A 141,907-nucleotide genomic window follows, 5' to 3' on the forward strand; every position below is an offset into this window, starting at 1 on the left:
TTATGAGACAGAGTCTATGTAGCTCTAGTTGGCTTCATACCTTTAATTCCAGTACTCAGGGAGGCAGAGGCAAGGCCAATCACTGATTTCCTGGTCAGCCTGGTCTACACAGAGTTCCAGGCCGGTCAGGGTTACATACTGAGACTGTCTCAAAATCCAAAACCAGTATTCTTGTTTGTTCCTGTTCTTTTTAAGACAGGGTCTCATGTGTTGGCCTCAGACTTGCTATGTAGCTGAGGAGTACCTTGAATTTCTGATCCTCTGGCCTCCACTTCTGAGTGCTGGGATTATAGAGATGTGCTCCTATGCCCAGTTTGTATGGTGCTGGGGATTGAATGAAGGGCTTTGTGCATACCACATGTATGCCTGGTGCCCATGGAGGCCAGAAGAGGGTGTGGGATCCCCTGGGACTGAGTTACAGGTGGTTGTGAGGGGCCATGAGGGTAGTGGGAATTGAAACCAGGTCCTCTGGAAAAGCTTGCAGTGCTCTTAACCACTGAGCCATCTCTCCAGCCTCTAAAAATAAATCTTAAAAAAGTTGCAGCTACAGAGCCCAAATCAAGTTGTCCCTGCCCCCTTTTAAAAGGGAGCCCAGGACCTTCAGTCAGTGTGACTCTGACAGTGTGATGACATGTCTGGCACTGGGACTCACACTGGGTAAAAGTTTAGTGAAAGCCGGATGTGGTGGCTCACATGTTTGATCTCCGTACTTGCAAGACAGAGGCAGGAGAATGATTGCCAGTTCCAGGCCAGCCAAAGAGACAGAGCCAGACCATTCTTCAACCTCCCAAATTTTGTAGAATATTACATAGCTTTAAAAAAAAAAAGGATGAATATGTTCCAAGTTGCAAATGACTGGAGCTGCCAATGAGTGCATGGGCATTTTTGCATGGATACTGAAACTTCCACAGGTTACACAGAAGAAAATAGAAGGTTACTTGTACCAACCATTTGTAGCATTTGCCTTTAGTCCCAGCGCTTGGGGTGGAGACTTCTATTCTAGAACAGCCTGGGCTACATAGTGAGACCCTGTCTCAAAAATAACACAAACCAAAAATATGCTCGAAAAATTAGGATGTACAATCAAAGCATATTTTATATATGTGTATTTGTCTATGTGAAAGATCTTTCTAGAAGCATATGGAGAATCTGGAGCAGGGGTTCTTGAATGGCTAGGGTAGGAAGCAGCTGTACTCCTGGGAGGCAGGGGTGGGCAGCCACTGATGGCACTGACTGACAGGTGGGTGGAGGGCGGGAGGCTTTGGTGGGAGAATGCCGACAGCCTTAGGAGAGTTGGGTGGCTCCATACCCAAATGACGGGAGTGCAGAAGTCCTGTAGTGAGCAGAGCAAGGTGGGAGGACACTGGGCAAAGCTGTCCCACATGAGTCAGAAGTCATTGGCACCCAGTCCCATGGTTCGGGATGGCTTTCAGGATCCATAATGCGGCCACCAGAGGTAGTCAAGCCTGCTCAGAAAACCATCCAGTATGGGATTCCCTCCCACCTCCAGCCATAGCAACACAGAACCTGAAAGTAGCACCTCTTTGCCCTGGAGGATGGCTGCCTGATGGAGGGGTCCCCATTCAATCTTGACCAATGGTATGTAGGGGTTGTACCATAAACCCATTTCTCTGAAAAGGTTGTCAGAGGGATTTCAGGAGCAGTGGGCAATGTCACGAAGTCTACAGTGACCCAGGTCACATAATCTCCTAAATCCCAAGCTGTAATCAATGGCTTCTTACTGGGCTCTGGGGTTTCTCCAAGCTCCCTTCTAGAATGTTCTCATAGCAGCTAGAGATATTTTCAGAGCTCTAAGGATCATATGCTTCCTGACCAGGGCCAAATCCATGTCCTTCATCTCCATTCAATCTGGTTTCTAAGCACGAGGCTGCTCAGTGCCAGACACACTAGCTTTCCATCAGCCCAAAGAGGTACCCGAGTTCCCGTCTGTTAACTCTTCCTCACTCTTCAAGCCTTGGCTCCTGGGAGCCCATGTGTCCCATCAGCCTCTTGAGTTGTGGGGACTCTAATCAGTGCGTGTCTTCTGAGACAGGTCTGACTATACAGTCCAAAATGGCCTGGAACTCTATGCAGACCAGATTGGCCTTAAACTCAGAGATTCACCTGCCTCTACCTCCCAGAGTGTTGGGATCCAAGCTATGTGCCATCATGAAGAGCCCAGTGCTTGCTGTTTACGATGTTTCACTAACCCCAAACCCGTCATTTCCTTTTTTTGAGACAAGGTCTCTCTATGTTATGTAGCTCTGGCTATCTTGGAACTTGCTATGTAGACCAGGCTGGCCTTAAATTTAGAGACCAACCTGCCTCTGCCTCCTAAATGCTTGAGTTAAGGAAGTGTGTCACTATGCCTGGCTTATGTCATCTTTAAAAAAAAAAAAAAATCTAGGTGGGAGGGCAGTGATGGCGCACGCCTTTAATCCCATCACTCAGGAGGCAGAGGCAGGTGGATCTCTGAGTTCGAGGCCAGCCTGGTTTACAGAGCGAGTTCTAGGTCAGCCAGGACTACATAGAAAAACCCCGTCTTGAATAACAACAACAAAAAATGTTTGTGTCTAGTATATGCGCACACGTGTGAGGGTACACATGCTCGTACATGGGCAGAAGCCAGAGAGGGTATCATATCCTTTGGAGCTGGAATTCCAGGTATTTGGGGAACACTCTAAGTGGTGCTGGATCTCAAGTCCTCAGGATCGTGCAGCAAGCACTCAACCTCCCAGCCACCTCTCCAGCCCCATATGTGACCTTCTCTCTAGAGCCATCTCTAATTCATGTGAAACTCTAAGACCTGCCTTAATAATGTCACCTCCAATCTGGTCACTTTATCGACTCCCAAGTCTTTCACGTCTTGCCAGAAGACCAGTGGCTTTCTCATGGGAGCCCCAAGCCACCAGCACGGCACTTCCACATCCATCTTCTCTAATAGTGTGCAAGCCTCAAGAAGATAGCCTTTGTACTGTAGCAGGGCTCAGTAAACACCTATGCCGTCACTATGTGACTGTCGGGCTCCTGATGGGGAGGACTTTGTCATGTTCACACACAGGACCAGCAGGTGCTCAGTTAACACCCCTACTCTTGTTAATGCACAGAAATGTGAAGAACAGAAATCTGGGACAGAAGGAACTTGGTGAGCCACCCCATCCCCAGGGCAGCAGAGCCAGAACCCAACCGCTTTTCCCTTACCCATGAGGCACAGAGCCAAGACTGGTTCACAGAGTCGACACCGTTTATCACTGAACTGCACTTTCACCTTCACACAAACTATTTCAAAGAGCTGGAACAAGTGTAGGGAGGGGTGGGGAGGAACAGGTGCCCCTCAGAAGCCAGGACCCCCAGTGGGCTTCCCCAGGCGAGGGCAAGGAGGGAGCATCAGGCTGTCAGTCTCTGGGCACCAGCTCTCCACGTGCACGCGCACAGCAAGCCAGCAGCTCCTCACACATAAATACAGACACGCTTAACAAAAATAGTATATCATCTTCACAAGGAATAAAAACTAGTCTTGAATATGTACAGCAGAGAGCCCGGGGTAGCCAAAGCTGAGCTGGGACCCCCAGGGATGAGACAGGCCAAGGGTGGAGCAGAGGAGAGGCCTGAAGGGCTCCTGGCCAAGCCACTCTGACCTGGGCAGCCCTGCTGCCCAGGCTGGGTGGGGCCAGGGCACAAAGACTGGGTAGGACAGGCCCTTGCAGTCCTCCTCACCTGTGCACCAGGCTCTCCTTCTTGACCTTCCTGCCTGAGGTAGGGAAGCCCCCGGGGCTCCCACAGCTGCTCTGTATAGCTCCCCTTCACTTCTGGGCTGAGGCCAGTGTCCCTGGACCCTGTGGTCAGCACCCAAGGCAAAGATGCCGCAAGCTGATCCTGCAGGAAGTGAGGCAGCTGAAGTCATTAACAGCTTTGGGGCACCGATCTTGGGCCCAGTTGGTCCCTCAGTCATGGTCCCGAGAGCCAAGGGAGGGTGAAGGGTCTAGGGTGCTGCTAAGCTTTGAGAGCCACTCTAGCCCTAGGATGGAGGACTTTCTGCTACTAAGCCCCTCCTCCCGGGTGGGGCTGGCCTTTAGCCAGAGGCCTCAGGAGAACATTCAGACCAGGAGGAGGTCTGGTACTTGCCCCTTTATCCCAAGCAGCCTGAATTTCTAACTAATCAAAAGGGGCCTCTCGCTGGGTGGTGGTGGCACACGCCTTTAATCCCAGCACTCGGGAGGCAGAGGCAGGCGGATCTCCATGAGTTCAAGGCCAGCATGGGCTACAGAGCGAGATCCAGGACAGGCTCCAAATCTACACAGAGAAACCCTGTCTCAAGAAAACCAAAAAACAAAAAATAAAAGGGCTTCTCAATGGCTCTTGGGGGTGGACAAGGGAAGACAGGGGGTCAGGGACACAATGGGTGGGAAACGATCAATTCTGAGGCCACACACATCAAAACCAAGGCAATCTAGTCTCTTTCTGGGGAAAAGGGTTAGGAAGCTTTCCGGTTCCCTGCCAGGAAAGCATTCCCAGGAGGCTCAGGGGTAATAAAGGTTCCCACCAGCCAGGCAGGCCCCTCTCCTCTCTCTAGCACGTCCCTTCCCACTCCCGCCAGCCTCCAACGGGCTGATCTGGGGGAGAATCTTGTGAATTTTGAGGCCAAGTGAGTTGAGATGTGGGGGGAAGGTGGCTCTCACAGAAGCGTGGTAGGTTCTAGAAAGCTAACTGCAAAGGGACTTTGTCTAGGCCCAACCCTGTGATGGGGGAGGGCGTGAGTTGCATGTAGTGGTTCTCCTGGTAGCAATGGTGGCTGAAGAGAGAGTTGTGGTGGAGACAGGGTGGGAGGCGAGAGGTGAGTGGGTGGTCAGTGTCTGGTCACTTCCGACTGAAGAGCGAGCCCAGCAGAACCACACCAGCCACGGTCATGCCCGTCAGGAACCAGCGGTTGAAGCGCTCCTGGCCTTTCCGGCTCTCAGCTGCTGCGTTGTTCCCGTAGAGTTCCACAAAAGTGTCCTGTAGGGACAGAGAAGGACAGGTAGACACTGTGTGAATCCGTGCACAGAATGGGGTAGGAGAAAGGGCCACCTGCAACAATGGCCTTGGTGAGTTGAAAGGCCACAGCGTTAGTGCCCACCATGCCAGAGAATGGTCAATGGCCGCCCTTCTGAGCCCCAGCTGGGGAAGGCCAGCCTAATTCACTGCTGACAACACAGGTACAGAGAGCATGCCTTTTGCTTCAAGAAGCAACAGACAAAACCAACCAACCAACCAACCAAGCAACCAAGCAACCAACCAACCAATAACAGTTAAGGACGGACAGTGGTGGGGCACTTGGGAGGCAGAGGCAAATGGATCTCTGTGAGTTCCAGGGACAGCCTGGTCTACAGAGTGAGTTCCAAGATAGCCAGGGATACACAGAGAAACCCTGTCTCGAAAAATCAAACAAACAAACAAACAAATAAGCAACAGACAGCTTGGAAGGAACACCAGACAGACTACTAAGAAAAAGGGGAGTGCAGGAGGTGGGATGAGGTAGATGGGCGTTATCATACAACCCTAGAGACTGTGGAGGCGAAGAGGAATCTCAGGCTCTGGCTTGTCAGGGAAGGGATTGTTCTCAGAGCAATTCTACTGGGGCACTCAGCTAGTGGCCTTGGAACTTTCAGACCAAGGATCCTTCTCCCTGTAGAGGGGCCTCAGCCATAGCTGGCTGGTGGCTGGGAACAGCTGAGCAGAACACTTAACATGGTTATGGAGAGGCCATTCCTGTCCCTACCCCAGGGCTGTCAGTCCGGGCCCAGGAGGAGGTAAGCAACAGCTTTCTGCCATGGGGCTTAGTCATCAGGAGGCACATGAGTCAGTGGGACAGCCAGCACATGGAGGTCATAGCCTTGCATCCAGCAGACTACCACAGGCTGTCTCTTCCTCACGTTTAGACCAGGCAGCTGGGACTCTGGAAGGCAAGGGACTCAACTAAGGTCACCCCTACTTGGACACTGATAGAACCAGAATCCAAACTTGGTGCTTGGCCCCCAGAAGTAGTGTTTGATGTGTTCTGCAGAGTGATAATGTCTCCATCTGGTTCCAGGTGGCTCTGGGCCCCACCTCCCAGTGCGCTCACTCTTTGGGATGCAGCCTGGTCTATTTCTTATCCTACTGCCAGCCCTCACCACTACCACACACCCTCAAGGCCATGCTTTGCGAGAAGACTGCTTAAAACCACTGACCAGATTACTGCCGCTGCATGCAGTCCTCCGCTCTAGTAGCTTTCCCTGTGCTAGGCAGAGCATCTATGCATGCCTGCTACCTAGCAGCAGAATGGCACAAGCTCTGAGCAGACTGACCTGAAAAGATCAATATTTATGATGCTGTTGGACAGGCAGCAGTGAGCCATGAGCCCTATGACAGAGCTCCCTATCCACTTAGGGAAAAGAATCGGAAGCAACAGGCAGATGGGAAAGTCCTTTCCAACCACAGTGCCTCAACTCTCATTTTCCCAAGGCTTCCTCACACCAGAGCAGTCTGCTTTCCTCCCCACAGCTGTAGTCCACCAAGTCTCTCTTAACCCTACTCTGGCCATATGGTCTCTTTGCGGATCCTTCTGACCACACTGTCTAGAGCAGTGTCCACCCCAACCTTGCTGTACGTCTTTTTCTCAGCATACTATCTTCTTTCTCCTCTCCTCTCCTTCTCCACCTCTTTTTCCAGAGACAGGAGCTAGCCTTGAATTCTCAATCCTCCTGCCTCAGCCTCTTGTGTATCGGCAACACTGAGGTTATGGGTAGCCACCCCATCTCAGCTTCTCATGACCACACCGTACACTATGTTTTGCTGTGATTTGCCTTCTGTACTAGATCTGTTTAGTCAAGGGCTGAGATCCTGTCTTGTGCTCAGAATAGGGTCTGGCACAGAGCTGATGCTCTATAAACTGTCATGTGTTGCATAACAATGTTTCACACACACACACACACACACACACACACACACACACACCCCACATTCGTGCATGTGCACACAGACCTGTAACATTAAAACAGAGTCTGTAAGGTTTTAGCTCTTTTAATGAGATGTTTTCCTCGTGTTTGTGACATTGGTGAAAACAAGCCTAACTGGGCTGCCAGTCCCCTAGCAGTGAAGCACAGCAATGAGGCACAGCTGGGTGCACACCTTTAATCCAGTGTTTAGAGGTAAAGGCAGGAGGATTGAGTTTGAGACCAGCCTGATCCACTTAGCGACACCCTGTCTCAAAAAATAAAAAAAACAAAAACAGACAAACCAACAAACAAACGGAACACACAGTTCTGTGCCATGTGCAGTACTTGGTAGTGGTAATAACTTTTGTCATTGTTATTTTTGAGTGCTCTGCTCAAGGATGGGCAAGTCCGGCATTGCATCGTATTCTCTTCCCGCTTTGTTAAGTACACACTGATACTCACACAACCAATGGCTTAATGACACATTTCTGAATTCTTCCCTGGGAAGGTAAGCAACACAAGACTTCATACAGAGAGAACAGATATACTGCACACAGTAAACTAAGTTCCAGGTATTGTTCTTTCTTCTCTTCAGGCCCTCGGAGGCAGGTGAGGCTTAAGGCACGGAACACGTTAATTAACAGGTAGCAGAGTCATCAGACAGAGCGCAGGACAGTGGCTGTTGGATCTATAGAGCATGTGGCATGTATGAGGTCCATCTTTAGCAAATCAGAGGGACCGCTGTTCAGTTTCCATCTGTTGGTAAAGGGAAACCTGTTGTATTGCAGTACCATGGGGTTTGGGGGCAAAGGAACTGTGACAGTGGAGCTGAGGGGAGCCCAGGACCTGGGCAGAAAGAAAGCAGTGCTTGGCTGGGTCTTCCTGTCTCATCCATCCTGGCCAGCCTCTGTGCATCTTGGCAGAAAAGAAAAACTCTTAGGAAGACTGAGGCCAGCAAAGTTGGAAGAGTGTCAGGCTAGCACGTATGAAGCCTTGGGCCCTCGGTACCCAGAAAACTGGTATGGTGATGCATGCTACAACCCCAGCATGAGACAGATGGAGGCAAGAAGATCAGAAGTTCAAGGTCATCCTCAGATATATAGGGAGTTTGAGGCCAGCCAGTTAAGCAGGCCCAGGTAAAGCAAAATAAAGATGAGAATCCTGTGCTGTGGGAAGAACAGGAGAAAAAAAGCCACAGCTAGAGAAGTCTCAGTTATCTCAAGGTGCCAAATATCCCACAAGGAACCAGGGATACTGGGGTGGTCACCAAAATAGAGATCCTTCCACACTGGAACTTTCCTGAAGTAGAGGGCTGATAGCCACAGGAAATTTTGGCTCTGGGGCTGGGCTGGAGTAAACAGGCCCTGTCCCCACAAGGGCACAAAGTGTTCACTGTCCAGGAACAGTCATTCCAGGGTGGAGGGGACACAGAGAACAAGGCACTGACCACTCCTGTCTCTGTTCCTAGGCTGCATTCTTGGCCAGGGTGATCTTGCTCAGAGCTCCTTCTCCTGGGGTGGGGGAGCAGGGCTTTCAAGGGCGTGGATTCTGGCAATGGCTTTTGCAGGGAGCTGAGCAGAATGGGGCGTGCTGTTCCCAGGCGGGGGCTGGAGAGGCTGTGGTGTGGGTATATTTAGCCCATGGTTCACACGACACACTTGGAAACAAACAGCCATTTTCTCAGCGGGCGGCTGCTCTGGGTAAATAAACAGGACTGCTGAGCTCCCAGGTCTGGAAAAGCAGAGATAAGCCCTCACTGCTCCTCAGGGCTCCCACTGGTTTTACTACATAGTGGGTAGGGGACTGAAGTCATGGCTGCTCCCAGGAAACCCAGGCCTGAGGGTCGAGTTAATTGACAGAAGTCTCCTTTTGGAATTCACTGCTCCTTGGAGATGCATGTGGAGGTTTTAGGGTAGCTGGGGACACAAGGGCTAGTGCCCTCCACAACAGTCATGAACTCCTACCCAAGCAGGTAAGTAAGGTTGGAAGGTCACCCACAGCTGCTTTGAAGCAGAGCCTAGACCAAGACTCCAGTTCTCCCAATTCTCACCCCAGGAGAAGTCCAGTCTCGGACCCCTTTAAAGGCGTTTCCCTCCACCACTACCGGGCTTCCAGCTGTCATGGCCATGCACATCGAGGGCTTCACATGCTACAGTCTTCACTCCTCCTCACACCTTTCTTCCTCAACCCGCCCATGAGACTATTGTGGAGTCCCCTCTCCCCTGTTCACCTCCCCAACTCTGCAATGAACATCTCTTTTGTGCTCCAGGGTCTCTGCACTCTCAATCACTCACCAACACTCACAAACCACGTACCATTCTTCACTGGAGATAGGCAGTGAACAGGGCTTCCAGGAAATGTTTTATGTTCTAGTACATTCTTAGCAGTAGTGAGATTACTACCTCCAAAGAGGTACTGTGAAAAATTCTTAAGATACTCCAATTGTTTGTGGTTATCTATAGTGCATAAAAACAGTGTTTCGGGGTTGGGGATTTAGCTCAGTGGTAGAGCGCTTGCCTAGCAAGCGCAAGGCCCTGGGTTCGGTCCTCAGCTCCAGAAAAAACAAAAACAAAAAAACCCCAAAAAACTAGTGTTTCACTATGGTGTTCCAATTTCATAGGTAGCACAAAAATGTCTAGAGAGACTCTTTTTTTCTTTCTTTCTTTCTTTTTCTTTTTTTTTTTTTCTCTAGACAGGGTTTCTCTGTGTAGTTTTGGTGCTTTGTTGCCTGTCCTGGAACTCACTCTGTAGACCAGGCTAGCCTCGAACTCACAGAGATCCATCTGGCTCTGCCCCCCATCCTACCCCCGCCCCCGAGTGCTGGGATTAAAGGCGTGCATCACCACCACCCAGCTTCTAGAGAGATTCTTGAGGGAAAGTTTGAAAGAAAAGGGAGGTGGAGAGGTGAGGGTGGGAGGGGCTGGAGAGATGGCTTAGGGGTTAAGAGCACTGGCTGTCCTTCCAAAGGACATGGGTTTGATTCCTAGCAGCCACATGGTAGTTCACAACCATATATGTAAGGTAACTCTAGTTCCAGAGGATCTAATGCTCTCTTCTGGCCTCTGTTGGTACTACATGCATGTGGTGCAGAAACATACATTCAAGCAAAACACCCATACACACAAAATAATATAAAAAAGAAAAACACCCAAGGAGAGAAAGTCTCACAAAACAGTAAGATAATTCCACAGATGACAGGGCTTTGAAGACAAGAAGTGAGAGTACCTGGTGTCGGTATACTTGTTAGGAAAGTCTCTGAGGAAGTTAGGTTTAGGCTGAAGAGGTCTCAATGATGAGCCAGTGGCAGCCATGGAAGGATTAAAATACCTTAGGTGCAAAAGACCATGCTCCCAGGGCCTTGGGTGTTGCTCAGTGACAGAGCACTCTTGCCTAGCATACTTGATGTCTTGGATCTTAGCCTAGCACCAATTAAAAAAAAAAAAAATCACATCTCACAAGAGGTTCTAAAGGTACAAAGATCGTGGCAGGATGGAGAAAAAGGGAAGCTTCTGTCTATGAGCTGGTCTCCCCTATCAGTCTTGGGGCTCAGTGCAAGCAGGACCAAGCCTAAGCCAGACCTGAAACCTAGCTCACCTAAACAGGCGTAGACCGACTTCAGACAGATCTCTGCCCAGAGGCAGCTAACTGAATGAGTCAACTCCTCCACAACCAACTACAACACCCAAGAAGTCAAGGTGACCTGTGCCACCAGTTCTGGCCCCTTTCTGGATATGTGCCAGGCTGAGCTAAAGCACTTTCTTCCAGTAGAGCATATTTCCTAATCCATTTATGCTCCCATTCACTTGAAAGATGATTCTCTGACCTGTCTTCCCCACCTGTTTCTCCCCTGTTATCTCGAGAGCCTGGCACTGCATCTGGAATAGAATAGGTGTTCTAAAGGACCCTACTGGAGATGAATGAATGAATACTTCTTACTAACCCTGTTTTATGAATGTTAATGTAGAGGCTCTGGGCCACTCAAGATCCCTAGCTAAGCAGTAATGGGTTTGGGATTTGTTTGTTTGTTTGTTTTTCTAGACAGGGTTTCTCTGTGATGTTTTGGTGCCTATCCTGGATCTCGCTCTGTAGCCCACGCTGGCCTCGAACTCACAGAGATCCGCCTGGCTCTGCCTCCCAAGTGCTGGGATTAAAGGCATCACCACCGCCTCCGCCGCCCGGCTGGGTTTGGGATTCTTATTCTTTCTGGTGTCCATCTTGCCGTCTCAGTGTCTGCTGTATCTACCTCAAAAATCCTGACCTCACCAGCACATGGGCGGTGGCAGTAGCCGGTACTTTTTTCCACGGCCACCTTGTGGAGTGCTCTGATTGGCCCTTTCTACAGGTCAGCTCATCAGCTGTCTCCTCATACTGTCTGTCACCGGGTACCACTGTTGCCTGCTCGAGGCCTACGGATCTGTAGCAACAGTTAGGCTGGGCTCTTCTGCTCCATTTCCAAAGAACAGACCTTCTCCTGCTCAGATAATGGATCATGCTCGTGTACCTCTGTGAAGGAAGGAGGTCTGCATTCTAAGCTCAAATAAAATGTGGCTCAGAGCCATTAAGAGACTTTGCCAAAGTGGGTAAGGCAGTTTAAGCCCAATGTGTCAGGCAGCAAACCCCACATTCCAGGCCAGGGCCAGGCTCTGGGTCCTTCAAAGAGAGTAAGGTGGTCTAAAGGCATCAACCAAATGAATGAGTCCCACCCAGCCAGTCGAGAGGTGCCCCAGGGAAAGGATGTGACGAAAACCAGGGAAAGTGAAACCCTTCCATCCCATCAGCTTCAGGGAGGAACGAGCAAGCTCCTGTGCCAGACTGTGCTTCCTTCCTCCTGGGGGACTTTGGAAAGGCACCAGGCCTGTGCCCACTGCTTCCTTCCTGTTCAGTTATTTCAGGAAAGATGTGGGTGGAGAAGAGGAAGGGGCTCCTAGAAGTGACACTGTGCCAGAATCGGTGGCAGTCTGCCTTCCCCTGGCCTTGGCACGGCCCTGTATGGACAGGTTGTGAGTCACATGCAGCTCCTAGCCTCAGTTTCTCCCAGAGAGAAGCTGATAAATGCCAGCTGAGTAGACAAATAAGGCCTTGTTAGGAGATCCCTGGGAGGCATCAGGCGGGGTGGGGGTGGGGGTGGGGGCATGCAGAGGCCTTATCTCTTTCTTGGCAGGAGTGCAGGCAGCAGCTCGGAAGGAGTGAGGCTTGTGGCTGGAACCCACTTCCCTTGGTTTTCCTGGGGGAGCTGTTGACCTGTGTGATGTGAGAGGAATGAGCTCTCCTCTATCTGGAGAAGAGTGGGCACCCTAGACAGGCAGATGAGTGGGGGTGGGGTGGGAGCAGAAGCAGTTAGCTCTGGTGTGCTGGGCAGTGTTGAGATTAGGGGGTGCAAATGCTCAGTAAAGCAAGGTGATCTTTTGAGGGTTTCCTGGCTGAGGGTCTAGGCCACGTGAGCTTCAGGGAATCTTTGGGGACATTTTCACATCTTCCTCTAACTGGCTGGTCATCTGTCAGCCTCTCCTCTCCTTCCCCTTCCCCCACCATTAGTTCTAAGAAGCAAAGCCTGACAGATGTGCTCATTTCTCAGAACAGGAAGCGACTATGCAGGGAGGAGATAACACCTCGCTGGGGAATCGAGAAGTATCCGGCCTAGCAAGTGAGGCCTTCCATCTGCCCAGCTCTGAAACAGGCCACTCAGCTGGGCACCAGGAGACCATCACAGGCACTCTCTGGGGCAGGCCTGCTCAGTGGAGTTTGCAACCACCTGCTCCCAGAGGGCGGGTGACATGCCAACCAGTATTCATTAGGCCTTTAGGAAATCGCCCAGTTCTCACAATAGCCAACAGGAGTGCAAGGCGTGTTGTAACCCCAGCAGTCAAAGGAGGCTGAGTCAGGAGTTTGAGGACAGCCTGGTCTACACAGTGAGCTCCAGCCAGCCAGGCCTACATATGACACTCTCAAAAACACTAACAATAAAACCAAACAAAATCCTGAAGAGCAAGTGCTATTCTTACTCTTCATGTCACAGACAAGGACACGGATGTCACAGATGACAACACAAGAGTGAAAAAGCACCGTCTCCCCAAGGTCATCTCACACATCTGAGATATAGCTGAACCCTAGCAGCCTGGTTCCAGAGCCCAGCAATTCACTGCTCCGGGCAGTGCAGCACACCCCATGAGGCCTCTTCTCACCTCAGTCCTCTCATTTCAAGCATGGTGACTTCCTATCCCCTGTCAAATAGGAGATAACAGCTTTCTATTCTCCCAGTGTCCCAGGCCAGGACACTCAAGAGTCAAGAAAGAGTGTGTACATGCACGAGTGTATGTGTGCACATGCCCACATGTATGTATGCACACTTGCAGGTGCCTGGTAAGGCCAGAAAAAGGCGTTGAATCCCCTAGAGCTGGAGTTGCAGGTAGCTGTGAGCTGCCCAATGTGGGTGCTGAGAACAGAACACTGGTCCTCTGCAAGAGCAGTAAGCAACTGCTGAGGCACCACCGCTCCAGCCTAAGAGTGACATTCTAACATTTCTATTCTCCTTTCCATGAGACCCCGTAACACTACCTACTCTCTGGTGGACTTAGGATGGACTGTCTTGGTCACACAGTTTGTCCTATGTCGATGGTCTATATCAAGAGGAGGTTACAGTCACTCCATGGCAGACTCCGTATAGAGAGCACTTTCTTTTTGGGCAGCCCCACTGGAAAACAATTCTTTCAGGGAGCAAGTGCTTCTACTGTCCAAGGCTAGTCTTAGACCTGTTCTCTTCTTTGCTGTTCCAGATACCAAGGAAGGCAACTGTGGGTAGAAGTAGTTCTGCCAGCCTCCCTTGGCCTGGGCCAGTTTCCTCTCTGAGTGTTTCTTCCCATGGGAGCTGGAGATGCTACCCGGTAACGACAAGGCTGACTTAGTGCCCACCACACTGGGCTGTCAGAGCACAGAGTATGCAGGCAGCCAGCAAGTCTGGCAAGCAGAAGTAGACTAAGATGTTTAGTTTTAGGCCTTATCCATGAAATGGGATTAAAAAGTGACCTCAATTCAGATTACTACAAGGATTCATCAGAACACATGCAAATCACAAAACACACTCTGAGGAAATGTCAGATACAACTACTGTGCTCACCAGTAGCCAAGGCACAGTTTGAGTCTGGGTCGTCCCATGGCCTGCAAGGGCCAGTGGGGTTTCCTTGGCCTCAACCAGGGCCAGGCTGCTTCTCTCCTCATATCTACATTCTGTTCTGCCTCAGGTTATTTGGCTCGCTGGTCTTTTGGCCCAGCTTTCTCCTCCCCTTCTTAGGCTTACAGGCACATCTTCAAGGAAGCCATCTGCTTACTTTCTCCATTAGCCCATGAGTTCTGGTTTCTGGGCCTAGGCTTGTACTTGGCCCAGAGAAGGTGCTGGAAAGAATAAAAGTCAGTTGTCTCCCTCTTTATTCCTATCTTTCTTGACACTACTAAAAGAAGGCCTTGCAATATCAAGCAACTAGGCAGGAACCTGGCACTCTCCAGACACCAAGTCCTCAGAGGTTCATGCAGAAAAATGGGAAGCTTATGGGAAAGTACTAGAAAAGGCATCTGTGAGCACATACCTTTAGCTGAAGCACTCGAGAAACAGAAGCAGGTGATCCCTGAGTTGGAGAGCAGCCTGGGCTACATAGTGAGTTCCAGGCTAGCCAAGACTACATAGTAAGACCTTGTCTCAAAACAATCAAGCAAACTATGGAACAACCATTTTTTTCTGTGGGGCAGTGAGAGGGTGGCTCAGCAGGTAGAGGTGCTTGTTGCCTGGATCTGACAACCCTCAGGTGTGTTGTTCTTGATACCCAGAACCACATGTGGAAGGAGAGAACCAACTTCCATACATGTGCTGTGGCATATGTACCCCACCAAATAAATGTAGCCAGGCAGTGATGGCACACACCTTTAATCCCGGCACTCAGGAGGCAGAGACAGGCAGATCTCTGTGATTTCAAGGCCAGCCTGGTCTACAGAGCGAGTTTTAGGACAGCCAGGGATACATAGAGAAACCCTTCCTCAAAAAAATCAAAAACCAAAATAAAACAAAAAAACAAAACAACCACCACCACCAAAGCAAAACAAACTAAACACATGTGATAATAAAAAAGGTGTCTTCTGCACTGTGCTGGGACAATTGGGGTCCAAAGCAGTCTCTCCTGCCTCCTTCTCCACAATCATGCCCAGCCTGTGTCCTGAGGGTGCTTAGACTTGGCTGCTGTGGAAGAACAACACAGGGCAGCGTGGGCTTTTCTTCCCAGCTTCATTGATAAGTTTGCTTGTAAGTCCATTCTCCTGTCTGGTGTTTCCCTACCTGAAAGTGAAGGAGGGGCTGGAGAGATGGCTTAGCAGTTAAGAGCACTTGCAGGAGGCACGGGCTCAGTTCCTAGCACCTATATGGTGGCTCCCAGCAATCCATAACTCCAGTTTCAGGGAATCTAACTCCAACACCTTCCTCTGACCTCCAAGGTGCACAGACATACATGCAGGCAAAACACTCAAACACATAAAAATGAATAAACCTAAAACAAACAAAGTGAAGGCAATCACATCACAGGGATTCTGCAAGGGCTACTGAAAAAAGGAAGAAAGTAACGCACTAGGGCAACTGAGCACTACTTGGATTCTTTCAGGGGCATCGTGAGAAGCAACATTTTGGGATGATGTGTTGCTACAAAAGGGTCTGTCCCTCCTCTACCTCAGAGCCCGCTCCATAGGCATGGCAACAGGCTCTGCTCCCGTCCTGAGGAATTCAGGGAAAGAGGACAGTGACACAACTATGACCCAGGGCAAGCTCCCAAGTAGTCAGACCTTGCTCAAGCACTGGAGCGTCAACCTCTTCACCCCAGAACTGCCTCCAGCTAGTCCAGACAAGTCCAGGTATTTTCAGCCACCTTTTATCTGATCAGAAATGTTTGGAATTCTACCAGCTGAATGCAACTGATCTAGAGGATTCTGTAATGGGTACAAATCTCTAGAACGCCCTTCCCTCCTGTGTTCTCTTCCCTCTGCTACATATGAATGCACTCCACCTTCCAAGTAACTGGAACCTTAGAGGTCCTTGTGGGCCACATTTACCATAGTCCAGGCTCATCAGCCCTCATCATGCAGAGCTACAGAGTGCCTAGGACAGGGAACTTGGGCTACAGACACTCAAGGAAGGGACATCCAGAGCTACGCTGTTCAAGCAACTGAGAAACAATACGCCACCACCATGAAGTTCAGGAGCAGCTAACTATCTGGTACGGCATATGAACTGCTCAAAAATCTTAGTTGCTGGGCAGTGGTGGCATACCACCTTTAATTCTAGCACTTGGGAGGCAGAGGCAGGAGGATCTTTGTGATTTTGAGGTCAGCCTAGTCTACAGAGCTAGTTCCAGGACAGCTAGGGCTACACAGAGAAACTGTCTTGAAAACTAAACTTAAAAAAAAAACAACAACAAAAAAACCTTAGTGTTATGATGTGTGGCTCCTATCTAGGTAAATTTCTGTCTCAACAGATAGACATTGAGATCCAGGGACATCCCCAAAGACCACCAGACATAAGTCAAAGCCTGGTCTCAGGCTTCCTGACTTCTGGGGCAAAGATCTTTACTTTGCTGAGCCTGGTGCTCTATACAGGAACAGCTGTACCCATTCCACAGGCAAGACAACAGAATTAAATGGTCCATGGTATATATGCCCAATAAATGATTTGACTCCAGCTAAGATGAGTGGCACATCTCATAGAGTCTGTTAGTTTTAGCTTTATTTATAACAGCTAAAAAAAGTTCCCCTCTGCCCTGCAAAGTCTTGCTATATTACCTAGGCTAGTGTTGAATTCATTTTGTAAGCTAGCCTTGAACTCCAGTGATCCTATTCCCTCAGCTTCAAATGCTTAAAGTACAAGCAGGTACCACCACAAGCTGTAAGTCCTACTACCCTTGCCACACCTGATACTCTTAGGCTCTGGAAATCGGAGATGACTTCCAGGCAGGGATGCCATATGCCCTCTGGTTCCCTGGGCATCTCAAGAGACAGCAAAGGAAGGGTATAATGATTGTACTCTGTTCCAACTCACCTACCCACCACCCAAGGTGAACATTACAGAGGCTCTTTGTAAGCCAGGCTGCCTGGAGTTAGTTGAAGGAAGGTCCAAGCTGCCCTGTTATCTCTAGGCCTTCATTTATTCAATCTGTGTTGTATCAGGTGTTGAACACTGATGATCTGGGGACAACGCAGCACCCAAATCAGCTGAAAATTCCTACCTGTATGGACTTACATCCTAGTGGGAAATGTAGTGGATATCAAACCTTCCTGTCACCCTGAGTTCTCTCCAGCGCTCACAATTCAGCATGTTCCAAAAGATTCACATTTAGATATACCCAGAAGTCTTTCAGCCTGCATGTTATATGTATGCATTATGTGTGTGCCTGGTGTCTACAAAAGCCAGAAAAGGGAGTTGGATCCCCTGGTACTGGAGTTGCAGACTGTTGTGAGCTACCATGTGGGTGCTGGAAATTGACCCCAGGTCCTCTGGAAGAACAGTGTGTGCTCTTAACTGCTGAGCCATCTCTCCAGGCCCCTGGTCCAGGTCTTGCTGCAATGGCTTCCTGGGCTCCCCTATAGTCCCTTTCCCAAGCAGCAGCCAGAAAAATCCAGACAGTAGGTCCCTGTCTACTTAAAACTCACTAACCTGCCCATTATCCATAGAAATAAGATAGCGCAGGGCGGCCCAGCATGGCTCACCCGTTTGCTGGCTCCCATTTTCTCCCTGCTCTAGCCTTGACATCTCTTGTGCCCTTCCTCAAATGTGCCACACCTTCTAGCCAGAAGATTTCTGCACTTGTTCCTTCTGTCTGGAATGTTCTTTTCAGATTGTTTAATAGTTTACTCCCTCCAGTTACCGAGACCTCTACTTACTGTCCCTACCTCAGAGCCTTTCCTAATTAACCTTTAAGACAATGCTAATGGCTGCCCAGCCCCCAACCATTACTCTTTGTCCTTTTGGCCTGTAAAGCTCTGGCAAAGGCTTTCACAGTAGGTGGAATGGTACTTGGTAGATATTCAGTATTCAGGAAATTAATAAATGAAATGAAAAGGCAACTTATCAATACTCTGAAATAAAGATCACTATCACTTACCACAGATGGAAATATAAAGTAAATACATTGATTACTGGAACAAAAACTACCCATTTGATGTCACCTCTAAGTTCTCCAAAGGACTGCATATGGATTTTGACTCAACATCTTTTCAGAGGAAACAAGTGAGGCCGGGGCCAATCAAAGTCCACTGTGCCTGAGCCCTGAGTTTCCTCTGCTGAGGTCTAATATACAGCCACTGAAAAGATGCTGGACCAAGACTATGCATGGGCTTTAAGACCATTAGAGGTGCTGGGTGTGGTAAGTTCCAGGCCAGCCAGGACAACATAGAGAGACCCTGTCTCAAACAAACAAACAAACAAACAAACAAACAAACACAAACAAACAAACAAGATAACTAGAGGTGACACATAAAGGGCAGCCTGGGGCCAAGCTTTGCCCCCAGAGTGTAGCTAAAGAAAGAAGCGAAGTCTCAGGGAAGGTGTGGCTAGGCAGGGCAGCAAAGCCTGCTTCAGGCTAGAAAAGCCCTCCCTGTGCCAGGCACGGAGCTGGCAGTTCTGTAGAGGACAAAGACCAGAGTGTGCCAGGCTTGAGGGGCCTAGTGGGGCACCATCGTGGGGGACGGGCATGCACAAACGTGTAGGTGAGGTCCATGGAGATCAGACAGCTGAGGGCAGAAACGAAAACAGGCTGGGTCCCAAAGGGCGGCAGCTTCAGCTCTGTAAACACCAGACAAGTGGAGGGTTCAGGTGCAGGTCTGGGGACTCAGCTGAGCTCAGCAGGAGGATGGGACCTCCCCAGCCTCCTCCATCAGTGACAATGACACTAAACTGAACAGAAGCCACAGACATGCCTGGACAGAACCATCTTCTCAGTCCCCACATTCCAGATGGTCTTTTCCGACCCTGGGCTTGATCCAGCCAGCTCCACCCACAAGCCCTTGAAGATCCTATCCCTGTTTAAAGGGGGCATCCCTTCCCTGCCCCATAGGTCTCTGTGAACATGGCTGCAGGTGCAGGGGCAAAGTCGGAGTTGCTGTAACTGCCAGGCCAGCAGTGCCTGACCTACATCTCCATGCTTGGTTGCATGAAAGAAAATACCAGGCCTTTCCGTTAGCGCTCACGAGATGCAGCTGGTTCAGGGAAGCCTGAGCTTTTGGAGAGCCTGTCAAGAGTAAGGCAAGATGACTGGCCTCCAAAGTAGGCTGTAGCTTTGGGGACTTCTACAGGTTTCAGAGATGAGAATCTTCCTTCTACCAAGGTCCTCCACTAAAGCTTACTTCTTTTTCTAGTATATTATCCTTACTGAGAAAACTAACACTCTCCCCCGGCTCCCCCCAGGTAGTTCAATGATTCATTTGGGAAAAAAGTTCCCAAATGGAACAGTTGCTTTTCTTACAAACCACTGGCACTTGGAGGAGGCTTTAGTTTTTCACAGGAAAAAATAAGCAAACAAACAAACAAAAAAAACCCAACCCAGAAAAAAAAAAAAATACAGTTTAAGAGTTCTGGCCAGGGCCGGGCGGTGGTGGCGCACGCCTTTAATCCCAGTACTTGGGAGGCAGAGCCAGGTGGATCTCTGTGAGTTCGAGGCCAGCCTGGGCTACCAAGTGAGTTCCAGGAAAGGCGCAAAGCTACACAGAGAAACCCTGTCTCAAAAAAACCAAAAAAAAAAAAAAAAAAAAAGAGTTCTGGCCAGGAATGGCAAGGTCCACCTGTGACCTGAGCACTTGGGAGGTGGAGGTAGGAGACCAGAAGCCAAAGGTCATTTTCAGCTACATGGCAAACTAGAGGGCCAACCTGGGCTGTCTAAGATTCTGCCTAGAAAAAAAGCTGCCCAAGTTTGGTTTGTGGAAAGGTCCTGGTCAGGAGACATGGGTTTCCTTCCTCCTGTTCTAGCATGGCGCTCGCTCCCTGGACACCGTTGTCTCAAGTGAGTGGGCTTTCCTCACTTCAGCAGGTGACTTATCACTCCAGGTTCCAAAGCCCTATGACTCTTCTCTGAAAATTCTGCTTCCCTCAAGGAAGCAGTGGAATGGAAGGAAAGGGACTGAGGTTTGCCTTTCTTTTTACTTATTTATTTTTAAATTCTATCTGGAGCCACTGAACTCATGAACATTAGAGAAGACCCTACTACCACCACTTCACTACACCAGGATAATTCCTAACTGCACTTTAAACACTTATCCTCATACTTATAGCTAAGTGCAGCTCTCGCTTCTCATTGCAGAACTTCTCATTGCAGAAGATGGGAGATCAGTACAGAAAGCCATAGCTGGTCCAAATGTGGGGGACAACTGACCTGGGTGCCAGCTTCAACTGATACATCTACAACACAACCCTTACACCTAAGGCTTAGAGAATGCTGTAAAAAGAGGGTGTGGAAAGATTTTAAGGGTCAGAGGACCAAGAACTCTGCCTCATGAGTGTGTCACCTAGAAATGACAGGGCAGCTGCACTCATGATACCTCAACAGTATGGCTGCCTAAATAAGACCCAGATAATGACAACACCAATGGACACGCTAACATGGAAGGGGAAATCCAGCCCTAGATAAAGAACCATGGGAAACCACTGCTGAGAAAAGGAGAATTAGTCTTCTCCAGGGAGTTGTTCCCTACTTGGTTATCCAGTACCACGTGGTCAGCCCTGAAATCATACACATACAAGCGACACTAAATGGATTTCAAGATTGTACTTATATTTTAAGAGTATATATTACATACTATGTAACAATAATTAAAGAAAAAAGAGACCATTAATTTGCAAGAGAGGAGGAAATATAGGTTGGAGAGGGAAGAGAGAAATGATGTAATTATAAAATTTAATTTAAAATTTGGGGTGGGGCTGGAAAAATGGCCCTGTGGTTAAGAGCATTTGCTGCTCTTATGGAAGACTTAGGTTTGGTTTCCAGCACACACATGGTGGCTTCTATCTGCATGTAACTCCAGTTCTATGGAACCCATGCCTCTTCTGACTCGACAGGCTCCTGCATGCATATGGTGCACATACACATACCCAAGTGTACACACACATAAATAAAACAATTTCTTTAAAAGTTACAAAAGAAATTCAACATTGAAAAAATTATTACTATTTTTGTATGTGTGTGTGCACGTACGAGTGCGTTCAGAAGTCAGAGGACAGCCGTCGCCTTGTGGAGTCAATTCTCTCTCTTTCCACCTTTATGGGGCTCCAAGGGTGGAACTCAGGTTGCAAACACCTGCATGGCAAGTGCCTTCCCCTAATGAGCCATCTTGCTGGTGAGAAAGTTTGAATCCCAGCAGTGTCTTCTTTTTTGTGGTGCTGAATACTGAATGCCAGGCCTCACTCAGGCTAGATAAATTCTCTACTACTGAGCTATATCTCAGCTCCTAGTACTGGCATTTATTTAGTTACTGTGTGACCCTGGAAGTCTCTTCACCTCTAGTGGCACCTACGGGGAATGAAGTCCTCAGTGAATGTATTGTTGACATTGAACACAGCCCTGTCAAGGACCCCAAGCCTTCTCTTAGTCCATGTGCAGAAAGTATTGACCACAGCTTTGTCCTCCTACGTTTACAGTCTGAGACTGCTCCCCTAGAGAGACCTCCCATGGAGATTAGCTATATACAACAGATGCAGCTCAGACAGTTAAAACAAACACTGAATTTCTGGGCCGCTGCTTGTGCAGCTTCATCAGAGGCCCAGCACAGTGCACAGCCCATCCTATCCCAGCTTTCCTTAGGTGTTTCTGTCCTTTATTCATTCCTTCATCACCCCAGTAAGGGTCTACTTCAAAGCTGTGCAGGTTGTGGCAGGCACCTGGCTTTCTTCATTTATAAACCAAAGTGCTGAAAGAACATTGAAAAAGCCCTTTAAGAAGCCCTTGGTGTCTGCCTTACATGGTCCACCTATGAGCATATCACTGGCTCCCCAATGTTTTTGCCTATGTTGCCTCTACTTAACAGCTCATTCATCCTTGAGAACAGGCTGTAATACAGAAATTGGATGGAATCACATCTGGTCCTAAACTTCCTTCTGATGCCAATGAAAAGGTGGCTGCTATTTATTGGAGGTGCTGGGCACTTATGTGTGTTTAAAATGAACATTTACAGATGAGGAAGTGGAAGTTTACTAAGGTGAATTCACTTGTTCAAGATTCCACAGACACAAAACGAGGAGGTAGAGTTGAAACCCAGATAATTTGACTGCAGAGCCTGTCAAGATCTCAGCTGTCCAGACAGAGCCAGGCCTGGGGAGGAGTCTTTGCAATGGTGGTTTTCAGTGCAGACCTCCCAGCGCTGATGAGCCACAAGCATCACTGGGCAGCCCACTCTTTTTTTTCAAGACAGGGTTTCTCTGTGTAGCTTTGGAGCCTGTCCTGGATCTCACGCTGTAGCCCAGGCTGGCCTCGAACTCACAGAGATCCGCCTGCCTCTGCCTCCCGAGTGCTGGGATTAAAGGCGTGCGCCACCACCGCCCAGCGGCAGTCCACTCTTTTGCTCCCTGTCCTAAGCATCAGGGATAGGGTCTGGGGCCAAGAGTAGGTGGGAAGTATAAGTCTTCTTTAAAATGTCCAGCGTGAGGCAGGGCAGCCAGACAAAAGCCAGATGCCCATACTGGAAAGAGCATCAAACAGTAAGGAAAAGTACATGGGGTAGAAGGAGAAGCTCTGAGCCACTGTGATGGAGAAAGAGTGAATGCTGATAGGCTCAATGGTTGAGCATTGGCTGCTCTTCCAGAGGATCTAGGTTCAATTCCCAGCACTCATATGGCAGCTTACAACCATCTTTAAGTCCAGTTTCAAGAGGTCTATATCCTCTTCTGGCCTCCACGGGCACTTTAGACATACATGGTGCAGACAAGAAAGCTCATTCACATAAAGCAAATAAATAAATAAATAAGTAAGTAAGTAAGTAAATAAATAAATAAATTTCATTGAAAAAAACAAAACAAAAAACAAGGAGTGAATGATGAGGTTTTCTTAGTCTAACAGACTGGATTTGAATGAACCTTTACTAGTATTAGACCTTTATAACTGAAAGGAAAAATGTGGTCTCAAGACTCCCAAGGCCAAGTTCTCAGACCAAGTTCTCAGCACAAAGGAGATTTATTTGCCCCAGAGGGATGGAGGGGAGGGGTAAGGGACAAAGACAGGAGATAGAGAGGGAAAAGGAGAAGGGAACTAGGGAAAGGGGGCAGAGTTACTATCCCTGGAGGGACAAAGAACTCCCTCTGGACAGAGAGGAGATAGACACAGCACATGAGAAAATGGCAGTTTATAAAGGTACAAGGGGAAATCCTGTGTTGTCATAAGGTGTTTAATTTTAATTGAGCATGTTAATTAGGTGAGCCAAAGCGAGCTTTTGATTGCTGGATTTCAATGCTTTGATAGCTGGACCTCAGTAGTTCGCCTCAGGAGGAGAAGGAAGTGGCCAAATAAAGGAACAGACCTTGGGGGCTAGCTTCAGGAACGTAATCTAATGGTTTTTAGCATAGCAGAGGGATTTGGGGAGAAGGGCAAGGCCTACCAGAGCCACATGCTCCAGTGGGCTAGTGTCCCTTCAACCATGTACAAGGCCCTGGACTCCATTCCCAGCATAAACAACAACAAAATACATACTCTTCAAAAGAACTTCACATTTCCCACGCAGTACTATTGTGGGGATTAAAACTGACAGTGCACCTACATTATCCTGCATATTGTAGGACTCAATATCAAAGCAGTATTTACAATGTCATTAGTATAGTAATTACAGATGGGTCATTCCTAGAGACCCTCTGATGGTCAAGAGATGACTTGAAGCTTCCCATTGCAACAGAGCTTTGGATGCAGAAACTGACAGAATCTAACTAGATTTGGAAACTTCCCATGGGGGAAGAATGGCAGCTTAGCATGACCATAATGGGCTATAGAGGACATATGTGGGCTTCTCCTGGAAATTCCAAAGATCCTAGCTGTATGTTCATGTGGACAGCTACCCTCTCAAAGCCCAATTCCTCATCAGTATGAGACTCCATGGCCAAGTGTTATTCCTCCTGATAGTACAGAGAACATTTTAAAGAGTGTTGGGGGTATTGGCTAGACATGGTGGTACACAAGCTTAATCCCAGCAATCAAGAGGCAGAGGCAAGGCAGTGGTGGTGCATGCCTTTAAACCTAGTACTTGGGAGGCAGAGGCAGGCAGGTCTCAGTGAGCCCAAGGCTAGCCTGGTCTACAGAGAGAATTCCAGGACAGAGAGGGCTACACAGAAAAACCCTGTCTCAAAAAACCAAAAAAGAGGCAGAGGTAGGCAGATCTCTGTGAGTCTGAAGCCAGCCTTGTTTACATAGTGAGTCAGAGGCCAGTCAAGGTTATATAGTAAGACCATCTCAGAATGGATGGATGGACGGACGGACAGACAGACAGAGAGATAGATAGATGAATAAATGGACTGCAGGTGCCAGCCTGGTGGCCCATGTCTTTAATCCCAGCACTTAAGAGGCAGAGGCAGAGGCAGAAGGATGTCTATTGAGTTTGAGGCCAACCTGGTCTACATAATGAATTCAGGCCAGCCAAGGCTACATAGTGAGACCTTGTCAACCAACCCCCCACTCTACAAGAAAAAAAATAAAAAAGTGGGGGTGTTATACTAGAATGAGCCTGGGTTTAATCTTAACTCTCCACCACTTAACTAGCTAGGCCAGTAACCCTGGCACACTATTTATTTCTTCTGCCTTCTAGTTTTCACATTTCTGTTAGGTGGTTGAGGTTCAACTGATAGTGTTATAGTGGGCATGCAGCAAGTTTCCCTCAACACATGAAAATATTTTGTATTCCTGGTACTACAAGACAGTAATAAATGTGCAGTACCAACACCTCTGGGGAGGATGAGTGTGCAGAGGAAAAGATGCTGTGAACTGGAGTCACTGCTGTAGACAAGGCTGGAAACACCTCCTTAAAAAAAAATCACCTCTGGGGGCTGGAGGTGACTAGTAGTTAAGAGTGCTTAAGCTTTGTGTCCAGCACCTTCATCCAGTAGCTTACAATGGTTTTATGGGACAGGGTTTCTCTGTGCAGCTTTGGCTGTCCTGGAACTCACTCTGTAGACCAGGCTGGACTCAAGCTCAGAGATCTACCTGCCTCTGCCTCCCGAGTGCTGAGATTAAAGGCATGCACCAACCCTGCCTGACTGCTTACAATCATCTAAAACTCTAGTTCCAGGGAATCTGATGCCATCTTCTGGCCTCTGTGGGCACCTGAACATACACAGGTGGCATACATTCAGACATATACTTACACATATACAAAAATAACTAAAAAAATCGCCTTTTCAAGATATTGTATTACTAGTGGCTTTTCAAGACAGAACTTCTCTGTACAGCCCTGGCTCTCCTGGAACTAGCTCTGTAGACCAGGCTGCAGAGATGTACCTTGCTTGGACTCCCAAGTGCTGGATTTAAAGGTATGTGCCAACAATTCCACTTGTAGTAATTTATTCACTATAGCCATACTATATTCACAGATGGTCCAATTGAGTGTCATAATCATAGAGGGTGATGGGGAATGCCAAGCATGAAGCTACATACCTGTAATCCTAGCACTGGGCAGGTGGAGACAGAGGCATCACCTGAGTTCAGGAGTTTGAGGTCAGCCTGGATAACACAGCAAAACTCTCATCTCAAAAAACTAAACAATACAGGGAGTGGGGAGAACAAGGGAATCCGTGGCTGATATGTAGAACTGAATTGTATTGTAAAATAAAATAAAATAAAATAACTAAACAATACAGAAATTAATAGCACTATTGACCTATGGTGGTATTTTATTTGTACTGAAATGTGATTTTAATTGTACGTTAATAAATAAAGTTGCCTGGGGGTCAGAGCTATTAGAGCCATAGCAAGAGGGTGGCGGTGGTGGCGCACACCTTTAATCCCAGCACTTGGTAGACAGAGCTAGGTAGATCTCTGTGTGTTCAAGGATACAGCCAGCATTGGAGACACACGCCTTTAATCTCAATCCCAACCATAGAAGACCTGGAAGTCTCTACAGACAGGCAGTGACGAGGCAGTCATGTGTTTGGGTTTACAACCAATGAGAAGGCAGAACAGAAAGACTATATAAAGACAAACAGGAAGTAGCTCTCTTTCGGAGAGGTCTCTTGGCTTAAGAGGCTAGCTGCAGGGTAAGACTCTTAGAGCTCTGATCTCTTGGCTTTCTTCTTTGCATTGGTTCTGTGTTTCTTATTTAATAAGACGGTTGGTTACATCTACATTGACCTATAAATGCTAACCATTTTTTCCATCTGTGCAGGGGTAACACACAGTATTAAATAAGACCATATCTAGATGGGTTTGGTTACAGAAGTGAAAAGTATTTTCTAAGTAACAAAAACAAAACAGTGACAAAAATGAACCCATCACTGAGGTTCTACAACTATTAATTCAGTGCCAACCTGATGCCATCTGTTCTTCAACCACTCTCTACTTCTGTAGTATTGTGAAGCAAATCCCAGATGCAGTATGTTTCTAATAAGCAAGGAACATTCAAGATAAATTTTATGTTTAAAAATTGAACTTTCCCCCCAACCAAAATATTGGAAAGGCTTTAAATGTGATCAAAACTCTTTCCCAGAGAGGATAGCTTGGTTCAGTATGAGAGGAACGCAGTATATGTAATAAGCTCTAAGTATGACTCAAGTCATAAATGATTTATGTTTGTAGCCAGTTAAAAGCCACTGAAATAAATGTATTCCACCAACAAAAGCACTAAAGTGAGAGAGTGAGTGTGTTAGTTCCAGATTTACTGAGGACTTAATGTGGAACACAAAGCTTTGAAACCTTTAGATGAGGGCTGTCAAGGAGGCTAGTGGGGTAAAGGCACTTTAGGCTGAGGCATAGGACCCTTATGGTGAAAGGAAAGAACAGACTCCTGAAAACTGTCCTCTGACCTCAACATGTGTGCATGTGCACACAGACAGACAGACAGACAGACACACACCCATTAAAAATCAATTTAATTAAAAAAGTTAAGAAATATTCTAGGGCTGGAAAGATGGCTCAGAGGTTAAGAGCACTGCTTGCTCTTCCAAAGGTCCTGAGTTCAATTCCCAGCAACCACATGGTGGCTCACAACCATCTGTAATGAGATCTGGTGCCCTCTTCTGGCCTGCAGTCATACATGCTGTATACATAATAAATAAATCTTTAAAAAAAAAAAAAGAAAGAAAGAAAGAAATATTCTAGGGGACTAGAGAAATGGCGCAGCAGTTAAAAGGACTGTCTGCTCTTGCAGAAAACCCGGGTTCAATTCCCAGCACACACACGGCAGCTCACAACTGTCTGTAAGTCTAGTTCCAGGGGATCAGATGCCCTCACACAGACACTGGCAAAACACCAATGCATATAAAATAAAAATAAATCACTAAAAAAAAAAATAAATAAATATTTTAGAAGAAAATATAGACAATGCCTTAGGGATCACAAGTTAAGAAAGGGAGAGAAAGCCTACTAAGATATAAATGTTATAAATTACAAAGTATTTAATTCCATTAAAAGACTGTGTGGTTGGCTGGGCAGTAGTGTCCCAAGCCTTTAAACCCAGCACTTGAGAGGCAGTGGCCAGCCTGGTCTACAGAGTGAGTTCTAGGACAGGCAGAGAAACCCTGTCTGGAAAAACCAAAAGAAAAAAAGAAGAAGAAGAGGAAGAGGAGGAGGAGGAGAAGGAGAAGGAGGAGGAGGAAGCGAAGGAGAAGGAGAAGAAGAAGGAGGAGGAGGAAGCGAAGGAGAAGGAGGAGGAGAAGGAGAAGAAGAAGGAGGAGGAGGAGGAGATTATACAGAGAAAAAAAGAGAAATCAGAAACAAAATTATAACATGAGTAGATAAATGTTTTTAAAACATTTATTTATTATGTATACAGTGTTCTGCCTACATGTATGCCTGCATGCCAGAAGAGGGAACTAGATCTCATTGTAGATGGTTGTGAGCCACCATGTAGTTGCTGGGAATTGAACTCAGGACCACTGGAAGAGCAGTCAGTGCTCTCTTAACTCTGAGCCATCTCTCCAGCCTGAGTAGATAAAATATTAACATTCAGGATACTATAAGGAACCCTACAAATCCTTAGGAAGGAGCCAGCTCAGTGGAAGTAGACAAAGATTTCACAGGTACTTTACAAAGAGGAAACATGAATGGCTGGACACAGAAGAAACCTCTTAGCCCCACTTGTAATCTGAAAAATGCAAATTAAAACCACAGAATACCCAACAGATCCATAAAAATGTAAAAGTCTGACCAGACCAAGATTAGTGAAGATTCACAGGATAGCATCTGTGTAAACTCATATAAACCCATGAAAACAATCCAGCATTACCTTCCCATCAAGGATTCCACATCATTCCTGAGTATGCACTGAAAATGAGGTCTAAGGACCTGCAGTAGCAGCAGCAGCAGTAGCAGTAGCAGTAGAAAGCTTGTCAGCAACTCAGGGCTCCAATTCAGACATGCACAATCAAACTCTGAGGAGGAGCCCAGCACCTGTGACTTGTGCAAACCCTTCAGGTGACTCTGATAGGCTAAAGTTTGGGAACCTGCTACCCTGGAGAAACTTTTGAATGTGTATGCATACAAGTGCAGGACACATACATGTGCATGCTCATGACAGTATTGTTTGAAATAGTGAAAACAAGGAACCCAGCAGCCCAAATAACCACTAATAGAACACTGGACATATACCTTGAGACATAATCACACAAAATGAGATGAAAAAGAGGATGCCGAGCTGGGAAAGTTGTTTATGCATGTGCAATTCCAGCACTGAAGGGGCTGAGGAAGGAGGACTGTCGTGAGTTCGGGGCCAGATTGGACTAAAGAGTAAGACCTTGTCTCTTAAAAATGGATAAAATACAGCTCTACATGTAACATGGATGGATCTCAATGCTGAATGCAAACAGCTAACCACATGGGAACACACACACCTAAATAAAGCTTAAAGGAGCGTCTATATTGTTTGGGGATATATACCTAAGTTCAGGAACTACCACTTCAAAATATGTTGTCTGAGCATGCTGATTACCTCAAACTTAGGAGGGCATTTGGGGAAACAGAAATAAAAGAGTGCAGGAGGACTCTCTACCTTTACTCATGACCTAAAGGCAGACCCTGCAAAAGGAAAAGGACTGTCAAAAACCTGCTCCCTACTCCCTAGCAGTCTCGCAACCAGGAAAAACTGAACTAAGAAGAGCTGGCCACCACACAGCCCAGACACATCTTATCACAGGCTCCTTCCTTTTCCTTCATGGAGCCTCAGGTGCCTACACCTTCTCCTATGTCTCTAGATCTCACTGGGTATTGGGTATTCCCTTTCTTTCATGCCATGCATGCTCCTGTATATGCAATGAACTTGTAGAAGCCACATACCATCTCACCTGTTAGTCTGCCCACTGTGGCTTAGCTCACAGACTCAATTATAGGACCCCCAGAGGATAAAGGGAGCTTTTTCCTTTCCCTATATATCCATGCAAAACAAAGCCCAACTGTGACTGGGAAAGAGTACAGAGGACTCTATGGTACTCTTGAATATTAGAATTTGCTTTTCACATTTATTTACTGTGTGTGTGTGTGTGTGTGTGTGTGTGTGTGTGTGTGTGTACACACATGTGCAAGTTAGAGAGCTCGTGCACTCGAACTCTGTTGCAACCACAGAGGTCAGAGAACAAGCTGCAGGAGTTAGTCCTCTTCCACCATGTGGTTTACAGAGATGGGACCTGGTTGTCAGGCTTGGTCGTTAAGTGCCATCTGAGACATCTCTTCAGCCTGTATTCATTCTCTCTTTCCTTTCTTTCTTTCTTTCTTTCTTTCTTTCTTTCTTTCTTTCTTTCTTTCTTTCTTTCTTTCTTTCTTTCTTTCTTTCTTTTTTCTTTCCAGTTTTTCCCCCCCTCTGAGAGAGTGTCTCAGTGTGTAGCTCCTGTAGGTCCTGGAACTCATACCATATTCTGATTTGGTTTTGGTTTTTTGAGACAGTTTCTCTGTGTAGCCCTGGCTGTCCTGGAATTCTCTCTATAGACCTCGAACTCAGAGATCCACCTGCCTTTGCCTCCTGAGTGCTATTAAAGGTGTGCACCACCACCTGGCCATATTCTGATTTTTTTGTTGTTGTTGTTTTGTTTTTCGAGACAGGGTTTCTCTGTGTAGCTTTGCACCTTTCCTGAAACTCACTCTGTAGCCCAGGCTGGCCTCGAACAGAGATCCACCTGCCTCTGCCTCCTGAGTGCTGGGATTAAAGGCGTGCACCACCATCACCCGGCAATATTCTTATTTTTTTAAAGCTGGGTAAAGAGTTTACACATATTTCCTATTCTTAAAACTATGCATGCCGGGGCGGTGGTGGCACACGCCTTTAATCCCAGCACTCAGGAGGCAGAGGCAGGTGGATCTCTGTGAGTTCGAGGCCAGCCTGGGCTACAGAGTGAGTTTCAGGAAAGGCGCAAAGCTACACAGAGAAACCCTGTCTCAAAAAGCCAAAAAACAAACAAACAAACAAACAACAAAAAACCCAAAACACTATACATTATGCTACATACTATATAATACTACGCATTAAACTATACAATATTATGCATTAGTTATTTTTGGTTGCCAGGAAAGTGGCTCATACCATACAAATTCCAGCACTTGGAAGTTTGAAGCAGGAGGACTGCCCCAAGTTCAAGACCAGCGGGAGCTACATAGTAAATTCCAAGCCAACCTGGGCTACAGAACGACACTCTGTCTCAGAAGACTAAAAACAAGCAATTCTCTGCTGTATATATAATACATTTATTTTACAAAACAACTCCCAGTGTACGGGACCACTGCAACAAATACTCCAGGGCAGAACTGCAACCTAACTGACTATATGTGTGGTACCTGAAGGGTTAAGTGAGCTTCTCTGCTGGAGGATGGGAGGGCTAGCAGCTGGGCCACAGTGGGAGTTCCTGGCTCCAGCTGGCTTCAGCCTGGATCAAGCTCCACGCCCAGGAACTGGCACCTGGGGGAGGGGTCTGGACAGGTGGTACCTACAGTCCCTGGTGCCCTGGTCCATGTGAAGGGCTGGATCCAATCACATGTGGGCCTCCAGGTTGTTAGAGCTCTCCCAGCTGCTAAGAAGTTTGCGGGTGGCAGCCCGGAGGTGGTGAGAAGGGGAAGAGAGCATCCGTGGCAGGGTGGGGGTGGAGAGGGAAGTGGGTGGGCTGGACTCAGATACCAGGGGAGGCTGCTGGGATTATCACCTGCTGAGAGTGAGATTAGGTTTCTTGGGAAGGGCTCCTCCAGCTAATGCTCCCTTGAAAGCTGTCTCCCGGTGGCTTTTCTCTGCTGGACAGATGGTGTCTGAGCTGCCCCTTGGAGGGTGGGCTTCTTGAGGGAACTGCTGAAGGTGGGGTGGAGCCCGTTGCCTGCTCTTCAGAAGCCTGTTAAGCCTTGGGACTCCCTGCCTTCCAACACTCCAGTCTGTGCTGCTCTGATTCAGAGTCTGTCACAGGATTTACTCCCATTTAGTTGTCACAGCCCCCAACTGTTTACAGCTCAAAGGCAAGTCTTACATTGGAGGACACCGAAGCTTGGTAAAGTTAAACACTTGCCCAAAGTCAACAGTAAGTGACCAGCACTTGAGCGCAAGCAGTCCAAGGCCCCATCCATCCCCAGCAGAAAACCATTATTTGCTGTGGTGTATTCTCCTGCTCCCTATACAGGAGCAAGTTCCTCCCAATTGTTCAGCCCAGATACCTGGACCCTCTCTATCCTCCCACCCAGTCACCATCAAAACCGGTAAATCAGCTCTCCTCACCACTTCTGCCATACCTCTACCACGGTAGAAGCCACTACCATCACCTGCCTACTTCTCTCTGGTCTCTTGATCCTGCTCTTGCCTGAACATTTCATTCTCCAGAGCAGTGCTTCTCAACCTTCCTAAAACTGCGAATACAGTTCCTCATGTTGTGGTGAACCCCAACCAGAAAATTATTTTTGTTGCTACTTCATAACTATAATTTTGCTACTGTTATGAATGAATTGTAAATATTTAATATTGGGACCCCAAAGGGGTTGTGACCCACAGGTTGAGACCCCTGCTCCAGTGTGACCAGAGAGGTTCTCCTAAAACCTAAGTTTTTTGGATCTGGTCATTTCTTGGCTCAAAAACTCTCTATGCCTTCCAGTCTGTTTCAGAATAAAAGCAACGTTCTATGTGGCTCTACAGGAGGACCTGGCTGCTGGCTACTTCCCAGGTTACACTCCTTGCCTCTCTGATATTAACATATTGGAAGCCTTTTTTGGACTTGCTGTTTCTTCTATTTCTTTTTTTGTTTTGTTTTGTTTTGTTTTGTTTTGTTTTCTTTTGGTTTTTCGAGACAGGGTTTCTCTGTGTAGCTTTGTGCCTCTCCTGGAACTCACTTGGTAGCCCAGGCTGGCCTCGAACTCACAGAGATCCGCCTGGCTCTGCCTCCCGAATGCTGGGATTAAAGGCGTGCACCACCACCGCCCAGCTTGTTTCTTCTATTTCTATATTCTTTCTCCTAATATTTTCATGGATCACATCTCATTCAATCAGGCCCAAAGTAACCTTATCAGAGGCCTTCCTGATTACCTTAGCTACAATAGAAATCATTCCCTTTTCCCTTGATTTATTCCCGCCCCCCCCCCCCCCGCCCCCCGTGGTCCTAAATACTACCTGACATGTTAATGTACTTAGAATCCTTCTCTTTTTCTAGAATATGTCAGTTGAATGACAAGAGAATGTTCACACTATTTGCTCAACCTCTAGCTCAATGCCTGACATACAGCAGGAACTCTGTATTTGTTAATGAACAAATGAATGAATGACCAACCACTCAGGAAATGACTCACTTTAGAGAGGAAGGCTGCCTAAATACCCTTGGCTTTTTCTTAACCCTGTGACCTTCGGTAGCACAAAAGCAGTGGTTAATGTCCTTCCCTGTTACAAAATGTCCTGAGTACATACCATCATCACTGTGTCATCAACTCGTGCTTGCAGGCATGGAATGTGTACACACAGGCACATGGGGGTTGGAACACAGGACTGCTTCTAAGAGAGGGGATGAGCGTAGGCACTTAGAGACCAGGATCAGTGAACTCTAGGGCACTTATCTTGTCATTGCTGCCCTGCCAAGGTCCTTTATACTACACACACTTTGGCTTTTATCTTCATGAATAGAGTCATTGGATAGCTGAGTGGGCTGATACACACTTGTAATCACAGCATTCAGGAAGCTGAGGCAGGATGACTGAGTTCAAGGCCAGCCTGGACTATACCAGGGTGGGGGTGGGGGTGGAAAGAAAGCGGAAGATTTTGAGCCAAGGACTACCAGCTTGACCTAAAGGTTCCAAAGGCTCACATTTGCTGTGTGAAGGGACTAGGGAAGAGCAGGTAGACCATGGAGGATGTGGTTTCCTTGACTAGGTGAAGGAGGGAATGAGCAGATCTACTGGATTCCTAACCTTTGGCTTGGCTATTTCCACTGCAGAAAGCACAGCCGGGGCTTCTATTCAGTTGTTCCCTGAATTATGGCACCTTGTCTGTTCTGCTAACACCCTGGTGAAGTGGGTGTCAACAGAATCCACATATTACAGAGAAGAAATCTGAGGCTCTAAGACACAAAGTCACTTGTTAAAGATTATACAGCAAATCATCAAGAACCCTGACAACAAATGCTGGCAAGGATGCACTGAGAGAGGAACCCTTATTTACTGGTGGTGGGCATGCGAACTAATACAGCCATTATGGAAGTCACAGGAGCTACCATATGACCTAGCCATTCTACTTGTGGGCATCTGTCCAAAGGACTCCACATCCTACCACGGAGATCCCTGTGTATCCAGTCACTGCCACTCTACTCACAGTAACAAGAAAATGTGCCGGGCAGTGGTGGCACACACCTTTAATCCCAGCATTCGGAGGCAGAGGCAGGTGGATCTCTGTGAGTTCAAGGCTAGCCTGGTCTCCAGCGAGAGATCCAGGACAGGCACCAAAATTACACAGAAACCCTGTCTCAAAAAACCAAAAAAAAAAAAAAAGAAATGGAACCAGCTTATAAGTCCATCAACAGAAGAATGGATAATGAAAATGTGGGGTATGTGTGTACACATTCACACACACACACACACACACACACACACACACACACACACACGTAAATATATGTCAGGTCCCAAGGAAACCCAGGACAAGGCTCACTCAGTATCTGTGGCTCCTCCATGCACTTCTCACCCTGCCCCCCTACCCTAAACATCTCCAGCCCTCTCTTCCCTTCCCTTCCCCCAGCTTCTCATTCCTATATAGACCATGTACTGTAGGTCCTTAGCTCTTGGCTCCTCGTCCCCTCTTCTGCCCCTCTCTTCTCTTCCTCTCTCAACAACCCCCCCACTCACAGTCCAATTTACTCTGGACTCTTCTAGATACCTCTGGCTGTACTCCCCCTCCCACACAGAGTATATATACACACAATGGAATTTTATTCAGCCATAAAGAAAAATGAAGTTATGAACTTTGCAAGGAAATGGATGAATCTGGAAGTTACAATATTAAAGTGACACAAACTCAGAAAGACAAAAAACCCCACTCTCATAAATGGATGCTAGCCTATACAATTGTGTATGTGTGTATAAATGGGTGTAAATGTGGGTAAAGCCTAAAAACCTAGAAAGACCAGGAGAAAATAAATAGTAGATGACCAGGAAGAAGAGTGGTAGGCAAAAGAACACATGGGACATGGGAAAATAAAAGACTAGGGAGAAAAGTTAAAGATGAGGGAAGGAGAATCCACTAAAAACACACTGTTCAAGATGCCATAATGTGTGCTAATACTGTGTGCTCATTTTAAAAATAAGAAACACAAAGAAAAAGTTACACATCAGATCACCAGCCTCTAGCCTCCAAAGGTGCTCTATTTCTACCTGAATAGACTACACTAATCACCAGTCCAACCAGGCTCCAAAGTCCAGTTCCAAGCCAACCTATCCCCAAAGCCTCACCCAAGCTTATCCAAGTAGCCTGCCCCCCTGTGGAGAACATAGCAAAGGGACTACCACCCCCTGAATCCAGTTGCCCAAGCCTCCTGCCTGGGCCTCTCCAGTAGCAGGGACTCTAGTCTGTGTTACTGTACCCAGTTCTAAATGCCTTTTTTTTTTTTTTTTTTTTTTTGGTTTTTCGAGACAAGATTTCTCTTCATAGTTTTGGTGCCAGTCCTGGATCTCTCTCTGTAGATCAGGCTGGCCTCGAACTCACAGAGATCCGCCTGCCTCTGCCTCCCGAGTGCTGGGATTAAAGGCGGGCACCACCACTGCCCGGCCATCTCTTTCACATATAGCATCAGTGTAGCTGATGGAGGCAAAGTCACCTGCAGTAAGTGTGCATGCTGTTTTCCTGTCACAGAACTAACTCATCCTTTATCACTGTTACTGTGTGCCATCCCCACCTGCTTTGCTTTTGATAGTCTAAATACACAGCTAAGGCTATCCTAGAATTCACTACGTAGCCCAGGCTAGTCTTAAACTTGTGGCAATCTTCCTGCCCCAGCTCTCTAGATGCTAACATTATAGGTATGAGCCACCAAAGTGATAATAATAGTAATAATTTAAAATGTTTTACATTATGTGTATGTCTGTGTGAGTATGTTCATTGAGTGAAGATGTCTACAGAGGATCCTCTGAAGCTGGAGTTACAGGTGGTGCTGGGGCGTGAACTGGGGTCCTCTGCAAAGGCAGGAAGCATTCTTAACTGCTCAGATCTCTCTCTAGCTTTGTCCTTCTTTCTTTTTGAATACTATTTTTCTTTTTGGTCACTGGACAAGAGGGAGCCCTAACAGATGACATGGTAGTGATTCTCCACTCTGAAGTATTCAACTTTGTTTGCTTGTTTGAATTCTCCTAATCAGACTCTAAAAGCCTTAAATTCGAAATCCAAATCCATGAATAGATTTTGTTTGCTCATCTATCACAGGGCTAAATAAAGGCAGAAAAGAAAACCTTCTTGAGACTCCTCCTGTCCTCAAAAACAGCTTTCTCACTGAAATGAACCTTTTAAGCCAGGCATGGTGGCACACACCTGGAATTCCAGCCCAGGATGCTGCGAGTTTGAAGCCAGTCAGGGCTACAAAGTGAGACTGGAGGAGGAGAAGGAAGGAAATGCACCTTTTAGCAATTTTGTTATATTTATTTATTTTTGGTTGTTAGAGACAGGGTTTCTCTGTGTAGCCCTGTGGTCCTAAAACTCTATCTGTAGACCAGGCTAGCCTCAAACTCACAGAGATCTGCTTGCCTCTGCCTCCCAAGTGCTGAGATTAAAGGCGTGCACCACCACTGCCCAGACTGTTTTATTTTATAAACAGGGTCTTATTAGGTAGGCACTTGGGAGGCAGAGGTAGGTGGATCACTTTGAATTTGAGGCCAGCCTGGTCTACACAGTGAGTTCCAGGAAGTAAGGGCTACATAGAGAGACCCTGTTTAAAAAAAAAAAAAAAAAAAAAAAAAAAAATTAGTAACACAAAATACCTAATAGGGCCAGGCAAGGTGGCCCAAACCTTGAATCCTAGCACTTGAGAGGCAAAGACAGGTGGACATCTGAGAGTTCAAGGCCAGCCTGGTCTACACAGTGAGTTCCAGGAAAGCCAGGGCTATATAGGGAGACCTTGTCTGAAACAAAAACAAAAACAAAAAATGTGGTCTTACTATTCAGCTCTGGCTGTTCTGAAACTTGTTATGTAGTCCAGAATAGCCTGGAACTCAAGAGATCCACCTCCCTCTGCCTGTCAAGCATTGCCACCACACCTGGCCTACCTTTTAGCTCTTTTTGTTTTTGAGACATGGTTTCTCTGTCTAGCCCTGGCTGTCCTGGAACTCAGACTAGTCTTGAACTCGGAAATTTGCCTGCCTCTGCCTCCTAAGTGCAAGGGTTAAAGGCATGCGCCACAAACCACCTGGCCCTTTTTTAGCTCTTAAAACAGTGAGCACTGTGATTTCTAGCCATGACCCCGTAGACAGGTGGAACTCCCATGCCCTAACTTAATTCTTGCAGAGGGGAATGACTTTCAGTTCCTGTAAAGTCTACAGCAACAGCTGATTCAGCTAGATGATGTCACCTTCACAGACCTCCTGACAAGCAGCTGAGAGGGTAAAAGCAGGAAATCAGAGGATACTGAATGGCTAAGTTCAAACATGCCTCTGGCAAAGGCCTGCTGCAATAAGTCTAAACTCTGGAGCATCCCCCTGCAGACATACTTTCTCAGCTGGCAGAGCAGTATGCATCCTACAAGACTTGAATTCCAAGATGCTTCCCCAACCCTCCTTCTGCATATTCTGAAACACACACAGAATGAAGGCTGGCTTTGGAGCAGACCTATCTGGGTCCAAATCTAGGTTTTGTCTTATACAAGCTGAGGACCTTAAGCATGTAATTTCATCTCTCTGGGCCTCTATTTCCTCACTGCAAGGAAAGTAGGGCCACTTACTACTCAAGTATATGCTTATAACCCCAGTGCTGTGGAAGCAGAGACAGGTGGATGCTTACTTGGAAGCCTGCTGGCTGGACAGCCTAGCCTACTTGGGAGAGCTGCGGACAAATGACAGAACCTGTCTCAAAGGAGACATTTGTTTTGTCTTTTGGCCTTCATAGGCATGCATGGGCATACACACAATAATGCATATACACACTAAAAAAAAAGATATACATGGCAAAAAGAATACATGCAAATTACTGAGTATAGCACTTGATATTTAATAGGCATTCAAAATGTAGGCTGACTGGGCTGTAGTGGCTCACACCTTTAGTCCCAGCACAGGCAGAGGTAGGTAGATCTGAGTTCGAAGACAGCCTGGTCTACAGAGCCAAGTTCCAGGAGATTCTAGACTACACAGAGAAACCCAGTCCTCAAAAACAAAACAAGCAAACCAACGAAAAGGTTGAAAGAACACTACTAGTTCTTAGTAGCTTCAGCTCTGTTGCTGTTTTGAGACAGGGTCTTGTGTCGTCCAGGCTGGCTTCTAACTCATTATGTAGCTGAGGATGATGCTGCCTCCAACTCCCAAGAACTGAGATTATAAAGCATGTGGTCACTACACCCCAGTTGGAACTTAGGTTCTAAAAAGCCACTCTGGCTGCAGTGTTGAGGCAGGTGTGGTTTTTCTATGGTCTTGATCTCGATCTCTCTCTCTCTCTCTCTCTCTCTCTCTCTCTCTCTCTCTCAAGACATGGTTTCTCTGTGTAACAACCCTGGCTGTTCTGGAACTCGCTCTGTAGAACAGGTTGGCCTCAAACTCAGAGATCCACCTGCCTCTGCCTCTCAAGTGCTGGGATTAAAGGTGTGCGCCACCACCGTTCTGGGATGTCGATCTTAATCAGAGCTCTGATGTGAGTAGAAGTTTTTGGATTCTGGTGTACAGTTATCTGAGTATCTGCTGGGATTAACGGCGTGTGCCATGAGTGCTTCATCTCCTCCTGTTATCCTATCCTTCTAAGACTCTAAGAAACTGGACAAGAAAGATAAAAAACTCCAGAAGGACTGAGGAGATAGGAGTGATTTCTGCCCTGGTCAAAGGGTAGGGAATCTTGGGTACCTTGCTCTGTAGGTAGAGGGAGTGGCCTACTCAGAGAAGGGTGAGAATCCTAGCTCAGGAAACATCCCTAAGTCACCTGTATTGTTTCTGCCTCCCGTGTGGTAGTTTCTGCTAATGACACAAAGCTCTGGAATGCAACCCCCCTCAACACATGGACAGGCAGACACAGACACACACACACACACACACACACACACACACACACACACACACACACACACACACGGGCACACTCCCACTTGAGCACCCTGCCCTTCACAGAGGCAGAGCTGTATTTTACAGCCCTCCCAGGATCTGGTTCAGAGCTAGTCTACAGGAAATGGTCGATAAAGAGCTCCTGATTGATTAATGAAGAGGGAATATTCTCCGCCATTAAGCAAATATTAATGAGTACTATGAGTACTATGTTGGTCTCTGGGGATCTGAGGTGATTAGGATGGGTTTCCAGTTTTTTTTCCTGAGTTCAGAATCAGCAGACAGAACAAAATCAAAGAGCTCAGTGCTGGATACAATAGCTCCAGCAGCAACATTTGCTAGCACCACCCACTCCCCCCAACCCAGGACAAAAGGGCTTCCGAGGCAGACTGCTTGGGTTCAAAGCATGACTGTACATCTTACTAGCTACATTTCTGTCATCAGGTGCTTTCTTTCTCCTCTATAAAATAAAATCAAAAGAGTAATTCATGGTTTGAGATTTGTTTGTTTGTTTTGGTTGTGTTTTCTGTTTGTTTGGTTTTTGAGATAGTGTCTCATGACCTGAGTTCAATCCCTAGCACTCATGTGAAAAACCAGGTGCGGTGGCATGCACCTGTAAAAATATTACTTGAATAATGGAGACAGGTCCCTGGGGTTCAATGGCCAGCTGTTTAGACTAAGCATCAAGAGACCATGCTTCAAAAGAAATAAACAAATAAATAAGTAAAGTGGCTGGGTGGTGGTGGCAAACACCTTTAATCTGGAGGCAGGAGCAGGAGGCAGAGGCAGGCGGTGGATCTCTGTAAGTTTGAGGCCAACCTAGTCTATATAAAGTGAGTTCCAGGACAGCCAGAGATAGATCGTGAGACCCTCTCTCCAAAAGCCAAAAAGTACTCGCACACAAGTCTGACAACCCATGTTCGATCCCCCAAATACACACAAAGATAGGAGAACTGACTTCATAAAGCTGTCCTCTGGTCTCCACACACTTGCTGTGGCACACATGTCTAAACACACACGGCACACACACAATAATGATGCTGATAATTATGATGATGAAATGAAATAGAAATAAAATAAAAACCTAGTAAAGTACCACAATGACAGAGGCCACACAAAGGAAGATCTGGTCATCAAGGTATTATCCCTGGACTCTCCAAGGCAGGTACTGAGAAGCCCAAAGCGGCTTCCCTGAAGGCCTCTGAAAGGTTCCAAGGGTTAGATGTCAACTGCAGACTCTGCTCTGGCCTTCTACATCGCTTATTGGGGCTTAGAGTACTAATATTGAACCCTATCTTCTACCACCAAATCAGACCCAGAAAGTGCTCCAGGTGCAGTCCACCTGCATGGACAAGCAGGCAGGGTGGACTCTGTCTGATCCTATACGCCTTTCAGTTTCACCCCCCAGCCACCATCCTGTGGTCTTATATCTGCACCTGCTGCTTGGCCCAGTCCCAGGAGACCCAGAACCCTAGACCTGGGCTTCCTCCCTGGACCCTGTCCCAAAGGGTACTGAGTGACTCTTAAGACTACCCTAGCATGGTACCTCTGATTCAGGGTTCCATCTGAATGGGGGACCGTGAATAAAGGGAAGAAATGGGTAGAACAAGGGTGGCTATTCTTGTTCTGAATCAGAGGTGAGTGTGGGATGAGGTGTTCTGTGCCCTGGGTTTTTTATGTAAGTGGCACTGACCTGGACTGGGTCAAAGCTCCTACTAGTACCCTAGCTGGGCAAGCAAGGACATCCTGGGGTTAGGAGCCAATACTCATTTCTACTTCCCATTTGAGTCACACTCAACAGGCTGAGCTGACCTGGTAATTTCAAGGTGAAGCTTAACCAGTGACTGACCAGCCATACAGTGAAAGAAATTGTAAAGACCTAGAATTTGGTAAGCTTATTCTCTGTACTAGGCAGTATATAGGGCACTCTACATACACCAGCCATCCTTAGGAATGTCTGCTAACCTGGCCATTAGATACTTAACCAATGAGTGGTAGGCCCAATGGTAACTGGTAAGAGTGAATAGATGATCCGGTGCTCAATAAACTCAGAGCTTCTTCTTAGTTGCCCCCCCATACACACCCTGGTGAAACAAACCTGTCTAGAGAGAACTATTTCCTTTTTATAGATGTCTAGGCTTAGAGAAGTAAGCTTGTCCAAACTCATGAAAATAGGAAAATGTTAAGTTAAGGTTTCTTCCTTTCTATCTTTCTTTCTTTCTTTCTTTTTTTTTTTTTAAATGTTTGCTGTTTCAATGAATGAATAAATGATACCGCTATGGCTTGTGGCCTTAGTCAAGGAGGAGCAACAAGACCAAACATTTATAGTTTTCAAAGTGCTTTTTCACTTATCACCTCCTTGGGCCTCCCTGCTAGCCCAGGAGGGAGGCAAAGTGACCGTTATCTTCTTTCAACATGAGGGACAGGCAGAGCTCAGACAAGAGGCTTATAGTCATTGAATAAACAAGGAAAGTTCCACAGTACCCACAGCACATCATATAGTTTAGTTACACAGATATGGACGCACGCACTGTGTGCTAGGCATGCTCCTATACACTTTAAGGGGTCAACTCCTACGTCTTCTAGTCATCAAATATGGAGGGGTCTTCCATCTTGGAAAACCATGGCAAAGATTAAAGAAAATACACCGCACGGCCAAATGCCTAGTCAACAACATGGCTGACATCAAGCTGTGTACAAGTTGACTTGAGGCCCTGGTGGGGGAAGTGGGGACAAGCTTGTGAGCCAAAGTCCTCGATTTCCTAACTCTTGGGCCAAAGGCCAGCCACATCTTCTGTAGCCCAAAAAGAGGCTCTCAGAAAGCTTCTTTAACCTCGGTACTCAGGAGGCTGAGACAGGAAGATCTCTAGGAGTTTGAGGCCAGTCTGATCTATATGCTGAGTTCTGGGCCAGTCAGGGCTACATAGGGCAACCTCCCCACCCCCACCCCCCAAAAAAGTAGCTCCAACAACAATCCCAGCAACTTGATTATCTGTAATAGCAATGGGATAATAGTAACAGCAGCAGCTGTAATACCGAATGAGTAATTACTGTATGCCAGGCTGCATGCATCTTAACAGAGCTTTCAAGCTCAGCACAGTGTTTCCAGAAAAGCACTGTAAGTTATTATCTCCTTGCTGTTTTTTGAATCATTTATTTAGTATTTATTTTGTATATGGGGCAATGGGATGGGGCAGCATGCCTGTGGAGACAGACAACAACTTGGGGAAGAAGCTTCTTCTCTCTTTCTACCACATGGGTTCTGGGGACTGAATTCATGTCATTGGGATTTGTGGTACATGCCTCCATCCATTGAGCCACCTCCCCTGCCCTTGGTTTGTTTTTCAGACTACAGGTCTTCTGCAGGCTAGCCTTGATAGCATTCTTCCTGCCTTAGCCTCCCAAGTGCTGGGATTACAGGTAGGAGTTCCTATGCCCAGCTACTATATCCAACTCATTATTACTTACTTGTTGTTAGTTTGAGACAGGGCTAGGCTAATTTAGAACTCCTTATACCGTCACAGATAACCCTGAACTTCTAATCCTCCTGAGGGCTGAGTTTCAGGTCAGTGTCACAAAGCCTTGTTAAATGCAGTGCTAGGGATCACACCCAAGGCTTCCTGCAGACTAGGCAAACACTCTACCAAGTGAGTTACACTTCCAACCCTACTGTGCCTAACTCTTCAACAATGATCATCAATTTTCTCCCAGGGAGATACTGGCAAGGCAAGTACCATAAATACCAGAGCCAGCTGCTACCAGAAGGGTGGAGGCCTCCAGAGACCCCAGAACCTTTTTCACCCATCCAGCTGTGGTCTCAACCATTTTCCACAGGTTTTGAAACAGGGTCTCCTTGGGGACCAGCTGCTCCTGAACTCACAGTCCTGACACACCCTCCCAGTAGCTAGTTTTATCATCCTGAGAGAAGAGGAGACAATTTATGCTCAAGCCAACAGAGTTTCTTCCTTTTTGTCCCTCAAGGAGTTCGTAGCTGCTACTGGGCATCCATCCACCACCATCGCCTGGAGAGAAGTGGAAGGGGTGGACTGGAGAGACTCTTCCCTGGGCTTGGCAGTAGGCACAGCAAGGAAGAAGCCTTATTGACTGGCTCCTCCCTTGGGCTACAAGCCTCTGCATGTGACAAGGTGCATGTCCTTCACATGGAACTGCTTTGGGGAATGCCAGTGTACCTTTTGACCCAAGAAGTCTCAAGGATGAGAGACTGGCACAGTCCCAAACTACAAACTAAGCTAACTATTTCTAAGCATTGTAACTAGGTCATCAGGTTCTTGTAGAAGCCAGCTGTGGCTAGGGGAGGAGGAGGGAAGTTCTGAAGCCTACCAAGATCCCTACTTCCCCTCAGGCCCCACCTCCTCGAAATCTGCACCTGCTCTCAAGCTGACCCCTTCCCCTGGTTGGCCCAGCTGTCCTGGCTCCCAGGGTCCCGCTCCGCCTTCTGCGGTGGGAAGGGCCTCTTTAGTAGAAGACACCTTATTGTCACCTGAGACCTTCAGAGGAGCAAAAGGAGTAGCCGCCTCTCTGGAGGGTAGTTTTGCTCTACCAGGGCAGCAAGAAAGCTGGGTCTCTTTGGGGCTGCCAGGGTACCTCGCTGGCACAGTCACAGCAGGTGGCAGGAGACAGGTGATGTTTACCCTACAAAGGCTAGCGTTGCCAAAAGGCTTCAATCAATCCTTTGAATCTGCACCTGGCTTTGAGCCCTAAATAACAAGCAGGGCAGCCTACCTGCTCTGCCCGTCCCAGGTGCCTGCGACTCTTCCCTCCTGCAGCTCCGCCTGCTGAGTCCCAGCTGGCAAGGGATTCTTTCTCCCAGGGGTTACTGGAGACCTGCCTACACCCCATGGGTGCTCTGGGTCTCTCTTCTCTGAGTCCGTCACTACCATCAGCTCCCCCCATCCCCGTGCCCCCAGGCCTGCATCAGTCCTCGCTTCCTTCTGCCTGACCAGCTTTACTGCCAACCCAGATCCTCTTCAGCAGAAGCCATAAAGATAGCTCACCATCTCCAGTGATTCACAGGCACCCTTCAGACCCAGCTGCCTGGGTCTCATCCATCTAGCCTGTCCCAGCCACATTCCTCTCACCTACTGAAAACTTTCACCGAGCTGGGTGTGGTAGTGCAAGCCTATAACCCCAGCTACTGGGGAGTGTGTCACAGGAGGACTGAGTTCAGGATCAGCTGTGCTCTACAGAGACTCTGTTTCAAAACAGGCAGAAATGGTTGGACTATAGACTGAAGGAAGAACACTTACACAGCATGCCTAAGGCCCTGGGTTCAACCCCCAGCATCCACGAGTAGGAAGGAGCAAAGAAGCCTTCAAGTTCCACATCTTCTTAACAGTTGATAGCATCTAAAACTGACTGAGTCTACTGTATGTCAGACAGAGAGCTATATGGTCTACACTACACAGTCTCTCAAAAAATATTGGCCAAATGTCACCTAATTCCAAATATTTGGCTAGATGCTGGTAATAAAGGAACACTTTCCAGTCAGAGGCTGTATACTCTGGGAGCTTAAGTTTCTCTGAATTAGACAGTAAACTTGTAAACATGGGTGGCCTCTAGGGAGGCCTGAAACATGGAAACCTCAATGATAAACCCCGAGTCCTAATCAGACCTGAGGCAGGCAGAGTGACTCCCAACAGAGGAAAAACATGGAGCCTTGGAAGAAGAGACTCATTACCGTTATCTTCACTTTACAGATGAGGAAATGGAGAGCTCAACATGCAAAGCTACACCGCTGAGAAAGCTATGGTTACTTAAGCCCCCAGTGACTGTCCCCATTCTGACCCTTTGCACTGGGGGTGCTGAAGAGTCTAGACTGGCAAGCCAGCTGGCCTGGGGCCGGGTGGAAGGTGACGATGCAGACTGAGGGTGGAGGCCTCTGGGCCAAGTAATCTAATGGGTAGTGATGGTGGAAGTGGGACCATCTGGCGGAGGCCCAGGCCACCTGTAGGCTGTAATCAGTGGTATGGGCTCTTCCACTTTGGGTCCACAGCACAGATTTGGCACAAGCCACTCACCAAGTGTCTGGGGCCCACTTCTGACTCAGATGTATGTGCTTCCTCAGGGACTGACACTGTAGTACGGCATCTAGTAGTAACAGCCCTCATGTTCACGGAACAAACCCTAGCCAATCCCCTGCCGAAGCCTGGGCACTGTGCCAGGTACTCGGGAGAAAATAAGCCAGTCCAGGTCTGCAGAAAAAGCAACAGCACAGTTGCATAAGGAGAGATTCTGGCACAAGGCATACTGTGAGACTGCGCTCTGCCTCTTAGAAGATGTGTGACTGCGGAGGTCTCGGAGTCCTGGATGGACTCTTCACCCCGGAGGGAGCAGTGGTGGAGACCAAATAAGACCATTCGGTCAAGGGCATAAACACACACCTGGCACACAGCAAGCTGGCACTCCACACACACACAACACCTGTTATTATTCCTCACAACAGTCAGGCATTCACTCTCATTTGTGCTTTGCCGGCTCAGGTAAGGTTGGCATTATCCTCTCAGGTTTATGGATTTGAGAACTGGAAGTTGCTTCACATGTGAGTTGAGAGCTTCGTCTACGGGTTTGTTAAAAGAGATTAATAAATACTGTTTTAGCTTGGCTCTGACATATCCCTGAAAGCTGACGTGTTAGCTAGGCACAGTGATATCTGAATGTAATCCCAGTACTTTCCGGCAGAAGGAGGACTGCAGGAAGTTCCAGGTTAGCTTGGGCTACATAGTGAAACTGTCTCAAAGCAAAAAGAACCCCCCAAAATCTCATGTGTTAAAGACTTGGTCCCTAACATGACAGTGTTCAGAAGCAGAATCCTCTGGAAGGTGATTGGATCACAGGGCAGGACGATAATGGGTTCACTGACTGACTGGGATCAAACCATTTTATTCAGAGACTTGAAGCGAGGGAGGGGCTAAAGAGCTCTGTTCAACCTGACGTCCTCTGGCAGGGCAGATCTCAGACCCCTTCTCATCACTGAAGAGCAGATTCAGAATTTTTGTTTGTTTGCTCTTGTTTTGTTTTTCAAGACAGTTTCTCTCTGTAGCCCTGGCTGTCCTGGAACTCACAGAGATCCTCCTGCTTCTGCCTCCCGAGTGCTGGGATTAAAGGCGTGTGCCACCACCGCCCTGCCTGGCTCAGACTCCTAATTTAATGGGCTATTGGGCAATGGGAAAACGTTGGAGGGAAGTAAATCACTGGGGCAGCCAGTGATGGGTGCACTCTTTTCCTAGGGCCCTTTCTCATGCCTCTTGCTTCCTTGCTGCCATGAGGTGAGCAACTCTGCTTCACCATTTGTGGGGCCAGGAGTAGGAAGCTCTGAAACAGTAAGCTAAAATAACCTTTCCATCCTTTAACTGTGTCCAGACTCGAGTACTCTGTCCCAGCAACAGAAAACTACCACACTAACTACAATAAGCCCTGCCTGGCTTCTCTGGGAGCTGAGGGGACAGACAGATGATCACATAGACTGATACACTAGGCAGTTCCATGGTGTCAATCATTGAGACAGACCCACAGGAACCATGTAGTCTCACTCACCACCACAGCCATGGTGTCCCCATCTAAGGCATTCGTTAGCATTTATTGATTGAAACTAAACAAATCCAGTTTAGATGAGGCAGGTAGCAGTAGTAACTAACACTAGGGGAAAAGCCAGACACAAGAGCAGGGCATGGTGAGGCATGCCTGTAATCCCAGGAAGTGGAGGAAGGAGGATCAGGAGTTCAAGGTCCTCAACAACAGAGTGAATTTGAGGCCAGCCTGGGATACATGAGACTCTCTCAAAAAGCCACCTGTCCCCCAAACAAACTCCAGACCCAATGGGACTCTAAGCCTGACAGGGACTTCACTCTTTAATTTCCTCCCTAGAAATGAGACTGAAAGCATGCATCTTACCTGGAAATGCGAATAAAAAGGTTTGGCACATTAGAAAACACTATCATGTACATAAAAGGAATTGTTACTAAACTGCAGACTGCTTTGGTGGTGCAGTTTTAGAAGCCAAACACTCTGAACTGGAATCCCAGCTCCTTCCAGTCCTGGCCTGTGAGGTCATAGCAATACCATTTTTCTCTCAGCCTTGGTTTTCTTGACTATAAAATGAAGATGCCACCTACTTTGTAGGCTGTTTGAAGAATGAGAAACAACCAATCTAAGCTTCAGTAAGGCAGACCTAGTGTCAAGTCCTGACTGTTCTGTACACCCCTTCAAAACTCAGCTAGAAGCCTCCCTCCCAGGCTTTGCCCAGCACCAACTGTGCTACTTCAAACAAGCTGCTTTACTCCTGTGCCTCAGTTGTGAAAAGGGGCTAATAATAGTACCTACTTCATCGAGTGTTGCTGTGAGAATGGAATCAATTAGTACTTGTAGCGCACACTGAACAATGCCTGGCAGAGAGTAAGCATTCAATAAATGTTAGGTGCTATTAATAGCAATGTTAACAATAATATTAATCACCAAGCGGAATAAGAAGGAGGGGCTTAGTTCTGGGACATGGGTATCCCATGGAATAATTCCACAGAAGGGCCTGGACATCTGCCTGTAAGCAAGCTGTCAGCCTGTAGGAGATGCTTCTGTGATAAGGGCATGAGGCTGGGCTCCTAAGTCCCAGTCCCACTGACCAGGGGCCAGCCTCTGGGGAGGCGAGTCAGGTTCCTCAGAAGGGACACTGTGTTCCCAGTGGTTGTGTTCCAGGCGCTGCCTGCCTCTGACTTGGGGAACAAAGGCACATGTGTGTGGCCAGGGTGGAGGGAGGGGAATGTTTCCCTTTCAAGAGTTGGAACAAAGGATCTGAGGCATAGTTGAGTGCATTCCAATCTCCTCCCAGGCCAGCTCCCATTCCTCAGATGACTGTTCAAAAAGGTTCGTAACCTTCCAGCTTCCTCCTGAAAGGTGACTTGGGAAGGGGCAGCAAGCTCTGTCACTCCACCCTGTCATCAATCTCCAAAAGACAGGATTTTAAATGCAGAACCGTGGATACCTGTCTTAGGACTCTGTCCTATTCCCAAGTGGGTAGGAACCCCTGGGAGAAGTCAGTTCAAGGTAACCCAGGGCACTCCAAGTGACAGCTTTAATGCCCCTCTGGGGGAGTATTGTAACTGACGGAGCCAAGGAGCCAAGGCAGGAGTTCTTTCGGACTGACCCCCACAGCCTAGCATCAGTGACAGAACTACCAGAAAGGCATCCCCAGTCCTAAGTGGATGATGGCAGGTTGGAGGGAGAGACTTGGAGAAGGGGGAGGGAATGAGAGCAGAGAGAGAGTGACTGAAAGAGGAAAGGGAGAGGCATACGAAATGGGGGGGGAGGGCGGGGGGCGGGGCATGCCTCTTGGGACATTACTTTTCAGTTTCCACACTCTACGGCAGGAATCTGGCTGCTGGGCCGGGACAGGAAGTAGTCTATGGAAGTCATTGCAATGGCATTTCCTGAAGAGCAGGAGAAAAAGTTCTAGTTCCGAGGGGAACTCTGCTCCCTACCCAGAGAACTCCGGAGCTTAGAGCCATTGTAGGCCTGGCCTGGGACTCACTGGGGATAAAACCAAGCAGCACAAGGTCCCAAAGGTGGCTTCTCTCTATGAAAACATTGACTCAAGGGGCCCAAGCACCATGGCAGCACTGCCTGGACGACTGTCACCATTCTGAGCACTTTAGGCCAAGAACTGCCTTTCTGAACTTTCCAACAAGCCCAGGTCACATAGCAGGTGACCACTGAAGCTGCTACATCTCTGAGCCTGCCTGCTCCTGTGACATGGAGATGGCACTGTCTCCATCACCAATCTGCATGGCTAAAGGTATCACAAAGACAAGAAAGTGCTTTTTTGAAAGCTGGAATATGCTTGTCAGCATGCATGGAGACTTGTGGGGCCAATGACAAATTACCCTGTGATGATATTGTGTCCTGGACAGGAAAGAGCCAGCCTAAATGAATTTTGTTGTGGAATAGCATTCTTGGTGAAATTTGCCATAGAGCTGAAGGCCTATGAGAATCAGGACTCCTAGGATGTCAATTTCAATATCCCACCATAAGGGAGAAACTGAATTCTGGGGCTAAAGTGATTTGGTGACAGACTGAATATGGAGAGCTAAGAGAGTATGTCTGGATCCTTACCCTAAGACCATGGAGATCTTGGATCACCAGAGCACAGACACACTAGAGCTCATACTGTGACAGAAGGCTGCTGTGCGAATGTGCTCATGGGTGAATATAAAGAAAAGGGAGAATGGGTGCTTTTTTTTTTTTTTTTTTTTTTTTTTGAGACAGGGTTTCTCTGTGTAGCTTTGGAGCCTTTTCCTGGAACTCACTCTGTATAGCTCAGGCGGGCCTTGAACTCACAGAGATCTGCCTGCCTCTGCCTCCCTGAGTGCTGGGATTAAAGGCGTGCACCACCACCGCAGGCTGAGAATGGATGCTCTGAGAATGAGCCAAGCATTCCATGGTACAGATAAAAAATATTACATCAACATGGCATCAGGCCCACCACATCCCAAGCATACTTTAATGTTTTATCACTGTACTCAAGATTCAGGAAGATCAAAAGAGATTGGGTGAGTTAGGATTTTAATTCCGACAAGCTGCAGTTTTTCAGGCAGAAACAGAAGAATAGAAGAGGGCCATTTGTAAAGTGTATTTGGAGAGAAGTATTTCTGAAAAAGAGAGTTAGGACATTTATTTAGACATGGGCTCACTTTATAGCCCAGGCTGGCCTCAAACCCAAAACAATCTTTCTGTCTCAACCTCCCAAACGCTAGGATTATAGCCATGCACCACCACACCCAGCCTAACAGTTTATTCAGGCCCTCATTCTATCTAGACTCTCCAAAGTTTAAAAAAAAAGGCTTCCAATATGGGTAGACAGACCAGTGAATACACCATGTGCAAAGATGGTCTCCTCTTGAGTCTCCAGAGTCTCATTCTCTCCACAGCCACTTAAAGCCAAGATGCCTTTTCACCTGCCAGTGGCACCAGCTTCTTCTCAAGGTGAAGGAAGACCTGCTTCCACCCTTACAGAATTCTGATCATTACCTCCTTGCTCCAAATTACTCTTGGCTTCTCTCTCATTCCAAGCCAAAGCCTCAACCTGCCTTGTAATGCCCTATATGCTCTGGCACCCAGCACCCCCCACACCTTTTCTTCGCCTTCATCTCCTTGATAGATGGAGAGCAAAAAACAAAATAAAACAATCAAAAAAATCTCCTCTGCTCCCTGCTACTTCTTTAGCCAAATTGACCTCTTGCCATCCCTGAAAATGGCAAGCATCTCTCTTCCTTGGTCCACTCTTCTGCTTGAAAAGCTCTCTATATGGACCCACACAGTGAACCATCTCCTCTCTTTCAGATCTTGGCTCAAATACCTTCCGGTAATATCCTTTGTCGGAGTTCTGGAAACAGTATTTCGAGAACATGCCTGTGGGAGACCAGAACATGTATATTTGGCACACTTAGAGTTGATTAGTCTGAGAAATCTACAACTCAGGAGTAACCTTGAAAAGCTGTTTTCTATAAAAGAAATATCTATAAAGAAACATGTTACAAAAGTGTTTGTATCAGTTGTCGGTTTGCTCTACAACTTTTATTACCTGAGACACTTTATCTGAATAGTAAAATATTTATTTGCTATAATTCAGCTAAGCCTCTCAAAACTTGAAAGGTCACTGTACAAATCCCAAAGCCCTATTCCTTCCTTCCACTTATTTATTTACTTACTAATGGTTTGAGACAGGGTCTCATCATGTCGCTCTGGTTGGCCTCAGACTCGAAGATCTGCCTGTCTCTGCCTCCTGGGTGCTGAGATTAAAGGTGTATGCAACCACATTCCTATTCCTTTCTGTTCAGCATGCTACATAAACCTCAATCAAGCCATGAGTTATCAAAATGTTTTTTTCCTTTTAATTTGTCTTATGTCGAGTTAATTCATATTCTAGCCAAAGAAATTCGACAGGTGTGGGGTGAGCTATTTTTCATTTTCCTCCATCATGGCTGTTCACTTTTTTGGTAACTCTTTCATTTATTTATTTATTTACTGATTTATAAATACTGGGGGAGGGTACACCATGGACATATATGGAGGTCAGAGAACAACTTGCAAAAGCTAGTTTTGCCCTTCCACCAGGTAGGAACCAGGGATCTACCTAACTCAGAATATCAGGCTTGACAGAATGCACCTTTTACAAGCTGACCCATCTTGCCAGGCCCTTTGACCAACCTCTTTAAAGTGTTGTCCCACACTGCCTTGCTAGGCATTCTCTATGAACCAATCTGCTTTATTTTCTTCAGAGTACCTACTATCAGCTGATGCATGACACACCCACAAATGCTGGAAACTGAATTTGGGTCTTCTGGAAGAGCAGCAAGAGCTCTTGAACACTGAGCCATCTCTCCAGCCCCCAGACCATATAATATCACGGGACTGCTGTGGTAAACACAGTCTATCACTGACAAAAATGTCATTATACAATCGTGTATGTGTGTACTCAGCTTAGCTTGCATATATATGCACATGCATCTGGAGGCCAGAGGCTAACCCTGGGTACTGTTCCTCAGGAGCTCTCTACCTCCCTGGCCGGGAACTCACCATCAGGCTAGGGTGGCTGGCCAGTAAGCTCCAGAAACCCCCTGTCTCTGCCCTACAGCTTTGCGATTATGAGTGCACACCACTGTGCCTGGCTTTTTTTTTTTAAAAAACATGGATTCCGGATCTGGTGATCAAACTCAGATTCTTTTTGTTTTGTTTTGTTTTCCAAGACAGGGTTTCTCTGTATTAACAGCCCTGGCTGTCCCGGGACTTGCTTTGTAGACCAGGATGGCCTTGAACTCACAGAGATCCCCTGCCTCTGCCTCCCAAGTGCTGGGATTAAAGGTGTGTGCCGCCACAGCTTGGCCAAACTTAGATTCTTATGCTAGCATAGCAAGCATTTTACAGACTGAGTCCCAGCCTCCATTATGTATTTTTTTGTCTCTCTACCAGAATGAGCTACATGAGGCAAAAACTGAGTTTTTTTTTTTCCCCCCCCCAGTACCTAGCAGAGTGAGGGTCAGAGGAGACTCCCCCCATTATTATTCTGACATGATTAGGTCCTTTCCTCAGATACTCAGTATCTCTTTCATAGGTGACTACTACGCCCCAAGACCTGTGCTCTGAGCTGAGATAACCAATGTAAGCAAGGTGTGGACTCTGCCTCAGCTCCTGAGAGCAGCTGTTAGAAATAGTGCACCACTGGGCGGTGGTGGCGCACACCTTTAATCCCAGCACTCGGGAGGCAGAGCCAGGTGGATCTCTGTGAGTTGGAGGCCAGCCTGGTCTACAGAGCGAGTTCCAGGAAGGCACCAAAACTACACACAGAAGCCCTGTCTCAAAAAACAAAAAAAACAAAACAAAACAAAAAAACCCAAAAAACCCAAAAGAAATATGTGCACCAATTTAAACCACCAGTCACTTCTTTCCCCTTACGCACAGTGCTGGGGATCATATATAAAAGGTGAGTGTCAACCTGGTGGCAATTGTCTGGGTCTTTTCTTCCCTAGGTGAAACCAAGGCCCAGTGGGACTGTCATATCACTAGATGCCCAATGGAGTGGGGAAGACAGACCGTGGGCTGCAGAGACAATAGAGGATCCAGAGACTCCTTCAAGAAAAGAGGACCCGGCAGACTTCGGTTGGAGATGGAGATAGAGATCTCGACAGACTAAGGTTATTGAAAGATGTTGTTTCTGTTGAAGAGCAGCTGACTGGGGATTACCCTTAAATCTAAGCACACTAAACCTAAACAAAAAGCAAGCCCTGTGATGGTAGGCTAAGGGCTGGGGGAAAACCAAGAGCTTGGGCACAGGAGGAGGATGCCCAAGTCCACTGGCCTTAGGACCAAAGTCTGCTGGGAGAAGGGGTCAGCTAACAACACGGCTTCACACAGCCCAAACAAAATTGGTGGTTACCAAAAAAAGTCAAGAAACTCCTCTAGGTTCCACTAGGGCCCCCTGAAAAATACCTGGGTAATTTTCAAGCAGAAGATGAAGAGCTCCATGTGGCTGCTGGGGATATTGCTTTAGGGAGTCTGGAAAACCCTGTGATGGCAAAAGAGTTTTAAGAGCCACCTAAAAAAGGACACCGAGAAGAAGTGGGTGTTCCAAGGGGGAGCCCCTGAGACCCTTCTACTTCATTTGGAGACCTGAATGAGATTACTAAAAATTTCTGTGTTGGGATTTCTGATGGGGCTTCCCCCAAGAAAACCACAGAACTGCCAAATTTGCAAATGGAGCTGAGGGTGCTTCAGCTAAGCACATATCCATATCTGTACTGCACTGAAGAAGCCAGACTAGGTAAGAAGAGATCTGCAGCTCAGGAAAGGCCAAACTAGGTTTGCTCCTGGCTATGGCTCATTCACTGCTCCTAACAATGGTGTTTTCATTGGGCAGAAGGGTATCTCCAGAGCTGACTATACCAAAGTGAACCCCCCACCCACCCACCCACCCACCCACGAGTTTCATCTACTGGGGGCTAGGTCCCAGTGAACTGGCTTAGTTTCTTAAGAAGTAACTCCAGGGACAAAGTTCAAAACCTTGAGGGAGGAAGCTCACTCTGGAGAAGAAGTGTGTCCACCCTACAATTAAGGCTAGGAAGGGCTTTTATTCTAGCAGCTGGGTATCATTATTCCATTTTACAGGTGGGAGAGACCGAAGACAAGAGACACAACAGGTTCAGCATTAAATTTCCAAGTGACTCAGGCAGTAGTATGGCCAGAGGCTGGAGTTCCAATCCTTAGAGCATCACCCCACAATTAACAGAGATTCTGGGACAGGCCATCTCCCTGCACACACACCACTCTCAATGATTGACAAGGCTGCGATTTTAACAATGAGAACACTAACAAGAGCCGACCATGACTGGGCAAACTCCTAATGCCACTCAACACTTGCCATGACTGAGTTTTACTAGTGCCATAATCTGAGGTTCCCACACATCTGGGAACCGGCTACTGATGATAAAGGCATTGTTCTTAGATGCCTGAACAACGGCACAGCTGCAGTATGGAATGAGCACCTTCTACAGGCATGCTTTTCTCAGCCTTGATTTTCTATGCTAGTCTGTCTGGATTATTACTTCCTGAACAAGGTATGGATGGAAAGGGTTTAGACTCTGAAATTAGGCCAACTTCAAATTAAACTTCTCATCCAGACACTTAGTTGGCTGAGAAACATTTAAGCTCAGTCATTTAGTCACTGGAGCTTTGTGTACCCCGGGAAAAAAATTCACTTACCCTGGAAAGTCACTGTGTGGAATATATGAATGACCATGTATTTCCAAGATGGAGAGAGAGTGTCTAGCTTAAGTTAACACCTAGCACACTGCTTGACCTATAGTAGCTGCTCAGTGAATTGCCTACATTAAGTACAGGATAAAACACAATGCTGAATACATGAGAGGCACTCAAGATACTCAAGTCTTTTCCCTTTCCTTAAAGGGATGCTAAATTCAGAGCACACCCTGGGTGAATCACCTGAATGCTAAGACTCCAAGCTGCAGCCCCCAGGAAAATCTGGGGTGCCAGTGCAGCAGCATCTGTGCAGCTCAGAGGGCGGACCTAAGAGGAAATGGGCTCAAATGACACCGAGTGGAATGTTCTTTACCCCCTGGTGTCAGGGGAAGAATGCATGCCCAGAAATGGTTCTGCCATAACCGGCTCTTCTACACACATTCCCTCTCTGCTCACCAAGCAGAAGTGGCAGGTGACCAGGTATGTTGCCCAACAGGCTCTGGAGACTCTTGAGTGAATAGACGGTGGTAGGTGGAATTTTAGTCACTGAGAGCTAATGACCTTGCCCCAAGCTGCTGCCTTAGATGGGCTTAGCATTTTTCCAGGTGACTGAAACATGACATGCAATATGAGGCAGCTGGCAATTCTCAGGTCCCAGTAGCCTGTGCAGAGGCTGGCTGCCCCAGCAGGTACCTCTTCATCTGCCTACTGTTTATAGCTGGCAAAAGCCTACCTGGTATTAGGACCAGTAGCTAAAGACAGTCAGCAAGTGATAAGAGTCAAAGGGCCCAGGTTTACTTGGAGATGCTTCAGAGGGTGTGTCTGAAGGGCTGGAATCTTGGCCCTCCTGTAATTAGCTGAACAAATATTTGCCCCAAAAGAGAATCAAAGCAAGAGAGAATGAATAGACGAGGTCACAGCACAAACCAACAGGAACTATTTAATCATTTATCTCCCCAGGGAGTTCATTTACAGACTGACTTTCAAGTCTGGCAATCCTTAGCTCAAGGAAGCCCACCTTTACCTCAGACACTTCTACCCTGGTCATCTGACCTCTACTGACAAGTGACCTCTTTGCCTTTACAAGAGCTACTGGTAGGGGGGAGTGGGGGAGGTTTCAAAGAAATGGGAAACTAGAGACAGGATGGGGTTTCAGGGCGAACCCAGGAGGCTTCTTGCTCAGTGGTAAAAGCGAAGTGCTTGCCCCGCCCTAGGCCCAGCCTATGGACAACTGAATTCTTGACATTCCCGAGTCCATGGTGCATGGCCCCTTCCACCTCACTTCCTTCAATGGATGACTTATTTTCCACAGCTTGTCCATTTTCTACATATTCTGAGGGGACAGAATACTTCTCATAAGCCCCGAGCTCCCCTATTTGGGAATGGAGTTCATTCTGAAAGGTGAAAACCGCTTACCATAGTGGCTACTGGTAAGGAAGCCTCTCACCTCTGTATCACCCTGACTAGGCGACAAGCAGGAGGATTCTCTGAAGAGAAGGCACTCACTGGCGTCAGCCTCTGTTCACATTATCTCTCAGAGTCACAATACTCTGTTAAGCAAGAGAGCTTGCCACATTTTTCTGTGTTAGAAACTAAGGCTCCAGAAGGTAAACCAGCCTGTCCAAGGTCACATGGGAGTTAAGTGACGGGACTAGGACTCACACCCACATCCTGTCTGTCACCAAATCTTAATTTCCTATGGAGCCTCTCGGACCCGGTTCTTGCTCTGCCAGCAAACAACGTTCCAGTAAAAAGGCCTCAGGGCCCTGACCAGAAAAGCAATAGGCAGAGCAGCTGGAGATCCCCAACCGACCCTGGGCAGTGAGGTGCAAAGTCCTGGGGCTCAATATATGACACAGCAAGAGCGCCCCAAACAAGCCAACCGTGCAGCAAGCTGCATACTCTGGGAAAATGAACTTAGGGGCACGGCATCAACACAACTGGCCCAGACCCCCCCCCAAAAAAAAATCAGACAATACTCTGCCACCCAAGGCAGCGGGGGCTCCTGCCTGGCCAGATGGTCCGAGTACCATGCATGCAAGTGTACAAGGGCCTGAGGTTAGCAGCTCTTCAGTTTCTCCGGGTATTATGTTCATCACTCCCAGCCAAGGTGACCCATTACGTGATAGCAGAAAGCAGGGAGAACTTGCCACTCTCACAGGTTCTGAGCCAAGGAAACACACAGGCTATGTTTGTCTTTGCTGAGAAATTGCAACAAAACTAAGAAACTGTGGGGCCACAAGGGTTGCCAGAATGAAAGACGCAGGTCTCTCAAGAACTGGGTCTCATCTAGATTTCCAAAGTTAACCTCTTGTGTTGAAATGAAGCCAGGCAGGTTTCCTGAACAATCAACATCCTCAACAACCATGCCATGCAACAGAAAAGAGACCGACAAGGGCAGTTGGGGATCTCCAAAGAAGAGACAGACAAGGGGCGTGGTTCTTACCCAGCCTCCGTTGTCCTGGATCCAAGGCTCTAGGTGGTCATTCAGGTAGGTGGCCATCCAGCTCGCGATCCGACTCACCAATACCTGCATCTCCTTGTCAACGCTTTCCACACACAGGGCTCCACCGAAGGAGAAAAAGGCCACAATGCGACCCCAGTTTACCCCATCCCGGAAGAGTTCATTCACTACCTGTTCAAAGCTTTGATATGCTGTCCCTGGGGTTATATGAAGCTGGGATGTTAGATCACTGAATGCCCGCCGATACCGCAGTTCAAACTCATCGCCAGCCTCTCTCAGCGCTTGCTTCACCGCCGCCATGGGGATCACCTCCCGTGCATCCAAACTGCTGCTGTGGCCGGTGGCTCCATTCACCGCGGGGCTGTCCGCCAGGCGCCAGGATGGGTTGCCATTGACGGCACTGGGGGGCTCCCTCTCTGAATCAGTTCCTTCTGGAGCCTCAGTCCTGTTCTCTTCGACATCACTAAACTGACTCCAGCTGTACCCTTTCTGGGACAGCTTGTAGGAGAGAAAGTCAACCACCAGCTCCCGGTTGCTCTGAGACATTTTTATAGTAGAGATGGGCTCAACCAGTCCATTGTCCAAAACACCTGCTCACTCACTGGGTCTGCTCTGTGTTTAGCGACTCTCTTCCAGGATCCAAAGCCAGAATAAGGTTCTGAAGAGAGAGAAAGAGCTTCAGGAGAAAAATTTAATATGCATGTCATTTACCTTACAATATCCCATTCCTCCTCCAGGTACCAGAATTGGTTTCTTTGTGGCTCTTATAAAGGTCTGAGTCCAGGTTCTAAGGGACTTCAATGAAGTCAAATTGAAAGACCAGCAAGCTTTGAATCGTTTCATCAGCCTCTTTTTACTACTACCACCCACCCCTTTTTCTCCGAAATGCCTTCCTCAAAAAGTCACCCCCATTGGCAGCCTCCCCCCCACCTACATTCAAATCTATCTCCGGCGACAGCAAGCAGGTGCAGCCCCCGGAAGATCTTTTGTATCATAGGTCGGGAGGAGGTGGTGGCTGGGTTGCCGGTAACTCTGCCTGCCTCGCGGCGGCTGGCAAAAAAAAAAAAAAACAACCCCAAACCAGCCGCGGCCGGAGGGATCATGCGACCTGGTAGGCAGCCCAGAAGGCGACACAGGAATTGTGAAGCTTAGGAACCTGCCCCCTTGCCTGCTTCCTCCATCGCCCAGATCGAGGGCGTCCGCAGCCACCAGCCACCCGAGAGCCCAACCCCCTCGCTCTAGCACGCCCCTTGGCTCTTCGCCTCCTACTGGGAGCCAGGAGAAGCTCCCGGAGGAATGGACTTAAGTGTAATCCTCCCCCCCACCCCACCCCGCACCCGCTCCTTTCTTTCTTTCTATTTAAGTACCAGCCCTGGATGAGTCCCCTGAAGGGACTTCTCAGTGAATCTCAAGGTTTCGCGCAGGGACGCCGGGAGGGGGAAACCGCCTCGGATCTGCGATCTGATTTCGGAAAGCACACCCCCGGGCCTTTCCGAGAGGCTGTATTCTGGAGACCCCCCACAAACACCGCTGGTTGTCTCTGAATTCCCCAAAGGCCCTGGACATGGCATTGGGGGACTGCCAGGTCCTCCATTCCGCGCCCGGACACAATGGCCGCCGGCACCCCGCACAAAGACGGGGTGAAAGGGAGGCGCTGCGCCCCGCCACCGGCCAGGAAGAAGAGTCGAGGCTCCCACAGCGGAGACCTCGTTTTCCTGGGGCCGGGCCCGAAGCGGCCTCCTGGAGCCCCCTGCAGGGCTCGAGGGCAGGAGGCTGCTCCGCGCAGGAGCCCCGGGTGGGTGGGCTGGGGCCTCGCTTACAGCTCGCGCTCCCCTCGGCCGGGTACACGCCGAGCCACCGCCCCGTTGCCAGGCAACTGCCCTCCCTCAGGGGCGCCCCCTAGACCTCTCTGGAAGGAGGGGTCTCGCCCCCGCGGCCCGCCCCAGCGGAGCCAATCCGCAGGTCGAATCGGCACGGAAGCGGGACGGCCAAGGCTCCCATTGGGCGCAGCGCCTGTCAAGCACAGGGAGGCGGGGCTCTCACCTGCGAGCCCAAAGAGCCGTGGGGGGCCACATCCCCCCTTCATCGGCCTGGTGTTTTCCAGGCACGAGGGCGCTCCGCGGCCGAGTTGTGCGCCGCGGACTTGGGCCGGCCTACCTGGTTGACTGCTCGTGCCGTGTCTCCCGGAGAAGCCGGCCTCAGTTTCCCCTGAAGAGACCGGGGGAACTTGCAAGCGCAGTCACTTCCGGTGCCGCGGCAGCGCGCGCGAGCCCGAGACGCAAGGAGAGTGCGCGCCAGGAGGGACTAGCGTCGAAACGTGGGCAAGACTGCCCCCTGGCGACGGATTGGAGGAGTCGCAGAAACATGGTTTACCTGTTCACATTTCTGTAGTCTGGTACTTGCATCCATGTTTGTGTACAGAAAAAGCACGTTTTCCTGTCCCCTTAGTTTGTTTGGAGTGTTGAAGATGGTTTTGAACAAGGCGAGACAGGGTCTCTGTTTTCATGAAGACTTATACCTCAGGGGTGGAGACAGCATCCAACTAGGAAAATACACAAACAAGGTAATCTCGAATGCCTTGAAAACAAACAAACCCATCTTGGCATTATGGTAATGATAGTGAAGGGAGAATTGCTTTAGAGTGAGTGACCAAAACTGCAAAGCTCGGCTCTGGCTGCCTCGTGCAGTGGAAACAGTTTTTCAGCCTAAGCTGGCCTCCAGCTGTGGAGTCCAGGATGACCCTAACTTCTGAGCCTCCTGTCTTACTATTATACCAGTTTACGTGTTTCTGGGGATCGAACCCAGAGCTTTGTGTATACTAGGCAGGCGTTCTACCAAATGGTCTATAGCCCCAGCCCCGCTTTTTCAAAAATGTATTATTTTATTTGGGGCATGAGCCTGTGAGTGTAGGTGTATATGTGGAGGTGGGAGGACAACTTTTGGGAGTTGATTCTGTCCAAGAGTGGAACTCAGATCCTTGGGCAGGTTAGTTCTTCCTTTTTATACAAGGTCTAGTTATGTAGCTATGTAACTCAGGCTGCCCTTGACCCTGAACTTACTATAGACTAGGTTGGCCTTGAATTCATATCAGTCTTTGAACTTGGGTGGACTGAGAGCTGCTGGGATGTCAGCCTCCTGGTTTGCAGATAGCCATGATGGACTACCCAGTCCCTAACATAATACAAGAGTTTTCTTTCTCCCCTGATTCCTGGGCTGTTGACATGGCATCAGGAAGAGGAGAGCCACTCCCAAATCACCTTACAATCTGGAGACTTCGGCTCACCGTCTTCCACCAAAGACAGAGCAGAAGACACTGTTGGCAACAGAGTTCATTCTACCCCTTTGGGGAGCCCCTTGACTGAATGTGTGTCGGGTGCTGCAGAGCTGAGCCTACACACCAGACTTGTTTCAAACTCATTATCTTCACTGAGCCTCGTTCATCTCTCAGGTGGGTGTAATTAAACCAGCCAAAGGAAGCTGGGACTAAAAGAAATTAACAAATTACCCAGAGTAAGAAAAGTAGTGGGGCGAGCAGAGAGAATCTGAAACAGAAAGGATGGGTGCTGGAGCAGAATGGACCCAGGCTGGTCTGAAACCCAAGTCATGGCGTAACCAACACGATAAACTATCCATCGCTGGATCAAAGTGGCATGTGTGTCCTTTGCCATTTTCACCTGGGTCAGCCTCACGTTCCCCAGCCAGCAGAGACAGCAGCTCTCACAGCTCTCCTGCAGTGGCCTGAAGGTTAAGTGAGGAACTTACGGAGGGGAGAGGGCTGGTGGACAGCCTGACCTCCATCTTGGCACCGATAGAGTGGGAAGGAGAGAACTAACTCAGAATTGTTCCCCCCACCCTCTTACTCTTGGTAGTGCACACACATAATGTTAGATCATGGGACCGGATCTGCCTTCCCTTTCCCGCCTGATGCTCTCTCTTAAGGCTGTAACAGGAATTTATAAATAAACGTGCTACTTCATTCCTGCTTTCAGCCTTACCTCCTAGAGAAGCCTTTTAAAAGTAAGAGATGTCTGGCTCCTGCTTTCTCTCTGCTTCCCTGGCTGGCTTGTTCTCGATGTTTCTCATTCTCTCTTTCCCTCTCTCCTTCCCTCCTCCACAGCAGCTCTTTACCCATTCTCCTTAAGCTGACTTTCTCAATATTTCTGTGATGGTTACTCAGTTCACAGCCCTGTCATGCTACCCCGGATGTGATGTGCTGTTCTCACTCCCTTCCCACGCAAGGCCTGACTATGGCCTTGCGTTTGTGTGCTCACCCTGCATAATGCTCATTGTCTGAAGGGAAATTTTGTGTCAGCTCCTTTCCCAGACCAAACCACTAATAATCTTGACTTCTTAACAAATAAGTGTATTTCAAAAAAAATTTTTGTTTGTTGAATCTTAAAGAGTCTTATTAACAAAAACAAACCTGGAGCCAGTTATTGGGGTGAATGCTGGAAAATCAGAGAAGCAGAACAAGCCACAGCTACCTCACCTCGCCAATTCCTCAGCTGATCCTGTTTCCTCAGACTGGAAGTCCTCATCCAAATGGATCTCAGCTGAACTGCTGCTCAAAAGCCCAAAAGCTTAACCAGCTTTAGTTCCTAGTCCTCACGCCTTAAAAACCTTTCTGCTTTCTGCCATCACTTCCTGGGATTAAAGGCATGAGTCACCATGCCTGGCAGTTTCCAATGTGGCCTTGAACTCACAGAGATCCAGATAGATCTCTGCCTCTGGAATGCTAGGATTAAAGGCGTATGCTACCACTGCCTAACCTCTATGTTTAATATTATGGCTGTTCTGTTCTCTGACCCCAAATAAGTTTATTAGGGTGCACAATATCTTGGGAACACAATACCACCACACAGGGTTTTTCTGTGTTGCCCTAGCTGTCCTGAAACACACTCTCTAGACCATGCTGGCTTGAACTCAGAGAATCATGTGCCTCTGCCTCCCGAGTGCTGGGATTAGAGGCATGTGCCACCACGGCCCGGCCAGTAAGTGATTTTTAAAAAAAAAAAAAAAAAGAATTTATACAAATGTTTAGCACATTGTAACCAGTGACTCTCTATTTACCAATTTTCTTTGATCATTGGGTATCATATGGGGCTGGAGAGATGGCTCAGTGGTTCAGCGCACTTATTTTGCACTTTTCAGAGAACCCAGGTTCAGTTTCCAGCGGCCACTTGGTGGCTTACAACCATTTGTACTCCAGTCCCTCTTCTGCACAGGCATGCATGTGGTACACCACAGGACCAGTAGGTGCCTGCCTACTCTCACCTTGTTTCTTTCTTCTCTTTGTTTTTGAGGCAAGGTCTCTTGTTCTGCAGCTGTTTTGATCACCCTGCCTCTGCTTCCCACTCTGCTGTGGGAGTGCTCTGGCTGGGAGTACACATGTAAACTGCCACATCTGGCTTTTATGTGCATTCTGGGAAGCAAAGTTAGGGTGTCAGGGTTGAGTGGCAAGTGCTTTTACATCTCACTGGCCTGATTTTCTAAATTAAAAAAAAAATGTATGGTAGGGTGTGTTGGTGTACACCTTTGGTCCCAGCACTTGGGAAGAAGACATTGGTGGATCTCTGTGTACTTGAGGCCAGCCTAGTTTACATAGTGAGACCCTGTCTTAAAAAATAAAACAACTAGGGTTGGGGATTGAGCTCAGTGGTAGAGCGCTTGCCTAGCAAGCACAAGGCCCTGGGTTTGGTCCTCAGCTCTGAAAATAAGTAAGTAAATCAATCAATCAATCAATCAATCAATCAACTAGAAACATAAAAACATTATAAGGATATGCTATCATTTAATCACCCATTTTCCGCCTTTGAGAACATTTAGGTAGTTTCCAATCTTTTCCCATTACAGATAATGCTGTAATTTGTTTAATCTGTGTTCTGCATATGTTGGCATTTGTAATGTAAAAATTCCTAGAAGTGGAATTATCAGTGTCTGAGCAGATGAGCCTGTTTCGACCTTAATGAACATTGGCCAAGTGCTGCATATATATATCAACGGTGCTGGTGGCTTAGCTTCCCATTAGCAGATTGCGAAGTGTCCAGTCCTTCGCGTGGTAAGACCACAGGGTGTTATAGGTGCACACAGGTACTTGCCATGTTGCAGGGAACCCGAGAGCTCACACATCCAATTAGCTTTTTGTCTCTGGGCTTCAACGCCAGCCTTGTCCAGTTTTTTTTTTTTTTTAATTTTGTTTCGTTTTCATTCTTGCAAGTGAGGTGAGGTAGGTTAAAACTGAAAGGCAGCTGAGCCTGTAACCCAGGAGATCAGGAGTTCAAGTTCATCCTCTGGGCAAAGGATGTTCCAGTCCAGCCTAGGCTACAAGAAACCCTGTCTCAAAACATTATCAACACAAAACAACAATAAAAAAAACACAGAAAAGCAATCTTTCCTTTACTATTGCTGTGAGTGAAGTTGAACAATTTGTTATGTTTTTAGTCGTGGTAAATGCTGGGGCTTTTTGTTTGTTCTTCGAGACAAGGTGTCTCTGTGTAACCGCCCTGGCTGTCCTGGAACTTCCTTCGTAGACCACACTGGCCTCGAACTCACAGAAATCCACCTGTCTCTGCCTCCCAAGTGCTGGGATTAAAGGCGTGCGCCACCACGCCTGGCAATAAATGCTGTTCGTTTATATTGCTTGTTTTTTCAGTTGGTCTTTCTATTCAACTTTTCCTCATTTTTTAAAAGATTTATTTTTGTTGCCTGGGCAGTAGTGGCATACATCTTTAATCCCAGCACTTGGGAGGCAGAGACAGGCAGATCTATGAGTTCTAGGACAGCTAGTCTACAGAACCAGTTCCAGAGCAGCCAGAGCTACACAGAGAAACCCTGTCTTGAAAAACCAGCCCAACAAAAAAAAAAAAGGATTTATTTTTATTATTTTATAAATATCTTGTATGTCTGTATGTGTGTGTGTTTAGTGCATGCGTGTGTTTGTGTATGTCTGTCTGTATTTGGGTTTGTGCATGCGTGTAGGTGCCCTAGGAGGCTAGAGATTTCAGATGGTCCTGGAGCTAGAGTTGTAAGCCACCATGAGTGGTAGGAATTGGACACACCCTGTGCAAGAGCAATAGGTGCTCTCAACTGCTGGGCCATCTCTCCGGCCCACTTGGTCTCCTTTCTCTCTCTCCCTCCCTCCCTCCCTTTCAGTCTTTGCAGTGCAAAGGATAGAACCCAGGGCCTTGTACAAGTGCCCTATCACTAAGCTCCGTTCCCGGCCATTTTTGTCTTTAGTTTCAGTTGGGGTCTTGTTAAGTTGGCCACATTTCCTTGAATTTGTGATCTTCCTGGTTTGGCCTCCTGAGTAGCTGGGATTACTGACATGGTGCACCTTTGTCCTTGGGAGTTTTGATCCTGATACCTATGTGGGTCAGTCTGGTTTTCAACTCAGAGATCTGCCTGCCTCTGCCTCTAGAAAGTTGGGATTAAAGGCATGTGCTGCCATACCTGGCTGAAATATATTTTTTTAATGTGTGTATGTGATATGTATGTATGTGATATATACCTGCATGTATATAATGTGCATCACATGCATGCCGGTGCCATGGAAGACAGAGAGGGTCAGGCTGTCCTAGATTGCTTCTCTGTTGCTGGGATAAAACACTGACCAAAAGCAACTTGAGGGAGGAAAGGATTTATTTGCCTCACAGGTCACAGTCCATCATCAACAAGCATAAACCAAAGCCGGGACAGCGGGAGTGCTATTTGCCAGCTGCTTCCTTTTGCTTGCTCAACTACCTTTTTTGCACAATCCAGCACTGCCTGTGTAGGGGTTTCACCGCCCACAGTAGACTTCAGCCAATTAGCAAGCAAGAAATTGCCTCACAGACATGCGTGCACGGAGGCCGATCTGTTGGAGGCAGTTCCTCAGTGAGGTTCCCTCTCCATGTGAGTCAGGTACCCGTTTCTGATATTTTAACAGAACGTAATAGCTTCATAATGCATTAACAATTCATTTTAAATTTTACTTTATCACATTTATTTATTTGTGTGTGTGTGGGGTGGGGGTCATGTGTAGAGGTCAGAGGACAACTTGTAGAAGTGGGTTCTCTCCTTGTACTGTTTGGGTCCCAGGCGTGGTTCTCAGGTTGTTAGGGTTGGAAGGGAGTGCCTTTACCTTTAATTCATTTTTTAACTTGAAAAATGTGTCTTTTGGGCTGGAGAGATGGCTCAGAGGTTAAGAGCACTGGCTGCTCTTCCAGAGGTCCTGAGTTCAATTCCCAGCAACCACATGGTGGCTCACAACCATCTGTAATGAGATCTGGTGCCCTCTTCTGGCCTGTAGGGTTACATGCAGACAGAACACTGTACATGTAATAATAATTAAAAAAAAAAAGCCGGTGGTGGTGGTGGTGGTGGTGGTGGTGGTGGTGGTGGTGGTGGCACATGCCTTTAATCCCAGTACTCAGAAGGCAGAGGCAGACAGATATCTATGAATTTGAGGCCAGCCTGGTCTACACTGTGAGTTCTAGGACAGCCAAGGCTACACAGAGAAACCCTGTCTTGAAAAACTGAAAAAATAAAGTTTCTTTTCTTCCCTTCCTCCCTCCCTCCCTCCTTCTCTCTCTCTTTCTTTTCTGAGATATGGTTTCTTTGTGTAGCCCTGGCTGTCCTGGAACTCACTCTGTAGACCAGGCTGGTCTTGAACTTAGAGATCCCTCTGCCTCTGCCTCCTGAGTGCAGGGATTAAAAGCGTGCACCACCATCACCCAGCTACTTATTATTGCATTATAGGCAGTTTCATGAAATATTCCCCTACATAGGAAGATTTAGGTGGTTCCCAATTTTTTGAAACTATTGTACAATACAAGAGACTGCACTGATTTCCTTGTTTCTATTCTTGGCCCCCTCCGTCAGTAATGTCAAAATTGTGGATGGAGTGGACCAGATGTGCACTGTGTTTCTTGCTAACACTATAATTCTGCTTCTGTGATTTCAGACCTCATTGCCACCTGTTCATCCAGGAAGGGCATTTGAGCTGAGATCAAAACTCAGTGAATGTGGAGGATATGACAGGCTTGGAGTCTCTTGGGCCAGACACACGTCTTAATTTGGAAGCACTTGGGCCTTCTGCTGTGAACAAATGAATGGCGTCATTCATTCATTTTTTTCATCAGTCACTTAGTACCTTTTGTGTAGTAGGCCCTGAATACATGGCTTTGTTGCATTTATAATGTAAGCCTCTGTGTGGTGATTTGGGAAGTGGTTGCCAGGTATTTGGGAATAGTTGGGTGGGAGAGAAATGTCTGATTACAGATGCATGTCCTAGAAATGGGGTGGCCATGGCCTAGGCAGACCTCTGTCTTTCCTTGCCTAGCCTGTGTCCAACCCCTGCCTTCCTCTTCGTCTTGACAGACACCCTTCAGGCTGAGTCAACATCTGTTACATAGCTCACCTCCTAACTCACTACATCCTTAACCAATTACTTTTTACCCTGTTTGATATCTGTCTTCTCACTAGAATATCAGCACCATAAGGACAAGGAATGGGGGTTTCCTTCCTCCCTTTTCTTTCTTCCCCTCCTCTCCCTCCCTCAACTCCCTTCTCTCCCAGTGAAGAGAACGTTTATTCTTGGCTAAAAATAAGAGAAATAGAAAATAAGTCCAGGCATGATGGCATGCCTCTAATCACAGCACTTCAGAGGTAGAGGCAGGAGGAGCTCTAAGAATTTCAGGCCAGCCTGGTCTATATAATGAGTTCTGGGACAGCCAGGACTATGTAAGTCCTCTCACTATGTAGACTAGGATGGCCTCTAACAGAGATCTGTCTTCCTCTGTCTCCCTGGGCTGGAATTAAAGGCATGCACCACCATATCAGGCTCCATGGCTGCCATTTTTTAACCTTTCTTTTTTAATTTATTCTTTGTGTCTTTCACATCATGCATCCTGATCCCACCCATATCCTGTCTCCCTCCCATCTGCCCTCTGCCCCTGCAACCTCCCAAATAAAACATAATAAAATTTAAGATAAAGGGAGGGTTGGAGAGATGGCTCAGGGGTTAAGGGCACTGGCTGCTCTTCCAGAGGTCCTGAGTTCCATTCCCAGCAACCACATGGTGTTGCAAAACCATCTGTAATGAGATCTGGTGCCCTTTTCTGGCCTGCAGGTACACATGCAGACAGAATGTTATATACATAACAAATAAAGATATCTTTTAAAAAAAAGATTAAAAAGGGAGAAAAAAAAGGAAGAAAGGGACGGTTTCGTCATGGAAGCTTCAGTGTGACACAGTGAGTCACACAGTAAACCCTTTTATTCATACATTTTTACATGCAGGCATTCATCGCAGAGAATCGTTGATTTGATCCTGGTCTCTGCTACAGTGTATCAACACTGGGTCTTCCTGGGACTCTGCCCGGACATCCGTTGCTGCATGACTGCCATTTTAGTACATTTTAGTACATGCCAATTTCCCTATAAAACAGCTAAACCTATCTACCACGACTTTGTTTGTTTGTTTGTTTTTCCAGATAGGGTTTCTCTGTGTAACTGCCCTGGAACTCACTCTGTAGACCAGGCTGGCCTCGATCCACCTGCCTCTGCCTCCCAAATGCTAGGATCTTTTTTTCTTTATAAAAACTAACTTCAGGGCTTTATTGTGCAGGAGGGAGGACCACACTTGTTTTCCCACCCTCAAATTCTACCACTACTTAAAATTAAGTTTTTTGAATTTTATTTTTTTTATTTTTTTTAATGTGTATGGGTACTTTACCTACATGCATATCTGTGCACCATGAGCATGCCTGGTGCCTGTGGAAGCCAGAAGAGGGCATAGATCTCTTGGAAGCGGAGTTACAGATAGTTGTGAGCTGCCACATGGATGCTGGGTATCAAACCCAGGTCCTGCAGAAGAGCAGCAAGTGCTCCTGATCACTGAGCCATCTCTCCAGCCCTGTCCACTACTTTTAAAAAGATTGTTGACTTTGGATTTCTTTATTTTTATTTTTAACATGTGTATATGTGAGAAGGCCAGAAGAGGGCATCAGATCTCCTGGAGTTGGAGTTACAGGCAATTAAAACTAGATTCCAGTCCTCTGGAAGAGCAGCCAGTGCTTTTAACCACTGAGCAATCCCTTTGGCCCCTCTGTTATTATTAGTGACCAGCAGACTGATCTGGGTCATGTGAAAAGACAGGGAGCGGAGAACCAGAAGCCATGAGGCCAGGAGAGCAGGAACAAGACCGGCTGCCACGAGGCAGAGAGGGCCAATGCTAGACATAGCCCAAGTGGCTGGGTTATATAGGAATCAGAGAAGCTGGGGAAGCAAAACCAGCCAGTCCCTGGGCTGGAGAGTTTTGGGTACAGGGTGGGGTATGCCAGCCAGGAGGACCCTGTAACAGGTAGACTTGGCAGCCAGCGTCCGCTTTGATGTTAGTAGGCACCTCAGTTAACATTGGCCGTTTGTCTTGAGTTTGAGATCTAGCAATTAGCGCTGTACAAATTCTTATTTTAAAGTCGGGCATGCCTGTCCTCTCGGCACTTGGGAGGCAGAAGCAGGGTCTTGCTGTGTTGCCCAAGCTGGCCTGGAACACACAGGCCTGCCTTAAGCTCCTGAGAGCTAGGACTGCAGGAGTGTGCCACCACGCCAGGCTTCTTTTCTTGTCTTTGATGGCATGAAGATATTCTTCTTCTGAGAACTGCCTGTTTTCACCTTTTTTTTTCCTGTTGAATTTTGTCCTGTGTCACACAGATTATTTTTATTTTTTAAAAATCCATGTGGCTGGGCATGATGGTGCATGCCCTTAAATCCCAGGGAGGCAGAAGCTGGCAGATCTCTGTGAGTTCAGGGCCAGCCTGGTCTACAGAGCGAGTTCCAGGACTGCGGGACTGTTACATAGAGAAACCCTGTCTCAGAAAAACAAAAAACAAAAAACAAACCAACAAACAGAAAAAAAAAAAAGAAAAAAAAGAAAAAGAAATCCATGCATCTGTCTGTCTGTCTGCCAAGAAGGGAGGCGGTCATAAGCCACCCGACAAAGGCACTGGGAATCAGACTCAGGTCCTCTGGAATAGCGGGAAGAAGCCAACTCACTACACCCTCCACAGATTCTTTTTCTTTCCTTTTTGAAAAATGTACCTTCTGGTTTCTGTTTCTTTTCTTTCTTTTTTTTTTTTAAGATTTATTTATTTATTTATTATGTATACAGAAGAGGGTGCCAGATCTCATTACAAATGGTTGTAAGCCACCATGTGGGTGCTGGGAATTGAACTCAGGACCTCTGGAAGAGCAGTCAGTGCTCTTAACCTCTGAGCCATCTCTCCAGCCCTGGTTTCTGTTTCTTACATGTATGTATTTACGGGGTAGCATATTTGCATGGCAGGAGGCAGGCAGGAACAGCTGCAGCTCGTGCCCTCTAGCGTTAACTGTTCTCATTCGGCCCTTGGGTATGGCCCCAGCCGTACAAAAGTTACACCCCTGCGTTGGCCTAGGAAGAAATGACACTTTAGCCATTTGCTACGGCTGGCATTGCAGCTTCCAGGCAGGTCTGAGCCACACAGATTGCTTGGGTCCTTGACAGCATAGGGTGTTACTGCTGTGTAGGTCTAGGAAGTGGAGATTCCTTAGCCCTTGACACTGGCCAGTGTCACAGCTCTTGGCTTGGGGTCTGAGACATTTGGCTCCAAAGACTTCCCTGCTCTCTCGAACTCTTCCAGCACCCAGGGCCTGGGGTCTCTCCTCTGACTCCGTTCAGCCTTTTCTTTCCCTTCACTCCTCAGCTCTCTTCCCTTCCCTGTTGTCTCTCTACAGTTACAACCCTTCCTCCTCCTCTCTGCATGCTCTTGTTGATGTTGTCTTTGAGACAAGGTCTCAGATACCCCAGACTGGACTCAAAGTCACTAGGCAATAGAGGCTGGCCTTGAACTCCTGATCCTCCTGCTTCCACCTCCCGCGTGCTTGGATTACAGGCATGAGCCACACGCTGGACTCTTGGACTGCTCAGTTGCTTCTTCAGCTGTTGAGCAACTGGCGACCTGGCCACTTCTGTAGTTTGACGTGTGGGCTGTTCAGTTGTTGCTGCCACCGCCACACCACCGCCACACCACCGCCTCTGCCTCTGCTGCTTCATTCTTTGTGTTGCCAACTCAGTCCACCTACTGAAAGTAGACAGTGGTGGCACACGCCTTTAATCCCAGCACTCGGGAGGCAGAGGCAGGCAGATCTCTGTGAGTTCGAGGCCAGCCTAGTCTACAGAGTGAGTTCCAGGAAAGGCGCCAAAGCTACACAGAGAAACCCTGTCTCAAAAAACAAACAAAATTAAGTGAAGAACTTGATCTGCCTGCCATCTTGGGGCCTATTCCCATGTCCCATCCTGCTTAGAAAGGCCAGGAGACTGCTGCAGCCTTGGTCAGCTCGTGACATGCTGGTGGTGACATGCTGGTGTGGAGAGATCCTGGGGAAGATGGTTGGTGCTCTAAGACCTGTTAGTGGGATTGTATTAGTTAGGGTTTTTATTGTTCATAAAACACCATGACCAAGGCAACTTATAAGAGATAGTGTTAAGTTGGGCTTACAGTTCCAGAGGGTTAGAGTCTATGATGGCCTGCCTCTACCTCCAAGTGCTGGGATTAAAGGCAGGAACCACCACCGCCCAGCTTATTACTCAACTCCTTTTTCAGCCCTTGCCTTTTCTTTTAAAACATAGGAATGGGTATTAAAGATAATAATACAGTTGGGATTTAAAAGGAAAGATGAAATCACAGAATCATTGCTTTTAGCCAGTTAATATTGGGGCAGGTCTGAGACTGGACAGAGTATGGAGACTCCATAGTGACAGCGAAGGAGAGCTGGAGGGAAGTGTGTATGCTGCCTACAGGAGACTTTCTTGTTTGTTTGTTTTTGGAGACAAGGTCTCCTTACAGAGCCTTGGCTGGCCTAGAACTTACTGTGCACACTAGGTTGGCTTAGAATACACAGAGATTCACCCAGTTTCTGTCTCCTGAGTGCTAGCGTCAAAGGCTGGGGCTACCACACTGGGTTCCTTGTAGGAAACACAATGTATAAACATGGAGAGAATAATCTTTAGAAACAATAAAAAGGCCAGTGTGGTAGTGCACGCCTCTAAACCCAGCACTCAGGAGGCAGAGGAAGGCGGATCTCTGAGAGTTCAAGACCAGCCTGGTCTATGTGTGAGTTCCAGGACAGCCAGAGCTACACAGAGAAACCTTGTCTTGGGGAAAACAAAAACAAAAACAAAACAGTAAAAAAATTTCCTTCTGTGAATTCTGGGAGGTCTAGGATGCGTTATATATTTAACCTCCGTTATATACTTAAGTGCAGTACCAATTCTCCCAATTAACTAGAAACAAGCCTAGCATGATGATACACACCTGAAGTCCCTGCACTTGGGAGGTGGGGGAGGCAGAAGGATAAACAGTTTAAAGTCATCCTCAGTCATAGTGAGGATTCAGGCAAGCTTGGGCTCCAAGAGGCCCTACCTCAAAACAAAACAAACAACCTCGCACCCCAATCCCAACCCCAAACAAAAAAAAAACAAATAGGAGTATAGGATTCTGGGTTTTGTAGTAGAGTTTCAATATGCGCTCTTAGTGCAAGAGACTACATTTCCCTGAAGGCTCTCCGGCCGGTTGTCAGCTTGGTTCCGCCTCCTAACTTCCGGCGTCGCCGCATCTTTCGAGGCCAATCAGAGGGCGGGGTTTGTTTGTTCCCGGCTCTCTGATTGGTACATTCGACTGGGTGCCCGAGTTCAAAATTTCAACTGTACCGGTTGAGTCCCGGAGCGGACGGGCGGCGCTGGCTTTTAGATTTGTTGCAAGGCGAAGCCGGGTAAGTGGTAGGAAGGTGGCGGGGAGCGGCGGGGCGGCGGGAGCCATTCCTCCACGTTTCTGAGAGGGTGGGGGATCCTCGGGGCAGGACCTGACAGCCTGGAGAGCGCGGGCTTCGGTGACCCGGCTTGGCGGTAAAGCCTCGGACTCGGAGTCGGTATTCCTGGGAACTCCGGAGCAGAGGCTGCTGCAGACTGTCAGGCACTAGACGGTAACGACTGTTTGTGTTAGCACTGCTCTCCAATTTCTGCACTAAGCTTTTCACTAAGCGCTCTTAGCATCACTTTAGAGAAGGAAGCTGAGGCCCAGTGGGTGGAAATAGCCCTGCCATTAAATAGTCTTGGTGGAAGAAAAGGTCTCGCCACCGACGCCAGTTGCGTTTGTCCGAGATAGGAAAGTAAAGTTGGTGTTCTGCCAACACAGTTGAGGCAGAGTTTAATTCCACTTGATTGTCTTGTGTTTGGAATGTAAACTTCACTTTATGTTGCCCTTCCTGCCCTATCCATTGTATCCCGAGTCATTTCATGCTTCTGCCTTTTTAGCGTTCTTTCCTGGGACATTTATAGATTGGAGGGGAAGGAAAGTTATGACCCAGATCATATAGTGTTGTGGGTTGTTACCCCTCATTTTCTTGATTTGTAATCATACGTAATTTTCTGAGTAGCAAAGACTCCCACCAAACTATTTCTGCTTGCTTCCTTTCTTCCATTCTTAATTCCTTCCTTCCTTCCTTTTCTTCTTTCACTTCCTGGCTTATCCTTACCTTTTATCTCCACATGTCCTTTGCCTTTATTTGACTTTTTCTCATATTAAAAAAAATACAAACTACTAAAGAACTATTTGCTACTATAGTAAAAATATTTGTGGTTTTTTTTGCCTGTAAGTCTATGTGAGGGTGTTGGATCCTGAAGTTACAGACAATTGTGAGCTGCCATATGGGTGCTGGGAATTGAACCCAGGTCTTCTGGAAGAGCAGTCAGTGCTCTTAACCACTGAGCCATCTCTCCAGCCCCTTGTTGTTGTTTTGAGACAGGATTTCTCTACATATCCCTGGCTGTTCTGGAACTAACTATGTTGACCAGGCTGGCATCAAACTCACAGAGATCTGCCTGCCTCTACCTCTCAGCTGTTAGGATTAAAGATATGTGCCACTATGCCTGGCTAGTGAGAATATTCTTTCGTGTGGCCTCAGTGTATTAGTGTATTTTGACATCTGTCAAGTCCTCTCCCCACTCCAGTCATAATGTGTACCCTCTGTTGGTTTAAGTGTCTATTCATTAGTATCAGGTTGTCATTTTGGGTTCAAAATTATTGTGGCCTTTAGCCAACTGAACCAACTGATTGACCTTTGAGTATATTGTGTGCTTAGGTTAGTTGATATTAGATACTGTTGATTCTTTGTGTGTGTGTGTGTGGTATTGGGGTCTGAACCCAGTACCTTGCTTGTGGTAGACGGAGCGGCTGGGGTACCCTGTCCTTTTTGTGTGTCTGATGATAGTAATGATGACTACTGTTGAGATAGGGTCTCCTTGTAGCCCACATGGCCCTGAAAGAAACCACACATAGCACAGGCTGTTCTTGAACTCCTAACCTTCTTCCTTCACTGCCAGATGCTGGGTTTGTACTACCACATTCTGTTTATGTGGTGCTGGGGTCTCTGTGTATACTAAACAAGAACTCTACCAATTTTGTTTTTAAGACGGAAACTGGGTAAGTTACTAATATGTAAATAAAAATTGTGTTTGTTTTGTAAGAATTCTGGCAGTTTAGAGGTGAAGGAGATGGATGAGACTTAATATAGGAAAGGTTGGATTTATGAAGTATGTGGGATACAAACTGACTCTTGAAAAGCAGTTTGGCTAGACGGGGGTGAGAACGACAGGTTGCCTATCTATTGAAATGGATGGACAGGAAGGTCCTGCTAAGTTGACAGCAAAATAGCAAATATGAAAAACGGAATCATACTAAGTGGGTTGGGTGGAGACCAGCCCCCACATTTAGTTACCCAAGAACTCTTGAGGATTGAGAGATAAGAGACTTAGAAATAGCGAGGGAGAGAGAAAACACAGGATAGACTCGGGTGGGCCTGGATCTTTTTCCACCGGCCCAGAACTTTATTCCAAAGGTCTATTTATGACAATGCCAAGAGGTGGAGCAAAAGACCTCCCCCTTGCTAGTTACAGTCACCTGGTACCCAGGCCTGTGGTCCAATCAACCTCTTATGCAGTCCTGCTGGGTACAGCCACTAGGAAACCTAGTGGGCTCCAACAGGTTGGCAAATTTGAGGTTTTCTAGTATGTAAATAAAAGCTTTTTTTTTTTTTTTTTTTTTTTTTTTCCTTCAAGACAGGATTTCTCTGTGTAGCCCTGGCTGTCCTGGATCTCGATCTGTAGACTAGGCTGGCCTCCAACACAGAGATCCACCTGCCTCTGCCTCCCAAGTGCTGGGATTAAAGGCGTGTGCCACCACTGCCTGGCCAAAATTTTTCAAGTTTATTCTTAACCTTTTAAAATACCTTTCTGCTGCTTCCAGGTTCTTAATAAGAAGTGGCTGCGTGACTGCAGCGGTCAGAAGAGACCTGAGAAGGTGATTGCTGTCTTGAGGCAAGGCCACAGGACGTGGGCTGGAGAGACGAGTTAACTACAGGTCAGGTGTGTATCCATGGTGAGTGACACTCAAAGGAGGCAAATGTTAGCACACCAGCTTCATACATGTTTAAATGTGTTAAATGTGTCTTTTTAAGCTAGTACATATTTTAGAATGATATTCTTTAAATTTTGGAAAAGAAAAAGTAAAATCATCCACTGTCCTGCTTCTTAGAGAAATTCTGGCTAACGTGTGTTGTTGGGATGGGGCTGGAAGACAGAGCTTCACATGCCCTACCGCTGAGCTAGCCTCAATCCTTTTTGGACTTTTAATTTTTATTATTTTTTATTTTACTTTGTGCATATTTTTAACTTTACCTTAAACATATGAGTATTTTGCCTGCATGTCTGTCTGTACATCACTTGTGTGTCTGGTGCTCATAGAGGCCAGAAGAAGGCATCAGTTCCCCTGGAACTGGAGTTAAAGACCATTGTGAACCACCATGTGGGTTCTGGGAATCCTACCCAGGTCCTCTGGAGTAGAGACTAGTACCCTTAAGTCACTGATCCAACTCTCCAGCTCTCCTCTTTGAACTTTGTTTTGGTGTTTTGAGACAGCCTGGAACTCACAGAGATCTGCCTGCCTCAGAGCTCAGGGATTAAAGGTGTGTACCACCACACCTGGCCCTGTCTGTACTTTCTGTTTTGAGTCAGGGTCTCACTCTGTTGTCCAGACTGACCTTGAATGTGATCCCCTGTTTTTACTTCAGTAGCTAGTATTATAGGTCTGGGCCACAGTGCCTAGCTTAAATGACATTGCAGAGTTTTGTCCAAGTCTATATTTTAGCTAGGTATGGGGATGTAATCCCAGACTTAAGATACTGCTGAGGCAGGAGAATCAGAAGGCTAGCTTTTCCTATATATTCAGTTCAAGGCCAGTCTGGCCTATATTTTTTGAGGTACTGTCTCAAAAAAACAAAACACGGGGTTGGAGATTTAGCTCAGTGGTAGAGCGCTTGCCTAGCAAGCACAAGGCCCTGGGCTCAATCCTCATTGCCAAAAAAAACCCAAAACAACCTGGGTGGTGGTGGCACACACCTTTAATCCCACCACTTGGGATACAGAGGCAGGTGGATCTCTGAGTTTGAGGCCAGCCTTGTCTATAGAGTGAGTTCCAGGACAGCCAGGGCTACACAGAGAAACCCTATCTCAAAAAAATTTAAAAAACAAAGAACAAGTTGTGCTTGGTGGCAGATCCTGTAATTCCAGCACTTGGAGGTGGTGGCAGAAGTATTAGGAATTGCAGGTTGTTCTCAGCAATATGGTCATTTTAAGACTGGACTGGGCCACGTGTGATCCTGTGTCAAAAATATGTCAAGGGAGATATGGGAGTGGAGGAAGCCCTGAGTGAATATGTCTCGTTAATATGAACACATACACAAATAAGTAAAACTTTTTAAAAAAATACAATATGAGCCAGGTGTGCCTTTAATCCCAGTACTTGGAAGGCAGTAAGATCTCTGTGAGTTCAAGGCTAGGCTAGACTGATCTATGTATAGCCAGGGCTACATAGGAAGACCCTGTCTCAAAACAAAATCTGTAAAATATGAAATTTTTTTTTTTTGGTGTGTGTGTGTGTGTGTGTGTGTGTGTGTGTGTGTGTGTGTGTGAGAGAGAGAGAGAGAGAGAGAGAGAGAGAGAGAGAGAGGGAGAGAGAGAGAGAGAGAGAGAGAGAGGAAGAGAGGATACATTCATATTTGCAATCAGAGCCATGAGTACATGGTGTGTGTGGAGGCCAGAGTGTGTTTAGGAGTTGGCTCCCTCCTTCCGCCGTAGATTCTAGGGATCGAACTCAGGTTGTCAGGCTTGCCCACGAGCCCCTTCACCCGTTGAACCATCTCTGTTGTCCTTGCTTGTCTTTTGAGATGAGGTCTTGTTCTGAGATAGCTGAGGCTGGTAGCCTATGGTGGCCTTGAACTGATGGTGGTCCTGCTGCCTCAGCTGCCCAAGTGCTGTGATTCCATCCATGATGACACCAGGCCTGGCTGGAATTGGTAAATTTGAGAAAGAAATAAAAACACATTTGTGTGGTGTTTCTGGGTGAATTAGAACAAGTCTCCAGTGTGTCCTTGGTGACTTCTGAGTGTTTGGATGGTGAGAGATTGTTTTGGATTTTAAATTGACCCAATTTTGGGAGCTTCATAGATCTGTTTCTGTAAACAGATTGGATTTCAACATAGACATTAGCAAATGTGGATACAAAGTCCATTGAACTTTCTTCAGATGTAGTTTGTAAATTTGATTAATAGTCAAAGCCAGATGTTGGATATGTTGCCATTTGTTGACCCTTTCTTTTTTTTTTTTTTTTTTTCCTAGATTTATTTTTATTTATTATGTATACAGTGTTCTGTCTGCATATACACCTGCAGGCCAGAAGAGGGTGCCAGATTTCCTTATGGATGGTAGTGAGCCACCATGTGGTTGCTGGGAATTGAACTCAGGACCTCTGGAAGAACAGGCAGTGCTCTTAACCGCTGAGCCATCTCTCCAGCCCCCTTGTTGACCCTTTCTAATCCCTCATGTGCAAGGAAAAAAATGTAGATGTTTTCTCTCTGGGTAAAGTGAGAATGTGTGTTGATGTGGTAAGATCACTTCGCCCTGTGAAGGTGGGAGAGGGTGTTGGTGAGAAAATGTCTTGCCTAGATCAGGATTTTAACGACTGCCTCTAATGAAGCCTTGACCTCTGCTGACTCTCTTGAATTACGAAAGCCTTCTTCTGTGTCTCAGTTGGGTGGTGAGGTGCCTCCCACAGGCTCTGTTTTCCTGGGAGCAGCTAGCCTGCAATTTCAGGCTCGATTATTAGAATGTGCTCTGTGCTGCTCCCCACCCCTTTGGAACCTGCCCCTTTTGATTTGTAGAGCTTGTCGAGGGCAGTTAGTTTTGGTCTGAGTGAAGAGAGACAAGAGGCAGCGTGAGGCTAATTTCAGAAGAATGTAGAGACAGGTTATATTGCTTCTTCTACAGCCTTCCTCATGTGCGTTTGTCTCCATTTGGTTTCCTTTTTCACCTATTTCTTCCCTAGAAAACGTTAGTAAGACTCTTTGGTTGGTTGTTTGTCTATTTATTTATTTCTTTATTTTGGCTTTTTGAGACAGGGTTTTTCTGTGTAATAGCCCTGGCTATCGTGGAACTTGATTTGTAGACCAGGTTGGCCTCGAACTCACAGAGATCTGCCTGTCTCTGCTGGGTTTAATGCTGGGATTAGAGGCGTGCACCACCACTGCCTGGCTCTATTGTCTGTTATCCAAAGGGAAAGGATTACACGTGTGTATCTTTTCAGTGTTTGGGAACAGATGGGCTATATGATATGATGGGTGATACTTAACAGGCAATTTTATAAAGAACTAGTTCATATATAGCATATTGATTCATGGATAGCATATTGAGTAGGCTTTCTTTACTTTTTTTTTTTTTTTTTAAAGATTTATTTATTTATTATGTATACAGTGTTCTGTTTACATGTATCCCTGCATGCCAGAAGAGGGCACCAGATCTCATTATGGATGGTTGTGAGCCACCATGTGGTTTCTGGGAATTGAACTCAGGACCTTTGGAAGAGCAGTCAGTGCTCTTAACCGCTGAGCCATCTCTCCAGCCCCTTTCTTTACTTATTTAAAGAATATTTCTGGGGCTTTCTTTACTTATTTAAAGAATATTTCTGGGGCTGGAGAGATGGCTCAGCGGTTAAGAGCACTGACTGCTCTTCCAAAGGTCCTGAGTTCAATTCCCAGCAACCACATGGTGGCTCACAACCATCCATAATGAGATCTGGTGCCCTCTTCTGGCCTTCAGTCATATATGCTGTATATGTAATAAATAAATCTTAAAAAAAAAAAAATTTCTACTTTATTTTATTTTGCTTGAGTGTTTTTATCTGCATGAATGTATGTGTACCATGTGCTTACCCATAGAGGCCTGGAGAGGGTGTCAGATCCCCAGGAACTAGAGTTATAGATGGTTGTGAGCCACCATGTGGGTGCTGGGAATCAAACCTCTTCTCTCTGGAACAGCAGACAGTGCTCTTAACTGCTGAACCATCTCTCCAGCCCTAGACTGTTTTTTTTTTTTTTCTTTCTCTGATTTCCTGTAGGATTATTTTTCATTAGAAGCTGTTTTTTCAGAGTTAGTTCCAGGACAGTCAAGACTACACAAAGAAACCATGGTCTCAAAAAAAAAAGTTTGTTTTTTTTTTTGTTAATTTTTTTTATTACTTTAATTTTGATTTATTTCTTTTGTAGAGGCAAGGACTCAGTATGTAGCCCTTGCTGACCTGGAATTAGCTATGTAGAGCAGGCTGGCCTTGAACTTAGATCCATCTGCCTCTGCTTTCCAGTGCTGGGATTAAAGTGCCACCAAGCCCAGCTACTGAGAATCTTTGTAATTTTTCAGGAGCCTGTGTTGTGGCAGTTTGAGATAATTTTGAAATATGAAGCTAATTCTCTTGCTTGGCAGCTTGTTTTGTTTAAGGGAATGTGGTTGACATATGTGCCTTCCCCCGCTCCCTTCAGTGAGACCTGTTGACAGAAATTCAATCTTGATTAAGGGGTGCAGGAAGGGACCAGTTCCCACCATTCATGGGACTCTCATTTAAACAGCTGCACTTAGCTTTGACCTCTGCGGTATCCTACTAGGCTATAACAGAACAGACTTTAATTTTTGATATTTGGACATCCTACTATTTATTGTTTGTGATGAGGCAGTGTGTGAAAGGATCTTGATTTAGCAGTTAGTTGCTCTGCTGTGTGTCCTGGTCCTCCCTGCTGCGTTTGTTCACTTCTCGCTGAGCTACCTCCCGACCTACTTCACTTTCTTCATATGCTTTGTCAGCCTTTGATGGAGAGGATGAGATCTCAAGGGATGATGGATACATATTTGTTAGTTTGATCCCACTTTGAGGAGAGGCAGGGTGTTTTTATTGTTCTTGTGTTTTATCTGAGACAGTCTGACTTTGTAGCCCAGGCTGGCCTGGACCTCAATGTGTAGCCCAGGATGCTCTCAAACTTGGCAGTCTTCTGCTTCAGGTTCTCAAGTGCTGGGATTATAGAGTGGCAGGGTGGCCTCCTGAGTTGACCAATCTAGACAAAAAGATAGTGTAAAAGGAGCATTTTTAAAAAGAGACTGTGGGGGGTTGGGGGTTTAGCTCAGTGGTAGAGAGCTTGCTTAGCAAGCACAAGGCCCTGGGTTTGGTCCTCAGCTCTAAAAATAAATAAATAAATGAATGAATGAATGAATGAATGAGTAAATAAATAAATAAATAAATAAATATAAAATAAAAAGAGGCCATGGACTGGGGGTGGGTGGGAGTGGGTGGGCTGGCTGGCTGGAGAGATGGCTCCGTGGTAAAGAGCACTGGCTGCTCTTTCAGAGCACCTGGGTTCAATTCCCAGCAACCACATGGTAGTTCACAACTGTCTGTAACTCAAGTTCTAGGGGATCTAATACCCTTACACAGTCACACATGTAGGCAAATAAATAAATCATTTAAAAAAAAAAATAGACCATTGGGCTGGACAGATACCCAGTGGTTAAAGTGCTTGCTGGTTTTGCAGAGGACCCAGGTTTGAATTCAATACCCACATGGTACTTCATAGCTATCTGTAACTGCAGTTCCAGGGCATTCCATGCCCTCTTCTGACCTCTGCAGGCAGCTTGCATGCATGTGGTGCACATATATACATGCAGGCAAAACACTCATACAAGTTAAAAAAAAAAAAAGATGAGGCTTAGCAGTTAAGAGTACTGGCTGTTCTTTCAGAGGTCTTGAGTTCAATTCCCAGCAACCATATGGTGGCTCACAACCATCTGTAATGAGATCTGATGCCCTCTTTTGGTGTGTAGGCATACATGCAGGCAGAGCACTCATACTTAAAATACATAAATAAATAAACCTTAAAAAAACACATATAGAAATACTAGAAAGAATATGTAATGTTTGGACAAGTCAATTTAGTGGTCAATTTATGGATTACATAAATGGGAAACATTATTTCTAAAAACCAATTGATTGAAATTATTGTTGGATTATCAAGAATATTTAGCAAAAATTCCAGGAATTCCAATCTTTTCTAAAGTGCAAACTTAGAGAAAAATAAATGTTGCTTACCTAGCTAGCCCTTCCAACTGAAAAGGTAAACATTCATATAATAATAAAGCATATTCTCCAAGACCACAAACACTTTATAGTGCAGTCTCTCCTACTCCATGTTACCCAGGCCCCTTCACAGACTCAGTTACTAATGCCTACTTCTTCATGTATGTGGATATATGAATATGTTGTCTTTTCCCTCTTTTTTTGTTGTTTTGAAATCACAGAGGCCCAGACAGGAGGTATGAGGCCAGCCAAAGAGACCCCACCCTCAAAAAAAAAAAAAAAAAAAGCAAAGCGTGTGAAAGGTTAGATTAGGACACTTTTCAGGTTGTTTTTTTTTTTTTTTTTTTTTGTATGCTTTTTGGTGGAATCAAGATCATCCTCCCTACCCCACCCCCTTTTTTGTTTTGTTTTTCAAGACGGGGTTTCCATGTGTAGCCCTGGCTGTCCTAGAACTCACTGGTAGACCAGGCTGGCCTTGAATTCACAGAGGTCTGCCTGCCTCAGCATTTCGAGTGCCACACCTGGCTTGAGTTAGAAAGGGATTTAATATAGATTTAAGCCTGGTATTAAGAGTAGGAAAGGGGGCCAGGTAGTGGTGGCACACGCCTTTAATCCCAGTACTCAGAGAGGAAGAGGCAGGCGGATCTCTGTGAGTTCAAGGCCAGCCTGGTCTACAGAGTAAGATCCAGGAAAGGCGCAAAACTACACAGAGAAACCCTGTCTCAAAAGAGTAGGAAAGGGACTTGAAAGATGGCTCAACAGTTAAGAACATGTCTGCTTTTCCAGAGGCCCTGGTTTGATTGCTCACATTCACATGGCAGCTAAGTTCCAGGTGAATCTTATCCCCTCTTCTGGCCTCTGCAGACACTACAAACAGATAAAACACCCCATGCACATAAAATAAAAAGAAGTAAGAATTCCAAAATAAATACAAGGAAAAAGAAAAGGAAAGAGGCTTCAGTAAAGGACAACAAAACAAAACAAACAAACAAACAAACAAAAAACCAAAACAAAAAAAACATATCCTAGTGTGATCATGGGCTTCTCAAGAGAGAGTTGCTGGTATCATAGTTTCCAGAGGGCCAAGTGCGATTGTGGCATTTTACATTCCTGTCCCTTTCTTCCCCAGCTCTGCTTGTCTTCATTATAGTTCTGCCTGGGAAGTGTTCCCAGTGACCTCAATTAGCCATTGAGATCATGGGAATCTAAGATTTTCCCATGTCTCCCAGCATAGTTGTTCAAAAGAACAGGAAAATGTCCTTCTTTCAACCAGGGAATTTTAACTATTGCCAGAGAAGCCCTTCACTAATGGTCTTTTTTTTTTTTTTTTAATTTTGCCTTTATTTATATGGTATGAATTTGTATGTATTTGTGTGCATGTGTGGCTAATTAGCAGGTTCTAGGCCAATCTGTGCTATATATAAGTCCCAACCAGCAACAACAACAAAAAAGCTTGGGTGTCGTGTTGCACGCCTTTAATCCCAGCACTCTGGAGGCAGAGGCTAACTGATAAATTTTTGAGGCCAGCCTGTTGTACAGATCAAGTTCCAGGCAAGCCAGGGTTACACAGGGAGACCCTGTCTTAAAACAAAAACAAAACAGCAACAAAAGTAACAAGATCAACAAAACAAAGCAACCAATAACGAAAGTGGAAATGAAGGGGAGTGAAAAGTTTACAGTGGGATAGTAGAGAGCCTTCTCCCAGTCAAACGACCCTGGAAAAGAAGCCAAGTGCCAGCTTATAGGCGGATGAGACCTGACCCTCCCAGCTCTGCTGATTCCCACAGTAGGTGAGGGCGTCAGAGGGTGCGCTGCAGCCAGGAGCCAGCTCTTCTTGACGTGGCTGGTACTGAGTAGTTAGTCTGACCCTTAGCTTCCTCTTCCAGCGGGAGGAGTGTACATGATGCTTTACAAGGTTGTAAATGAGCATTAGAAACAATAAAGATTTAGTACTTACTACAGCCTGGCATCTCTGGTAGCTATATTCCTGTGTTTGTTTGTTTTTAACCACTATTTCAAGTGTTGTTATGGTTTTTGGCAAACCCTTGTTTTTAATTGATTGTTATCTATAAACTGCAAAAGTCAGATGTTACCTGTGGTTCTTTCCAATTTCAGAGTATCATGTTTCTACACTAAGTCTTCAACTAGAACGTTGCTATGAAGAGTTAAAGCCATAATGTGTTGATGGGGAGAAGTTGAGTGGTGTGTATAATGATGGCACTGTAGAAATCTGTTCTTTGGCCAGGCAGTGATGGCACACACTTTAACTCCAGAACTCAGGAGGCTCTGTGAGTTTGAGGCCAGTCTGGTCTACAAATCGAGTTCCAGGACAGCCAGGGCTACACAGAGAGATCCTGTCTCCACAAACAAAACAAAACAAAAAATCCCTGTTATTTATTATTTATTTTCTAGACAGGGTCTCACTATGTAACCCTGGCTGTCTTCAAACTCACAGAGATCTGCCTGCCTCTGCTTCCTAAGTGCTGGGATTAAAGGCGTGTGCCACCACCGCCTGGTTGTTATTTGTTATAACAATTATTTCTGAGACACTATAAAACTCAAATACTTTCCTCATTACTCAGGTCACTGAGAAGCTAAGTAAATGCTGGCCAAAGCACTGCGCAGTAATGAAGGTTGGTGACTGAGCTCAGTGTATGGTGGCAGTGGTGTAGTTTAGAGACCTCCAATATGCAAGTTGCCAGTGCATAGAGTTGGTGGTGATGGGGTTGGGGACCTGGCACACTCCTCTCCTCTTCTGAGGAGTATTTTCACATCCCTTGTCTCATTTTTACCTCATAAAAATTATTTTAGAGAAAAAGTAACAAATATGTACAGAATATTAGCTATAAAAATGTTCTTCTAGAAGTACTTTTAAAGTGAAAATATTGGGGAAAATTCTAAAAATGGAGTATAAATAATTTTATATATCATTAAGTGATGGTATATGCTCAAATTTGCCATGGAGTATGTGTAGAATATGTGAAACAGATTCAAAATGTGCTAGGATTGTAGCTTTTTTTTGTTTTTTTTTTTTGTTTTTTTTGTTTTTTTTTTTTTTTTGGTTTTTTGAGACATTTCTCTGTGTAGTTTTGGTGCCTGTCCTTGATCTTGCTCTGTAGACCAGGCTGGCCTCGAACTCACAGAGATCCGCCTGGCTTTGTCTCCCGAGTGCTGGGATTAAAGGCGTGTACCACCACTGCCTGGCGGGATTGCAGTTGTATGACTGTAATGTTTGTTTGCTCACTATGTAGCCCTAGAACTTGTGTGTATGTAGACCAGGCTGGCTTTGAACTTGTAGTAAGTCCTCCTGCCTTTGCCTCCTGGGTAGTAAGATTCTAGGTATAAGCTGCCAGACCTTGCTCTGTGTGTGTGTGTGTGTGTGTGTGTGTGTGTGTGTGTGTGTTTGTATTTTGAAGCAGGATCTTATGTAGTCTAGACTTGTAGGTGGAGTTTCTCTGCATCCTGGCATTTGCTCCCAAATAACCGAAAAGAGACTTAATATTAATTATAAATGCTTGGCCAATAGCTTAGGCTTGTCTCCAGTCAGCTCTTACAATTGACATTAACCCATTTCTATTAATCTATGTGCTGCCCTGAGGCTTGTTTACTTCATCAATGAATTTCCCATGTTGCTCCTTCCCAGTCTGTCTCGAGACTCCTCAGACTCCGCCCTTCTTCCCAGCATTCTCTGTCCCGAAAATCCTGCCGAGCTATCAGCCAATCAACTTTTTATTAACAGTGAAAGCAACACATTCTCATAGTGTACACTAGGATTATTCCACAGCACAGACTAGCCTTGGCCTCTACCTCCTAAGTGCTGAGATTACATGTGTATGCCACTACACCTGGCTCTGGTTCAAATTTTATAAAAGTTTTTTTTGGGTTAAATGAGCATGAACTTTCTTTCTTTCTTTCTTTCTTTCTTTCTTTCTTTCTTTCTTTCTTTCTTTCTTTCTTTCTTTCTCTCTCTCTCTCTCTCTCTCTCTCTCTCTCTCTCTCTCTCTCTTTGGAGACAGGGTTTCCCTGTGTAAAATTCTTGGCTTCCTGGAACTTGCTCTGTAGACCAGATTGGTCTCAAACTCACAGAGATTTGCCTGGCTCTGCCTCCCAGTGCTGGGACTAAAGATATGTGCCACCATGCTCATTGAGAATGAATTTTTAATTAGTTTTTTATAGGAATTTAAAGAAAGGCTTTTGTTTTTTGTTATTTTTTTGTTTTGTTTTGTTTTCCTGAGACCAGGTCTCCCTCTATAGCTCTGGCATGGCCTGGAACTCAGTAAGTAGACCAGGCTAGACTCAGAGATACCTGCTTCTGTCTTCTGTGCTTTGATAAAAGCATGCTTCACCACACTCAGCTTAAAGTAAGGTTTTTAAAAAAATATTTGTGTTTGTGTGTATGTGTGTGCTATGATACATATATGAAGGTCAGAGGACAGCTTACAGGGGTCAGATCTCCTCTTTCATGTGATACCAGGAATGGAGAACATAGATTGCCAGGTGTGGTAGCACATGCCTTTACACTGAGCCATCCCACCCACCAGTCCCAAGAGAGGATAACTTTTATGTAAATATTATAGGTATCTACTTTCCTCCAAGATAACAAAATTTCTTCTTTTTGAGATAGGGTCTTGCTATATAGTCCTTGCTGGCCCAGAATTTGCTGTGTATACCAGACTGGACTCTAGCTTGTCTAGAGTTTTCCTGCCTCTATCTTCTGCGTGCTGGAATTTACAGGCATCGTGCCCTGATGGCCTGTCTCAACAGCTCACTGGGATTCATTGGCAATTATTTGTCAGTGGGTATGGCCTCTAGGCTATTTTTCAGACTGCTTTCAGTTATTTTGTTACTAGATAGAACTAGAATGGGAGGGTTAAACTTATACATTTGTACACAGTGGAGTGCAGAGTTTTGTTGGCATGGGGGTAGGTCTGTATTGTTGACTTGTTCTTTGACAGGCATGTTACGGCTTTGATGTGTATTAAGTCATTTTCTTCATGCCTAGGGAATTTTGTTTTATTTTGTTTTTCTCCCTCTGTGTTAGATCACACCCACACCCTCATGCATACTGAGTCTGCTTTCTACCCCTGAGCTACGCCTTCAGCCCAGTAATAGAGTTTTCTTAAAATATTCATGAGGAATGAAAACTAGTACTTGGCAAAACTATTCATAAGGCCCTCTGCTAAGCACCCTGATGTACAACTTAGACGGGCGTTTGTCCTGCAGTGGACCAGGAGAAGCGTTTATGGAGTTAGCTGATAGAAAATTGGATGCTCATTGTTCTAGAGGAGCTACAGCTAAGCTGGCGGCACTGTGGTTTTGGGTACTTTGCATAGCATTTCCTAGAGATTTAGTTGGACTTGGGTAAAGATTTTTGTCCATAGGTGTAAAAGTTAATGATGTGTTTTAGAAATTAGGTTATTAAAAAAAAAAGAAAGAAAGAAATTAGGTTATCAGGCACACAGTGAAAACGTAGGTGGAGAAAGACTTAGAAAGAAGAAAATGACAGACTGAGGGAAAATTAATAATGAGTGCAACACCCAGCAGTAAATGGCAGATTGTAGGTGCTCATCAAACTTAGCCTTTTCTTTAAAAAGGAAAACGAAGCTTGTTTGTTTATCTATCTGTTTGGGTGTGCATGCATGCCACGACGTGCATGTGGAGGTCAGAGGACAGCTTGCAGGAGGCAGTTTTCTCTTTTGCCACCGTGTGGCTTTTAGGGATCAAACTAGGTCATCAGGCTTGGTGGAAGGTACCTTCACCCACTGAATCCTTTCAACAGCCCCAAACTGGCTTCTTTCCAATTCTAAAAACAAGTAATCTCCCAGGCAACTAAACTTTTAAGGTGATTTGACAAAGTAGGGTATATTTTCCAGATGCTTTCCTTTTCTTCTTTTTTTTTTTTTTTTTTTTTTTTTTTTTTTTTGTGTGTGTGTGTGTGTGTGTGTGTGTGTGTGTGTGCAAGCGCAAGTTTTGAGACAGGATCTCACTTACAGTATCCCTGGCTGACCTGGAGTTTATTATGTAGACCAGGCTAGTCTCAAACTCAGAGAAACTCTCCTGCCTCTGCCTCCCAATTGCTGGAATTAAAAGGCCTGTACCGCCATGCCCAGTTCCAGATGATTTTCCTCCTTTTTTAAAAAAAAATATTTATTTTTATTTTATGTGCTATGTTGTTTTGCCTGCATGTATGTCTGTGTGAAGGTGTTAGATCTTGGAGTTAGACAGTTGTGAGCTGCCGTGTGGGTGCTGGGACTTGAACCCAGGTTCTCTGGAAGAGCACTGGGAAAGCAGTCAGTGCTCTTAACCGCTGAGCCATCTCTGCAGCCCCCCAGATGGCTTTCAAAATTGGAAATGTAAAACCAAAGTAGTTGGTAGGGATCAATACTTGATATTGATTGATATACAGCCACTTTTTTTTTTATAACATTTCTCTCCTCAGAAGTCGATCTATTGAGTAGAGTGTTATAATCCTGGAAAGAGCTTCTCCTGTACTAAGTGGGGGCAATGTCACAAGTCACAACTACTTACTCTTTTGATGCCCCCACCAACTTCATCAACTTTTCATCTTTGGATGCCGAAGAAGATACTGAAAATGTAGACTCGTGGTTTGGTAAGTTGCAACTTTCTCTGCCATTTTAAGGATTAGTGTCTCGTTTTGCACTGGGGACATTTCAAGAGTTAGAAGGGTTGGAGAGATGGCTTAGCAGTTAGGAGCACTGGCTGTTCTTCCCAAAACCCACTATGGTAGCTGAGAGCTGTCAGTGGCTCAAGTCCCAGGGGATCAGATCCCCTCTTCAGGTCACCCGAGGCTCCAGGCATGCACGTGGTGCATAGACATATGTGTGTGCAAAACACCCATACACATAAAAATAAATCAATGAGATGAAGCAAGAGACTCCAAAAAAGTAACTAGACTATTCTTTATTTTCTCCTCTCCTCTCCTCTCCTCTCCTCTCCTCTCCTCTCCTCTCCTCTCCTCTCCTCTCCTCTCCCTCTCCTTTCCTTTCCTTCTCCTCTCCCTCTCCTCTCTTCTCCCCACCCCCCTTTTTTTTCTCTTTCTTTTTTTAAGGTTTTTCCATACAGGTTTTTTCCGTGTAGCTCTGGCTGTTTTGGAACTCACTCTGTGGACCAGGCTGGCCTCAAACCCAAGAGATCCACCTGCTTCTGCCTCCTGTGTTGGGACTAAAGGTGTACGCCGCCACTGCCACCGCCACCACCACCTAGCTTAGACTATGCATTCTTTTCCACACCATGACACACCTTCTAACCCATGATTTAGATTTAAAAAAAAAAAGAAAAAAAAGTGAACTTTCGGCTACATAAGTCTGTTGATATGTAAAATGAGTATTTTTGGTTGTGAGCCTAGCCTTTAACGGCTGAGCCATCTCTCCAGCCCAAAATGAGTATTTTTGAGATCAGGTCTCACACTGTAGCCCAGAGTGGTCTAGAACTCTTGGCGGTCTTCCTGTTTCATTCAGCCTTGGCATTATAGATGTGAACTCCCATGCCTAGCTTTTCTTTCGTTTTCTTTTTTTTTAAAAGATGGAAACATCTTTACTGATAATTTAGGTTTACAATACAGTTCCACAAAAACAGGAGGAAAAAAAAGATATACTTCACAAATTTGCCTGTCATCCTTGCACAGGGGCCATGCTGATCTTTTCTGTATCATTCCAATTTTAGTGTATGTGCGGCTAAAGCAAGCACCTGGCTGCTGCCCACCCTCCAGTCTTCCTTTCTATTCTCCTGCCCTCCTTTTCTTTTCTTTTTTTTTTTTTTTCTTTTTTCGAGACAGGGTTTCTCTGTGTAGCTTTGAGCCTTTTCCTGGAACTCACTCTGTAGCCCAGGCTGGCCTTGAACTCACAGAGATCCGCCTGCCTCTGCCTCCCGAGTATCTTTTCTTTCTTTCTTTTTTTTTTTTTTGAGGCACTATTTCACCACATAGCCTAGCCCAGTTTGGACTCAGCAGACTCTATGGATTTCTCCCATTATCTGGTGCCCAATGTGGGGGAGAAATCCTCAGAGTCTATTTAATGAACAAAGGAATGTATTTGGGGGTTAACTCACTACCATGGGAGATTTATTGTAGGGTCCAGGAATGCTGAGCTATGTCCCACACTGATTTGCCTGGTCCAAGATCTCAGCATCCAATACCACAAGGAGGCGAAGAGAGGTCCCTGTATGTGCATCCAAGGTCTTAAGGGTACCCAGCGGCCATGCCCCAGGGGCAGGTACTTCAAGGTCAGAGGCAGGTGTAGCAGTTACCTGCGCCTCACTAAGGGCAGTGCTTCAAGGTCGTGGCTAGAACAGCTACCCACTACATCTCACCTGTGTAGGTTCATGTAGCTTGCATTTCAATCAAGATGATGAATATTCTAAAATCACAAAGATCCCATGTTGCCCTTTTATTTTATTTAATTTACATTGTTTTTGAGATCAGTCTTGCTGTGTCTATGTATCTGAGGCTAGCTTTGAATTCTTGTGCTCAAGAGATCTCCTTTTGATTAGATTGTGCCTGGCTTGTTGAAATCTCTCAAGCCTCTGGCTTTTTAGGTTTTGGAGACAGAGACAAATCTGGCTTATGGTCTCCAGCTCCCAGGCTTTACCTCCCTCATGCTGGAAATTGAATCTCAATTCATTTTTTAATTTTAATTTTTTTTTTTTTTAGTCTTGGTGTCATATATCTGAGGATGATCTTGAACTTCCCATTCTGTTTCAATCCCTATAGTGCTAAGGTTATTGGAATATACCACCACTCCCAGCTTATGCATTGCTTGGGACTGCTTTTAAATACTTGTGTATGGTAGGCAAGCACTCCACCAACTTGAGCTACATCCCCAGCCCCCAAATTATTTTTGTGTGTGTTTTAAAAAAAATGTTTAATGATGTCAATCTGCTTTGGGTATGTGTACTTGAGTGCATTTGCCTACAAAAATCAGAGGTGTTGCATCCTTTGGAACTGGAATTACAGGCAGTTGTGAATCGCCTGATGTGGTTTTGAAAACCTAACTCATATCTTATGAAGAGGATTATACACTCTACCACTGAGCCATCACTCCAGACTAGTTTTTTGTTTGTTTTGATTTTGTTTTTCAAGACAGGGTTTGTCTGTGTAGCCCTGGCTGTCCTGGAACTAGCTCTGTAGACCAGGCTGGCCTTGAACTCACACAGATCTGGCTGCCTCTACTTCCTAAGTGGTGGGATTAATGTTATGCACTACCACTGCCCACCTCCAAAATAGTTTTTAAATGGAGACATTTAAAACCTAATCCGCAAACAGATTAGAGTCCTGTGATGTGGTGCAAACCTAAAACTAGTCCAAAATGTTTTTTGTTTTTTTTTAAATTTTCTTTGTATTTCTGTGTATGTCTGTATGTGAATGAGTGCAGTACCCATGGAGGCCAGGTGAGGGGTCCAAGGTCATAGAGCCTAATTTGTGGGCTGCCTGACACGTATGCTATGAGCTGAGTTTTCGTTTTCTGCAGGAGCAGCAAGTGCTCTTAACCATTTAGCCATCTCGACAGCCCCCAGCTTGTAGTTGTAGTTTGATATAACTTTGGGATAATGTGTGAGTCCAGTTGTTGATGAGGTTTCTTCATTTTATCCTTTCTCTTGTTTCCACCTTCTTCATTAAGAGACATTGACATCAATGTGTGGTAGGAACAAGAATGACTCTATTGCAGCTGCCCTTACCACTTAAAATGCAGAGTCCAAACGAGGTGGTGTCTGGTATTCAGTGTTACTCTCAGCAGAGGGCTCTGGTGGAAGGAAGAGCAGATAGTTTGGCCTGCTGCCCTAGAGCAGTCTTCTCCATCCCCATAGCACTGCAGGCCCGAAGACTGTCTGAAGATTTCTTTTTACAAGTTTTTCTTTACCCTCCCGATATCCACAGGAAGAGAATATTAGCATGGCAATACGATTAAATACAGTTTGGAAGGAAAAAAAAAAAAATGTTTGGCCTGGAGAGATGGCTTAGCGGTTAAGAGCACTGGCTGTTCTTCCAGAGGTCCTGAGTTCAATTCCCAGCAACCACATGGTGGCTCAGAACCATCAATAATGAGATCTGGTGCCCTCTTCTGGCCTGCAAGCATATATGTAGGCAGAACACTGTATACCTAATAAATAAATCTTTAAAAAAAAATCTGTAACTTAGAAAACTACCTTAGAAGCTGGGTGGTGGTGGCGGAGGCATACACCTTTAATCCCAGCACTTGGGAGGCAGAGCCAGGCGGATCTCTGTGAGTTCGAGGCCAGCCTGATCTACAGAGTGAGATCCAGGACAGGCCCCACAAAAAAAAAAGAAAAAAAAAAGAAAGAAAGAAAGAAAACTATCTTCACTTATATTTCTTTGTTTTCTTTCATCTTATCACATCTTTTAACATGGCTATAATCAGAATGTCTGTGTACAGTGTAGTTATTCAGGGGCTCACTGTACTCCTGTAGCTTGACACAGCCTACTGTTGCTGGGACAGATTGTTTTTGTACCAGCTTTAGTCACAGCAAAATCCAAGATAAAACTCTGAGAAAGCTTTGCTCTGCTCCACTCACACACCCCACGCTCTGTGACTATAATCTGTTCCTTGTAAACTTACAGTTCCTGGTGGCCACAGTTTTCTTCAAGGAGAATGTTATGTATTTTAGTGGTAGATAAGGCCAGATAATGTTGGTGTGGCCCTGACGTGTGTCTTAACAAAGATAAAGGAATACCGAATCTGCAACTCCCTTTACTGTAAGGCCTTGTTGGATGTTGCAAGTGTTTCGGGGATAGATTTTGCAGTCAGTCTATCCCTGACTGCACGCTCCTTTCCTTTAGTTGCTAGAATTGTGTTTTTGCTAAAGGTGCTGGAAATGGACTTTAGTCCCCATTTTAATCCATGATTCTCCTTTGTTTTGCTTCCTTACTGATGATTTCACAGAGGAGAAGGCCAACTTGGAGAACAACTTTCTTAGGAAGAAAGGAATAGGGGAGCTTTTTCAAGGCAAAGCTTCCCTGAGAAAAGCCAAACCTCAGCAAGGCCGTGTCACGCCTTTGAAGGCAGGTAAGGAGAAACAGCTTAGACAAGACCCTCGACCAAAGCTGCCGTGACTAGAGCTGCCGAGCTGAGGGAATCATCACCAGAGACTGTAATTTTGGTTTGTTAGTGACTGGGTGAATCTGGTTCATGGTGGACGTACAACCATGTGCTGCTCTTTTTCCCGAGAAGAGGTCTGTGTGTCGCTCAGGCTGTCCTCAGTCTGGTGATCCTCTTGCCTCCGCCTCTTGCTGACATTGTAGGCACCACCATACCTGAACTTTTTTTCCAGTGCTGGGGATTAAGTCTAGGACCTTATGTATGCCTGACAAGTGCTCTAACTGAGTTATAGTGCTGTCCTGAATGCTAAGTTTTTAAAAGATTTTGCACCAAGGTTCATGAATAACGTTAGTGTATAATTTTCCTTTTTTGTGATTTTTTTTTTTTTTTAAACTGGCATTTGTTTGTTTTTCTTTTTACCTTTTGCTATGCTGGTGATTGAATGTAGGGCTTTGAGTATGGTAAGAAAATGCTTTACTGCTAGGCTGCATCCCAGACCTTAGCTGATGAAATTTTTAAAAAATGGTTTCATGTAGCTCAGGCTGGTTTTTTTAGGTCACCATGGCCAACCAAAAAAGTGTTTTTTAATTGATAAACATAATTGTATGTTTATAGGGTACATTGTGATAATTTGATAACATGTATATGATGTATAAGCAAAGTAGCTTTTATAAGCAGGCCTTCTGCATAACTTTACCTGAGTTAAGGCTTCCATGTTTAGGAATGATAATATTTGTGTACGGGATACATATGATTTTAATTTAGAATTCTGTATCATCACACTCATACATGCTTATGTATACATACTCATATACACATGTATGTGTATATATGTATATAATTTTTATTTTTCTTGAGATTTGAGTACTGATTAGTTTTTTCCCTCATTTTGGGGGCTATTAATTTAAAATATTTATTGCTTGAATTCATACAGACATACTTTTCTTTTAAAAATGTATCTGCTTTTTTATGTGTGAGTGTTTTGCCTTGCCTGCATGTATATATGTGCCTCACTTGAATGCCTGGTGCGCGTGGAGGTCAGAAGAGTGCATCATAACCCCTGGAACTGGAGTTACAGATGGTTATGAACCACTGTGTTGGTACAGGGGGTCGAACTCAAGTCCTCCCAAAGAGCAACAAATGTGACTAACCGCTGAGCCATTTCTCCAGCCCCACATGATATTATTTAATCAAATTTATTCCCTGTTCACTCCCTTTCAACTCCTTTTCTATCCCTTCTTTCATCATTATTTTCTCTCAATTACATGATTTCCCCCCCACCTCCTTGAGACAGAGTTTTTCTGTGTAGCCCTGGCTGTCCTGGAACTCACTATATAGACCAGGCTGGTCTCGAACTCACAGAGATCTGCTTGCCTCTGCCTCCTGAGTGCTGGAACTAAAGGCGTGCACCACCAGCGCCTGCCTCATGTTTTCTTCTAAACTACTCAGTCCACTTAGTGCTGCCCGTGTGCGTCAGTGTAGGACCGTCTACTGGAGCATGGGTAGGAAGCCTCTCAGGGTGCATTTCTGAAGAAAACTGACTCTCCGTATCCCAGCAGCCATCAGTTGCCAATAGCTCCTCAGCTAGGGGTGGGACTTCATGACCCTCTTCTTCATCTGTGTTGGATTTGTCTGGTTTGATCTTGGTCATGGTCTTGTGTGTGAAGTCCTAGCTACTGGGAGTTGATGTGTGCAACTGCCCTGTCATATCTGGATAAGTGCTGTTTAATTGTAGTCTTCTACTACCTCTGGCTCTTAGAAGATTTCCACCCCCTTGATGATCCCTGAGCTTTAGAGGTGATGGTATGATGTCCCGTTTAGATCTGAACACTACAATCTTATTTTTCTCTACACATTGACCAGTTGTGAGTTTTAGGAGAGGCACTAACCTATGGGTGTGAAGATAAGTACTCAGGGCAGTTTGATACTGTGTCCACTTAGCAGAATAGTAGCAGTATGTCCTCCCCAAGGACCCATGACCTCCCTAGCCACAGGTTCTTGGACCTATTAATGGTGTCAGGTGTGAATTCCGTTTTCTGAGTGGGCTTTAAATCCAATCAGAAAGTGGCCGGTCACTCTCCTATCGGGCCTTGCACTGTTGCACTGGTGGGCGTGGCTTGCCAGGGCACTTGGCACTGCAGCTGGCCGGGCTCACATCTGAGAAGGACTGTTTCTACTTCCTGGCAGTTCACGTGCCGCCTCAGCTCTAGGAAAGCTAGCTGGTAGGACCGGGGCTCCCGGTTTGATGCTAACTTGATTTCCTCCATGTTCCTGTGACCCAAGTGTGGTCAGTGTTGAGTTCTGGAGGGAAGCAAGGCACATTGGCAATAACCTGGAATGTGTTTTAGGGCAGTGTCTATAGGGAACCCACTGACAAAAACTTGCAAAGAGGTAACATGTATACAGTGGCTCTGTGCTTTTTTTTATTTGATAGCTCATGGTGCCTGGGAGAGGCACTGTCCCCTGTTACAGGGTAACTCCATTTAAACCTTCAAGTTTTTAAATTTTATTTTATGTTGATGGTGTTTTGCTTGCATATATGTCTGTACATCCTGCCTGCAGAGGCCAGAAGAAAGCGTCAGAACCCCTGGAACTGGAGTTACAGACAGTTGTGAGTCACCACGTGGGTGCTGGGAATCTAAGCCCAGGTCTTCTAGAAGAGCAGCCAGTGTTCTAACAGTTTAAATGTTTAATGTATTTATAAGTGGATATTTTAGGATACTTCTGCAGTAGTCTAATTAGGTTTTTGGTCTCTCATAGTTGACAACACTTACTACAACGAGACAGAAAAGGAAAATCTTCAGAAACACTCCGTTCCATCAAATGCTTGTTCTTCTGTGAATGCTGAAGGGGCTGTATCAGGAAAAACTCCTGTCCAGCCTCAGAGGTAAGAGTGGGGCACAAGAGTTGTGGGTTTACTGGTCCTGCTCAAGCAGTAAAGTGACACTCAGATCTTCTGTGTCAGTGCTGTTAGACCTATGCTCGCTCAGTGCTTGTGGAATGAGCGAGCTTGCAGGGTTAATTTATACGTGAGAGCTTATACATACTTGGTTACTCGAGGCCCGGATTCAAACTCGTCAGATTGATTTTAAAAGCTTTGTATGGATAAAATGGTTATGTTTTTCTGATGTCAATTACCTTTCTCTCTCTTTTTAAAGAATTTCATTTATTTTATGTTATGTGTCTGGTGTTTTGCTTGCATTTATTTATGTGTGTCATGTGCATTCCGGGCGCCTGGTCAGAAGGGGGCTAGACCTTCTGGAACTGGAGTTATAGACAGTTGTGAGTCCTCATCTGGGTACTGGGAATTGAACCCGGGTCCTCTGCAAGAGCAGCCAGTGCTCTTAACCACCAAGCCATCTCTTCAGCCTTCAAATACCTTTTTTTGTTTAGTATTACAGAAGCTTTTTCGTGGTTAGGTTTGTATATATATATTCTATTCTTTTCCTTTCTTTCTATTTTTACTTTTTATTATTCATGCTTAATATTTTGTGGCTTAGAGTTTGAGCCAGTCTCATTTGTGCTAAGCATACTTTCTGTTACGGAGTTATATGTATGCCCTGCTCTTATTTAAAATTTTATAATTATGGGCCTGGAGAGATGGCTCAGTGGTTAAGAGAACTGGCTGCTCTTCCGGAGGACATGAGTTCAATTCCCAGCACCCACATGACAGCTCACAACCGTCTGTAACTCCGGTTCTAGGGGATCCAACACCCTCATACAGATATACGTGCAGGCAAAACACCAACGCACAGCAAATAAAAATAAGTAAATAATTAAAAAATCTTTAAAAAGGTTTAATATTACATATATATAGATATATAGATAGATATAGTGTGTGTGTGTGTGTGTGTGTGTGTGTGTGTGTGTGTGTGTGTGTGTATACCATCATGCATATGGACAGTAGTTGGAGTCAGTTCTCTCCTTTCACCTTGTGGTTCATGGGGCCTGAACTCAGACCAGGTGTCAGCCTTGGACACAAGCTTCTCTGCTCACTGAGTCATCTGATCCCCCTCATCCCCATTCCTGCCTTTCTTGATAATGTGGAGCTTTTAAAGTAACTAAACAATCACAAAAAGTTAGGTTTTTGTACATGGCACTTAGTGGGATCTTGCTTTAAAAACAACAACTTGCATGCCTTGTGCCCCCCTCCCCCAGCCTCCAACCCCATCTCATGCTTTTAATCCTAGTACTCGGGTGGCAGAGGCAGGTGGATCTCTGTGAGTTTGAGGCCAGCCTGGTCTGCAGAGTGAATTCCAGGACAGCCAGGGCCGACACAGAGAAACTCTGTCTCAAAAACAAAACAACAACAACTAAAACAAAAAACAAACAAACAAAATAACTGGTCTCATTAATTTTTGTTTACTGGAATGTTGTCAGCCTGTACTTATATTATTATATTATATTATATTTCTATATTATAATTATTAATCTGGTCAGACCTGTCACTGCTTTGTCTCCTGGTCACTGTCCTTTGTTGTTGTTGTGTTGTTGTTATCCTATTTTCCTTGCCCTGTGTTTTCTATTTAATCTTAACCTTCTTCCCATGTCCCCTCTGGAAGTGAACCCAGATCTTTGCTCCCTGTACTTGCTAGGCAAGTCTTTACCACTGAACCATCCCAGCCCTCATTCAAATATATTTTGTATTTTTTTTTTAACTGTTTAAAATTTGAGGCAGGTTCTCACTGTGGAGCTATGATTGTCTTGGAACTCAGCATGTAGACTAGGCTAACCTCAAACTCTCTCCTCCTCTCCCTCTTCAGCCCTGGGATTAAAGGCACATACCACCACACCCAGGGTTCTGATTCTAGTTTTCTCCTTTTGAGCTAGTCTTGCCATCCTGCTGTAGTAGCTTTCCTGAGTGCTGAGATCACAATAGCACAACTCTGTTTAGTCTGTCTTGTTGGTGTTTCCAAAAGTCAATTTTATTGAGGTCTAATTTGTAAAACACCAGCAAATTTGAATACCAGAATTTTATGGTTGGAAATAGCAAATTTTCACAACCATTAGGTTACTAGAGAATGGGTAATAAAAGAAGCTTTTTATTGGTCTTGTAGTTTGTCATACTTCTACTGTTTGAAGAGCATTTGTATATCTGTAGTAAATGTATTCATCTTAAGATAAATTGTGTCGATCCTACCATAGGAGATCTGTTAGACTCTCTGCTCAGAAGGATCTGGAGCACAAAGGGAAAAACCATGACCTTGTTGAAATGAAGGCAAAGAGATGCTCCACTCCTGCCAGTGGCTTCCCACCTTCCAAAAAAATGAAATTGTGAGTAGTCAGGGTGTTACTGTTGCCTTGCAGACCGCCGACCTGTGCACTAGGTTGCTCTCCTGAACTGAGAATTTTGAGTTATAAAGTAAAGTGGCCAATGGGTCCATCTACAGTCTGGTTGGTATACCTATAGACTGGGAAACTCCTGAGCTATGCCATGGTCAGGGGTGTTGTTAACTGTGTCCTTCTGGAAGGTGCTCAAATCTTAGTTTACAGGTTTGATTCCAGTGTTCTTCTGTGGCAAAGACTGACCAGAATATATGGCATTCATGCTTATTATTATTATTTTTTTTTAAGTTGGGAATGTGTTTCACTGCAAGGAATACTCTAAAGTATCTAAATAATTTTTGTACTTCACAGAAGTCAAAACTAGTTTGCCACTGGCTTTGGTTGATTCTTGCCTATAACTTCTTAGCTTTTTCATTCTGCTTGAGTGTCATTATCAGAAGGTAACTGCTGTGTCTTTAGACATTACATCCATGTTCAAGAGTGGATATTGTAAAGGAAGCAGGCTAGCACTCTCGCAGGAAAGCGAGACCTTCTCAGGAGGGTGCGTCTTAAACTTTATCTTAGTCGTTGAGATTGTCACTTGGATCTCCCAGTTGCAGTGGAGGCTGCTGAAGCCGGTACAATACTTACTTGTAGCTGGCTACCTTGCTGCTGCTCCCGGATTTACTAAGGAACAGATGTTGCAGCTGTCAGGAAGGCTGTCCACTGTCTTCTGTTTGTTGACTTAAACACTACCAGATGCCTCAGCTGACCCGAGGGCTTTCTCACGGTTAACGTTGGAGCTGTTGCTGTGTATGATCTGATGATATGACTGAAGAACCCTGTGGTTCAGTCATGTCGTTAGTCCCCCAAATGAGGATGTGCTTCAGGAAATGTCTTTATTTATTTTTGTTCATTTTGAATTCAAGGTCTCATAAAAAGAAAGCAGAGGAAGAGGAAGAAGGCAGTGTTCGAGGTACTTCCAGAAAGAATGAAAGAGAAAGTCCGGAGAAAGCCAAGGGTGGGCATACTGCGCCTGGTGTTCCACCTGCACGGTAAGTTCCTCCCCGTGTAAACTTTGGAGTAAGTGCAGTAAGTTATAAATCGGTCACTTTATAAATTGATAAATAAATCAATTCAATCCAATTAGCACACATGCCATTTGGGGAAACTCCTAAAAGCTGTCTGTGACCCTGCCTGTGACCTGAAGGATGCTGAGATAGTAAGCAATGAACACAGATGCTGGTTTAAAACATGCACAGGGCCGGGCGGTGGTGGTGCACACCTTTAATCCCAGCACTTGGGAGGCAGAGGCAAGCGGATCTCTGTGAGTTCGAGGCCAGCCTGGGCTACGGAGTGAGATCCAGGACAGGCTCCAAAGCTACACAGAGAAACCCTGTCTTGAAAAACTGAAACAAACAAAACAAACAAACAAAAAAACCATGCACAGGAAAGCTGGGCTCTGGTGGTGCATACCCTAATCTCAGCCCGTGAGAGGCAAAGGCAGGTCAGTCTTTGAGTTCAAGGCCGGCCTGGTTCACAGAGTTCCAGGACAACCAGGGCTAAACAAACAAACAAAACAAAAACCACTCATAGGACAACATCAATACAAGTTCTTGCTACTCAATCGGACAGGCCTCCTTGAGCTTCTTATCCTTTACCCAGTAAATATGCTTGGTTTTACAGTCTGTAATCAACTTTGGGGGTCAGTTTTATTCATTTGCCAAGAGATTATTTCAATTTTTTGTGGGAAATTTTGTTTATACTTTAATATAGTAGTTCTTAACCTGTGGGTCGCAACCTCTTTGACAAACCTCTGTCTCCAAAAATATTTATATTAAGATTCATAACAGTAGCAAAATTGCAGTTATGAAGTAGCAACAAAAATAATTTTGTAGTTGGGGTCACCACAATACAAGGAACTGTATTAAAGGGTCCTAGCATTAGGAAGATTGAGAACCACTGGTTTAATAATAGATAATGGTTGTATGGGTGCTGATATTTATTGCCAATTTTATTTCTGAAATTTAAAAAAAGAAAAAAGGATTTGCAATGTCGTCACCTTTTTGTTTCTGTAGCATAGGCTTACCTTGTACTAGATTAATGGCCAAGGATGACCTTGAACCTCTGCTCTTTATGCCTCCACCCCCCTTAGTGCTGGGATATGGGTCTGCACCACCGCTCTGGTGTATGTAGTACTGGAGATTAAATTTTCCACATGCTAGTAAGTACTCTTACTATAAAGCTACACCCTGAGCCCCTTATCTGCCTCTTTATAACTTTAAATTGCTTCAGATCTAGTTGATCCAATATTTTATCATCAATTTATGTATGTATGTATGTATGTATGTATGTATGTATGTATGTGTTTTTGAGACAGGGTTTTTCTGCGTAGCCCTGGCTATCCTGGAACTTGCTCTGTAGACTAGGCTAGCCTCCAGCTCAGATCTGCCTGCCTCTGCCTCCTGAGTGCTGGGATTAAAGGAATGTGCCACCATGCCCAACTCTATTTTTAAGTTTTGTAAATTGACTGCTTATATTTTATGTGATATAAAGATAATGTTATAATCTAAACAGCAACATGGAATAGTCAAACCAAACTAGTATGTCCACTACCTTAGGGTTTGTTTTTTTTTAAATTTTTTTTAAAGATTTTATGTGTACAAGTATTTGCCAGTGCACCACATTTGTATGGGTACTCTGGAGGCCCGAAAAGGGCATCAGTTCTCCTAGAACTGGAGTTACAATGGTTGTAAGCCACATGTAGATGCTGAGTACTGAACTCAGGTCCTCTGCAAGAGCAGCCAGTGCTCTTAACTGCTGAGCCGTCTCTCTTAATCATCTTCTTTATCTCCTCCAGCATTGAAATATTTTAACTTTTATTTGCTGGTAAGAGTTCTTTTTTGGGTTTTTTTTTTTGTTGTTGTTCCTTTTTTTTTGAGACAGGGTTTCTCTGTATATCCCTGGCTCTCTTGGAACTCGATCTATAGACCAGGCTGGCCTTGACCTCATAGACATCTGCCTGCCGCTACCTCCCCAGTGGTGGGATTAAAGCTGTATGTCACCACCACCCCGACTTTCTTTTTCTTACTTACACTGCTGGACCTGGAACTAGCCAGGTTACCCGGGCTGGTCTCCAGTTTGCGGTCCTCTGGTCTTAACCTCCCAAGTGCTGGAATTCTAAATGTGGCTCTTCTGACTTCTTAGCTTAGTTTTGCATGTGGCATAAAAACTAACCATTGGTGTAGACAAATAGTCTTCTGCTGTGTCTAGTGTCCTGCGTAGTTTTAGCAATTATTCTCTGAAAATTTTAATACCTTCATGTAAAGTACCCATCTTTGCATAATGTTACCTAATTAAGCCACCATTTGTTTCTGGTAGAGAAACTTTGGTTTTGATAGATAACATAGGTTTTAAATATAGTCTACCCAGCAGCTTTAGAGTCCTTGAATCGCTTAGCCCTTTTTTCCTTCTTTCTTTTGCTGATTCTTGTTTGTAGGCAGAAGATTCTGAAGAGCACCGAGGAGCAGGAGTTGGAGAAAAGACTGAAGATGCAGCAGGAGGTGGTGGAGATGCGGAGGAAGAATGAGGAGTTCAAGAAGCTCGCTCTCGCAGGGCCAGCGCAACCTGTGAAGAAGTCCACCAACCAAGTCACCAAAACAGTTGACTTCCACTTCCTCACAGATGAGCGAATCAAACAACATCCCAAGAACCAGGAAGAGTATAAGGAAGTGAATTTCATGTCTGAACTTCGAAAGCATCCTTCATCTCCTGTAAGTTGCCAGGCAGCAATATTCTTATTACTAATTGAGTAGGATTCAGCTGTAGCATTTGTTGTTATTATTTACAATAGGATAATTGAGGAGGCTTATTTTTTGAATCAAGATAGATATAAATTCCCTGTGAGCTGTGTGACTGTCAACAAATCACTCCTCTGGGAAAGCATGTTACCAAGTTGGTGTAAAAATTAAGATGGGACATGAAACACATAAAATTATATGTGGCAAATTTGTAGAGGCTTTCTCCAGCACCTGAAGGCTTGGGTGTGGAAAGTATGACCTCATTGTAAACAGATGTTTCTTGTCCCAACTGCCTGGTCTCAAATAACAGACTCAAAGGTTTAATATTACTTATAAATGCTTGGCCAATAGCTCAGGCTTATTACTAACTAGCTCTTACATTTAAATTAATGCATTTTTATTAATCTACATTCTGCAATGAGGCTCCTGGCTTGCTACCTTATTTTCTACATGTCCTACTTGCTTGGCGGCTGGCTGTGTCTCCTGACTCTGCTCTCCTTCTTCCTATTACTCTCAGTTTGGCTTTCCCACCTAACTTCCTGCCCAGCTTTTTACTAACCAATGGGAGTAATACATATTCACAGTGTAGAAAAGGATTGTTCCACAGCACCTCATCTCAAATAAAAGACAGTGATGACTGCAAATGTGAGGATTTAGGGTCATCATTGCTTCTGGTGGTGCTCAGTTAATAAAACCAGACACACACGATATGAGAGGTCTGCCCCAACCCTAGTTGGATCAGGGAGTTTGCTGTGAGATTGTGTCTCCTAGGAATGTCAGAAGCTATTCCCATAGAGTCTCACCAACATGACTACCTAAACATGAGCTGAACAAGGACAACCTAGCATGGGTGAGGGAAAGGTCAGGAGGCCTCAGTCCTATACAAAGAACTACAAGTAATGAAGAAATGCTGAGAACTGGAGAAATAGTTTTCCCAGGGAAGAGCATGTCAGTTGGTTATCCAATACAAAGGGTCAGCCTGGAAACATACATACAAATAACATTATACAACTGTCTTAGTTAGGGTAACTATTGCTGTGATGAAATGCCATGACCAAAGAAACTTGGGAGGAAAGGATTTATTTGGCTTACACTTCCACAACACTGTTCATCACCAAAGGAAGTCAGGATAGGAACTCAAATAGGGCAGGATCCTGGAGGCAGGAGCTGATTTAGAGGCCATGGAGAGGAGCAGGAGCTGCTTACTGGCTTGCTCCCTATGGCTTGCTTAGCCTCTTTTCTTATAGAACCCAGGACCATCTGCCCAGGAACGACTCCACCCACAATGATCTGGGCCCTCAACATCCATCATTAATTAAGAAAAAAACAGCTGGATCTTATGGAGGCAATCTCAATAGAGGGTCCCTCCTTTCAGATAACTCTAGCCAGCACACAGACTGAGCAGGTTATATATAGGAATATACATGTATGTATGTATGTATGTATGTATGTAACAATTAATGAAAAAAGAGGCTGTAAATCTGACGGGGTGGATATGGGAGGCTTTGGAGGGAGGAAAGGAGAGGGGGAAGTGAAGTAATTATGTTAGAAATGAAGGAAAGAAGTTAAGTCTAGAGCCATGTGAGCATAGTCGACACCTAGTTTAACCTGCAAGAGACATTAGCTAATTGATAAAGGAGATTAGAACCAGGGGTTAGTTATTGGCATAAAGGTTTTAGGACCTGTTCTTTCAAAACTTTGCTAAACATCAACTCTGGGGGGAAAAGATCCTAAGAAAAGCCTGTTGTCTACAATGTTAGTCCCAGATCTCTCAGACCTTATGTGAAAACTGCGGTTGGAGTGGACCGCTCATATTGTCTTCAGTTTTTTGTTTAGTTTTGTTTTCTTTTTTCTTTTGGTTTTTAGAGACAAGGTTTCTCTGTGTAGTCCTGGCTTTCCTGGAACTCGCTCTGTAGACCAGACTGGACTTGAACTCGTAGAGATCCCTCTGCCTCTGCCTCCCTGAGTGCTAGGATTAAAAGTATTCCCTACCACTGTTCTACATTTTTTTTTATTTTTATTTTTACAGAGAGTAGTAGTTAATCTTAACTGTAGAGCCATCTCTCCATCCAATTTAGTTGTTGTTTTAAGACAGGGTCCCATTTAGTTTAGGCTGGCCTCAAACTCACTGTGTAGCTGAGGATGACCTTTGAACTCCTGATCCTCCTGCCTTCACCTCCCCAACAATGGGATGGTGGGGTGCACCACCACTCTTGACTTCAGGCAAGCTTTTATTTTTAAGTACTTTTAATACTTGTTTTTCTTGTAGTAGTTGTGGTTTGTGAGGGTGTGCCATGTGTGTGCGGGTGACAGTGGAGGCGGAAGAGGGGGTGAGAATCCCACAACTGGAATTAGAGGTGTTTGTGCAAGTCACCTGAGGTGGGTGCTGGGAACTGAACTCGGGGCCTATGGAAGAACAGCAGATGTTCTTAACCACTGAGCTACCTCTCCATCCCCCCAAATGATGTATTTATTTTATGTGTACATGTGTTTTGTCTGCATGGATGTTTATGCATCACATGTATGACTGGTGCTCATGTGTCCAGTTTTATTAGCAGTTTTATTAGCAGAGCACCACCAGAAGCAGTGATGATGCTAAATCATCATTCTGGAACTAGCGAGCCGCTCACATTTGTAGTCATCGTTGTCTTTTATTTGAGATGAAGTTGTATTCTGTGGCCGGTCTTGAGTCAATCTTAAAGCCTGAATTCGTTGCTGCCGCTTTAGAAATATGCCCTGGAGTTTTGCTTCCATTCAAAATTAGTGGAAGGCAGAGGCAGGTGGATTTCTTGTGAGTTAAAGGCAGCCTGCCCTACATAGTGAGTTCCAGGCCAGCCAGGGCTACACAGAGAGACCTAACTAACTAAAAAAACTCATTAAAAATAGATAAAAAGTTAATGATCCACAGTGGGGGGTAGGCTTGCGTATCAGTCAGTTTGAGGGTCTATGTGGAGAGAGCTAAGTTAGGCTTCTGCCTGACCTGATGCAGACCCAGCAGCCCATGCCAGTTTTGTGTGGTTTTACCTTTTCTTTCTCTTTCCCTTTGAATTCTAAAAAACTTGCTCTTGACTGGTTCAAAGCATTATAGACTCAGGGAAAACTGCATATGTACTATTATAAAACAATCTCCTAAGTGCCAGATTTTTCAAAGAAGAAACATGATGTCAGACTGTGTAACCCTTGCCGAACCACACCTGAGCATGTGCTGGCGGTAGATCCCATTTCATTTGCTGACAACTTTTCTCTTCACAGGCCCGAATGACTAAAGGATGCACCATTGTTAAGCCTTTCAATCTGTCCAAAGGAAAGAAGAGAACATTCGACGAAGCCACTTCTCAGTATGTGCCCATTGCACAGCAGGTCGAAGCCTTCCACAGACGAACCCCTACTAGATACCACCTGAGGAATAAGAAGGACGAGAGTAAGTTTGCTCCAGCACTTAGCGGGCCGGGCCTCCTCCATCCCTGCACAGCAGCAGTGATCCTCGGGAGGAGGAGGAGGAGGAGGAGGGGGGGGGGGGGCGCAAAGGCTGACAAGTGTGGGTAGATTGGGTGGGGCACACATGAGAGGATCTCAGTTGTTTCTGTCTTTATGAAAGTAATTTCTACAAGAGCATAAAATCTGCAGGTTGAAAATAATTGCCGGGTGTGGTAACTCACCTTTAGTCCCAGCACGCGGGAGGCAGAGGTAGGCAGATCTCTGAGTTTGAAGCCAGCCTGGTCTATCAAGCAGGTTCCAGGACAGCCACTACACAGAGAAACCTTATCTCAAAAAACCGAAGAAAAGAAAATAATGTAAAATAACTTATCAGGAGATGTGGCTAAGCTGGACTGGTGTGCATGCTTGTAGTCCCAGCATTTGGGAGGTAGGGCAAGGCCAGTTTGGTCTAAATAGTGATTTCAAGGCTAGCCTGTGCTACAAAGAACCCATATTCAAAACAAAAAACAAATATGACTAATATTTTGGATAAAGGAGGATGTATTTTTGAGCTATCTAAAAGTTTTCTCTTCCTAGTAAGCATTGGTTAGTGCTTTGTTTTAGGTGGCTACATGAGTTACTTTTAATATAGTATTTCTGTTTCTTTTGCAGTGCTGAGGATTCAGCCTAAGACCTTGTGCATGCTAGGCAGGCACTCTGCCAATGTGCTACATTCTCAACCCTATCTACAGTGTTTCTTAAGACCTTGTGCATGCTAGGCAGGCACTCTGCCAATGTGCTACATTCTCAACCCTATCTACAGTGTTTCTTAAGACCTTGTGCATGCTAGGCAGGCACTCTGCCAATGTGCTACATTCTCAACCCTAACTACAGTGTTTCTTAAGCTTGCTACTATAGACTGACATTTTATACTATGAAAATAGTGAATTTTTTTTATCTTCATGGAATTAAGTTCTCACCTAGCCGAAGCTTCATAGTCAGAATCTGTTTCAAAAGAGAATCCAGTAAATGAATTAGATAATTAATTTTTCTCACTGTTATATAAGGTCTATATAGAAGAATTCATTTTAAGTAATTATGAAAATTGTCAGGTTTGTTACTGACCAGGGAAATCAATAGCCTCTGTGAGCGTTGGTAATGCTCTAAATCAGCGGTTTCAACCTATGGGTCATGACCTCTTGGGGGTTGAATGACCCTTTCACAGAGGTCACCTAAGACCATTGGAAAACATAGATATTTGTATAAAAGCTAATAACAGTAACAAAATTACAGTTAGGAGGTAGCAACAAAAATAATTTTATGGTTGGGGGTTGCCACGACATTAAAGGGTCACCCCGTTAGTTGAGAACCGCTGGTCTAAATGCTAACATTCTGGAACAGTTGTTCTTGCTCTTTTTTCTGTCTCTGACTTTTCTCCAGCTGTCTATCTGACTTTCTTCTTTTTTGCATCTCTGTTTGGTGTAGCTCTATAGTGAGGTTGGTTTGAAAGTTGAAATGTAGCCTAGGTTGGGCATCAACTATTGATCCTCCTGCCTCAGCTTCCTAAATGCTGGGATGACAGGCAGGTACACCATGCCTGGCTTTACCATTGACTTGCTTTGATACAGATGTTTGTTGTGAAATTCATGAAGTTGGGAATTACTCATTGGTTTGTAAAGGTCTGGTGTCTTAAAACAGTAGTAAAAACATTGTCAACAACAAGCAAAATAGTTGGTATTGTCAGTAGAAAGGCCTATGCAGTGGCAAGGAACCCCATTGGGCTTGCCTAGACCTTAAGTGCAGAGATGGCAGAAGAATTTACCCTTCGATAAGGGTGGTAGGAGGAAGGGAGGGAACATTTGTAGGTTGAGAGCACAAAGCCAGGCACCCTGCTTTGTCTGTTTTCTGCCTGGTTGGGCCAGCACTTACAGGTGAACTGGATCTTGGGGAACTAAGCAAATGTCTGATTTTGCTTTACAGACTTGTTACCCTCCAGACCTGTGACCAAGATCTCAAGAGACCCCCAGACTCCCATACTGCAAACCAAATACCGTGCAAGGGTTGTGACCTGCAAAAGCACAGCAGAACAGGAGGCTGAGGAGTTTGAGAAACTGCAACAGTAAGTCCACTTTCCTGTCTCAGGAATGCTAGTAAAACCTGCCTGGTTGCTCTCGGCCTACAGGGCAGCAGTTGCCTAGCTCTGCCTCCCAAGAGCTGGGATTAAAGGTGTACACCACCACCGCCCAGTTTCTGCTATGGCTTGCTGTTAGCTCTGATCCCCAGGCAACTTTATTTATTAACATACAAATAAAATCACATTTCAGCACAAATAAAATATCACCATACCCTGTGGAACTGGAGATGGTTACAAATGGTTGTTTGCTGTGGGTGCTGGGAACTGAGGCTTTTTTGAGTAGCAGCCAGTCCTTTAACCCCCAAGCCAGCTCTCCAGCCCCAAACTTGAGTTTCTGGTCCCCTGTCTTTAACTCCTGAATGCTAGGATTACAGGCACTTGCTATCACGGAGCCCCAAGCCCCTGTCTTTACCTTCTGAATGCTAGGGTTACAGGTGCTTGTTGTCAGGGAGCCCCAAGCCCCAGTAGGAATTTCCAGCTGCCTCATTTACTCTTCTCAGGAGGTGAAGAAGATGAGATGGAGAGGAGAGATTTTGCTGTACAGGGTGGATTATCTTATCGCTTATTTAATAGGTGTTGTTCTACTTTGTGTAGTTTTTGTTTAATTTAAAAAGCCTTTTGTGTTTATTATTTAAATTCTCTACTTACAGATATAAATTCAAAGCCCGGGAACTTGATCCCAGAATTTTTGGAAGTGGCCCCATCTTACCCAAGAGACCTCCTGTTAAACCTCCCACTCAGCCTATTGGTTTTGATTTAGAAATTGAGAAACGAATTCAGGATCGAGAGTCAAAGAAAAAATCAGAGGACGAACACTTTGAGTTTCATTCCAGACCTTGCCCCACTAAGATCTTGGAAGATGTCGTGGTAAGAATACTTGAGGTGTGGGAGCTGGCAGAAGTGTTCTGCACGTGACTAAAAATCTGCCCATTCACAAATGCTCAGGTTGGTACTGTGAGTAGGACGTCATTGTATCAGGCTGGAGATGACAAAAAGATCCAGCAGAACTGACTTTTGGTCTTAGGATTTCAAGTCTAGTAAGAGGCAATGTGTGGGTAAAGAATAAAAGACTCCTAGGAGGTTGTGTTCTGAAAAGAGATGCAGTTTTTTCCCTTTTTTTTTGGTTTGTTTTTTTCAAAGCAGGGTTTCTCTGTGTAGTCCTGACTGTCCTGGAACTCACTTTGTAGACCAGGCTGGCCTCAAACTCACAGAGACCCACCACCTCTGCCTCCCGAGTGCTGGGATTAAAGGCACCCAGCAAGAGGTGTGGTTTAAAGGGCTGCAGAACTGGAGAAGAGGGAGGAAACTTCAGAGAGTGCTTTGTAGAGAGAGGAGCAACCTTTGATGATGTGTAGTAGAGGTGACATCCTTGTGTTGTCATTGTGTTGCCGTGGTGGCTGACACATGTCCCTTTTCATACGGAGTCACCCCTCAGTATCTGCAAGATTGCCTTCGGAGCCTTGCATAGGTAACCAAGATCTGTAAATGCTCAAGTCTCATAACATATAAACTAGGACAGCATACACTATTTAAATAATGAATCTTTCCTTTGAGAAGGGGTCTTGCTTTGTTGCTCAGGCTTGTCTTAACCTTCTGGGACACAGAGATGTCCTTATGTCAGCCTCCTGGTAGCCAGGACTGCAGATTCCATGCATTATGCTGGCTTTCTGTGTACCATCTTTACCTTTGCTTGTTTTAGAGTCGGCCGTGAGGGGAACTGTGATTGTTTTGTTTATTCCATTTCCTTGCATTAGACCAAAAGCAAACTCAAGTTACACTTCCGAGGCTTTATAAAAATCATGATTGTACCTAGAAATAATCACCATTTCCTCTTTAACTGAAAGCTTTTCTTCATATGGCACCCCCATTCTCCCGACCCCTGTGTGTGTGTGTGTGTGTGTGTGTGTGTGTGTGTGTGTGTGTGTGTGTGAGAGAGAGAGAGAGAGAGAGAGAGAGAGAGAGAGAGAGAGAGAGAGAGAGAGAGAGAGGAAGGTAGGACCAAATCTGTGAGGTCCTGAAGGAGAGTGCTGCCTGACCAGCTTTCAGAATCCTCTGGGGCTCTTCTTACGTAAACAGATTCCCAGCCCTGGCATTCTGATTTGCTGAGTCCAGGTCAGAGAGTTCTTAGGTGAACGAACAGCTAGGGTTCCAGACTCAGTAAACGGTCATGTTGATAATAGTGAACTGTACCTCTTAGTGCTTGTGCTGTCCTGAGGGAGTTTTATTTTTTTATTTATTTATTTAAAAGTAAATCCTTATTTTATTTTTTTAAACAATTTCTTTATTTTTATTTTATGTGCATTAGTGTTTTGTCTGCATGTATGTCTGGAACTGGAGTTACAGTTGAGAGCTGCCATGTGGGTGCTGGGAATTGAACTGGGGTCCTCTGTAAGAGCAGTCTGTTCTCTTAACCCCTGAGCCATCTCTCCAGCCCCCTGAGGTGTTTTTGTTTTTTGTTTTGAGACAGGCTCTCACTATGTAGCCCTGGCACATAGAAGAGACATTAGATAAATTCTTTTTTCTTTTTCTTCCTTCCTTCCTTCCTTCCTTCCTTCCTTCCTTCCTTCCTTCCTTTCTTTTTTTTGTTTTTTGTTTTTTGAGACAGGTCTCTCAATGTAGTCTTGGCTGTCCTAGAACTCCTTGTGGAGACCAGGCTGGCCCAGAACTCACAGAAATCCACCTGCCTTTGCCTACCACATGCTGGGATTAAAGGCATGGGCCACCACACTGGCTTAGAGGTATTCTTTTCCATCTTCTTCTTTTTTTTTTTTTTTTTTAAAGAAAACTCAGCTTTAAAAAGGGTATGTGGACACAGCTGTGCTCCTGTGTGCTCTTACAGTGCTTCGGGAGATACAGTGAGTGTAGTGTGCTGCTTGTGAACAAGGAGGAGCAGTTAAAGCCCCTGAGAAGGAGCCATGCAGACAGTTTGTAGTAGGAACCAATCCTCATAATTTGGCAAAGGAAAAGTTGTTCTGTAAGAAATCAGAGAAGGGGATTTCCTCTTCTTTGTTTCACACCTGTGATTGACAGATGGAAAAGATGGGCTTGAGTAGCAGAGAACATGAGGCAGAGCTGAAAAATGGCTCTTGGGGCTCTCGGGGCTCTTGGTGGTGTGATGGAAGCCTTGAGCGTGAGGTTGTGGAAGGGGAACTTGCTGCTGGTGCCTGGTAGGGGCTGCAGTGTCAGCAGAGCTGGGAAGAGGATCGATCTGCTGTTTTAGGGATGGCTCGGGGACAGCAGCAGGTTGTCCAGCTTCTTTGTGTGTAGTCTTCGTGTGGTTTTTGCAATACATGTTGAAATGATGTTACTGGTGAGATCCTCAGAGTACTGAGCCAGGCCAGAGAGCACATCCCAGGGCACTTGGGGCATTTCCTGCCCCGTCATCTATCTAAGCACACTGTCCACTTCTAAACGCACAGTCCCTTCCCCAAGCTTCCTGTTAAGGGAGGCTTTCCCTTGTTTACTCTTAGCAGCAGCATCCACTGGGTTTCTTTAGGACACTGATGAAGATTGAGATGTATTTCAATTACTACTTGTTTATTGTCTCTTTTTTCTTCTACTGGAAGGTAGAACAGGGAACTTGTGTGTCCATGTTATTCACTTTGTATCCTGCCCAGTGCCTGACCTGGTGATTCATAGCACAGGCACTCTAACGTTAGATACCCCTGTGAGAGACATTATCAGCTGATGTGCACCAGCTTGTGTCTGTCATCTGTGCTAGACACTGGGAGCTCAAAGGTGGGCTGAGGCAGGCACTTGTCCTCAAAGCTAGCAGAGGCTGGTAGAACAGACCACGTGCTTTTACCACCAGGTTTTACGTAGGTGCTGAGTGTAAGGTTTCAGCTCTGAGGGAGAGGTTTCCCCTATACACATGTTACAGCTCTGAGGGGAGAGGTTTCCCCTATACACGTGTTACAGCTCTGAGGGGAGAGGTTTCCAGGCAGTTGGGAGCCAAAGAACACCACAAAGTCACACCGCACAACATACCTCACACAAGAGATTTTTTGGGAGAGGGTAGCTACCTCTGCTCAGTTGGGAAGCAGCAGAGAACTGAGCAGGAGACAGGCTTCTACAGGGCTTCTTGGGGGAGGAGCTTTCTAGGGTAGAGATTTCCAGGTGCTTTGGGATTGGTGGATTTTCAAACCAGGAAGTGAGCTTGGATCACTTAACCTACACTAAAGGTTCTCAACCTGTGGGTCACAACCCATTTGAGGATCAACTGACCCTTTCACCGGGGTTGCTTAAAACCATGGGGAACACAGATTTACATTAATAGTAGCAAGATCAGAGTTATGAAGTAGCAGTAGGAAATAATTTTATAGTTGGGTCAGTACAACATGAGTTGCTGTATTAAATGGTCCCAGTATTAGGAAGGTTGAGAACCACTGCTCTACACTATGGAGAAGGCAGAGGGATGCAAATGTCAACATTCCTGAGCCTCAAGGAACTTAGAATTGAAATGTAAAAATAACAAAAAGGGGGCTGGAGAGATGGCTCAGCGGTTAAAAGCACTGGCTATTCTTCCAGAGGTCCCGAGTTCAATTCCCAGCAACCACATGGTGGCTCCCAACCATCTGTAATGAGAACTGGTGTCCTCTTCTGGCATGCAGGCATACATGCAGGCAGAACACTGTATATATAATAAATCTTTTAAAAAAAAAATAACAAAAAGGAAACTTCTGTGTCTGGAAATTGTATTTCTTTTTCTTTGTTTCTAATTGAGCCCCTAGTTGGCTTGACTGTAGTGGAGATGGGATTTGTTTAAATAGTTGCTGCAAAAATTTTTTTTCTTTTTCATTCTTCTTTTTTTTTTTTTTTTTTTTTTTGAGGCTCATGTAGCCCTGGCTACCCTGGAACTGGCTTTGTAGATCAGGCTGGTTTTGAATTCACAGAGATCAGTCTGCCTATGCCTCCCAAGTGCTAACCATGATTTTTTATGAAGTTTTTTGTATTGTAGTACTTATTTATTTGTTTGTTTGCTTTGTGTGTGTGTTTGTGTGAAGGTCAGAGGACTTTCCTACCTCGTGGGTTCCAGGAATGGGACCCGCTGGTCATGATGCTTTGCAAGCCAGCACTTTTACCCCCTGAGCCGTCTCATGGACTGCCCAAAGATGGTTTCCTTCTTTGTTCTTAAAAGGTTTGTTTTATTTATATGTGTGTACCTTGGAGGTCAGAAAGGACTGTGTGATTCCTTGGAGTTACAGGTATTTGTAAACTTCTGATATGGATGCTGGACTCAGGCCCTCTAACCCCCACCCCCCCAGCAATCTCTCCAGCCCCCCAAGGTCATTTCTTACAGAACATCTTTTCCTTTCTCTTGATTCCACTGTGAACTGTCTGTGTGGCTGCTGCTTAGGGGTATCATTTCTCCTCTCTGTACCACAAGCACCGTACCATTCTCACTGTATCCCCTGGTTGGATGCAGAGAAAGGTCAAAAAATGAAAGGGGTGGGTATCGCAGGACTGAGTCCTTAGATAGTGAATTGCTTTGTTTTGTGAACTTCTAGCTGGAGGCTGTTGATGTGCCTGCATGCAGGTGGAAAACAGATGGGCCAGAGCAGAGCCCTGGCCTGCTGGGCTTTCTTTCCACGTCACGTAATCCTGATGCAGTTCACCATGGCAGAACACTAATGCACATAAAATAAATAAATGTGAAAGAATCATGTGAAAGAATATTAATCACAAAGTCTGATGACTGGATTTCCTGTGCTAGTGATAGCAGTCTTTAGAAAACAGAAAATCTGAGGCTAGAAAGACAGCTCAGTAGTTAAGAGCACTCGTGACTCTTGGGGGACCTGGGTTGATTCCCAGCACCCACAGCTAGTTCACTGCCATCCTCAGCTCCAGTTCCAGGTACCCAACGCCCTCTTCTGACCTTCTCTGGTACCAGGCGTGCACATGGTGCACATACATACATGCAGGCCAATATTCATACACATAAAATAAAAAAGTACAATAAGCTTTTGCATGGCATGTACAATCAACTACAGTTCTGAGTTCTGCATCTGTGAATTCAACTAACCATGGATGGAAAATACTTAGGAAAAAATTAATTTGTACCAATCATGTACGAACTTCTTTCCTTGGCTAATATTCCTTACATAATATAATAAATTCATATAATAAAATCATAATGAGATGGAATAAATGATAGAATAAATATATTGAATACATTTTCATCATGTTAGGTATTATGAGTAATATACTAATGACATAAAATATGTGAGAAGATGTGCATAGGTTATATGCAAATACTGCACCCTTTTGTTTAAGGGATTTCCACATTGGTCAGGTTTGGTTTCCATGAGTGGGGCTTCTAGAGGTCCTGACGGTGCTGACAGTGGAGGCCTCTGTTGTCTTGGCACATGAATGTTTCTTAAGGCATTTTAATTTCCCTTAGTTTTTTGTTTTGTCTAGGTGTGTGTGTGTGTGTGTATCTTTGTGTGATGTTTGATTAAGAGTGTTAGTACTTGCATTCTCATGTAGAAGTTAGAAGACAACTTTGGGAGTTGGCTCTCTCTCTCCTTCCACCATGGGTTATGGGATCAAACACAGGTCAGGCTTGTTGGCAAGTGCCCACTCATGTGGGTTTTTCTTCCAGGCCTGGGTTTTAGTGTTCCATGTAGCATACTGGAAATTGTTCTGGGATGTCTAATTGTGTGCTCCTTCTAGGGTGTTCCTGAAAAGAAGGTAATTCCAGCCACTGTCCCCAAGTCACCAGTTTTTGCACTGAGGAACAGGATCCGAGTGTCCACCAGAGAAGATGAGGTGATTTCCCTGGGGGAGGGCATCTCCTCTTCCCTCTGCATCATCAGTCTGAGTCCTAACCAGTCTTTACAGTTAATGGGGCCCAAAGGCAGTCAGCTCTTGTCTGGAGTTATCTGTAAGAATAATATGAACGATCATCTATTTTGTTCCTCTGAGAGCAATTGGTAAGGTGTGACTCTTGGCTTTCGGTGATAGTGGGTTACAATCCATGAAAACAGCAGGAAAGTTAAGCATTAGAGGCTCGTCTGTTCCGATAGCATTGATCATGATGTCTTTGTAACATGGTCAAGAGTTTCCTGAGTTATTGTCACTGTTCAGTGAGGGACTTTTAAAACATATACTAAGCAGTTACATTGTATTGTCCTTGATACCCAGGGGTCACAAAGGTGACTGGGGGTGGTGATTCATGGGACTGTAAAATGTGAACTGTCATCGATCATACTAGCTTCTTATTACATCTCCTATTTTATCTATAAATATCCAGAGTTAGGGTAATTTTATAGTAGACCTCAGCATAAACCTTTTTATAGGTTCAGTTGAAACTAAAATACATGGTAATCTTATGTTACTAGCTTGAACCCAAACAACCAACTTGGTCCTATTCTGGGTTTGGCAACCATTAATTCCAGTCACATGTTTTAGTGGAGTCTGGAGTCTGAGTCAGAGTCTAAGGTATAAGTATGCTTACTTAGTACCTTCTGCTCTTCATTTTGTCTGTCTGATTTCATTAGTTATTCCAACATTCCTGTGAGGAACTTGAGATTTTTAAAGAGTAATTGTTTTGGTTATTTACCAAATGCTTTTTACATTGCTTTGACCTATGATGTGGTAACTGAATTGGCATTGTCCATCTTTGATAGAAAAGGAATCTAGGTTTCTGTAGTCACACCTTACGCTGAGTGACTTGCATTAATTAGTGGCTGATCTCATCCGGTGCCTTCTGAGTCCACATTCTGAGGTGGGTGGGCAGGGGAGACATGAGGACTCTTGTTTGTAAACTGTAGTTTCTCTCTTAGGAAGAGGATAAGCCAGTCGTGATACGAGCTCAACCTGTGCCACATTATGGGGTGCCTTATAAGCCCCATATCCCAGAGGCAAGAAACGTGGAGGTGTGCCCTTTCTCCTTTGATACCCGCGACAAAGAGCGCCAGGTGCAGAAGGAGAAGAAAATAAAAGAAATGCAGAAAGGGGAGGTAGGTGTTTTCATTTTGTAATTTGCAAAATACTCCCTTTGGTCCTTTACAGGGAACCTTTTCTCCCCTGTCTGTCTGTCTGTCTGTCTGTTTGTTTGGAGGCAGTGTCTTGCTGTGTAGAACAGACTTGCTTTGAATCTGTGGTTGTCTTCCTGTTTCTGCTTTCAAGTACAGGCATGTATCTATCACTACACCTCACTCAGGGAACTTTTTTTTTTCTTCAAAGATTTATTTATTATGTATATAGTGTTCTGTCTGCATGTATCCCTGCAGGCCAGAAGAGGGCACCAGATCTCATTACAGATGGTTGTGAGCTACTATGTGGTTGCTGGGAATTGAGCTCAGGACCTCCAGAAGAGCAGTCAGTGCTTTTAGCTGCTGAGCCATCTCTCCAGCCCCAGGGAACTTTTATACAAAATTACTAAATATATAAAAAAGTATAAAAACATATGTTTTAATAAAAAGGTATATGTATACTTCTTATATAAAATTACTATTGAAATCATTGCTTTCCACTGGTGGCCTGCAAGACCCCCTGTGAAATATGTGTTGGGCAAGTAACCTGTCTGGCACAAGGAGGCTCATGGCTGCCAGTTTTGGAAGTGTTAGGAGGAAAACCTAGGTTTTCTTTGGGGTTTAAAAGGGTCCACTGCTTTGCAAACTGACTTTCAGGTCCATACACATGTTCCTGTCTTTCAGGTCTATACGCATATTCAGGATCAAATAATTGCTTTATCTCTGTCTCAGTTTGCTTTCTATCTCTGTGATAAAATACCACGACCAAAAGCAGCTTGAGAAGAAGGTTATTGTTTGACTATGTTTTCTCAGTTGAAGTTTCCTCTTCCCAGATAACCCTGGCTTGTGTCAAGCTGACAAAATGCTTACCAGCATACTTGCTAAGAGCCTTTTTTGGTTTTGTTTGGCTTTTGAGATATTGTCTCACTATGTAGTCTAGGCAGGTATATTGATTTCCTGATCCTCCTTCATCAGCTCCTGGAGGTCTGGGCTTCTAGGTGTGCGTCACCATGTCTGCCAAGAGATCCTTTTAGTGTTTGTCATCTGTCTGTTTTATGCAGAGACTTGAAGGTGGGAAGGCACTGAAGTCATCAACAGGATCTGATGTCCTCTGTGGGGTAGATTTTCCTGTCTTCCTCATTGACCAAAGTTCCTTACGTTACTCTTCTGTTTGCTTTTCCTTTAGGTGCCCAAGTTCAAGGCCCTTCCTGTGCCCCATTTTGACACCATTAACTTGCCAGAGAAAAAGGTGAAGAATGTGACTCAGGCTGAGCCTTTCTCCCTGGAAACAGACAAGAGGGGTGCCTATAAGGCTGAGATGTGGAAACAACAGGTAGGAAGAGGGGTGCAGCTGGAATGTTGGTTGGTGGTTGGTTGGTTGATGAGTGTGTAGGTGAGTGAGCAGGCCTATAGGTAGGTTGGACTGGTAGATCCACTATCTATATTGAAATCATCTGGGGTGACAGGTTTGATCATTTTAATATATTCTATGTAAACCAGGAGTCATATCAGTTTTTCTGTAAAAGGTCAAATAATATTTATTTTAGGTTTTATAGGTTACATATGACTTCTGTCAGATAATTTCTCTTCCCCATTTGCCCCCCTCCCATTTGTATATTTGAACATGTAAAGACTACTCTTAGTTCATCTTGATTTGCTGGAAGGCTGAATTTTGCTCACCTCTGCTTTAGTAGCCGCCTGGTGATGCAAGATTCCTTCTCAGTCAAGAGTTTCTGTAACTCCTTTCTCATCTATTTCCTTAAGTTGGTGCTTTGGTAAAAAACAGGATGGGAGAATTGGTTCTCAATAAGATAGGCTGTTTTTTCAGCATGGTGTGTGATATAATTGCTCTTTATATATCATAGTAGGTGATTAAAGACACATAGTTTGGTGTAATTGGCATCTAATTTTGCCACTGTCACTGTTCTCTGTCTCTTCTCAAAACCAAAGCTACCCAGGATTTAATTGAGCCTCTGGGTCTGACTACTCACTTATAGGAAATCAAGGGCTGGCAAGTGCTGTCTTTCTAATGAGGCAGTCCAGAACCTTCCGGATGTGTGTTAGTTACTGCACAGTGGTCATGAAAAGTTGTGTGCTGCTGTCTGACAGACTTCTCCCCAACAGCTGGAAGAAGAGCTGAAGCAACAGAAGGAAGCAGCTTGCTTCAAGGCGCGGCCAAACACCGTCGTCTTCCAAGAGCCCTTTGTTCCCAAAAAAGAGAAGAAATCAGTTGCAGGTAGTATTTTATGTGCTATTGGGGGTTGGGACAGAATGTCAGGCTTTGCAGGGGGTGCTAGGACTTGCTGTGTCAACAAGAAATGTCTTACCTGAGAGGACGGGAGCTCCTTCCCTTAGACCAGCCTTCTGCCCTTGTTGAGGCCATTGCTCCCTTAAGTTGTCGACTGTGTTGGGCAGACACAGCTGGCCTTTCAGTGACAGTCACAGGCCACCCCCAAGCAGGGGACAAGTGGATGAGGGAAAGGTGCTGGGGTTTCTTAGGCATTGGGCAACATGGTGGGGGTTGGGATTCTTCTCCTTCTGTGTTAAAATTCCTGTCAGGGAGAGCAGCATGTAGTGCTGAGCAAGCCCCGTCACCTCACTAGGTCTGGCTGTTGTCTCATTTCCACTAAATGACTTCCATAGGCCTTTCCAACTACAGCTCAGCATTCTAAGTCTGTAAGTGACTTTACTCCACACTTCTTCGGTAGCTTTTGGGTGCTAGCCATGTCTTCCCACTTGGCCTAGTCCTGGGGGGCTAGGTTTATGGAGTACTGCATGTACATCAATATTGTCTCTGTTTGTGTACTCAGAGAACCTTTCTGGTTCTCTAGTTCAGGAACCCTTTCAACTGGCCACTGAGAAGAGAGCCAAGGAGCGGCAGGAGTTGGGAAAGAGAATGGCTGAAATGGAAGCCTGGAAAATGCAGCAGTTGGAAGAAGTCAGGCAACAGGAAGAGGCGCAGGAAAAGGAGGAGCTAGCCAGGCTACGGAAAGAACTGGTAATCAGCTGGGCAGCATGCGCACTGGCAAACCCCGGCTTGTCTCTGTTGTGGGTTTTGGTGGAGCCGGGACAAACTGTTCGACATCTACCTTGACAGCCGAGTAAAGGGGAAACAGCAGTCTCCCCTTGGTACACTCCAAAAACCAGCCTCTGCTTCATCGTGCTAGTTTTCTTTTTTGCTTGTATAGTTTTCAGGTCCCTGCCTGTAGTTTTCAGGTATCTAGTTTGTTCCCAGTGTAGATCTGTTTCTTACAGTGGAGGCCAGGGGCAACTCCCTAAGCACAATGAATCAGGGCTGCATATCGCTGTATTAATTGGCCACACCTCGTCTCCCCAGCAGCCCTTCTTGATTATTGCTCTTTTGCCTTTTGTTGAATACTAAAAGTCAATCAAATAAGCTTAAAATTTTACTCTGGTTATTTTTTAAAATATTTTTTATTTTTTGTTTTTTCAGATATGAGTGTTTTGACTACATAAATATCTGTGTACTGCTTGCATGGAGTGCCCATGGAAGCTAGAAAAGGGCATCAGAGCTCCTTGTTTCTTTTTTTTTTTTTTTTTTTTTTGGTTTTTCGAGACAGGGTTTCTCTGTGTAGCTTTGCGCCTTTCCTGGAACTCGCTTTGGAGACCAGGCTGGCCTCGAACTCACAGAGATCCGCCTGGCTCTGCCTCCCGAGTGCTGGGATTAAAGGCGTGCGCCACCACCGCCCGGCTCCTTGTTTCTTTTTAAATATTACATTTATTTTTTTAATTTTTAAAAGATTTATTTATTAATTTATGCATATAAGTGTTTTGCTTGCATGTATGCGTATCCACCGTGTGTGTGCGTGGTGCCCTCAGAGGTCAGAGGAGGGTGACAGATACCTGGGACTAGAGTTGCAGATGGTTGTGAGCCACCATGTGGGTGGTGGGAACTGAACCTGGGTCCTTTGGAAGAGCAATCAATGCACTTAACCACTGAGCCATTGCTCCAGCCCCTAGCACAAGTTTTTAACTTGTGACTTTGTCTTCTACAGTTGAGAAAGACTCTGTTACTCTCCGTAGTAATTTACACTGAGGATAAGTTGGACATTCTTAGTGAGTGGCCCAGTGAGCAAGAGTTGGAACCTGTTTGGGCATCATAGTTCTCCATTTTACTGTGCCCTCCTTCCTTAAATTTGTCACTGGGATCTGTAAACCTTTCCAACCATTTTCCTGTGAAGGACAAAAGCAACGAGTATGCACAGGTCTGCAGCATCCTTCTGGGCAGTAACCTCGCTTCCCTGCTCACAGGTGCACAAGGCGAATCCAATCCGCAAGTACTCAGCGGTGGAGGTGAAGTCAAGTGAGCTGCCGCTGACGGTGCCCGTGTCTCCGAAGTTCTCCACCCGCTTCCAGTAGGAGCTCTTTACGTCACACTGGGCCTGGGAGCCCTTTCCAGACTCACCACCACGTGTGGCAGTGGACCTATGTGTGGCAGTGACCACTGTGAGCGCACGCCATTGTTCTCGAAGATCATTGTACGCAGTTTTGAAACTAGTGAGACATGACTCATTTAGGCTTTAATCAGACTTCTTGTAGTTACCTCCTTTCGACATCAGTTGGTCCTTTACTATTGGTCTTCTAGGACTTCAAGTGTTTGTTTTAGCACAGTCTTTTTTCCTCTTAATCCCCTCCACTCCTCTTTTATATGTATATTTTAAGCATAAAATAAAGAGCGTTAAACTCTAGACTGATTTCAGTCATAGTGTAAATGGAAGCAGTCAGTCTGTCAGATTTATTCTTCTTTGTTCAGAATGAGTGTGTGGTTAAGGAGCCTGTGCTGAGGGGCAGGTGACTTCATGGACTCCCGGAAAGCCTTCAGCAAAGCTGATGTTGAAGCACATTCTTTACTGTTGGTGCTGACCAAGGAATAACGCAGGCCACATTTTCAAACATGACTTGGTTGCAAGGATTTATTCGGCTCACTGTTTTCCAGGACTGAAGTCCATCTTCCTGGCAGAGATGACCAGGTGATGCGGTTCAGTTTGTGGCAGGGTCTTAGAACTCCTTTTGACCAGAAAGCACAACTCAGGCTAGAAGTTAAGACAGGTCTGTCACCTCCACAGGCCTGTCCCTGGTGGCTTATATTCCCCAGCTGGGCCTCAGGCCAAAGGTTCTACAGCCTCCCAAAGCAGTGGCAGGCTAGGAAGAAACACAGAAGCCTGGGGCATTTTACATCCAAGCCATAGTGCTCCACCTGTGGCCCTACAGGCTCTCGGCAAAGTGCAAGTTCACGTATTTCAACTTCAAAAGTTTCCGTGATCTCTTTTTTTCTTCCTGAGATATGTTGGTTTTATTGTATATGGATGTTTTACGTGTGTGTGTGTGTGTGTGTGTGTGTGTGTGTGTGTGTGTGTGTGTGTGGAATTCTTGCATACTTGTGCCAGTGGACATTTGAGGAGTCCAGATGCCCTGAGACTGGAGTTAACAGATGGTTGTGAGCTACCATGTGGGGTCTGGGAGCTAATCCCCTGTCCTCTGCAAGATGCATTCATTTTGTGGCTAGGACAGTTCTTGGCATTGTATATGACACTAAACCTATTTTTATATTCTTTTGTTGTTGTTCATGCAGTGACCACTTTTTAAAGTTATTTTATACAAGGCTTTGTAAATTTAGCTGGAGGTAACAGAAGCAGACATTGTTTCTTACAGTATGATGTGCGATCTTGGTCCTCCTGAAGGCCCACAAAGCAGTACAAATGTGCTTCCTTTGGCATCTAGAGATCTTTGAGTACAACGTCATAATCTATTACCGGTTCATTTTGCAAGAACATGGTGCTGCACACACACATCTTGGCACTGTTTCAGCCTCTGCAAATCCAGAGGAGAACAAAAGCAACAGAAAATGCTTGTTTGTACTTTAATCAGAGAGACGGACAATGGGCACATGCCTGTGCTTTCTGTCTGTGGTAGAGCAGCCTGGTGGCAGGGGAGCCTTTGCCATTTCCATGAGGCTGTTGGCAAGGGGCTTCTAGGAAGGGACCAGCTGTAGCTTGGGCTTGAGTTTGCAGAGGAGATGGTAAGCATGGTTGGATTCTGAGTGGTTTTATTTTAACATTTAAGGGTGTGTGCCCTCAGAGACCAAAAGATCCCCTGGAGCTGGAGTTACACACAGTTGAGCCTCCTTGGCATGGGTCCTTCACCAGAGCAGTGTGTGCTCCTGACCAGATCCATGGCTCCAGCCCCTCTGAATGCACTTGGTTGCTAACAGATTGGATGTGGAGACAACAAAGCAAGCCCTATTCTTGGGGTGCAGGGAATCCAGTTTTATACCAGTCCTTGGAGCTCACATTCTTTTCTGGTTCCTTGGTGTTTTCCCTTCACATGTCTGGATCCCTTCTCCAGGCCCGTCCTCTGGAGTTCTGTGCTGTGTCAGCCGCTCACCGTCATTGGTGCTGGGGTAGCTGGGCACATAGGCGTGTTCTGGTGATCCTGGAGGGGTACTGGGTTGTTTTGGGGGTGACCTGGCTGATCATGGGGACATAACTAGCACTAGGCCTTCACCTAGGCATTCTGAGGAAGGCAGAGAGGCTCCTGGCCATGTTGTTTTCTTATCCCTTCTGGCTGTGTCTTAGAGAGTTTCATCTTTCCATACTCAGAGGTAACTTCGAAAGTTTTCTAAATAAAGAACATAACCCTGAGATAAAACTTTACACATTTGAGCTGGGCTTGGTACATGCCCTGGGATAAAGCTTTAAACGTTTGAGCATGAGAGGAGGCAGGTGGATCTCTTGAGTTCAAGGCCAGCCAGGTCTAGTACTGAGTTCTAGGACAGCCAAGGTGAGACCCTGTTTGAAGAAACCAAATAAAAGAATTTATACATTTGCTCATTTTATACATGTGACTACTTTCCGTTGAATTTCAATTTGTATAAAAGATTTATTGTGACTTTGGTTGTGCATATATGAGTGAGGTGCCTGTATAGGCCAGAGCTGTCAGATCCCCGTGGGAACTGGAGTTACAGTGGGTACAGTCGACAGAACTCAGGTCTTCTGCAGGAGCAGTCTGTACGGGCTCTAAACAGCTGAGCCGCAGCCGCAGCCCGACTTCATCTTTATTTTGATCTTGATGCCTTTTATCTTCTGTTGGTTTCCATTTAAACTTAAGTTTTCTAATACAAGTTGAAAAGAATTTACTGGATTTTACTAAGAAATCTGGCTATCATTTTGCTGGACAATTTCAGATGGCTGAAATTCCCACAGTTTGGTTGTTTGGACTCCACTGTGGCTTCCCATGGCATACTTCTGCACTAATTCGGGTAAGGCCATTGTCACCCTTCCTTCAGCCCACCGGTTGCCCTTGTGCTGTAGCTTGGCTGCCATTTTGGTAGCTGTTGTCTTCCTTCCAGGTTCTTCTCCACGGAGTTTGTGTCCCTTGAAGTAGAGCGGAGGGGCAGGCAGACTGTCGTTAGTATTGCCCGCTATGGCGTTTCAGAGAGGAGACCTGAATGCAAGCGATTGTTCAGCAAGAAGGGCTGTGACTCAGGCTCACGCCTCGGCACCGCGGGAGCGCAGCACTTGGCGAAGTAAGCTGCGATTCTTCAAGGTGGTTTATCTTGTTTTGAAGTAAGTGCTACAGTAGTACTGCTCCTTGCCAGCAGAATGATGCGTGGGACACGTAGCTGTCCTTTCTTCACCTCTTACTATTCTTTAACCCATCCCTACTGTGTTTCCTTGAAATGTTTTGGGATGTGCTTGTTTATCAAGCATTGCCCACGTAAATTTAGCAGGGAGGTCTAGAAATTAAACTTAGTCCCTTGTACATACTAGACAAGTGCTCTACCACTGAGCAATATCTTCAGCCCTCTTTTTTTTTTTTTTTTTTTTTTAAAAAAAAAAAAAGGCCGGGCGGTGGTGGCGCACGCCTTTAATCCCAGCACTCGGGAGGCAGAGCCAGGCGGATCTCTGTGAGTTCGAGGCCAGCCTGGGCTACCAAGTGAGTTCCAGGAAAGGCGCAAAAGCTACACAGAGAAACCCTGTCTCGAAAAACCAAAAAAAAAAAAAAAAAAAAAAAGATTATATGCTCTTGGAGGCACATGGCAGAAAAGATTAAGTTGTAGCATACTGCATTCATTTTTTAAAAATTGTTTTTAGAGCCGGGTGGTGGTGGCGCACACCTTTAATCCCAGCACTCAGGAGGCAGAGCCAGGCGGCTCTCTGTGAGTTCGAGGCCAGCCTGGGCTACCAAGTGAGTCCCAGGAAAGGTGCAAAGCTACACAGAGAAACCCTGTCTCGAAAAACCAAAAAGAAAAAAAAAAAATTGTTTTTAGAAAGTTTAGACATGACATGCATGTGGTTCAAAGCTGTGGAGGTAGAAAGGCGAAGATTTTGTCCCACCTGCTCAGGTATCCTCCCCAGAGATGGTGTCACCAGTTTCCTTTCCCTGCAGACCACACACACACACACACACTCACACACGCTCACATGCACACGCTCACACGTTCCCACCTCTGCCTTTATTTTCATATACAAATGGCATCCCTCCACTCCTTGCTCGTTTCAGTGTGCTGTGGCTTTGAATGATGCAGCTCATGTACTCCTCTGAGCGTGTCCTGGCTTCCTGAGTGTGAAGCCTCATGGGAAGAAGCTAGGGACAAGTGGCGGTCCTGAAGCCCAGGGGCAGATCAGCAACACCTGGCCTTGGCTTGGCTTTGTTGCCCTGTGGGCTTGCTTATTACTAACTGGAGGGCCTGCTTGCACCTCCGTCTCCTGGTACAGAAACTGATTTACTTATGCAGAGCTCCCTACTGGCACAGCTGATTTTGACCTCACTGTGTAGCTCAGGCTGGCCTTGAACGGTGATCCTGCCTTAGCCTCCCAAGTGCTAGGATTATGGGTGCGTACCTCGGGGCCGCCTCCAGCATCACCCTTTTCAATTTCGTAGACGCCTCTGGGGGAAGTTCTTCAATGCTGACAGTAGCAGTTAAAGCTGTGAGGCACGTGGCTAGGCTCCTGTTTCTGCAGAGGCCGAGTGTCAGTCTGGTGGTGTGGATCTTGGTAGGAGCTGGTCAACATTCTGAAGCCTGAGCTGCCGTCTGCCTCACAGCCTGCTGGGATGCTCGTTTTAGACAACATATAAAGTTTCCTGGAGACGGGACCAACCCAGGCCTATGGAAAGAGCAGGAAGGTACTTTGAGCAATGACGAAGGTGTAACCAGGGAGCTGACATGTTTGCTCCAAGGCCAAGAATTCCAGGACAATTTGTTACTCAGCTAAAGCCAATGTGGTTGCTACAGAAAAGACTCAGGCAGAGGCATGGGCCCCTTGTTTCCCCTGCCTTCTTACGTACCCACTGTCACGGTGCTGTGTGTGTGGAGGGCGGGGTGGGGAGGGCAGCGAGCAGCTGACATTGCAAACGGGCTGATGGGTTTTGCCCTTTCCTGTCTTGCATGACAGAAGCTGAGCTCAGGCCAAGCCATGACTTGTGTGTTGTGGTTCTGGGCTCCCTGAAAGCAGTGTGCAAATACTGCCATTCACTTGGAGAAAGTGTGGTTACAGAGTCAGAGGCTGGAGGAGATTTGGGTTTATCAGGAAAGAATCCTCGGCTGGAGGCATCACTTGCCCTTCTCTCTTTAGGAAAAAAAGAAAAAGACTGAACAGGGGATGCTCACCATTTCCTGATTTGCAGAGCCTGGAGTAGCTGGGATCTGCTGTCCCCAGCACTGCGGGCAGGTGTGTGGATATGCCAAGAACCATGGCCAAGGGCCATTGCTCAGCTTGTTTGGGCTCTGATGGTATTCTCGGGTCTTCTTTCAGGAGCAAAGGTCAGTCAGAGAAGAAGATCTCAGCATGTCAGACTACTAAACAGTAAACGTGAGAAGCAGTTTGGGGTCACGCTGCTCAATAGTGCTTGGTGGTAAGGGGAGATGGTAAGCTTTCCAGGCTCCTGTTGACTCCCTGTCACAGCCACGTTGCACAGATAAGCTGCTGTGTTCTGGGTGAAACTTAGTTTTGTTTTGTTTTTTTATAAAATACAGTCAGTCTCTCCCCCGTCTCCCCCTCCCTTCCTCTCTCTTCTTTATAATACTATTCTCTGACCACACTCATACTTTTTAAATACCAATTTTTTTTTTTTTTTTTTTTTGGTTTTTCGAGACAGGGTTTCTCTGTGTAGCTTTGCGCCTTTCCTGGGACTCACTTGGTAGCCCAGGCTGGCCTCGAACTCACAGAGATCCGCCTGGCTCTGCCTCCCGAGTGCTGGGATTAAAGGCGTGCGCCACCACCGCCCGGCCTATAAATACCAATTTTAACAGCAGCATACTACTCCATTCTTTTTCCTGTTTGCTTTTCCCTGGTAAAAATGCTTGCTTTGTGAAGGATTGTTCTGGGCTCTATTTATAAACAGTATTGTCCCCTTAATATGTCGTGTCTGTATCAACTTTAAATGGAAATCTTCTAACCACTTGCTAGTCTACCTTGTAAGTAAAATATAAGCTTAAGAGGAAAAGGCCTGGGGAGATGGCTCACTTGGTCAAGTTCTTGCCTTGTAAGCACGAGGACCTGAGTTCGATCCCCAGAACCCATGTGAAATAAGCCAAGGGCAGTCGTGATCCCAATGTTAAGGAAATGTAGGCAAGCAGATTCTAGGGCTTGCCAACCAGTCAGCCTAACCTGATTGATGAGTTCTAGGTCAGTGAGAGACTGTGTCTCAAAAACTGTGTTGGGGCTGGGGAGATGACGTGGTGGGTAAAGGTGCTTGCTGCCAAACCCTATGACATGAGTTCAATCCCAGGGACCCACATGGTAGAAAGAGAGAATGGACTTCCCCAAGTTATTCTCTGACCTCCACATACACACGATGGCATGTATACATACACAATAAGTCAATAAATGCAATAGTGTTTTTAGAAGGTAAGAACAAAGGTTCTTTAAAAAATAATGAGGTAGAGGGTGTCCTGGGGAGTGACACTCAATTTTGTTCTCTGACACTCATTTGCACATACATGTTCTCCCCCCACTGCCCACAAATATGTATACACACATGTATACACAGAAACACAAGCGCCCCTAAAAGCTACGTCAGGGATGAGGGAAGACAGTGGGTAGATAAAGCGCTTGTTCTCTAAGCATAGGAACCTGAGTCTGCAGCCCCAGCACCTACAGAAAGGCCAGACACAAGAGGAGCTCAGTGAGGACACCTGACATTGACTTCTGGCCTGCACACACAAATGCACATGTATACACATAACTGTCACAGACAAGTACATGCAACACTCACCCCACCGTCCACAAACAAGCCCAGCCAGTAATGTTATTCTGGCATGTGTACTTATTTGCAAGTTTTCATAGTTGCAAAATGGAAAGCTGCTTTTAGCTAACATGGCATCAGCATTACTGACACCCCATGCCCAGCAAAAGCAAAACAAAAAAAAAATGTATTGGCACTTAGCAATAATTCTGGAAATAATTCTAGTTATGTTGTTTTAAAGCCTTGCAACTACATTTTCAAGGGGACGTCCACGGTGGGCCTATTGTCCCTAAGCCTTCAGGTCAGATTGGAAAGGAGAAAGTCCTTGGACTTTTTAACTCAGGAGGCTGTGATGTTTCTTTTGGAAAGTGGTAATGGAGCTTATAATCTCACTTCTGTTATTGACAAGTGAAGACCTTTAGCACATTATTCCTCTTTTCCGAGTCTCAGTTTCCACCTCTGTCAAGTAAGGTTGAGCCAGGACAATGCTCCTTTCATCTTAAACGCCTTCTGAGTTTCCACAGGTCATTTCTTTAGACGCCACCATCCACTTGCATGCTCAGGTCCTTCCCAAGCTGCTTGCTGCGCACTGCAAGAATGCCGCTAGCTCCCGGCCCTGCTTTCCCACGTGCGCTTCAGTAAAGCATGTTGGAGGCCAGTGTGCTGTCTTGTTGAGGACTTTCCAAGGGCTGTTCTGGAAGCGGAAATCTAGCCCAGATCACTCCAGGGGACTAATCCCCGAATAATGTTGTCCTCTGACACACACATATTTTCTGATGTTTCTCTTGACCTTGGAACTGGTTAAAGACTGCACAGAATGTTCAATTACTAACAGACTCCACAAAGCTACCTCTTGCCCCATCCAAGATGCGTTTTTTTGGATTTTTTTTTTTCTTGGAAGTGGTCCTTTTGTCGTCGTCGGAGGTGGTTTAGGATATCGCAGTAAAACCAACACCTCATCTTGCTCCTTTTATTTTTCCCCATTGCACTTTGCTTTTTATGGCATCGGTGGCCGAGGGGACTGGTTGCTTTGTGTCCTTGTACAAAGTCCGGGAGGAGCACAGGGTAGTTAAACAAACCTGATATTAGCAAACTGGGAGTTGCTCCTCCAGCTTCACGGCCTCGACCATGGCGTTTGAATTCTCCAGACTTCGATTTTGTCTTAGTTGGAGCGGTAGGGATTAGGGATGTAGCACAGTTGGTAGAGTGCCTGGCATACACAAAGCCCTGGGTTCGATCCCAAGCTTCTTCCTTAAACCAGGAATGGTGGCAAATGCCTATAATCCCAGCACCGGCGAAGCGGGGGCAGGAGAACCAGCCGTCCAAGGTCATCTCTTGTCTGTCCCAAGCTTGAAGCCTGCCTGGCTAGAGACTCTGTCCCCAAAAGGAAAGATGGTGTCGAAGGTTGTTGGAACCGTGTGTCCAGAAGGGGCCTCTCCTCCAGCTTGGTGAAGGGGCGTTTTCCCCAGCCCTAAGATGACCCTGGGCACTGTGGGCACCCATGGTGACTGCTAGCCTTTGTGAGCATGACCACGGCTGGAGTCACACACTCAGGATTAGTTGTCAGTGGGTCTGTGTCACCAGCAGTGGCCACAAGCCCCTGCTGCTTACCCTGGCTAACAGCCTGACGGGACAGGTTCAGTGGCCCCTAGTTAGCAGCCAACTAAAGGAAACCGGGAACCTTCTGTGTAAGGGAGGAGGCTCATGGGAATCCACACAAGTGAGAGAGGATCAAGGGATGGGCTTGAGCGGAGCTGGGGGCAAGTGTCCCTCGGACCGCTGGCCGCTGTCTCGGTGGTGGGTTCACTGAGCCTGGGATGACTTCCTTACATGTGCACATTGGCCTTTCCCTTCCTTGAAGTTTGTAGTGAGGTGGTGAAAGACCAGCGCCGGAGACAGTCGGCATGGCGGGATGGTGAGTGTGTCTGTGTTTCCTTACGTGCACCAGCGCTGTGTCTGCTGCCACGGGCTTCCTGGCAAAGGGAGGCTCAGCATCCTGGCCTGAGAGCTTTCTCCATGAAGCCACAGCATGAGCATCACCCACAGCTAGAAATGCAAACTCACCATCTTCTTTCTGGACCTGATGAATCAGACACCACTGGTATGGGCCCAGGCTTATGTGTTTTCATGAGCCCTCCAAGGGAGGTGTTGCATGCCCAAATGTGGAGACCACTGTGCCAGAGGAGGGACCTGCTGATCTGGACTCAGGTTCCCATGGAGCTGGCAGCCACTCTCTTACGTGACCCTAAGTGCCCAGGCTAATCAGAAACACCCAGGATGAGCACACTTCCCTCCCTACCCAGGGCCCTGGGGAGTTTTCCTGTCCAGTCATTTCTGTTGCTAAGTTCCTTGAGTGGGTGTTTATCTCTTCAGTAAGACTCCATGACTAAGAGGAAGATGTAGGACAGGTACCTTTCCATAGATTCTTCCAACAAGTCACATGACAGACCAGAGATACATTTTTTTTTATGCGGATGGAAGTGGCAAGGTCTGTGTACCCCAAAAGTCTCTTAAAGGGAGCCTTGCATGGATGTGGGTGTCCTCAGGGGCTCCTGGAGGGTGGGGATTATAAGCTGGGGTGCCCACTGAACTCAGCATTGTGTATGTGTGTTGCGGGGGGACTCCAGCTAAGCCTCTCAGGCCATGGGGCAGGTCTTTTCCTTTTTAAACCTATTGCCAGAAGAACAGGGCCATGCCCAGCTGGATGTTTAGGCTCCTGTCAGGGATGTGGCAGCTTCTGGTCATTGAAGCTACAAGCTTCAGCAGGCCTGAATGATTGCCAGAGTGGCCCAGGTGTCAGGTGGGTTACATCCAGGAGGAGCTTCCTCAGCTTCTGCTCCACTGTTGGCCTGGACACGCTTCATCTTCCCAGGCAGGGCTTCCTCCACCCAGCAGCCCCTCCGAGCTTGCCAGGCATCCCCTCAATCTTATGGTGACCCAGCTTAGTTAGCCAAGAGACCTGGAGCTTTAAAAATAGCCCAGAGGCAGCCCAGGCCAGGAGCCGCCTGGCCACACAACAGGACAGAACACACATTCCCACTTCTTGAGCCATTTCCTGGGATCATGTGTTGAGAAGAATTCCCAGAACAAAGTCAGGTTACTAACTCCTGGGTCTGCTCTGCACGGCCCACTTCTCGTCTGTGACACATCCATGCTTACGCTGTTGCCCCTACCTTCCCGTGCATGTGCTCAAGCCCGCTCCCGGGACATTTCCTGTTCTTGGAACAGCTGCACCGGACTGGGGTACCCTCCTGCCACTTGATCCTATAGGGAGGTGTCCAGTGGCTGTGGGCAATTTTCAGATGACCTTGTTCCTCTGACGTCATTAGGAAGCTATTTTTAGCTTTGCTGTTTATGCTGCAGAAGTTGGACTGGGGTGGGGGAAGGAGTAGGGGGGGCAGGCTGGGCTGGCTTCCCTTGTTCCAGAGCCATGCCAAAGAAAGAGTATTTATCCTTCCATATTAATAGAACTCCTACTGGGGCCACCAAGTTGATGAAAATGTCTCAATATTCTTATTTTTTTTAGATAGGGCCTCACTACGTAGCCTGTCTCTGCCTCCTGAGTGCTGGGATAAAAAGGCCTGTACCACCACACCTAGTTCTCGTTTTCTTTACACAGGAGTTTACTTTTCAGTAGCCACTACTTCTGGCTCACAGTGGAAAGCCTGTGGGGTCCAGGGGAAGTTTGTGTTAAAATTCTGGCTCTGAAGCCTCGGGTCAGAATCTCCTCTGCCTCAGATTCCTCTTAGAAAAGGGAATGATTATGTGGCAAGGGGAGCTGACAATGCCTGGCTCTGGCACAGAGTCAACACATCATGATATCAGCATCTGTCACTATCAACCACACAGCACCATGTACTGCTTGGGACATGGGGTTGATGGAGACATGGTCCCTAACACCTGGGCTTGCAGAGGTCTTAGCTATGGGGATGTGCGTACACCCCCTACAAGTTCAAAGTAACACCTGCCACATGAGTCACTCTATCCCAACCCTGGAGGGATTTCAAGGCAAGGGAGAAGCAGTTCCTGCCACTCAGGAAAGCCCCTGACTGCACCTCAGATTCTCCTGGGGAGATAGCCCCTTCCTCTGATCTTATTGGCTGAGAATTCGAGGAGCTGGGACATCATAGGTTATGGAAGCCCCAAGGTGCTTCTGTGTGCATCTGGACTAAGAAGCATGGCCTCACAGGACAAGGATGTGTCCTCAGAACTGTCCTCTGGCTATACCAATGTGACTTACCGGGAGACAGCCTGCCTCACAGCTGGCCCTCTCTGGGCCTCTGGCGATGCTTTCTAGTAAGTGGGTCTCTGGCGTGGCAATCTCCCAACTTGGGTTTGTATACAAATAATCTGAAGCTCTGCTCAAAATGACCAATTCCTGGTACCCTACCCCAAGCAGCCCTCCTCTGAAACAAATTCCAGGAGCTCAGGCATTGAGAAAGGTTGGAGCAGTGGGGCATGTGCCTTCTGCTGAGATCTCATCCCTGACCACCCGTCCTCAAGACTTTGTTTTCTGTGTGTTTCAGATCTCAGCATCACCCTTACCATGCTCTGTTGGTGCCCATGCTGACATGTTTTCACTTATTTCATCCAATCATAGCTATAACGGGTCATTGAAAAGAGCCACAAAATCCAAACGAGCAAGCGACACTCAGAATGCCCGCTGATGTCTCTCCTTCACCAACCTCAGCAGGAAGGACAGGGTCTATGGCAGGGACAGAGCTTTCTCACAGGACTGGCCGGGAAGGACAAGGCTCCGAGTGGGAGAGGGCAAGGAAAATAACGTGCCGATGACAGCCCCAGCGCCTCTCAAAGAAGGCTGGAGTGGACGCCGCAAGGGAAAGGCCATTGCTCAACTGCCTGGATTTTCCATCACAGAGGAGCGGGGAAGGGTCAGGCGGGGAGCGTCTCCTCAAGCAGGTCCTTGTAAAGCCTTTTGGACAGATTGATTTCCTTGGGGAGCCAAGAAGCAGTGCTGGGTGGAGTTAACCCCTGCATTCCCAGTGAGATTGCCTGGAGACGGGCAGGACCCAGGAGCCCGCGCTCCTGGAAGGCAGAGCTGCCCAGGGCAAGTGGCCTAAGGAGCCGTGAACTCTGGCTAGAGAAACCTTCCCTCTGGCCTTGTTAAATCCAACAGGCATAATTGCATCCTGCTGACCTTAATTCCCCTGGCGGGTTTAATTGGGCCTGGCACTGTCCCACTTCCTGCCTTGGCCCCACAGAGGCAGAGAGCGTCTGCGCAGCTGGCACGGGGCGGGGAAACCCCTTCATGAGTTAGGTGGGCAGGGGTTCTGGCAGCTTCTTGCAGGGTTGAGGAGGTTCCCCTGTGCCCCACCCCTTGTGCCCCTCCCCTGCGCCTCCAAGAGTGCTGAGAAGCCTGGGGACACCCTGCGAGCAGCTGGCAAGACCAGGTCATCCCACACAGATCAGAACCATGCCAGCCTCCTATCTCAGCAGAAGGCACTTTTGGTAAAGCAGGCAAAGTAGCTGGGCTCTTTATCGGTGGTGGTCACCACATTACCAAAGTCCCAGGCCCCTTTGCTCTGTGCCAAGTATTTTACATACACAGGCTGGGCACAAATTCTCAGTCCCCCTGGGTGCTCCCAGCCCTCCAAACACTTAGTGAGTTTCCTTCTGGGAGCAGGCAGTCCTCCAGTAGAGGAGGAGACCGCTAGGGTACATGTCATCCTCAAAGTTGGTGGTTGAGAACTCCATTGCAGTCCTCCTGACCCTGACCCATAGGGCTGCTTCAAGACTGAAGGCAAGATGTTCCTGGGACTGGGGAGACCCACTCTTCAGAAAACATTGCCAGAGGCCCCAGAGAGGGTCAGCTGGGAGGCAGCCAGTCCCCTGGTAGGAACAGTTCGTATAGTACTGGTGTCACAAGCATGAGGACCTGAGTTCCATCCTGAGCACTCATGTAAAGCTGGGTGTGGGGGCTGGAGAGATGGCTTAGTGGTTAAGAGCACTGACTGTTCTTCCAGAGGACCTGGTTCAATCCCCAGCACCCACATGGCAGCTCACAACTGTCTGTAACTCCAGTTCCAGGGGATCCTCACACAGACATACAGGCAAAACACCAATGTACATAAAATAAGAATACATCAATTTCTTAAAAAGAAAAAAAAAAGCTGGGTGTGGTAGCTCTAGAGAGGCAAAGAGGTGCATGCATGCTGGGGGCTCCCTGGCTAGTCAGCCCAGCTAAATTGTGTTCAGAGACAGACCCTGTCTAGCTTGCTTTCTGTTGCTGTGATAAAACACCATGACCAAAAGCAACTTGAGGAGAAAAGGGTTTATTTCAGCTCACAGCTTACAGTCCGCCATGAAGGGACAGCAGGGCAGAAACCGCAGGAACCTGGAGGCAGGAACTGAAGCTGAGGCCGTGGACGGGGCACTGTTTACTGGCTTGCTCCCCCTGGCTTGCTCCGCCTGCAAGCTTATACAGCTCAGGACTCCTTGCCCAGGGGTAACGCCACCCATGGTGGGCTGTGCTCTTCCCCATCAATCACTGATCAAGAAAATGCCTTACAGACTTGCCTATAGGCGAATCTTACAGAGGCAGTCCAAGTTTCCTCTTCTGAGATGGCCCCAGCTTGCATCAAGTTGACAAAGACAAACAAACAAAACCCACATAGATCAGGTGGAGCGATGGAAGAGGACACCGTGACACCAACCTCTGCCCCCACCACCCACAGCGCTCCTCAAGCAACTGGCTGGCCTTGGCTAGTTGATTTTTATGGGGGAATCCTGACAAGACCAGCAGATTAGAATAAAACGTGTTGTGATCAGAGGTGGCTCTGAGTTTGAATGTGACTCTTCTGAAGCCACTCTCCAGGCTCGGGGGCTTTGGGACAAGCAGTTTACCTCCCCCTCCCCCAGCATCGGTCTCTACATCTTTAACATACGAAACACCAAACTCTAAGGACTCCTGTGGGTCCTAGGAGCTGGGTAAAAGGTCATGTCTTGGCATCATCAGACCTGGTTCTCAGTGGGCCCTCTCTCAGTGTCTGACAGGTGACATATTGATAACCACAGAGGTAACTAGGGGATGCCGTCAAGGACCACCCCAGTAAAGCAATCCAAACTCCCAGCCAGCCTTGCTAGCCAAACACTGGCTATTATGGCAGGCACGTGATGACACACAAGTACCATGTAGCCATGCCTAGGTTGTGAGCTCACCACGGGAGTAGCCTGGGGGCACCAAGGAGCATTGCGGGTGGAGATATCCAACATTTCAAGGCAAGCCAAACCATGCTAGGGAGACAGCCAAATAGAGGGCCAGTGGTGTCCCCATCACAGGTGAGGGCCAGAGACGTTTTCCAACTTTCTGAATGCCATGGGATCGTGAAGTGTATGAAGTATTCTACTAACCTCTATTTCTAGATTCTTCTCTGTTGAGGGCGTTAGGCAAGTCACTCATTCCTTTAGCCCTCCTGGCCTTCATCTAGAAAATGGGGTGAGTGTGGTCCACAGTTACACCAATGACAATGAGTAATGAGAAGTTGGAAAAGCCAATAGGAGGTGCTTGGTGGCTGGGACTCCCTTCCTTCTCTTCGGTGAGCTCAGGTTCATATCCAGCCCAGCCCCTCCTGGGGAGGTGCTACACAGACATGGGTCATTTTTGCTTCCTGGAGGAGGCATGCTGTCTGCTGAACCTTGAAGAAGAGAAGCAGTACACAGGACCAGCCCAGAGAGGAGACCGAGCCAGGATGAGGAGGGGTGCTCCAGCACCAGGATGTAGAGGGGTGCTCCAGCACCAGGATGTAGAGGGGTGCTCCAGCACTAGGATGTAGAGGGGTGCTCCAGCGCCAGGATGAGGAGGGGTGCTCCAGCGCCAGGATGAGGAGGGGTGCTCCAGCGCCAGGATGAGGATCCGAGCCAGGATGAGGAGGGGTGCTCCAGCGCCAGAATGAGGAGGGGTGCTCCAGCGCCAGGATGAGGAGGGGTGCTCCAGCGCCAGGATGAGGAGGGGTGCTCCAGCGCCAGGATGAGGAGGGGTGCTCCAGCGCCAGGATGAGGAGGGGTGCTCCAGCGCCAGGATGTGGAGGGGTGCTCCAGCGCCAGGATGAGGAGGGGTGCTCCAGCGCCAGGATGAGGAGGGGTGCTCCAGCGCCAGGATGAGGAGGGGTGCTCCAGCGCCAGGATGAGGAGGGGTGCTCCAGCGCCAGGATGAGGAGGGGTGCTCCAGCGCCAGGATGAGGAGGGGTGCTCCAGCGCCAGGATGAGGGGGGGTGCTCCAGCGCCAGGATGAGGGGGGGTGCTCCAGCGCCAGCTCCTGTTAGCATGTGTTAAGAGCCTTCCTTGTTTGTCTGCTCTCAAAGAAATCATGCATTTTGAAATTCAGTACATTCTCAAAGCTCAAGGAAAACAGTAAAAGGCTGAAAGCGTGAGTGACACATGTCTGTCATCTCAGCACTCTTGGAGGCTGATGCAGAAGGATCAAGAGTTCTAGGCTGGGCTGGAGAGATGGCTCAGAGGTTAAGAGCACTGCTTGTTCTTGCAAAGGTCCTGAGTTCAATTCCCAGCAACCACATGGTGGCTCACAACCATCTGTAATGAGACCTGGTGCCCTCTTCTGGCCTGCAGGCGTACTTGCAGACAGAACACTGTATACATAATAAATAAATAAATCTTTAAAAAAAAAAAAAGAGTTCTAGGCTACCCTGGGCCACATAGCAAGACCCTGTCTAAAAACCAAAAATAAAATTAAAACAAAATAATGGTAAGAAGCCTTGATGGCTCCCTTCCACCCAAGTTATGGATTTCTTGTTACCCTGCCAAAGAAGAGTGCACAAGTTACAGACCCTCTGTGCCATTTTGCACCTGATTTCCCTCTCCTTTGGAGGTGACTTCCTATCTGTCTCTTAGCGGCTGCCTGATCCATTTCAGAACCCCGCAATTCCCCCACTTCAGAGAGGTACTGCATTCCTGCCAGCTTCCATCCCTCTGCTACAGGGCAGTGGCCAGGGCTAGGCATGGTGAACCACTGGAAGGTTTACTTCAGTTGGGATCTGGACCCAGACACCTACCCACAACCTCTTCAACACTCAGCCTTGGCCAGTGCTCAGGGCCCCTCCCAGAAAAGTGTGGGCTGACAGCTTCTGGGTAGTGGGAGAGGACCCCACAGCATACTCCTCCCTGCCCCATCTCAGCCTGAACACCTCGAGCTCGGGTCCCCATCCCTGAAGAAATTTCCCATCAACCCCTTCTTGAGGGTGGCCATCATATTTCCACTGGCCTCCTTGGGCTATTCAGCCAAGCCTCCATGGCCCTAAAGAACCCAGGAAAAGGAAGTTTTTCCCTAGGGAAAAAAAAAATTGGACCTATGGACAATTAAGCAAGTGACCCTGGCATGATTTCTTACCCAGAGATGGTCTGAGTAGATCCGGATACCAGGGGGCACAGAGGTGGGCCCCGGGGCCCCAGTGGCTCTCCCCAAGCTCCTGGGAACCCCGGGAGGTATGGCATTGAGGCGGGCAAAGCCATGCCTGGGCCTGGCCATAGTCTTGCCCTTCAGCCCCGCCAAGGGCCCCTCTTCTTGTATCCCCTTCCCTCATCCCGGCCACAGGGGATGCCCGGTAAGGCCTGGCCACAGCCTGCTCCCCAGGGCCCAGGTGCCCCTCCTTTTTTCTTCCTGATGGTTCCAAGGCTATTCTACCCCATGTCAGGCCGTGGGAAGAATGCCGTGTCCTCTGAACGGGGGCCAAGAGTGACAGGTGGTGGCAACCCGCACTCCATGGCCCCTGGTGTCAAAGATCCTCCTCTTAGTCTCCGCCTCCGCTGCCCACGCCCCTGCCTCCGCCTCTGCCCACCCGGCCCAATCCCTTACAACCACCCCAGGATTGCGCCTGAGCAGCCGCTGCAGACTGCGGGCCACCAGGTTGCCCCTCTCTATCCAGGTACATCTCTCCTCCCAGTTGCCTGGCCTTGGCCCTCTCTCTCCAAAGCTGGAAAAGAGGCGGGCATCTGACAACTTGGTAACACTTCACTCCTCTTTCTGCAGCTAGAAAGACTTGAGTTAGACAAGCAGAAGCACACGCCTACCTACCTCATGGCTACAGAAAACGGAGCAGTTGAGCTGGGAATCCAGAGCCTGTCAGCAGGTGCCAAGCAGGGGCAGGAGACGGGAGGAGGAGCTACGGAAGGGATGTTTTTGAAGCCAGGGTTGGGCAGGTTCCTTACAGGGGAGTCTGTGCCCAAGGTTTTTTTGCACGGTGCATGAGGGATTTGGGAATGGGGATAATCTGTGGGTGGAGCTGGGCTGGGTCCAGGGCCCGCATGAAGCCCTTGCTGGAGGGACGGGGGAGATGGGAAGCCTCCATCAGTGGCTGTTGGGATTCACTTCAGCGCTAGAATTTGAGGAGTGGTGGGAGAGGCCAGCAAAGCCCATCCAGAGGGGCAGAAGCTGGCGCAGAGCTCCCAAGCGCCTGACAAGTTTGTTACCAAGCGGCTCCAGAGACGTGGTGGGACAGGCATTGACAAGTTGTCCCTCGGTAGGGACCCAGAGCAGGTCTCTGTCCGGCCTGGCAAGGGAAGGAAGTAGGGGGATGCTAATGGATGTCCCCCTTCCTTTGCAGAACAGACACCTATCGGTGCTGCAGGTGATGGACCTCCAGCTTCAGAGAAAGACCCCAGTCCCCCAGCCACAGAGAAAGACCTGGGCCCCTCTAGCACTAAGAAAGACCCTGGGGCAGAGAAAGACCTGGGCCCCCCCAACACGAAGAAAGACCCTGGCACAGAGAAAGACCTGAGCCCCCCCAACACAAAGAAAGACCCTGGCACAGAGAAAGACCAGGGCCCCCCTAACACGAAGAAAGACCCTGGCACAGAGAAAGACCTAGGTCCCCCCAACACAAAGAAAGACCCTGGCACAGAGAAAGACCAGGGCCCCCCTAACACGAAGAAAGACCCCAGCACAGAGAAAGACCTAGGCCCCCCTAACACGAAGAAAGACCCTGGCACAGAGAAAGACCTGGGGCCCCCTAACACGAAGAAAGACCCCAGCACAGAGAAAGACCTGGGCCCCCCTAACACGAAGAAAGACCCTGGCACAGAGAAAGACCTGGGCCCCCCTAACACGAAGAAAGACCCTGGCACAGAGAAAGACCTGGGCCCCCCTAACACGAAGAAAGACCCTGGCACAGAGAAAGACCTGGGCCCCCCTAACACGAAGAAAGGCCCTGGCACTCCAGACCCCCAAAAAGGTCCAGACCCACCCTCTCTGAAGAAAGATACCAAAGCCTCTGCCCCAGAGAAAAAGGGTGACCCAGCCCCAGCTTCAGCCAGCAGCCAGGGCCCTTCAGGAGAGGGAGACAGGGGTGGGGGGCCTGCTGAAGGCAGTGTGGGGCCTCCTGCAGCCTTGCCCCAGCCCACTGCCACAGCCGAGGCCAGCGCCCAGAATCAGGATGCCAAGCAAGCACCCTCGGACAACCAGGGACCTGGAGAGCCCAAGGCGGCCAAGAAGGCAGCAGAGTGTCGAGAAGCAGGAAGAAGAGGCTCACCCGCTTTTCTTCACAGCCCGAGCTGCCCTGCTATCATCTCATGGTGACTGTCCCCACTTGGGGAGGGAGAGGTCGGGTAGCTCCTTTTCCGGGCTTAACCTCCCTGGCTTGAGTACTGGGTATTATCACATCTCTCATTGGGAAGGTACTTCTGTCCTGGGTCCCACCTTCTAACATCCTGTCCCGAAGAACCCAGGAAATTACTTTTGTTCGGAGAACCGAATGTCAGACAGGGGATGTCCCCAAAGGCCACCCAGGCTGCATGTTGTTGTTGTTGTTTTCTCTGGGCTTCTGGGGACTTGTTCCACGAGTGGCGAGCGGCAAGCTCGAGAGAGTAGTAGGCCTTCTTCATTTAATATGAAAAGGCGGCTAACAGTTCATTCATGAAGCTGATGCAGTCAGTTCTGCACAACCGGACACTCGAGAACTGTGGAAACAATAGCGACACTTCTTGCAACCAGCCTGATTGTGACACATTAATGGCAGTTCCATGGCAGCAGTTTTTATGAATCAGGAGCCTTATAGCTTCCTGTCGGCTAGTAGGGTTAGTCACATCATGGCAGTCAGATCCTGTCAATAGTTCCTCCACGTGTTGAGAGTTGGCCTTTGAAGCGGATGAGGTGGAGCTGGATGTATTTGGGGGCAGGGGGACAATGTCGTCTTAGTTCTAAATGGCAAGTAATATCTAGAAGCCTCTAACCGGCACGAGGTGTCTCACTTCTTAGCTCTGAGAAGACACCGGCTGTGAAGCCCCTGAGCGACACAACGGAACTCATCTTTACAGGGGTGTCTATGACCCCCGATTCCCGAGGTCCTGGGCCAGCCAAGGCGGAAGGCGGGACGAACACCCTGGAAGAGAACCAGAAGGCAGAAGCAGAGAAAGCCCCAGGCCAGGCTGGCCGTGCTAAGGTGCAAGGGGACACCTCCCAGAGGATCGAGTTCCAGGCTGTTCCCTCAGAGAGAGCGGAGGTGGGGCAGGGCCTCTGTCTCCCTGCCAGGGAGGAAGACTGCTTCCAAATTCTGGGTAGGTAGGGGCAGGCTGGAGCTGGAGTGTCCTGGGGATGGGGGAGGGAAGGGATGGAGTAGTCCCAAGTATCCTTCCTTATGCAGGGGCCTGGACTACCCTGATCCAGGTCTCCCCCAGGTTCCCTGGTTCAAATGTCACAGGGCACCAGGTAGTGTTTCTTTCTGATAGAGATGGGAAAGGGAAACTAAATGCCCAAAGACAGATGGTGAAGACTGTCGGACCTCAAAACCCGCTTTGGATTTTATCCTACATCCGCTAACATGGGATTTAAAAAGAAAATCACACAGATGTGTAAAGTAGCATAAACTTGCTGAAAAGTGGATTGGGGCTCTGTCTGGGGAGAGGTTCCAATCCTAGGAAACTGGAAATGAAACGGTGGATGGCAGTGTGTCAGGGACCCATAGGTTTCACGAGCGGCACAGGTGTTTGTGTGTGGGACCAGTGGCCGGGGAAGCTGGGCCAGCACTCCGCAGCAGGTACTCAGAGAAAGCTCTGGGCGGCAGGAGAGTCACTTTGAAAAGGGACGGGGGTCCCAGCAGGGGTACTGTCAGGCTGGGGGGGTGGGGTGACATAGGGTCAGGAGAGCTCAGAGTGTCCTGACACCCCCTCCTCCAGACTGAGGTGCCCTGGGAGACCAGCCAGTCTGCCTGGCTGGCGGCAGAGTGCCACCCAGACAGGGTGGGAGGACCTGGCGGCTGGGTGGTGGCCAGGGGCCCTGCCTCCTGCCCCCGCGGTGACAGAGACCTCCGCCCCCGCCCAGAGATCACATCCTTGGCATGACAGGACCTGAACCACCTCCAAGGGCTGTCTGATTTATCACCAGAGTGGCTTCCCTGCCGGCTCTGACTATTTTTAAAGGTTTCCATTCCGATGAGTCAGCCCGCTGGCCTTTGAAGCCCGCTGTCCCCATGATGCTCACTAGGTGGCGGCACGTCACCACCGAACTGCGGCGTCCCTGGGCGCCCCACCGTGGTGTAATCGGGCGGCGAGCAAGTGTCTCCACCCACACCATCATGCAGGCACAGCAGTCCCACAGTCTGGGACTCCACTTCACAGCTGCTGTGGGGGCTTGTTTGGGTGTTTGGGTGTTTTTATTGGAAACATCCCTCCCTCCCCGCTAGAGCTTGTATCCAGTCAGCTAGCTGTCTCATCGTTCTGCAGAGAACCCGAATTTCCCCCTAAAGGAGACAGATTTTGGGTGTTCAAAGGCCATTTTGGGTGTACACGGCCGAACTAGAATTGGAAACTGGGTCCCGTTCTGGCCGGGTGTCCCCCAGGCATCACTTGGTAAACTCAACTCTCCGGGGGCAGTGGGGGCAGATCAGGAGGCAGGAGTGATGCCAGAGACGTTTCCCAGAAGTCCCCACCCCTAGTTCTAACAGCTCAACTCTGTCTCCTTAGATGATTGCCCGCCGCCCCCGGCCCCCTTCCCACACAGGATCGTGGAGCTGAGGACTGGAAATGTCAACAGCGAATTCAGCATGAACTCAAAGGAGGCACTGGGAGGGTGAGACAGGGACCCAAGCCTGGAACCACGCACCGGGGAGTATCCAGCTCCCATGGTCCACTAGGACACGGCCCACATGCATGCACTTGCTTCTACGTGGCCACACTTGCTACCCATCACCTCCTGAGGTGTAACGACTGTGGTCACTTTCCTGGGTGTGCCTTTGGCCACTCCCATAGGAAATGTAGTCTGTTCCACTCACCCCATGCTCTTTAGCCACCATCTTGGTAGGAGAGCCTCTACTTCAGGAGGGAGTTAGGGCCAGTGGGGTCAATGCTCCCACCGCTCAGAGGCGTGGGCCAAGAGGAGAATGGAGCACAGGTCCTTGCTGGCCCGTGGGTCTTGGAAGTGCCCTCACTCCAACTTTTTCTGTTTCCAGCGGTAAGTTTGGAGCTGTGTGTACCTGCACGGAGAAAGCCACAGGCCTCAAGCTGGCAGCCAAGGTCATCAAGAAACAGACTCCAAAGGACAAGGTAGCGGGGGAATGCTGGCCCTACCGTGGGAGATGTTCTCGGATTGGCCACCTCTTATCTCCAGCTACCCACAGTGCTGGGCTAGGACACTGGTGTGAAAAGTTTGTGGCATTAAAGATGCCACATAAGGAGGGGGGGGACACAGCCTGTTACAGGAGGCTGGTGCCCCCAGCCATAAACCAGACACCCCATTTCTCAGCAGCACTGGGAGCAGAGGTGGTTATCCCCTGTGAGAGGCAGTGGGGATCCCAAAGTGCAATGGAGGTGGCCCCTGCCCCCAGGGAACCTGTGTCAAGGAAAGGAGGGTCAATGGAGAGCTTCGCTTCCCACTGCCAGTGGGGTCTGCGTTTACAGCTCACAGCAGCCATGTGCAGGTTCACACGGATCGAGGGCCAGTGGGCGACGTGAGGTGTACCTGGTGTCTCAGGGAAGCTGTGGGGAGCAGAGGGTGTGAGGAGCAACAGCGAGGTTCCTGCCTCAGCCCTGGCTCAGTGGAGTTTCCTGGGCCAGCTTCTACCAAGTGAAGGTTTTGCAGATGGAGGTGTTTGAGTGGCAGGGGAGGCTTTGGGGCTTTCAGGCAGAGGACTGTGGAAATGAGGCTCAAGCTGGGCAATTTCCTGGCATTCTGGGTTCACTCTAGCATCACAGAGATGGAAGAAGGGATGGAAAAAAGAAGGGAGGAGGGACCCAGGGGTCAGAGATAGCAGGGGCTCAAGTTCCAGGGTGTTGTAGGCAAAGGCAGTCTCTGTGTGAAAGGCTGGGGCCCACCAAGACCACGGGAGCAGCACCACAGTGCTCCAGAGCACTGATTCCCTTTGCCCGGAGCACAGCTGGGAGGAGCAAGTTTTGTGTGTGGTCCTCCCCTGCTCTGGTGTGTGGATCTTTTACTTATGTATTTACTTCTTTGAGATGGGGGCTCCTATATCCCAGAGTACCTTGAACTCACTTTGGAGCAGAGGCTGACCCTGAACTCCAGGTCCCCCTGCTTCTACTTTCTGAGTGTTGGGATTGCAGGAATTTGTCACTATGTCCAGTTTACGCCGTTCTGGGGATTAAACCCAGGGACTCATGCATGCTAGGCAGGCACTCTACCTACCCACTGAGCTACACCCCAAGTCTCCGATCTGTACTTCTGACTCATCTTCACTGGCTTCTATCACAGGATCTGGTTCAGCATGACTACTCAGTGTCCATGCGCCGTGTGAGTTAACTGAAGCCAGCTGTTGGTTAATTGATCATGGAACTTTTTTTTTTCTTTGCCTTCCACTGTACCAGGTGCCAGAGAAATGTCACAGGACTGAAACAGTCCCCAACCTCATGGGACCAGCACATCAGAGAATAGGGACAGATAGATGACTAAAAGCTGGAACAGAATGAAGAGCATGACACCAGGTGTTGAGAGGTGCCAGACAGAAAGAGAACCAGGGCAGTGACGGGGAGTTTGTTTGATCAGAGGGACCCTGTTAGATGCGGGCCTCTCTGGGGAAGTGGTAGGCGGCGAAGTGAGAGCGGGATGAAGGGGTGGGATGAAGGGGAAAGGGTACAGCTGGACAGTCTTGTACTGATGCCTCGAGGTTAACAACTGCCCTGGAGAGGCAGGTGCCCGGAGAGGCAGGTGCCCAGAGAGGCAGGTGCCTAGAGAGGCCTGATGAGTAGCACATGCCAGTTTCATTCCCACCATAGCCTACATCAGCCCAGCAGTGTGACCCCTAGCCTGAAAGTTACAAGTGAAGGTTGTTTAGAGTAGAAGGAAGGGGTGAGGGATGGCTGAGTTTCTGATCTAGTTTAAGGTGGTACTGTGCCCAAGGCCTTAATGATGGACTGTCAGTGGGCATGCAGAGACCACAGCTCCTAGCTCTTTGTCCCCAGTGCTTGGGTGAAGATTCTGTCTTTTTTTTTTTTTTTCCTGAAGGCTGCTGGCAAGTCACTCATGGAGAAGGGTTGGTATCAAGGACTTACTTAGCACATGGTGAATCTGGGGCTTTCTTAGATCCCCAACGGAAATGGCAAAGATGGCGGCTGGATAGATTAGAGTCTAGAGATGAAAGCAGTGTTCAGAGGCAGTGTTATGTAATTGAGAATCAACCCCATCTTAGGGATGGGGGTTGAACAGGGTCTTACTGTGTGATCCAGGCTGGTCTCGAACTCTCGACCCTCCTGCCTCTGCCTCCTTAATTCTGGGATTCAAGCGTGTGCCACCACACACGGCTTTGGGAACTGATTACACCTGGATACAACATAGCTATGGATTTGATGCGGGTGCTCAGGGTGAGGTTATGGGGAGAGAGTGGTGGAGGCAAGGAGACCAGGAGGGAGGAACCTGGAGGGTGGGGGTGTTGGTGCCCAGTGGGTCCCTTTGATTTTCCTGCTTCCCAGGAAATGGTCATGTTGGAGATCGAGGTCATGAACCAACTGAACCACCGCAATCTGATCCAGCTGTACTCGGCCATTGAGACCTCACATGAGAT

The 141,907-nt window shown here is 46.8% G+C and overlaps 3 protein-coding genes and 1 non-coding gene across 10 annotated transcripts in view; 2 read left to right on the forward strand and 2 right to left on the reverse strand.

The window, feature by feature from the left end:
* Positions 1–3,226: 3,226 nt before the first annotated feature.
* On the reverse strand, positions 3,227–58,819 carry Bcl2l1 (BCL2 like 1). Of its 4 annotated transcripts, none has more exons than XM_059261642.1 (3): positions 58,695–58,819; positions 56,520–57,195; positions 3,227–4,995 (listed from the first exon to the last, which is right to left on the reverse strand). In XM_059261642.1, the coding sequence occupies exons 2-3, from the start codon at positions 57,081–57,083 to the stop codon at positions 4,858–4,860; spliced, it is 702 nt and encodes a 233-aa protein (XP_059117625.1). In that variant the 5' UTR covers positions 57,084–57,195; positions 58,695–58,819; the 3' UTR covers positions 3,227–4,857. The 4 variants fall into 4 exon arrangements, with proteins under 4 accessions (XP_059117625.1, XP_059117626.1, XP_059117627.1 ...); XM_059261643.1 differs by lacking the exon at positions 58,695–58,819 and adding an exon at positions 58,358–58,451; XM_059261644.1 differs by lacking the exon at positions 58,695–58,819 and adding an exon at positions 57,905–58,330.
* Positions 58,820–71,220: 12,401 nt separating this feature from the next.
* On the forward strand, positions 71,221–118,432 carry Tpx2 (TPX2 microtubule nucleation factor). 3 transcript variants are annotated; one of them, XM_059261646.1, is made up of 17 exons: positions 71,221–71,324; positions 73,856–73,987; positions 86,499–86,669; positions 90,976–91,098; positions 93,892–94,018; positions 96,277–96,405; positions 97,326–97,451; positions 99,896–100,169; positions 103,449–103,617; positions 105,594–105,732; positions 106,398–106,614; positions 112,420–112,515; positions 113,532–113,708; positions 114,910–115,056; positions 115,848–115,959; positions 116,534–116,721; positions 117,996–118,432. In XM_059261646.1, the coding sequence occupies exons 3-17, from the start codon at positions 86,564–86,566 to the stop codon at positions 118,101–118,103; spliced, it is 2,238 nt and encodes a 745-aa protein (XP_059117629.1). In that variant the 5' UTR covers positions 71,221–71,324; positions 73,856–73,987; positions 86,499–86,563; the 3' UTR covers positions 118,104–118,432. The 3 variants fall into 3 exon arrangements, with proteins under 3 accessions (XP_059117629.1, XP_059117628.1, XP_059117630.1); XM_059261645.1 differs by having other exon boundaries at positions 73,856–73,974; XM_059261647.1 differs by having other exon boundaries at positions 73,856–73,974; positions 116,555–116,721.
* Positions 87,660–87,766, reverse strand: LOC131910218 (U6 spliceosomal RNA). Its single transcript, XR_009379069.1, has one exon. It is a non-coding gene; the product is annotated as a U6 spliceosomal RNA (small nuclear RNA).
* A 16,550-nt stretch (positions 118,433–134,982) lies between the features above and the next one.
* Positions 134,983–141,907, forward strand: part of Mylk2 (myosin light chain kinase 2) — a 13,296-nt gene continuing 6,371 nt past the window's right edge. Inside the window, exons 1-7 of one of the 2 annotated variants that reach the window (XM_059259681.1) lie at positions 134,983–135,034; positions 135,509–135,592; positions 136,082–136,475; positions 137,158–137,456; positions 138,861–138,966; positions 139,346–139,439; positions 141,816–141,907. The exon at positions 141,816–141,907 is cut by the window's right edge and continues 18 nt beyond it. In XM_059259681.1, coding sequence (XP_059115664.1) covers positions 134,983–135,034; positions 135,509–135,592; positions 136,082–136,475; positions 137,158–137,456; positions 138,861–138,966; positions 139,346–139,439; positions 141,816–141,907 — 1,121 coding nt within the window. The remainder of the gene's footprint in view (positions 135,035–135,508; positions 135,593–136,081; positions 136,476–137,157; positions 137,457–138,860; positions 138,967–139,345; positions 139,440–141,815) is intronic. The other variant, XM_059259682.1, reaches the window with a different exon arrangement.

This window comes from Peromyscus eremicus, chromosome 4, assembly GCF_949786415.1.
Source record: "Peromyscus eremicus chromosome 4, PerEre_H2_v1, whole genome shotgun sequence".
Classification (NCBI taxonomy): Eukaryota; Metazoa; Chordata; class Mammalia; order Rodentia; family Cricetidae; genus Peromyscus; species Peromyscus eremicus.

Bases quoted from the DNA above. Each gene is read 5' to 3' on its own strand.
- Bcl2l1 (XM_059261642.1), bottom strand. From the start codon at position 57,083: ATGTCTCAGAGCAACCGGGAGCTGGTGGTTGACTTTCTCTCCTACAAG. The intron at 4,996-56,519 runs GTAAGAACCACG...CTGTCCCTACAG, and splicing joins TCCAGGACAACGGAGGCTGG to GACACTTTTGTGGAACTCTA.
- Tpx2 (XM_059261646.1), top strand. From the start codon at position 86,564: ATGTCACAAGTCACAACTACTTACTCTTTTGATGCCCCCACCAACTTC. The intron at 105,733-106,397 runs GTAAGTCCACTT...CTCTACTTACAG, and splicing joins GAGTTTGAGAAACTGCAACA to ATATAAATTCAAAGCCCGGG. The intron at 106,615-112,419 runs GTAAGAATACTT...TGCTCCTTCTAG, and splicing joins AGATCTTGGAAGATGTCGTG to GGTGTTCCTGAAAAGAAGGT.